The sequence below is a fragment of the Trachypithecus francoisi genome, unplaced genomic scaffold (genome assembly GCF_009764315.1).
Source record: "Trachypithecus francoisi isolate TF-2019V2 unplaced genomic scaffold, Tfra_2.0 Lachesis_group5, whole genome shotgun sequence".
Classification (NCBI taxonomy): domain Eukaryota; kingdom Metazoa; phylum Chordata; class Mammalia; order Primates; family Cercopithecidae; genus Trachypithecus; species Trachypithecus francoisi.
This window is the reverse complement of record NW_022681470.1, coordinates 25,401,636-25,545,814: the sequence shown is the minus strand read 5'-3', so window position 1 is coordinate 25,545,814 and position 144,179 is coordinate 25,401,636. Positions and strand designations below refer to the sequence as shown.

The 144,179-nt window shown below is 40.3% G+C and overlaps 1 protein-coding gene and 1 long non-coding RNA gene across 2 annotated transcripts; one reads left to right on the top strand and one right to left on the bottom strand.

Annotated features, from left to right (window-relative positions):
- Nucleotides 1-73,571: 73,571 nt before the first annotated feature.
- Nucleotides 73,572-107,761, top strand: DPT (dermatopontin). The gene is made up of 4 exons (XM_033197203.1): nt 73,572-73,922; nt 89,419-89,544; nt 102,107-102,214; nt 106,607-107,761. Exons 1-4 carry the CDS (start codon nt 73,618-73,620, stop codon nt 106,671-106,673), a joined length of 606 nt encoding a protein of 201 aa, XP_033053094.1. The 5' UTR covers nt 73,572-73,617; the 3' UTR covers nt 106,674-107,761.
- A 4,776-nt stretch (nt 107,762-112,537) lies between these two features.
- On the bottom strand, nt 112,538-130,762 carry LOC117075417. The gene is made up of 3 exons (XR_004433993.1): nt 130,500-130,762; nt 114,798-114,961; nt 112,538-112,998 (listed from the first exon to the last, which is right to left on the bottom strand). It is a non-coding gene; the product is annotated as an uncharacterized LOC117075417 (long non-coding RNA).
- Between the last annotated feature and the right edge of the window lie 13,417 nt (nt 130,763-144,179).

Here is a 144,179-nt window from a genome sequence, read left to right as displayed (position 1 = left end):
AGCCTCTGAGTAGCTGGGATTACAGATGACCGGCACCATGCAGACCTAATTTTTGCATTTTTTAGAAGAAACGAGTTTCACCATGCTGGCCAGGCTGGTCTCGGACTCCTGACTTCAAGTGATCCACCTGCCTTGGCCTCCCAAAGTACTGGGATTACCGGTGTGAGCCACCATGCCCAGCCATCAATTGATTTTTGACAAAAGGGAAAAGGTAATTCAATGGAGAAAGAATAGTTTTTCCTATAAATTCTGCTGGAATAGCTGGTTATTCCTATGCAAAAAAAGTGAACTTAGATTCACATCTTATGGCATATACAAAAATTAACTCAACGTGGATTATATACCTACATGTAAAACTAAAACTATAAATTCCCTATAAGAAGAAAAAGAGAAAAATTATTGTGCCCTTGGGTAAGGCAAATATTTCTTAGATATTACACCAAAGGCACAAATCATAAAAATTTGATGATTTGAACTTGATAAAAATGAAAAACTATTATTATGTGACAAACACTATTAAGAGAATGAAGACAAGGCATAGTCTGAGAGAAAATATTTGCAAGTAAAATATCTGTTAATGGTCTTGTATTCAGAACATGTAAAGAACTCTCAAAACTCAATTTTTTAAAAAAGGATGGAAAAAAGACTTGAGCAAAATTTTACCACAACAGATACATGGATGGTAAATAAGCACATGAAATATATTCAATATTATTCATTAGTGGGGAATTGCAAATTAAAACCACAGTGAGATAAAATTGCACATCTATCAGAATGGCTACAATATTAAAAACTGTTCATATCATGTGTATGCAAGGATGTAGAAGAGCTAGCATGTGGTTGGTGGAAGCATGAAAGGGTACAGCCACTTTGGAAGAAAACTGGCAGTTTTACTCCAAGTTAAACATATACCTACCATATGTTCCAGTCATTTCACACTCAGGTACTTAGCCAAGAGAAATGAAAACATATATCTGGACAAAAATTTGTACATGAATATGTCCACAGCAGTTTCATTTAACAAACTGAAAATGATCCAGGCGTTTTTCAACAGGTGAGTGAATAAACAAATTGTGGCTTATTCATACATTGGAATACTTTTTAGCAATACAAAAAGAACGAACGATTGATGCACACATAACATGGAGGAATCTCAAAAGAATTATGCTAAGCACAAGGAGCCAGACAAAATATAGTATATGTGGTATGATTCCATTTATAGAAAAGTCTAGAAAATGCAAATGAATCTATAGTGACAGAGAGTAGATCAGTGTTAGCCTGGGAGGTGTGGGGCTGGGGAAGGCTTGGAAGATGGTATTACAAAGGGACTTGAGAAAACTCAGGTGGTTGATGGTTATGTTCATGCTCTCGATGGTTACAATGGTTTCAGGGGTGTATGTGTAAGTAAAAAATTATCAAATTGTACATTTTAAATATGTACAGTATATTTTATGTTAAGTATGCCTCAATAAAGCTGTAAAAAAAAAAAAAAAAGTTTGTGATGGTAAATGGACCAAAAAGACCATATAACAACAACAGACCTTGTTTTATAAAGGCAGACGTTGCAAGTGCCACAAAAGGCACCTGCTTCTCTCCTATTGCCTCCTGCTTCTCTCCCCTGTGGTGGAGGAAGGGTCTCTCCTTCCCTCCTGTGTTCTGGGTCCCATCCCTTTGACCTTTGAAACTTTGACCTTCAGTCTTCACCTTCCTCCTGTCACCATTCTTTTACTCACCTTTCCTTATTCCCGTGGGGACACAAATGTGCTCTTGGTATCTTTCTCTTTTCTTTTCTTTTCTTTTCTTTTCTTTTCTTTTCTTTCTTTCTTTCTTTTTTTGACAGAGTCTTTTTCTGTCACCCAGGCTGGAATGCAGTGGCGTGGATCATGGCTTACTGCAGCCTTGACCTCCTGGGCTCAAGCAATCCTCCCACTCCAGCACCTGACCCCAAGTAGCTGGGGCAATAGGGCAATATATATAAGCCACCACACCCTGCTAATTTTTGTATTTTTTTTAGTGACAAGGTTGCACTATGTTGCCAAGGCTGGTCTTGAACTCCTGAGCTCAAGTGATCTACCCACCTCAGCTTGCCAAAGTGCTGGGACTACAGGCATGAGCCACTACACCTGGCCTGTTATCTTTCATTTTAAAACCAAAGTAAAACTCTTTTTTATCTAAACATACTCCCCTAGGTCCTGCTCTCTTTACACACCCCCTCAACAAATATACACACATACATCCACATACTGAGTTCCCCAAATCTGATTACAACACTTTTTGTAATTTCTCCCAAATTTGTGAATTTGGACATAGCACGTCTGCCACACTATTTATTAAACTAATGAATTGTGATAAAGATGAATATAAAGTAGATATTCTGTTAACACACTGTTGATATGTATTAACAAATAGATCAAATAGATCTAATTTTGAATTCCGGTTCTGGCAGAATTCAACAGTCATGGTATTAAGTGTGACTGAGTAGATTATTTAACTCCTTTAAGAGTGTTTGTTACTTGTAGATGCATTTATGATACCCATTTAAAGTATTTCAAGACTTAGTGTGAGAATTAAGTGAAATCATGTTGTTCTGTGTGCCAGCATCCTGCCAAGAAGTCATTAGACTCGGTGGGTAGCCAACTGCTGCACTTCTGCCTGCCTGGGCACCAGAAGCTCAATCTTCCTCCTCTTTCTCTCTTCCCCTTTCTTCCAATGGGGTTGCTTCTTTTGGCGTGGGATGAGTCAGCGCGGCTCAGCACCTCACACAGAGAGCTTACCTCATCTTCCTTAAACCCGCCAATCCCTCTTCAAGCCCGATAAGCATTGCTAGGCAGCATCATTAGTCCACACCCACAGTGAGAACACTCATTGGCCATGGAGCTTGGGAGCCTGGACTCACTCAGAGCTTTTCAACATTTTCTCATTCTCAGCCCCAGCTCAATGTCTGTCTCCCTAAAACATTGATTTCTTTAGAGCAATTTAATATTTCCACACTTACAATAAAACTACCTTCCCTGCAGTCAATCAATATAATGGTAAAATGAAATACAAATAAACAAAAATAAAATCCTACTCCTATGGCATTTATCTGTACTTTGCAATAGGGCTACTACCTAGGTATTCTCTCGTATTAGGCTGATTTGTTTTGTGTGTACGTTTTCCCCCTGGCTGAATAATCCTCGAGAATTAAAACAGTTTTCTAAAATTAAATCAAGTACATAATATAGTGCTCAATTTATATCTGTTCCATGGATTTTGATGATATCAACTGGTAAGTGATAGACACCCAAACTACTTAGTATTCTTCTCCCACCTCCACATCAGTAAGATTTCTTTATTCACATATTTATTCTCTCTTTGGAATTACTTTCCTTTTCACTTTGATTCCAGAAGGAAGATGCCCAACCCAGACCCCACCTCCTCCATAAGACTTTCTCTTATTGCTTCTGATGAAGTTATTATCTCCCTACTATGACCTTCCATGGTACTGGAGTGCGATTCAAAAGATCTATATGCCAATTGCTATCTGTGAGAATGTAGGCAAGATATTTACTCTCTCTGAATCTTGGTTTTCCATAACTCTAAAATGAAGATAATAACACCTATCTCACAGGGCCATTGTGAGGATCAAATGAGGTAATGTGTATGGAAGTTCTTTGTAAACTAAACTGAGATAAGTAAATGAAAGGGATGATTATCTCTATTATAGCTTTTATCTAGTCTGCCTTGCATTGTAGTTACTTGTCAGTGGATCTGTCTCCTGAATTGGCTTGAGAAATCCTGGGAGAGGAAGAATGTTTTAGTCATCTCTGTAACTTCCACTGTGCCTTGCACACATAGGTGCACATTAGAACCTGTTGAATTGAATGCATTGGAACCAAGTCCTTCTTCCTCCAGAGAAGTAAATGTCTATCACGGCATTGGTAATTCTATGGACAGCTAAAGAAATCCAAACACATTTGCTTTCTTTTTTTAATGCACCAGAAGATGATTTTCAAAGAAGAAAGGGGAAATCATTTCCTCTGATATGTGCCACATGCTCAAAGCCTGCAGAGCCAGTAACCAACATAATTCATCAAATGAGATTACAGGAATTCAGGAAACAGCAAGTCCTAATTAAGCCAAAACAACAATCCACACCAGATGCACACTCTATTTTCAAGCTATGATCTTGTATTTTATTATCCCACAGAGTTCTGGAGTCAGGACTTGTAGCAGAGGGACTGAGCTGGAAGCCAAAATAGGATGGCAGTCTAGTTCTTGTGGAGGAGTCTAAGCTGGAATATCAGATGTTTGTATTCAAAGTCAGGAACATCTTCAAACCAGGGAGTGGGGAGTGCTCTTGAATGACCAACTGCTGACTTCCTGGATTCAAACAGGGAAAAATGATGTTGAGAATTCTAAGCATTCTCTTTCTGTATAATTTCTTCAGGAGTTTTTATCTACCCCTCCTGGTAGAGTTGGGCCCTTTCTCTCTGTGTTCCCATCATTCTGTGCCCATCTCTTCTTAGCCCGTAACACACTGGGAACAAAAATGGTCACTTGGTCCATGTCGGGTCAACCAGTCATTCTTTCTTATCAGGCTTTGAACATAGAGACTGAATTAGTCACATGATGTTAAGATTGAAATCTCTACAGTCCCTCCAAGAGGAAATGTTGACTATACCACTGGGTGTGACTTGAGAGGTCTGAAAGAGAGCTGCGGGCTGAAAATACACATTTGTAAGTCATCACCATATTGATGGCTAGCCATGTGGATGACATCTCCTAGGGTAAAACAGTATTAGGAGAAGAGAAAAGAGGAGACAGACAGGACAAGAGGAGGGAAGAGAGCTCAGGTTTCAGATGTACCACTTATTTATTTGGTGATGGAAAGACCTTTGATCATCTTGAGTGACTGTTTCAGTTTTTGTAAAAAACTTATTTATTTATTCATTCATTTAGTTGACAATTTTTAAAATGCTTATTATAAGCCAGATACTGTGCAAGATGTTGGTGATACAGTGGTAAATATAACATACAGTGATATATCATATAACATACAGTGGTAAATATAACATAGGCTTTCTCTCTCTGTCTCTCTGTGTATATATATATAGCACATCTTTATGATACATAAATATATTTACATATAAGTATATAAATTTATATATCAAATATATATTTACATAAATGTATATTAAATATATGTTTATATATTACATATATAATAAAAATGTGCATGATATTGGGAACACAGTGGTAAATTGTGGGCACTGCATTTTAGCAATATAATTCTTGTTGCAGTCTGATTGACAACATAGAGCAAGTGACCATTCTTGTTCCCAGTGTATTATGGGATAAGAAGAGATGAGCAGAGAAGGATGGGAACACAATATATTGACATATCTCTTTATCTCTCGCTCTCTCCAGGGAGAGGTGTGTGTGTGTGTGTGTGTGTGTGTGTGTGTTATGGGCTAAGCAGGGATGAGCACAGAACGGTGGGAACACAATATATCGACCTCTCTCTCTCTCTTCAGGGAGAGAGAGAGAGAGACAGAGAAAGAGAGAGAGAGAGAGAGTGTGTGTGTGATAAAGATAGAGGAATACTATGATAGGGTGTGACCAGGAGGATTTTGATGACCTTTTGAGAGGCAGCCATTGCAGTCCTGGAGCATCAGGAGAAGTTTCTGGAAGAATAACATTTAAGAAGAGAACTGAGGAAGACATTAAACAGTCATCCAAGTGAAGGTTAGGAAGTGGGAGGATATAAACTGGGCAGAGGGAACAACAAACACAAAAGCCCACAAACAAGAGAGTGCATAGCGAAATGTAAGGAATGATGAACAATTTCTGTCTGATTTAGAGAGAGGCTCTGCAATGAGGAACGATGAGAGAGTCAGGTTGGGTCCAGATTACAAAGTGTCTTGTAGGTTGCTTTTAGGAGGCAATCTTTCATCTCAAAGAAAGTAAAAAGCCATGGAACAGTTTTAGTTATGGAAATTTCATTAATAGAATGTGGTTTAGCAATAAAATTCTTGTTGCAGTGTGGAAACTGTACTGGAAATAGAAAGGCATGTTAGAAAACTGTTGAAATAATCTAGATGAGGAATGAAGATGCCCTGCATCAGGATAGTGGTTTAGAGATGAAGAAAATGTTTGGATGCTAAAGACAAAAAAAAAAAAAAAAAAGCAGGCTACAGCAGTCACTAGGGTTCCTGGGATGGATGGAAGTCAAGGAAAACTGGACTTCAGTAGTTAATTGGCATTTTGATGTCACTTTAGCAATAAGAAGCAAATTAACTAAGCCACCATGATGACCTCTGACTTCTACATAGTTTTCTTTTCCCGTTTTTTTGTTTGTTTGTTTGTTTCCCAGGCTGGAGTGCAGTGACACAGTCTCAGCTCACTGCAACCTCCGCCTCCCAGGTTCAAGCAATTCTCGTGCCTCAGCCTCCCACATAGCTGGGATTACAGGCGTCCGCAACTACACCGGGCTGATTTTTTTTTTTTTTTTTTTGTATTTTAGTAGAGACGGTGTTTCACCATATTGCCCAGGCTGGTCTCAAACTCCTGAGCTCAGGCAATCCTCCCATCTGGGCCTCCCAAAATGCTAGGATTATAGGCATGAGCCACTGTGCCCAGCCGACTTCTACATAGTTATATATATGTGCATGTGTATATGCATGTATTTGCTTTAAGAAACCATCAATAATACCCTCAGTTTTCAGCCATAAAGACTACAGACTTACCTACATCAGAATTTAATCTTGCTCCTTTGCACTGTTGAAAAAGAAGTTGTCCATCCTGTCTGCCATTGGTCCCTCTCTCTGTGCTTTGGACCCTTCTGCTTTATCTTCTTGTGAACAATTTCCCCTTCTCTCTCTTACATATTTAGACACTACATCTCAATTGAATCCTTTCTATTAGTGTCAAAAATGCCTAAGCCTTGCCCAATGAAGAGCATACACCTCAACTCACATCCCTCTTGCAGCCTTTCTCCTTCCTCTTTCTTTGAAAAGATGGTCCAAACTCACCTCCCCCTTTCCTCCCTTCTACTCCTCACTCCTCAGCACGCTTTAGTCTCATGCCCACTCCCGTCATTTTCCAGATCCAGCTCCTATTCAGCTCTCCAAAGACCTCTATATTTCTAAATTCCTCAGACATGTTTCAGTTTTCCCCTTACATGAATGTCACAAAAACCCTTTTATTTACAAGCTATTTTTAATTGAAAAATGCAAAAGAGAGCAAAGAATAATATAAAAAGCACCCATGTAATCAACAACCAAAATATAAAAATGCTAGCATTTTTCACATTTGCTTAGGCTATTTTTTCAAAAAATAAAACATTACCTTCTTAACATCGCAATTCCCATTTCTTCCTTCTCTCTTCAGGGGATAGGAATTTATCAGGAATTTAATATTTATCCTCCCTGTTTGTGGCCTCAGGGCCTAGCACAATGCCGGGCACATAGTAGGTACTCAACAAATATTGTTGGATACACCCATTAATGAAAAAATAGTTTATATTTCAGTGCTTTGGGGAAATAGGGAAGGTTATTAATTTTTTGAGAATCAGATGCGGGAAAAAAGCCTAGGGAGAATGCTTTATGATGAAAAGGCATGTAGTCTGCCTATCTGTAGGCATTTTGCTGGTGTGGTTATAAAATATTACATAGTCCAAACTTTATGCTACACACTTCCAGTGACAGCTAATATACTGCTTTATAAAGTAACCCATTTCATTTCCATACACCTTGGTTAAAGAAAATATTGATTTTCAATTTGGCATCTCTTTTCAGGTATTTCCTCTGAGTATTTCCATAGTAATCACTATGCATGGCACATGCTTAGCTGAAACGGAGGATTTTTCTCCTTTCAGACAACGGTCAAGAGGGTGGAACTTGAAAACATTTCCATAGTGGAGTGGATGCTTAGGAGGTAGAAAGGAGGTGAGTTAGGGAGGGATGAAGGAAGAGAGGGAAGGAGAGAGAGAAATACAGAGTACGTGAGCAAGAGGTGCTAAGACCCTTCTCAGTGAAAACGAATAAAAGGAAAAGGTAAGTAAAGTTGGATTTGTTACAAAGCTTCCCAAATTATATTGTTGTGTACATACCACTTACACGTGCACACACACATACATATACACACAGAGAGATGTATACAAGTAAGGCAAACATGCAATTGGTGGGGAAGAGTGAGATTTGGAGCTCTATACCTGCTTCTGAACCCCATGTTCTAGCAAAGCATTCTTCATGCCAGTTGGTTGCTGTGGAAATCCTCTGAGAAATTCTCCACATGTCTGTGTGAGCGCTGCAAGAGAGAAATTCTGTAGTGCAAATACATACAGTCTCAAGGAGAGGTTAGAAAAGCAGAGTGGCCCAGTCTGATTTCATTCCATACACCCCCAAATTACTTCATGCAACGCATCCAAGGAATCCCAATAGCCACAGAAATACTTTTTTATGTTTGACTAGTTTGTAAGTAAAAGGTTGCCTGGCATTCTGCTAGTTTCTGCCTGGCTAGAAAATATCATCACTCTCTATACACATGTAGGAGGAAAAGTTTATGAGAAAAGAACCGACCGGAGTCAGGAAACTTGTCTTCCTGTAGCAGATCTTTAACTATGTACTGTTTGACCTTGGGCAAGTAAGTTCCCTCCAGGGCCTCATTTTCTTACTTGTAAAATGAGAGGAAAGCACTAGACGATTCCAACAGATTGCATCACAGAGGAGGCTTTGGGCTGTAAATGACCAAAACAAAAAATTCAAAATTTCAAATTTGCTTAAAAATACATACGTGTTGGGTCATGAAATTAAAAATTCCAGAAGTGGGACCGGCTTCAGGTAAAGTTTCCTTTAGTACTTCAACAGCGTCACCCAAGGACTCAGTTTTGATATCCATTTCATCTTGAGGCTGGTCCCAAGATGGCTGCCAGAATCTCAGGGCTACATGGCATCCCATGTAGCAGGAGTGTTGGCACTGGATTCCCAACAATCATTCTGAAAGTTAATCCAATTGGACCAGCTTTGGTAAGAAACCCACCCCTTAACAATCATCATAGCTGGAGGATAAAATGTGGTTATCGGCTTAACCTTGGCAGTATGTGCTCTAAATAGGAAGCAGAGAGAGAATTCAGTTTTCCTAGAAATACGGGTATCTTTAAGACAGCTAGAAAGAGGGTAAAGGGACTACTGAACAGATAACCAACAAATGTCTACTCTGGGGTTTCCTCAATTCTGGCATCTTCTGCTTGCTTTTTCTGCTCCAAGGGAGAAGTAAGTTGACTTTAAGCATGAAAGAGGACACCGTTTGAAGCTCTTTGTGCTTGAAAGTTCCTATTGCCTTTGAATTTTGCCCTAACCGTGAACCTCACAGAAAACTACACAATAACTTCAGTGTAAGGTTTTTTGGTCTTTTGAAGAGTTAATGAAAATAAAACATATGGAGAAATAGGGAACACACATATGCACACTCACACATGCACACACAGACACAGACACACACACACACACACAACACACACACACACCTGTCCTGAGCATATTTCCATTCTACTGCATAGCACTTGTCCTTTAATTTCTTATTTTTACAATTTCTCAATTTCTTATTTTTACTTATTTCTTATTTTTACAATTAGTTTCTTATTTTCTTATTTCTTAATCTGCAGTTTTCCTTTATACTTTTAAAATTTGCACTAAACTTCTTTCTAAGGATGAATAGAGACACCTTTCTCCTTCCCTTATCCCTTAAGCACATACATGCACACACACATATACACATATATTATACGAGGAAAAGGAAACCCCTATCAACAAACATAAAATTGAAGAGCCTTATCAGTTACCACATTTAAGGCAGGGTAATCAAAAATCAAATTTAAAATGATCTAAATATAAGGAAATATATTATCTTATAAAGAGAAATCTTGAGTTAGGATAGTTCTAGGTTAATTCAGCAGCTCAGCAATGTCATCCAGGCCTTGAATGTTTTCTCTGTCCCCACCCTGCTTTTCCTAGAATGCTGGCATATTCTCTTAGGGTGACTCTTCTCAGCTTTTCATAGAATTCTGGTGTATTCTCTTAGAATGACTCTTCTCAGGGTACTAAGATGGCTGCCATAGCACTAGGTATCACATGATGGTGGTGAATCTAAAGACAAAAAAGAACACTTTCTCCTCTTGCTTCCTTTTTGTAAAGCAAAACAAAATCTTTTTCTGGACTACTACCTCCTTCCAAGCAGACTTCCCCTCATGTCTCTTTGACTGGAGTAGTCTTACATGCCCATTCTTAAATTAATCTCTGGAAAGGTGGTGTGCCAATCAGGTTCACTGCCTGGGAGAGGCGCTGTCTCTTCAAGCACAAAGCTGCCTGATACCTGAAGCTAATAGAATCTGCTACAAAAGATTTTCAGAAGAAAATGCTCTGGTGAAGGATGTGCAACATGAAGCCTTTCTCTAAAGCTCCACTCCTACCCAGCAGTAGACTTTCTCTTCTGTGTCATTGGGCAGACAGGGTTACTGGTAAGCTGAAATACCAGCTTACCACAATTCCCAAAAAGAAGTACAGTAATCATTCCTGTATTAAATTTTGTTTCTCTTTTTATTACTGGCCATGGAAATGAGGGTGATTTTTATTTTTTTATTTTTATTTTTTTTATTTTGAGACAGATTCTTCCTCTGTCACCCAGGCTGGAATGCAGTGGTGTAATCTTGGCTCACTGCAGTCTCTAACTCTCAGGCTCAAGCAATCCTCCTGCCTCAGCCTCCCAGGTAGCTGGGACCACAGACGTGAGCCACCACAACCAGATAATTTTTTGCATTTATTTTGTTTTATTTTTATTTATTTATTTATTTTTTACATACTTGAAGTTCTAGGGTACATGTGCACAACGTGCAGATTTGTTACATATGTATACATGTGCCATGTTGGTGTGCTGCACCTATTAACTCGTCATTTACATTAGGTATATCTCCTAATGCTATCCCTCCCCCACGACAGGCCCTGGTGTGTGATCCTTCCTGTGTCCAAGTGATCTCATTGTTCAATTCCCACCTATGAGTGAGAACATGCAGTGTTTGGTTTTCTGTTGTTGCAATAGTTTGCTGAGAATGATGGTTTCCAGCTACATCCATGTCTCTACAAAGGACATGAATTCATCCTTTTTTATGGCTGCATAGTATTCCATGGTGTATATGTGCCACATTTTCTTAATCCAGTCTATCGTTGATGGACATTTGGGTTGGTTCCAAGTCTTTGCTATTGTGAATAGTGCCACAATAAATATACATGTGCATGTGTCTTTATAGCAACATGATTTATAATCCTTTGGGTATATACCCAGTAATGGGATGGCTGGGTCAAATGGTATTTCTAGTTCCAGATCCTTTGAACTAGTTTACAGTTCCACCAACAGTGTAGAAGTGTTCCTATTTCTCCACATCCTCTCCAGCACCTGTTGTTTCCTGACTTTTTAATAATCACCATTCTAACTGGTGTGAGATGGTATCTCATTGTGGTTTCGATTTGCATTTCTCTGATGGTGAGTAATGATGAGCATTTTTTCATGTGTCTGTTGGCTACATAAATGTCTTCTTTAGAGAAGTGTCTGTTCATATCCTTCACTCACTTTTTGATGGAGTTTTTTTTTCTTGTAAATTTGTTTGAGTTCTTTGTAGGTTCTGGATATTAGCCTTTTGTCAGATGAGTAGATTGCAAAAACCTTCTCCCGTTCTGTAGGTTGCCTGTTCACTTTGATGGTAGTTTCTTTTGCTGTGCAGAAGCCCTTTAGTTTAATTAGATCCCATTTGTCAGTTTTGGCTTTTGTTGCCATTGCTTTTGGTGTGTTAGTCATGAAGTCCTTGCCCATGCCTATGTCCTGAATGGTATTGCCTAGGTTTTCTTCTAGGGTTTTCATGGTTTTAGGTCTAACATTTAAGTCTTTAATCCATCTTGAATTAATTTTTGTATAACATGTAAGGAAGAGATCCAATTTCAGCTTTCTACATATAGCTAGCCAGTTTTCCCAGCACCATTTATTAAATAGGGAATCCTTTCCCCATTTCTTGTTTTTGTCAGGTTTGTCAAAGATCAGATGGTTGTAGATGTGTGGTATTATTTCTGAGGGCTCTGTTCTGTTCCATTGGTCTATATCTCTGTTTTGGTACCAGTACCATGCTAATTTTTTGCATTTTTTTTTAAGTGATGTGGTTCTCCTTTTTGCCTAGGCTGCTCTTGAACTCCTGGGCCAAGCAACCCACCTACCTTGGCCTTCCAAAGTGTGAGGATTATAAGCATGAGCCACCATGCCCAGCCAAGGCTAAATATCTTATCATTATTGTGCCTCAATTTAATCCTCTGTAAAATTGAAATAACATTACAGCATCTACCTAATCATATGCTTTTGAAGGTTAAATGAAACGAGGTAGAAATAAATGGCATAGAGATATATTAGTATTCTTTAAATATTAGTTCCTTTCTTGTATTGCCATCTTTCTTACTGTCCTTCACCTATGGACCTAGAAAGAAGAGAGTCACACAGCACAAAATACATTAAAATTTTCATGTAGCTGATTTTTTTTTCCCCAAGATGGAGGCTTGCTTGTTGCCCAGGCTGGAGTTCAGCAGTGGTGTGATCTCACCTCACTGCAACTTCCGCCTCCTGGGCTCAAGCAATTCTCCTGCCTCAGTCCCTCGAGTAGCTGGGATTACAGGCGCTTGCCACTATGTCCGGTTAAGTTTTATATTTTTAGTAGAGATGCGGTTTCACCATGTTGGGCAGGCTGGTCTCAAACTCCTGACCTCATGATCTGCCTGCCTCAGCCTCCCAAAGTGCTGAGATTACAGGCATGAGCCACTGCACCCAGCCTGTTTTTTTATTTATTTTAAATTTTGGGATACATTTATTATATGAAATAAATACATGTTAGCATATTCATTTTGCTACATATTTGAGACCTTATAATCCCAGTCAGCCTGGATCTAGAGCTCATAACTTTGGTGCCCTACCTTTGTCTCCTGAGTCATCTCTTATTGGGGTTGTAGGAAAGCTTCCCGTCTGTTGCTGACTATATTAGAATGATATTGATTGGATAATGTGACCTATTAGAAGGTCATGAGGCGCCCTCAATTCTGTCACTTTTTTCTTAAGTCTCCCAGTAGCATTTAATTTTAGACCAATGTTTGAGTTGTAGTTCTATGTATTTAGCTAGAGAAGAAAGGTTTTGCTTAAGGATCATTGAAATTAATATTGAGGCAGAGAAGTCTTAATGGAAGAGTTAATATCTTAACTGGATTTTGAAAGATGATGAGAATTTGTTAGTAGGAGTAAAGGGTAAAGGACATGCTGGGCAGAGGAAGCCGCATGTATAAAATTTTGGAAGAAGAAAACATACTAAGTTTATTTTAAAAGCAACATTTTAATGCTGGAGAAGCCTGGCGGCAGATGTGACTGGAAAGAGGGAGCTCAAATGTTGAAGATCCTTTTATGCCACACTAAGGAATTTGCACTTTATTCTATCAACAATGAACAACTACTAAAAAGTTTAATTAGGGAAGAGATATGATTAGACTTATGGTTTAACAAGATATTTCTCTCCAAAATGAAGATTTTGGGTGACTTTTTTTATGTTGGTGGATAAAATAGTGGCACTACTAACCAACATTTTGTAGGAAGAAGGAAGAACAGGTTTGGAGAGGAAGATAATGAGCTACCTCAGGACATGCGGAATTAAGATGTTTTTGAAACATCCAGGTGGAGATCTTTGCTTACCATTGGGCCATAGAAGAGGAACGCAACCTTTAAACATTGTATAATTGTCCACTTTCCCTAAGCTCCTCCAACAACACCAATTGTTTATATTTAGAATGATTAAATAATAATTTAATAAATTATTTGATTACATTAAATAACTTGCAATTTAATATGATAAATCAATGATTTAGAATTTAAAATTTAAAACTGTAAAAGTGCTTTGTTTATACAGTTTAATAATAATAGCCCCTTTGGTTATACTTTTTCTGTTTTTGAATTTATCATCCAAAAAATGTTCAAGTAAATTAGCTAGCCAAGATTTTCCTGGACAGAAAACAGACTTACTTTCTCAGGAGATTATGCTTGCTTAAGTGTTCAAAATCTTCCTTGTTTATCAGAGATTCCATGTCCTTGCTCAGTATGAAAGTGAGACAAGTATTCAGTCTCTTGCTGGAAAATGCCCCACAGATGGGAGCTACGTTGATGATCTTCTGCTCTAGCAGCCACTGGTGATGAATATTGGAGAATAGCCATAGTTTTGCAGTGTCACCTTTGAATTCCTTCAAAATTCTTAGGTGAATTCCATTCAGAGTGAGTAATTTCATTTACATTAGTTTGACAATTTGATTTAGAAAATTCTGTTTGTGTCCAATTTCTTTCTCAGTAAAAACCAAGTGTTACATAGACTATCTTTCTTTTTCACTTGGAATAAACACCATTTTGTGGATGGACTGTAATAGCTGGCATCCCATTAAGCTGTGCTCCATAGAACATGGAAACATGAACACAGTATTTGAACCTTGACTCTATTGCAGTAAGTCCCTGGATTAACTGCTGGCTGATACGTTGCCTGGAAATGAAGAAAATCATCAAATAACCATCAGAGAAGGTGACCAAGACAGTCAGACTGGAAAATGGCTAGCTCATCTTTTTTAGTAGCTCATCTAAATGACTAAACTGAATCTAATACTACAAAATCTTTTTTCAATTAAAAGCTTAAAGGATGCCTGAAACCTACTTATTTAAAGGTCTTTATTTATTGTACTTGATGTAGAACTAATTTAGTGTTAAGTTTCAGATTATGCTTAGAAAGAGACATGTGAGGTCTTATATGTATGCAAACTTCATTCATTCTTTCATTCATTCATTTTATTTATTTGTCATAAATTTTATGCTATGATGTGTCATGTCCCATGTCCATGTTATGCATGCAGATAGTAAAGACAAACATGATCCTGTCTCTCAAGAAACTTAAAATAAATTGAAGGTTGTGATACATAACATTAAATGTCATGTTAAAATTGCTACAGATGTGAATATTAAGAAAGTATATTGCTAAGGAACAACAGAGAAAGTCAAAATCATACTGAAGGATTAGGAAAGGTTTCCTGGAGAAAGTAATCACTACACAGATTTTTATCGAATGGGTAGGAGATAGCTTCATTAACAAGGTAAGAGAGGAAATTCCAGCACGGGGAGCATTACAAACAAGGCTGATGACGTAAACATGCAGAAGTTTCCATACAACTTGCCTGGAGGGTATGTGGATGTCATAGGCGGGATGGGGTGGATTTTTGGAAGATAAAGCTATAAAGAGAGATTGGGATAAGAATATGAAGAAGCATTTAAATTTTATTCCCAAGCCGTTTCCTTTGGAATTCCTCTCTGGTCCCTGTGATTGCGTCAAACCTTCTTGTAAGTGTTTATTGCACAATGAACCTTTTTTGGTGGAACTTATCCAGATGCTATTGGCGTTTACCTAAATAATTGATTACTTGATTCATGTCTTTTTTCTTCACCAGATTTTGAGTCCTCTGTACTCCTGCTTTTTCACCTTACAAATCTTGGTATATAACATCCCCTTTGCTGTAAGCTTCATGAGGACAGAGACTCTGTTTCATTAACTTTGTATCCCAGAATTTATTACAGTGCCTAGAACATGGTGAATATTCAGTAAGTGTTGACTGACTGACTGAATGTATAAATGAATGCCAGACATGGAAGCCATTGAAAGTCTTTATGAAGTGAATGATTTGCTAGATTACATCTACATCTGGAAAAATCCTGCTGGGCATGGCCTTGAGTGATAAATTGGGAGAGAGTCAGATCAGAGGCAAGGAGAACAGGTGGAAATAGTGCCACTGAGAATTAATAAGAGTGTAAATCAAGTAATGTCAGAGAGAGTAACAGAAGAAAACAAATTTATTAAGGAAAAAATAGATTTATAGATACTATAAAACTTGATATCTATAGCTTGGTATTTAACTGGATGAGGGGAACATATGACATTGAGATATTTAGGATGACTATTGCAGATTGAGTTCCCCAGGAAACAGACTCTGAAGCATAGATTAGTATGCAGGGGGTTTATGAGGGAGTGCTCCTGGAATTAACACCCGTGGATTGGAAGGGAAGCTAAGAAAAGAGAAGGAAAAGAAAGGAAGGGAAAGAAAGAGAGGGGAGGGGAAAAGAAGGAGACTCATTAATGTGGAAATAATAGCTGAAGTGAAAAGAGACAGGCAGAGAAAATTGGATTTGAGAGAAAGGAAGGAAAAACACAATGAAATGATGTTCTCAGAAGTCAAAGAAAGATAGAACTTCGGGCAGGAGGAAGCAAGTGACTATGCCTCAACGAAGTAAGATAAAATCCCAAATTGTATGCTGAATATAGCAAAACTTGCTGACTTCTTCCAAAATGCATCATGGAATGAAAGGAGGAGGGGTAGGAGCTTGACTGTAGTGTGTTAAAGCTTGTATGTAGTGAGAGGCATTGCTGTGTGAAAATAGGGTGGATTACTCTTGGGACACTTGTCTGTGAAGGGATGTGGAGTCATAGGATGGTAGCTATAAAAGGACATGGTGGTCAAAGAAAGTTTTTTTTTTTTTTTAATTATTCCTTTTTTAAGATTGGGAAGATATGAAATGTTTTCATTCCAAAAGAAAAATATCGATTGAAGAGTTTGAGGACATAGAAGCAGCAAATGGGAAAGCATGGGAGATAGGAAAGCATGGTAGCCAAACCACGGGAAGTGGTCTGACATGTTAGGCATGAAACTCCTTCCATAGGATGGAAAGGAATAAAGAAAGCAATGGGCATGTGTGTGGGATTGTGAATTTATTGCCTCAGTTTTCTCACTAAAGGGTATAGGCAGAAATGTCAAATAGATCTGGAACCCCAGCAGCTAGTACTGTGCCTGACATTTATAAACACTAAATAAAGATCTATCAAGTGAATATGAGAAAGAAGAACTTGCTCTCAGCAACTCTGAAAAACTTCAACCTTTTCTTAAGATCCGCACCCCACTACCTCCTTGACATTTCTGCCTGCACCACAGGCCAGTTTCATGGGTATAAAACGTGCATTCACACAGGAACCTCTCCTTGAAACAGGTGGAATATGATTGGCTTAATGTCCGCTCTCACTTTCTTGAAACTCTTAATCATTTTAGAGCATATGGTCCCAAATTTTTATTTCATACTGGGTCCTGCAATTTATGTAGCTGGTCCTTCTGCCACCACAGAAGCTATATCTGTTAAGAAAGACAGATATTAAAAAATAAAAAAAGTGAAAGAAAAGCATGATGTTCAATGGATTTTAAAAGAAAAATGAATAAACAAGCAAAAACAATAAAATGAGTGTTTCAAGTGAAGAGGTACAGAGATCTGTGAGACACACAGCGGGAAACCCTAACCTGGTACAAGAATGAGAAGGTCAACTCCAGGTGGAGGTGTGAAGAGTTGGTAGATGTTAATAAGGAGAGGTGAAAATGAGAATGTTGCCTGCAGAAGGAGAGCAAGTGGGAACATCCAGAGGCTTGAGACAGCCTTTTCTTTCAAGTTCACTATGTTTGGATAAGAGAGAGCCAAGGGAAATGAAAAGAGACGGGGTAGAAAGATGGGTGGGAGTCCAATCATAGATACCACTGTCAAACACTTAAAAAAATTTGAAGCTCTATTCTATTAGGTTCTATATTGCTTCATAGAAGCTAATTAACTTTAGGAAAGAATTTGAGAAGGAGTTTTGGATGTTTTAGAAAGAACACACTGGATGCTGTATCGAGTGAACAGAAGAACTTCAGGATGGCAAGATGGTAAGTGTGGAGATCAGTTGTTAGGCTCTTGCCTTAGTACAGGGAATAGGAGATATGGACCCACCAGGATGTGGCAGTGAGAATAGTGACAAGTGGCTAGACTTCAGATGATGTTATCTCTTCTGAGAGAGGGTCCATGTTTACTTCTGCCAAGAAGTTAAACTGCCAAGCAGTTAATTCAATCCTGAGTTGAGGTGACTTGAAGGTATATTTCAATCTTTGTGAAATCTGATCTGGCCTAGCCCTGCAGAAGTCCAGCTAAAATTCTGGAGTATATTTATCAGAGCCCCTCCTTCTAGGTGGACTCTGAACTCTAGCTGCTTCTTAGTCTCTCCGCTATTGCTTTAGAATTGGCAGATGCCAGCAGGGAAAAGAGGCATTTGGTATTGGACTCACCTCTTAGGGATCCCTTATTTCCAGGATCTTAGCCTATCAAGTCCTTTATTGTTCTCCAAAGCCTGTAAACAGACTTTTTAAAAAATGCATTTTGTCAAGATTTTCTACTAGTGCTTGATGGGAGGATTGGCTTAATAAGCTATTATACCACAGCTGGAAATGGAAGTATCAAAGTTGACTTTCTGGAATCAAAGATGTACCCATACAAGAGAGAGAAGAGGAAAAGCACCTAAGAAAGTATAAGGCATGAATCAAGACACACTTTATGATGGCTATTTTTAATATACCAAGAACAAAGCATACATCCGTTTGAGGGATTCATTATCCATGGATAAGTACAAGGAAAAAGAAAAAGGGAGCACGTTTGTAGGAGCAATGCTTAGGAGAATCCATGGGGATATACTCAAGTGCATAGAAGGAGGGAATAAGGTTATTCCTAAGAGTGGTCACATTCTACAAGAAGAGAGGGGAAGGAAGAAAATATTAGCAAAGGTACAGAGAAATGAAATTTGGAGATGAACGGAGTTGAGGGAACTTACATTTGGCTTCGACTTTCTGCTTGAAGTAGGAGGCAAGATAGTTTGAGGAAATAGGACACAGGACAAGGAAACTGTAAACCCAATGCTAAGAACTTCTAAAAAGGAAGATAGAGACTCCTGGAGGTGTAGAGATACATCATAGAGAAAAGGACTATGTATTGGAAGTCCATTCTGGGTGTGTCAAAACAAAAAGTTCAGGTGAACAATGATTAAGAAACAGCAGTGTGATAAAGTCACTTCTAACACTTCCTCCTGGTCTGGGAGAGGAAGACACCGAGAAAAGGATCCACTGGGTGGAGATGAGAGGGCAGTTCTGTCAAGTTCCGTCATCAGGGGAAAGTCATGTTTAATTTAGTAGAACAAGGTTGAAAATGTGTATGAAAAAAATAGTGAGGACTGACTTCCACTTTCAGCCATAAGAAGTAAGAAAATGTGACCCATGACTAGAAAAAATATCGATGAGTTGAAAGATACCCAGAAATAACAGAGATGATGAACTTAATGAACAAGGACATTGAAATTGTTTCTGTAAGTATATTCTATATGCCCAAGAATGTAAAGAAAAATGCAAACATAGTGAGGAAATAGATAGAAAATACAAAAGAGACATAAGGGAGCTTCTAGAGATAACAAAGACAATATTCAAAATGAGAATGTTATCTGAATGGGATTTAGAGTGGATTTGACACTGAGCAGATAGAACAACTATTCAAAATCAATCACACGGAGGAAAAAGAATCTGAGAAAAGGTGAGTAGAAGGGTTCCAGAGGCACTGACACAGTATCTACTTGGAAGCCTTCAGGAAGCATGAACTCTGAGCAAACTTCAGCTTGACAGGGCAGAGATGGAAGCCAAGGAGAAGAGAGTGTGAAGAGCTTGGTTCCTAGGGGATATAGTGGATTGTGGCCATGCATTTATTTATTCTAAAAATGTTGCCCAAAGCAAACTAATAGTCCTTGGGTGTTGTCTATGTGCCATACTTTGTTCTAGCCCCAGTAGATAAAAAGATGCACATGGCACTATTTATAGTTCATATGGGGAGGCAAGCAAGGAAACAGGCAGCTGCAGGAAGGATACTATGGAACATGATGAACATAAGGAAATTAAAGGAGGTGCTCACTTTCAAGGTCATGCAAGTCAGCCTGTCCCTGAGAAGGAATGCCTCCTTACATCTTGCATCCTCACTGCCTCTCTGTTTCTTTTTTATACATTTTACTTACTGATTTATGAAATAGGGGCCTCACTAGTCCCTAGCCTCTCTCCTGGGTAGGACAAATTAATGATGGTAGAAAGAAGTACTGGATTTAAGACTAAACTACCCATGGTTTCTACTGTCATTCAAATGTCATTGCCTGCATCACAGCATCTAGTGTTTGAGGGAGCCTGGGCCTCTGGTTTCTTGAGAACTGCTCATCTTTGAGTCCTCACTTCAAGAGACTGTCTCTAACCGATACCACTAACTAAAAAGTAAAACAAAGACAAATAAAAAGGTGGATTTAGTTCACAATGTCCTCCTTTGCATTCACCATGCCCTTTACATCTTTCTGTATTCTCACCAACAATACTTTATTGCATGGGTCTGTCTTTCTTACTAGACTTTGGACACTGTGAAGACCAGGACTGTCTTATTCATTGCTTTTTTTGGTAAAGCATTTTTCTTATTGCAGTAAAATATATGGAACATAAACTTTTCTTATTTTTAATTGACAAATAATAATTGTACATATTCACGGGGTACATAGTGATGTTTTGATGTGTATAATGTACATTGATCAGATCAAGGTAATTAACATGGCCATCATCTCAAACATTTGTCATTTCTCTGTGTTGGGAGCATTCAATATCTTCCTTCTTGCTATTCAAAACCTTATAATATATTGTTGTTAACTGTAGTCATCCTATAGTGGTACAGGACACTAGAACCTATTCCTCCTATGTGGCTGTAACTTTGTATCCTTTAACACATTTCTCCCTAACTCCCCCTTCCGCCTACCCTTCCCGGCCTCTAGTATCCTGCGTTCTACTTTTTATTTCCATGATTAACTTCTTTTAGCTTTCACATATGAAAGAACATGAGGAGTTTAACTTTCTATACCTGTCTTATTTCACTTAACATAATGTCATCCAGTTATATCCCTATTGCCATGAATGACAGGATTTTATTCCTTTTTGTGGCAGAATGGTTTTTCACTGTGTATATATGCCACATTTGCTTTATCCATTCATTTGTTGTTGGACACCTAGGCTGGTTCCATATCTTGGCTATTATGAATAGTGCTGCAATAAACATGGGAGTGCAGATGTTTCTTTGATATAATAATTTCCTTTTCTTTGAATAAATTCCCAGTAGTGAGATTGTTGAATGACATGGCCATTCTAGTTGTAATTTTTTTTGAAGAACCTTCATATTATTCTCCATAGTGCCCACTTTATAATATACTATTCAGTGTTATTAATTACAATCACAGTATCGTGCATTCATCACCATTATCTATTTCCAAAGTGTCTTACTCAACTGTTGTATCCTTATAACAGTGTATATCACAAGTGTTCTTTTAATCAATATTTATCGAATGAATTTCAGCATTCATACATGAATTAATCCAACAGTCTAGACACTGACTATAAATACAAAGCAATTAAGATTTTCTTTGCTGCTATGCAAACAAGGAAAGAGAATAGAGGCTGTAAAATTGAAATGAGATGTAGATAGTAGGGGTGGCTACGTCAAAGGAAATAGCTTTAGAAAGAGAAGCTGTGCTAATGAGGAATCCTAAGGCATGGTTTTGGTGAAGAAGCCACATGACAGAACTCAATGAGTTCCACAAGTGGGTGACAGAGTCCCGTCCCAATAGGCAGCTTTCAATGGAGGCAGGCCTGACGACCCTTTGCAGATGAGTTTGACTCGTGAGGTGTCCAAGAAATACTCAAAATATTTTTGACATTTAATAAGCCTTTTTTTCCTCCTCCTAAGAGGAGGGCAGGCTGGTCCTATTACTATCTTTGGGTGTAGAAAATAAATGGACAGTCATAACTCCTCTTTGTGCTTCATTCACTTGCAATCATCAGGGCAGCAGGCATAGAATGAAGGTCAATGTTGACTGGATGTCACAGTGAGAGGACAGTTCTACAGGTTGAAATGGGAGAAGAGGCAGAATAACAACCAGAAATTGTAGGTCATGTGGAAAAATCAACAAAGGTTGCTTTTATTCTGGTGATATTTTCCAACTATGTTAAGCGCACTGTCTAACTTGCTAACATCCCCCTTGCTTCCCACTGCACTATAAGGAACTAATTATCTCAGCACTTTGGGAGGCCGACACGGGCGGATCACGAGGTCAGGAGATCGAGACCATCCTGGCTAACACGGTGAAACCCCGTCTCTACTAAAAATACAAAAACTAGCCGGGCGAGGTGGCGGGCGCCTGTAGTCCCAGCTACTCGGGAGGCTGAGGCAGGAGAATGGCGTAAACCCGGGAGGCGGAGCTTGCAGTGAGCTGAGATCCGGCCACTGCACTCCAGTCCGGGTGACAGAGTGAGACTCCGCCTCAAAAAAAAAAAAAAAAAAAGGAACTAATGATCTGACTATGCGGTCAACCAGGAGACCTGGTGTGGCCCTGCCCAGAGGCTGAGGAAAAACGGCCCGCAAACCATTCCTTTCAATGGAATACATTAGAAAGGGTCAGAAGATACAGTCGTAAGGCCCTTCTCAGCCACCTACTGGTTCTATGACTTTTTGGGGATTCATATGTTTATATTCATGCAGATTTATATCACCCTTATAGTAATTATTATAAAACAAGCTTAATACGTTATTGTCTAGTTTTTTCTCCTCCTTTAAATAACTGCTTGGTCCACTCCTGACCTAAACAAACAAATCTAAAAAGTGCTTACAACATCCCCCTCAGTGGGTACGAGTGTGAATATTTTGTATAGGAAATAGATTCATGGTTAACTTTAGCCCACATGAAAGCTCTTCCCACTGTTGGACGAGAAAAACAGATTTTCACTCAATGTCTTCTCAATTGCTAGGTTCTCTTCTTCATGGGAAAACACCCCACAATTATGGTAGTTGCTGCCAAGAGAATAATGGTAACTAAGAGAAAAGAAACAGTTATTATGGAGTTTGTCCAGAAATCCATCTCTATTATGTAACAGCAAATGATACAATTGATTCCCTCAAACTTGGGTCAGGAGACTTTTTTGGTAAAATGCAGCCCATCCACAGATTCTTTCTCCTTGTGTATTTCCCTAGACCTGTTCCAAACTAATCTGCATACCTGCATACTTAAGAGAACCTGGATCAGAATCCAGAATCCCCCAAAATGTTTTATTTTATTTTATTTTATTTTTATTATACTTTAAGTTCTAGGGTACATGTGCATAACGTGCAGGTTTGTTACATATGTATACTTGTGCCATGTTGGTGTGCTACACCCATCAACTCGTCAGCATCCATCAATTCGTCATTTATATCAGGTACAACTCCCAATGCAATCCCTCCCCCCTCCCCCCTCCCCATGATAGGCCCCGATGTGTGATGTTTCCCTTCCCAAGTCCAAGTGATCTCATTGTTCAGTTCCCACCTATGAGTAAGAACATGTGGTGTTTGGTTTTCTGTTCTTGTGATAGTTTGCTAAGAATGATGGTTTCCAGCTGCATCCATGTCCCTACAAAGGACGCAAACTCATCCTTTTTTATGGCTGCATAGTATTTCATGGTGTATATGTGCCACATTTTCTTAATCCAGTCTGTCACAGATGGACATTTGGGTTGATTCCAAGTCTTTGCTATTGTGAATAGTGCCGCAATAAACATACGCGTGCATGTGTCTTTATAGCAGCATGATTTATAATCCTTTGGGTATATACCCAGTAGTGGGATGGCTGGGTCATATGGTACATCTAGTTCTAGATCCTTGAGGAATCGCCATACTGTTTTCCATAATGGTTGAACTAGTTTACAATCCCACCAACAGTGTAAAAGTGTTCCTATTTCTCCACATCCTCTCCAGCACCTGTTGTTTCCTGACTTTTAATGATTGCCATTCTAACTGGTGTGAGATGGTATCTCATTGTGGTTTTGATTTGCATTTCTCTGATGGCCAGTGATGATGAGCATTTTTTCATGTGTCTGTTGGCTGTATGAATGTCTTCTTTTGAGAAATGTCTGTTCATATCCTTTGCCCACTTTTTGATGGGGTTGTTGTTTTTTTCTTGTAAATTTGTTTGAGTTCTTTGTAGATTCTGGATATTAGCCCTTTGTCAGATGAGTAGATTGCAAAAATTTTCTCCCATTCTGTAGGTTGCCTGTTCACTCTGATGGTAGTTTCTTTTGCTGTGCAGAAGCTCTTTAGTTTAATTAGATCCCATTTGTCAATTTGGCTTTTCTGCGTGCTTTGCTTTGGTGTTTTAGACATGAAGTCCTTGCCCATGCCTATGTCCTGAATGGTATACTACCTAGGATTTCTTCTAGGGTTTTTATGGTATTAGGTCTAACATTTAAGTCTCTAATCCATCTTGAATTAATTTTCGTATAAGGAGTAAGGAAAGGATCCAGTTTCAGCTTTCTACTATGGCTAGCCAATTTCCCAGCACCATTTATTAAATAGGGAATCCTTTCCCATTTCTTGTTTCTCTCAGGTTTGTCAAAGATCAGATGGCTGTAGATGTGTGGTATTATTTCTGAGGACTCTGTTCTGTTCCATTGGTCTATATCTCTGTTTTGGTACCAGTACCATGCTGTTTTGGTTACTGTAGCCTTGTAGTATAGTTTGAAGTCAGGTAGCGTGATGCCTCCAGCTTTGTTCTTTTGACTTAGGATTGTCTTGGCAATGCGGGCTCTTTTTTGGTTCCATATGAACTTTAAAGCCGTTTTTTCCAATTCTGTGAAGAAAGTCATTGGTAGCTTGATGGGGATGGCATTGAATCTATAATTACCTTGGGCAGTATGGCCATTTTCACGATATTGATTCTTCCTATCCATGAGCATGGTATGTTCTTCCATTTGTTTGTGTCCTCTTTATTTCACTGAGCAGTGGTTTGTAGTTCTCCTTGAAGAGGTCCTTTACATCCCTTGTAAGTTGGATTCCTAGGTATTATTCTCTTTGAAGCAATTGTGAATGGAAGTTCATTCATGATTTGGCTCTCTGTTTGTCTGTTACTGGTGTATAAGAATGCTTGTGATTTTTGCACATTAATTTTGTATCCTGAGACTTTGCTGAAGTTGCTTATCAGCTTAAGGAGATTTTGGGCTGAGACGATGGGGTTTTCTAAATATACAATCATGTCATCTGCAAACAGGGACAATTTGACTTCTTCTTTTCCTAACTGATACCCTTGATTTCTTTCTCTTGCCTGATTGCCCTAGCCAGAACTTCCAACACTATGTTGAATAGGAGTGGTGAGAAGGGCATCCCTGTCTTGTGCCAGTTTTCAAAGGGAATTTTCCAGTTTTTGCCCATTCAGTATGATATTGGCTGTGGGTTTGTCATAAATAGCTCTTATTATTTTGAGGTAAGTTCCATCAATACCGAATTTATTGAGCGTTTTTAGCATGAAGGGCTGTTGAATTTTGTCAAAAGCCTTTTCTGAATCTATTGAGATAATCATGTGGTTCTTATCTTTGGTTCTGTTTATATGCTGGATTACGTTTATTGATTTGCGAATGTTGAACCAGCCTTGCATCCCAGGGATGAAGCCCACTTGATCATGGTGGATAAGCTTTTTGATGTGCTGCTGAATCCAGTTTGCCAGTATTTTATTGAGGATTTTTGCATCGATGTTCATCAGGGATATTGGTCTAAAATTTCTTTTTTTGTTGTGTCTCTGCCAGGCTTTGGTATCAGGATGATGTTGGCCTCATAAAATGAGTTAGGGAGGATTCCTCTTTTTCATTGATTGGAATAGTTTCAGAAGGAATGGTACCAGCTCCTCCTTGTACCTCTGGTAGAATTCAGCTGTGAATCCATCTGGTCCTGGACTTTTTTTGGTTGGTAGGCTATTAATTATTGCCTCAATTTCAGAGCCTGCTATTGGTCTATTCAGGGATTCAACTTCTTCCTGGTTTAGTCTTGGAAGTGTAAGTGTCCAGGAAATTATCCATTTCTTCTAGATTTTCTAGTTGATTTGCGTAGAGGTGTTTATAGTATTCTCTGATGGTTGTTTGTATTTCTGTGGGGTCAGTGGTGATCTCCCCTTTATCATTTTTTATTGCATCTATTTGATTCTTCTCTCTTTTCTTGCTTATTAGTCTTGCTAGCGGTCTGTCAATTTTGTTGATCTTTTCAAAAAACCAACTCCTGGATTCATTGATTTTTTGGAGGGTTTTTTGTGTCTCTGTCTCCTTCAGTTCTGCTCTGATCTTAGTATTTCTTGCCTTCTGCTAGCTTTTGAATGTGTTTGCTCTTGCTTCTCCAGTTCTTTTAATTGTGATGTTAGAGTGTCAATTTTAGATCTTTCCAGCTTTCTCTTGTGGGCATTTAGTGCTATAAATTTCCCTCTACACACTGCTTTAAATGTGTCCCAGAGATTCTGGTATGTTGTATCTTTGTTCTCATTGGTTTCAAAGAACATCTTTATTTCGGCTTTCATTTCGTTATGTACCCAGTAGTCATTCAGGAGCAGGTTGTTCAGTTTCTGTGTAGTTGAGCGGTTTTGATTGAGTTTCTTAGTCCTGAGTTCTAGTTTGATTGCACTGTGGCCTGAGAGACAGTTTGTTATAATTTCTGTTCTTTTACATTTGCTAAGGAGTGCTTTACTTCCAATTATGTGGTCAATTTTGGAATAAGTGCGATGTGGTGCTGAGAAGAATGTATATTCTGTTGATTTGGGGTGGAGAGTTCTATAGATGTCTATTAGGTCCGCTTGGTGCAGAGATGAGTTCAATTCCTGGATATCCTTGTTAACTTTCTGTCTCGTTGATCTGTCTAATGTTGACAGTGGAGTGTTAAAGTCTCCCATTATTATTGTATGGGAGTCTAAGTCTCTTTGTAAGTCTCTAAGGACTTGCTTTATGAATTTGGGTGCTCCTGTATTGGGTGCATATATATTTAGGATAGTTAGCTCTTCCTGTTGAATTGATCCCTTTACCATTATGTAATGGCCTTCTTTGTCTCTTTTGATCTTTGATGGTTTAAAGTCTATTTTATCAGAGACTAGGATTGCAACCCCTGCTTTTTTTTGTTCTCCATTTGCTTGGTAGATCTTCCTCCATCCCTTTATTTTGAGCCTATGTATGTCTCTGCATGTGAGATGGGTCTCCTGAATACAGCAGACTGATGGGTCTTGACTCTTTATCCAGTTTGCCAGTCTGTGTCTTTTAATTGGAGCATTTAGTCCATTAACATTTAAGGTTAATATTGTTATGTGTGAACTTGATCCTGTCATTATGATATTAACTGGTTATTTTGCTCGTTAGTTGATGCAGTTTTTTCCTAGCCTCGATGGTCTTTACATTTTGGCATGTTTTTGCAATGGCTGGTACCGGTTTTTCCTTTCCATGTTTAGGGCTTCCTTCAGGGTCTCTTGTAAGGCAGGCCTGGTGGTGACAAAATCTCTAAGCATTTGCTTATCTGTAAAGGATTTTATTTCTCTTCACTGATGAAACTTAGTTTGGCTGGATATGAAATTCTGGGTTGAAAATTCTTTTCTTTAAGAATGTTGAATATTGGCCCCCACTCTCTTCTGGCTTGTAGAGTTTCTGCCGAGAGATCTGCTGTTAGTCTGATGGGCTTCCCTTTGTGGGTAACCCGACCTTTCTCTCTGGCTGCCCTTAAGATTTTTTCCTTCATTTCAACTTTGGTGAATCTGGCAATTATGTGTCTTGGAGTTGCTCTTCTCAAGAGTATCTCTGTGGTGTTCTCTGTATTTCCTGAATTTGAATGTTGGCCTGCCCTACTAGGTTGGGGTTCTCCTGGATGATATCCTGAAGAGTGTTTTCCAACTTGGTTCCATTTTCCCCCTCACTTTCAGGCACCCCAATCAGATGTAGATTTGGTCTTTTTACATAATCCCATACTTCTTGCAGGCTGTTCATTTCTTTTTCTTCTTTTTTCTTTTGGTTTCTCTTCTCGCTTCATTTCATTCATTTGATCCTCAATCGCTGATACTCTTTCTTCCAGTTGATCAAGTCGTTACTGAAGCTTGTGGATTTGTCACGTATTTCTCGTGTCATGGTTTTCATCTCTGTCATTTCATTTATGACTTTCTCTGCATTAATTATTCTAGCTATCAATTCTTCCACTCTTTTTTCAAGATTTTTAGTTTCTTTGCGCTGGGTACGTAATTCCTCCTTTAGCTCTGAGAAGCTTGATGGACTGAAGCCTTCTTCTCTCATTTTGTCAAAGTCATTCTCTGACCAGCTTTGATCCATTGCTGGCGATGAGCTGCGCTCCTTTGCAGGGGGAGATGCGCTCTTATTTCTTGAATTTCTAGCTTTTCTGCCCTGCTTCTTCCCCATCTTCGTGGTTTTATCTGCCTCTGGTCTTTGATGATGGTGACGTACTGAAGGGGTTTTGGTATAGGTGTTCTTCCTGTTTGATAGTTTTCCTTCTAATAGTCAGGACCCTCAGCTGTAGGTCTGTTGGAGATTGCTTGAGGTCCACTCCAGACCCTGTTTGCCTGGGTATCAGCAGCAGAGGTTGCAGAAGATAGAATATTGTTGAACAGCGAGTGTACCTGTCTGATTCTTACTTTGGAAGCTTCCTCTCAGGGGTGTACTCCACCCTGTGAGGTGTGGGGTGTCAGACTGCCCCTATGGGGGATGTGTCTCCAGTTAGGCTACTCAGGGGTCAGGGACCCGACTTGAGGGCAGTCTGTCCGTTCTCAGATCTTAGCCTCCGTGTTGGGAGATCCACTGCTCTCTTCAAAGCTGTCAGACAGAGTCGTTCGCGTCTGCACAGGCCTCTGCTGCTTCCGCTTTTGTTGTTTAGCTGTGCCCTGTCCCCAGAGGTGGAGTCTACAGAGACAGGCAGGTTTCCTTGAGCTGCTGTGAGCTCCACCCAGTTCGAGCTTCCCAGCGGCTTTGTTTACCTACTTAAGCCTCAGCAATGGCGGGCGCCCCTCCCCCAGTCTCGCTGCTGCCGTTTCGGTTAGATTGCAGACTGCTGTGCTAGCAATGAGGGAGGCTCCGTGGCCGTGGGACCCTCCCAGCCAGGTGTGGGTATAATCTCCTGGTGTGCTCGTTTGTTTAAAGCGCAGTATTGGGGTGGGAGTTACCCGATTTTCCAGGTGTTGTGTGTCTCAGTTCCCCTGGCTAGGAAAAGGGATTCCCTTCCCCCTTGCGCTTGCCAGGTGAGGCAATGCCTTGCCCTGCTTCAGCTCTCGCTGGTCAGGCTGCAGCAGCTGACCAGCACCAATTGTCCGGCGCTCCCCAGTGAGATGACCCCAGTATCTCAGTTGAAAATGCAGAAATCACCGGTCTTCTGTGTCGCTCGCGCTGGGAGTTGGAGACTGGATCTGTTCCTATTCGGCCATCTTGCTCCGCCCCCCAAAATGTTAAATAATATATTATATGTACACACATATATATAGCTTAAATATATGTAGTTATATATTTAAAGATATATATCAGCTTAAATATATATAGAGAGAGCTATTATGTATATATATAGAGACAGCCATATATATATGTACATATATATATATTAGCATAAGATTACTAAAAATATATTTAATCCAAATGTTATTTATAAATTTAAAATCCAGTGTCTATAGGCATTTGAAAATGCCCTATAAACATACACAAAGGCAATTTATAGTTCATCTAGTACTAAATGGTTTTAATCCCTAAAATGATCCTCAAGAGGAAGACACAGGGACACTCAAAGCAAGATTGCCTTAGGGTCAGGGTTTATGTTAGGTACACATTGGTGGAGAGTTCATGGATCTTCCTTTGAAATTCTACCTTTATCTCCTTTTAAAAAGTCAGCTAATTTGTTATTACTCATGAAAACTTTTCTACAGATTATTTTTTCACAGAAAAATAGAATGGTGGGACCTGAGAAAGAGAAAGAAAAAAAAGAGAGTGGAAAGTTACCAAGAGCAGGAATTTTTGGAAGGCAGAGAAAGGTGTGGGCCAGGGCAGGGCAGGTAAGTGGTGACACTAAGGAGGAATTGGCAGCTTGGGTGCACAATGAAGTTAATGAGAAGGGTTCCCCAAATAAATTTCACTGCAGGGTCTGGTCCAAGACCGACTCTGGCTCTCATCACCTTTTCTCTAGCATGCTTTCACTCTGCAGCCCTCTGCTCCCAGCCCCCTACACTAGTTTCTCTCTTGAGCTTTATCTGCTCAGTGATGACCTCTGATCTGTTCTGCCAATAGTTATCCCAGACTCTTTCTGTCTCTCTGCAGAGAGAAGGTGTGGGTGGACAAAGTGAAGCAGAGCCCTGACCTCAGACCAGCTGGCTGAGCTATCTTGGCTTGCATTTGCTATTCCAGCATTTGTGGAGTTTGAAAGCTGCATGCTTGGAGTGCGGAGAGCTGAATCTTGCACCACAGTCTCCCTGTGAGCTCTGGAGTGAGCGCTTTTAGCAGCTAGGGAAGGTGGACACAGAAAGGGAGGGGAAGAAGAGGAGTAAAGAGTATTTGTGTAGTGTGATCTGAGGGACAGTCAATAGCTCTCTCTCCTCACAATCATAAATGAAAAAGTATCATTCCCAAGAGGCACCATGGTGTTAAAAATGCAACTATTAGAAATACACTCAGTTCAGTAAAGCATTGCTCTCTCCCCTTGCTTCTTATCTTCCCTTTTCAATATAAATATCCTCAGGAAGGATCATAACTGAGTCACTGATACTTTAGTATACATAATCAGAAAACATTCTTCAGTACCAGGAGAATTTAGATGATCACTGTAGCTACTGGGTTGAGATGCTTTTGGGAAGAAATTGATGAAGGAGGATAAGAAGAAAAGCACAGCACAGAAAAGGCAGAAAGGGATGTCAAGACAGTCTTCACTGACTTAGCAGGACCTCCAGGCCCACCCCAAAGTCACGCTACAAAGATCTCTTCCTCTCATCTTCAGTGGCACATGTTATGGGGCCATTCAATCTCAGCAAGTGGGTGCATGAATGTCTGTTTAGTAAGTATTCTGTATTCTAATATATACTAACTATGTAGTAAGTATGCTAGAAATCTGTCTTGTTACAAATATGATTTTACCTGCGATCCTGTGGAGGGGTGATCAGAGAAAATAAGAGTTTAGAAAGTACCTTTCCTCTCACTCCCGAAACTACTACAAACTACTAATTTTCTTCTCTAGGTATTGAACTGATACATTTTATTTCTCCCAGAAAAGATTAAAATTGTATCCACAGAGGCAACCTCAAAACAGAATTAATTGTTGTTCTGGAAGCAGGTTGGTACATTTTTTAAGATTGTAGGACAAAGTCAAGTATGAAGTTTCTCCTGGTCTATTCCAAGATACAAAATATGAATCAATTTTGGAACAATCCACTTGCCTGCAGCCACAGACAGAAAATAATCTTTCCATAGAAAATGAAGGGGGAAGGTGCGTAGAACTTGGGTGATGCAGCAGAAGAAACAGAAAGCCTGTGAGTATGGGCAGGGGCATTCCAGAGTCACCAGAAGTGGAACATGCAGTTCTCCCTGCTGATTGCTTACTAGTTTCACCCAGGATTCATTCTCGCTCTGACACCTTCAGGAAATTCATAGATCAATCTATTCTTTTTTTAATTTGATGCTGCCATAAAAGCACTGTATGGTACTACAAAGGGACAAACAGCTTCCTCCACAATATCCTTGCAAAAAAGACAGCTCCAAAGGAATCCTTGAGGGACCCAGGTGACCTAGTCTGTGTTCATTTCTACTCCACATTCAAGTCACATAGCTCTGGCATCCTTATGGATGACTATTTTGTTTAGAAATAAAACCCTGTGCTCTGAATTTTCTTAACTCTGAAAACAGTGACATGATCGTTTCCCAAAACCTCTTGAGCCTGTAATCCATCAGTTATACTTGCAGGCTTGGACTTACATAATTTGAAGGAGAATGGGTCTTTCCCAAATGTTACTGAAATGAAAATCCCACAAATGAGAATAGATTCTAATTCATCTCTTCTCAAGTCATCATTTAGATTGGGAATGGGCACTTTTTCTGTAATGAGCCACACAGTAAATATTTTAGGTTTTGCAGGCCAAATGGTCTCTGTTGCAAGTACTCAACTTTGCCCTTGTACCGTGAAAGCAGTCACAGATAGTGCGTAAACAGATGGGTGTGCCTATGTTCTAAAAAGCCTTTATGAAAGCAAGTAACAAGCAGGATTTTCGCAGGCCATTGCTAAGCCCTGCTCCAGATCACTCTTTGCAACGCCCACTTTCTTTTATTTTTCTGTGCTACCTATTGCCACTATCTGAGAGTTCTGAAAGTTTCTAAATTTACCTCAATTGTCTATGCATTGGTGTGATTTTCTCAAAATTGCAGTATTAACTTGTGCTTTTCAATTTCTTTTATCATATCTTTATAGATTAAAAAATATATCATAAATTCTACCTGGCTACATGCTAATTATTTTTCTGAACACATGAGCATATTTCTATGTAGCTGTAATTTGTACGTGTATTCTATTTTTCTATTTTGTGATTTATACTCAAAATTCTTTGTAGAGACATTGTTATGTATTGATACATTCTGCTTACATATTATAAAAGATTTTACAGTATTTCATTACATTTATAATGCTGACTTGCTAAGTATTCTCCTACTGTTAAATATTTGAATTTTTCCATTTTTTTCCCATGAGCTAAATAGGGCTACTATAAAAAATCTTTGTACGAGTGACACACAAGAAGGTTAAAATCCAAATGTAAAAGCTGACTCGCTGCAAGCTCTACTGATAATTGTGTTTGAAACACGGTAACGTTACATACTCAAAAACATAGCCAGATAATTTTTTAAATTGTAAATTCATTAGATTGTTCTACCACAACATCACATGATCTCTCAGAAGACTATCCTATACAACTTTTACTGAGATATGGGATTTTATCTTAATTTTTTTAATATTCTGTAGTTCCCTACGAATATTACATATTTCCTCTCCGATTTGATGATGTATCTCAATAGTACTATACAAGTCAGCTGTGCTGATGGCTTAAATATTTCAATCTATGTTCAAACACCGTACTTTAGTATCTAAATCAGATGGTTTCATTAACATTGCCAACAGTCTCATAATTAACGTCCAGATACTGTCATACTCAAGCTCAATAGTTTCTTTTTCCCAATGGGAGAGAGTTGAATTTTGAGATTGGTAGTGACTTTTCCTTAGTTCGGAGCTCAGGTATTGCTTGGTATTTCCAGAGCCAGCCGTAGATTCTTGCCTTTTAGGCCTACGGGCCATTGACGTATAAAGTAGCAGAGAGGGCTGGGTGGGGACATTGTAAGGAACCATTCTGAGGCTTTTTATTTTTTTGCCAAGAAAGGGCTTGCTCAGATGCCTTTCACCAAATCACCTACTTAAAATGATTGAGGCGACTGGGTACCCTAATATACCAATTCATAACTTTTTAAAAATCTATTTGCATCTTCAGATCTTCAGGTGCCTAAGCCAGCAAGAGGGATACCTTTATAGAGAAAGGACATGTTGTCTAGATCTCTGCTTCTCAATTATCACTGATAAAGAACCTTTTTTTTTTAAATTTTCAAAATGTCACCCACCACTACTTTCATAAAATACAATAAAAATAATTATCAAAAAAAAATCAGACATGCAAGATACCAGCCCCGAATTTCATATTTATAACTAGAGATCATTTTAAATTTTTATTATAATTAATATAAATATATTTATTATATATTTATTACATACTTCCTTTGGATGTTATATTACATTAGCATTAAATGAATATAATCAGAACAAACAGCATAGGTAAAAATATTAAGACTGTCACTTTTTAATTGAAACGGTCATGTTTTTCATTTTTTATTGAAAGCTTGTGTATGCATAAATAATATAGATTTTACCTAGCCCATGGTGAACAGGTTTGAGGCCTACACTTTTAGTACCACCAGTGTGGAAGGCCTGGCCAAAGCTTTAGCTCCAAAAATACCTGGTCTTTTCTCAGTCTCTTACTATCTGTGTGACTTTGTGACAATTGGCTTTTTTTTTTTTTTTTTTTTGAGACAGAGTCTTACTCTGTCACCTGGGCTGCAATGCAGTGGCATGATCTTGGCTCACTGCAAGCTCTGCCTCCCGGGTTCACGCCATTCTCCTGCCTCAGCCTCCTGACTAGCTGGGACTACAGGCGCCTGCAACCATGCCCAGCTAATTTTAGTATTTTTAGTAGAGACAGGATTTCACCGTGTTAGCCAGGATGGTCTCGATCTCCTGATCTTGTGATCTGCCCACCTCGGCCTCTCAGAGTGCTGGGATTACAGGCGTGAGCCACTGCACCCAGCCTTTTCTTTTTTTTTAAATATATACTTTAAGTTCTGGGGTACATGTGCAGAATGTGCAGGTTTGTTACAAGGGTATACACTTGCCATGGTGGTTTGCCGCACCCATCAACCTGTCATCTACATTAGGTATTTCTCCTAATGCTATCCCTCCTCCAGTTCCCTACCCCCAACAGGCCCCAGTGTGTGATGCCCCCACCCCCATGTCCATGTATTCTCATTGTTCAATCCCACTTATAAGTAAGAACATGCAGTGTTTGGTTTTCTGTTCTTGTGTTAGTTTGCTGAGAATGATGGTTTCCAGTGTCATCCATGTCCCTGCAAAGGACATGAACTCATCCTTTTTTAGGCTGCATACTATTCCATGGTGTATGTGTGCCACCTTTTCTTTATTCAGTCTATCATTGATGGGCATTTGGGTTGGTTTCAAGTCTTTGCTATTGTGAACAGTGCCGCAATAAACATACGTGTGCATATGGATTTATAGTAAAATGATTTGTAATCCTTTGGGTATGATGTAAACTAAAAGTAATGGACTGCTGGGTCAAATGGTGTTCCTAGTTTTAGATCCTTGAGGAATCACCACACTGTTTTCTACAATGATTGAACAGAAGCACAGACTATAAGGCAAAAATTGTTGATCTGACTACATAAACATTAAAGATTTTTGTTCAACACAGGCATAATCAACAGTGTTAACAGATGTGTACCATACTAGGGAAAAATATTTTCCAAGTTTAAAATAAATGAGATTAATACATAGATTATAAAAGAAATTCCTACCAACAATTAGAGAAAAAAATAGGAAAATGGTTGAAGGATATGAATAAGAAATGCACAAAAGGAGAAACCTGAAGGACTACAGTTAGATCAAGAGATTCTCAACCTCACCAGTAATAAGAGACATAAAAATTAAAGCAACAATAATATACCATTTAATACTCATTCAATTGACAAAAGTTGAAAAGTTAGAAGAATTCAAGTTTTCAACAAGTTGGGGGAAACAGGAACCTACATACATGGCTGGTAGGAGTGGGAACTGGCACAATCTTTCCGAAAAGTATTCTGGCAGCTTTTAGTAATTAGTTTCTGTGTACCCTACAATATAGCAGTCTCTCTCCTGGGAATGTGCCTGAGAGATTTTCACACAGGCCTCTAACACCACGTAGAAAAATGAACACAGCAGCATTATTTGTAACAGCAAGAGTTGTCCATCAGCAGATGAAATAGAATTCAGCTGTCAGATGCAATAAACTAGTGAATATACATCAGAACATAACATTGAATAAAGAGATAAGAAATATAATGAGACACTATGTATGACGTAAACTAAAAGCATATACATGGCCAGCTGTGGTGGCTCATGTTTGTAATCCCAGCACTTCGGGAGGCCGAAACGGGCAGATCACAATGTCAGGAGTTCAAGACCAGCCTGGCCAATATGGTGAAACCTTGTCTCTACTAAGAATACAAAAATTAGCTGGGCGTGGTGGTGGATGCCTGCAGCCCCAGCTACTCAGGAGGCTGAGGCAGGAGAATCACTTGAATCCGGGAGTTGGAGGTTGCAGTGAGCCGAGATCACACAACTGCACTCCAGCCTAGGTGACAGAGCAAGACTCCGTCTCAAACAAACAAACAAACAATAACAACAAAAAAAAAAAACACAGAAAAAATACATATGTATCAAGAGTATGAAGAGACATACATTACACATGTTAGAGGGAATGTATACTAAGTGGTAAGGAATGGGAATGGGAAATGAGAGATGAAGGGGAAAACTAAAATAAACTAAGAAAGGGGCTTTATGGGATCAAACGTAAGAGTGTGCCAGGAATTGAAATAAGAGTATGAGTAAACTGAATCTCTGAATCTAAAATCCAAAAAATTAAAAAAACAAAAAGGCACACATAATATGGAACAGGGTGCTATAAGAAGCCTCACTTGGTCTCTGTAGAAGTTTCTTCTAAGCACATGGGAACACATGAGCCTCACAGGATATAAAGAGCAAATCAAGACCCTGTTCTTAAATTCATGAACTGTGATTCTCTTTAGACTGTTCTCCTTCAATCTCTTGAAGCTCTTTTCAATTCTACAACAGTGGTGATAATTAGCCAAGTGGGGAGAGGAGGGCATAATTCCTCTTTCCTGAGAAGCTGGTGACAAAGATTCCCCCAGCAGAGGTATTTTAGAAACGCTGATTGTGTTCTTGTATTTTCCATGTTTCCCTCTATGTGCTGGCAGTAGCAAATGTCTTTATCGTGGCTGTCGTCCAGAGAATTCGAAGCCAGAACTCTGCTCTGGGCATACATCCAGAAGAGTGATTTGGATTCCACGGCTGAAGAGCCCCAAAGTTTAAGGAGGGCCCAGAGGCTATGCTGACTGCCTCTTCAAGCCTTTACAAGTTGAAGAGAGAGAAACGCTGAAAGCCCTTGATCTTTCTCAAGGTTGTGTGCAGCCTTACTTTGATTTTTGTTCTGGGACAGGATGCCTAGATGTTTAGAAGTGTTTTAAGAGCAAGAGGTCAAGTATCACCCTCTCGAGGGGCCAGAGTAGAGTGGTGAGACTATATATCTGTGTTTTAGATCTTGCCCTACCTCCAAATTGGATATGAAGATTAATTGGGTAGAATTTTCTCAACCCATTGCATTCCTTACCATTTAGTGTGCACTCACTCTGAGATGATGGCTAGGATTTCATGAGCGCTGTGTTTATGAAATGACTGAAATGTGTTCATCTTTTTAGCATGGAAGAAACACTACTCATTGACAAAGAAGTAGTTATTCATGAAGAGTGATAAAAAGCATCTGAAATTCCTTCCAATCTCACATCAAATGTCTTCCAATACACTGGAAGTACGATTATTTTTATTGATAGTAAAAATTTTCATGTTAAGTATTTATAGTTATTCATTATTTAGAAACAAAATCTTACAATTTTAACCAAATTGCTAAGAAGCTATTATTTGCACTTTATAAGTAAAGAATGGTCTTAGAGAGGTTACCTGCCTTGACCAAGATGACACAGCCAGGATGTAGTAGAGCCAGGATGAAAGCCAGGTCTACATAGATGCATGTGTACAGCTTTATAGCTTATTAGTGTTGCTATTAAAAGCTTTTGCTAAGATAATACATATATTTTATGCAGCAACTTGGAAACTAGGGCATTCTCAAAACTTCTGTATTATTATTTTTTAATTTTTTAATTTTTTGTGGGTACATAGTAGGCATATATATTTACGGGGCACATGAGGTACTTTGATGCAGGCATGCAATGTGTAATAATCACACTATGGAAAATTGGGTATCCATTCCCTCAATATTATTGATTGGTTCAAACTAGGCAGATATAACTTCAAGACCAGATCCTTGAAAGAATGAAGCACAGAAAACTTTAAAGGCTTTCAAACTTAGGATTACTCATCACCTAGAGAGCAAAATAGTGCCTTGCAAATAGGAGAGACCCCATCAGTACAAATTCCCATCCCCTCCTGCCTAGCATGAGGTGCACAGTAGAATGTGAGGGGCAGAAGACTGGATACCAGAGACCTTGGAATCTACGAAAGGGGACACAAAAACCTAAGGCACTCTGAAAAGGTGGTAAGAGATCTTCCATGGCAAACAGAACCCGTTTTTCCATTCTTCTTGAAGGTCAGGCCTTACTCTGTTGACACAAGGGTTGTTTTCTGTGTCATTTTCTAGCTAAGGCTGATGGTACCTAACGGTGGTACAGGTTTTGATTCTTTCTCATCACTTCAAAGTCTATATAAAGATTCTGCTGAGAAGGAGCCTATAATTTTTCATTGTTATGGGTTAAACATACTGACTTTCATTTGATAGGCAAAGTGCCCTGTGATAACAGGTAACAATAATTATAGTTGCAGTAATAGCAACCATTAAGTAAATGTTTAATGTGTGTCAAATGCTGTGAAAAGTGCTTTATATACATATATCATCTCACATGATCCCCTCAACAGCCCTCAAAAGTTGAAATCATTACTTCTACTTTACCTAACTAAAAGCAAAGGCCGGGTACAGTGGCTCATGCCTGTAATCCTAGCAGATTGGGAGGCCAATTTGGGTGGATTGATCGAGCCCAAGAGTTCAAGACCAGTCAACAAGGTGAAACTGTCTCTACAAAAAAATATAAAAATTAGCCAGGCTTGGTGGCACATGCCTGTAGTCCCAGCTTCTTAAGAGACTAAAGTGGTAGTATTGCCTGAGCCCAGGAGATGGAGGTTGCAGTGAGCCAAGATCATGCCACTGCACTCCAGCCTGAGTGACAGAGTGAGAACCTGTCTCAAAAAACAAACCCAACAAAACCCCCAAAACAGTCAAGTAATTTCCCCTTGACCATCTAGCTAATGCCTGGCGGAACTAGAGCCAATTTACTTCAGACTCCAAATACTATATTCTTGACCCTTATATTTTAACTTTGTTACTAATACCCTGATCATCTATGACCTAGGGAAACTGAGACACAAGGTGTTGATTCATTAAGGTAACAGTTTGGAATAGACGGGGTGGACTTGCGGTTTATAAACATAAATTTTGCTTCTTAATTGTCCATTCATTCATGTAACTAATATTTATGATGAGGAATAATTAATGCTGCATTCTATTTATTAGTAACAATATCTGCAGTAAAGTATAACTGAACATCATAAACGTGTTAATAATACTTAACAAAATAAATATTAAATGCAATCATCAGTGATATTTCCTACACAGCTTGCTGCTTTCCTTTAAAAAGCCTTCTTCAGTTTCCTCTAAACCAACATTTTTAAATCTGAGGCCCCACAGGATTCATAGATAAAATTTGAGGTAGGGAAGGGGTGATATAAATGGAGTCGGCTTAGAAAAAACTGACATTTTTATTTCACTAGCATCTAACTGAAATTTGATGTTTTTGAATTACAAATATTGGCAACAAACTGCTGTAAAGTTGTAATATCTCTAACTTTATCACTATGCATATTTTAAAGTATGATTTTGCAGTTGTTATAGATACCTTGAAATATCATTTATGTTCATCTCTATTTGGAAACTAATTGTTATTAGATATACTGCTGCATATATTTATCTAATATGTCTTTAATAAAGACATATATATTCCTATAGCACAAATATTTTAATATTTGATAGCTGCATTTCAATGTAATTTGTCTCTTTTGCAGCCTTATGCCATTTATGTATTTGGCAACAATATTGAGGAAAGTCCATGGACTTTACCATAAAAAAGTTTGAGAACTCCTGTTCTAAGTCATGTAATAGGGGTAAACTTTCTTATAAACAGGAGTTGGAGTGCAGAGAGGGTAACTGTGCCTGATCTCTGCAGAGCAAGAAGATCCTAAGCCTGAGACCATTCCTGAGAAACTCCTTCCCATACACCTTGCTCGGACCAATGCATGTGCAGTTAAGTTTCTCTCTTTGGCTAGCTTATGTCTTCATGATTCCAAGAAGAAGCATGTCCTCATGGATAGAAAACTCAGCAATTGGTGTCTGTCCAAATATTGACCGAGACTCAGGGCCCTGCAGTGTTGACTGGTCATTCAGGAGCTTCGTACTGACACCTGGGTGCCTGTCGGGCTTTCTTGTGTGATTCCAGGCAAGTTCTTCAAGACTCTGAGTCTTGAACTCATCTTACTATAGTTGGGATAATAAGCCTTGATGTTTATAAAGTGCTTTACAATTTTCAAACTACTACATTATCTCTTCAGTTCTCACAATACAACTTTAGAACTGGATAAGCATTGTCACTCTTATAGTATATGTGAAGACGCAGGCTCTGAGAGATCACAAAACATGCCTAGGATTCTATATGAGTTCAGGGCAAAGTTGGGAGTAGAACCCAAATCTTCATACTCTTAGAAAAATACCCTTTCTCAACATGGGCAACTTTACACAGCTTACCAACATAAACGTCCTTTGGGCATCTCTCTACCTGCTGTTTTCCTTCTTAAAAACTCAGTTCCTGCAATGACCCTTCATGTCACCCCACCAAAATCCCTTTATACCCCGCACTTGTGTAGTACTCAACAATGTGCCTTTTGATATTAGGTGGATTCCTGCCTTAAGTTTTGACAGGCTTGTGTGCTGTTACTCAGTGTGAATTTCGGGTCTACCAGAGTAGCTGGCTGACCTCCGACAAGTCACTTAAGCAGCCTGGGCCTTTATTTTCTCCTCTATAAATGGTGGTAATACCAGTTTCACAGGCTTGTTGTGAAAATTGAATAAGAGGATCATGAAGATGGTTTTATAGAACTGTGAAATGCTTTATAAAATGTCACTTGATGCTATCAACAACCAAAATAAAGATAGGTTGGGAGGTGGTAAGGTGCAATGAGTGATTCAGAAAAAGAATCTGAGGGCATGGGAACTGTTCAAGTCCTGGCACTTTTTACTTGCATAACCCTGGAAAAACTGCTGTCTCTTCCTGAACCACAGTTCTCAGTTTTGACACAATTTTTTTAGTTTACCTATTAAAGATTTTGTGAAGATAAATGAGACAAAGTATCAAAGCTCTTACTACAATGTCTAACACTCAATAGCTTGTATTGTTGTTGCTGTTATTATTATTATTTTTTTCTGAAGATGAAGAATCTTTTTTTTTTTTTTTTTTTGAGACAGAGTCTCACTGTTGCCCAGGCTAGAGTGCAGTGGTGCGACCTCCTGGGTTCAAGAGATTCTCGTGCTTTTGCCTCCAGAGTAGCTGGGATTACAGGCATTCACTGCCACACTCAGCTAATTTTGTTGTTTCTTTGTTTCAGTAGAGACGGGTTTTCACCAGGTTGACCAGGCTGGTCTCGAACTCCTGACCTCAAGTGATCCACCCACCTCGGCCTCCCAAAGTGCTAGTACTACAGGCCTGAGCCACCACGCCCAGCCAGAAGAAGAGTCTTTTCTTACACATCTTATTGCCCACGATGTCAGCACAGTATTTTGCAAATAACAGGTGCCCAAATAGAATTTTTGAAGGAATCACTGATTTAAAAAAAAAAATCCTATGAGGTAATAGAGATGGAAAACACTGTAAATTTTTAAAATTTCTATCCAAATATCATGCCTTGACATTTTTTCTCAAGTCAGAGACACCGTGTTATAGAAGAGAATTAGCAGGCCTGAACACAAACCAATTCTTGAGACTCATCCCGGCTGTCTCCTGCACTTCTAAAGATTGAAAGATATTTTAATCTTCCATCCTAAAGATGAAAGGATATGCTATCTATATGGCACTGCTTGGTTCTTCTATGTGATACTGCTTGCCCATCTAATGGGGGTGGCTGCTTTTCAAGCACATGCAGTTTTTCAAGGGTCCATCACTCTCATCAGATGATGAGCTCCATAGGAACCGAGTCCATATTTACAGCTCTTTGCGTTCTCAGGAGTCAGCATAATGGAGGTCAAAGGGAAGGCCCTCACTGAATGTTTACTGCTGACCATGATGGTTTTACCCATTCCATAGCCCAGGTTCCAGGCAGAGGCAGCTGCTAAGGCTTTGAATATACGACCCATTTTCCTTTATTCTTTTAGAGTTCTTTTGAGAAAAGAAGCACTTCAGAGAACTAAGGCACAGATTGAGGATGCTGTGATTTTTACTACAGCTATTAATTATTAGCTGATGAATGAAAAAAGGAAGTATTAAATGCACAGCTGGTCAAGATCACTCCATCAGATAGAAAGAGGTTAGCCAGACACCTCTAGCTTGTCGCTTCTAGCATCTTATGATGCTTGATATTAAACAATTAAGAATGAAAAGACATCTATCTGAATTATGATATGTCTGGAGATAGAAATCTCACTTTTGTGTAGTACTTTTACTGTAAAAATCGCTTTTATTTCCACCTTATTATTTTGTCTCACAATAGCCTTGTAGAGTAGGTGGTATTGTCCCCAGTTTTACAGATGAAGAATCTGGAGTGTAGTGAATTAGATCTAAACCACTCCTTAAGGCTTTGCAGCCAGTATATTTATTATCTATTGCTGTATAACAAATTACCCCAAACTTTAGCAGCTTAAACCAACAAATATTAGTTATCGCACGGTTTCTGTCATCCAAGAATCTGGGCACTGCTCAGCCGGGTGCCTCTGGCTCAAGGTCTCTCATGAGGTTACAGTGATGCTGTTGCCGCACACTCAACTGGGGTAGGATCGGCTTCCAAGCTCACTTGTGATCATTGGCAGAATCAGTTCCTTGCAGGCTGTCAGACTAAGGGCTGCAGTTCCTCACCAGCTGTTGGCCAGTTCCTTGCCGTGGGGGGTCTCTCCATAGGGCAGCTCACAATATGGCAGCTGGCTTCCCTCAGAGTGAGCAAGTGAGAAAGCAAGAGAGACCACCCAACATAGCCACAGTCACTTTATAAACCAATCTTGAAAGTGACATCCCAGTACATCTGCTGTGTTCTGTTCATTAGCCTCACTCGAGGAAAGGGGGTTACAGAAGGGAATGAATAGCAGGACACAGGGTCACTGGGGGCCATCATAGCAGCTGCCTCCATAGATCAATTCAGTAAAGAAGGATTCAGACTCAGGCTAGTGTTCTTTCTAATACACCATGCTGCTTCAGCCAGGACCCATTAATTCTTTAACTTGCCTAATATTTATTGTGGAAACTATTCTTGACACAAGGGATGCAAAAATAAAATGTGTGACCTGAAGAAACTCACAACGCATGAGTGAGGAATGGACAATTCCAGTACCCACTGGGGTCAAGGCCATGCCAGAAAAAAGCAGGTGGCATTGTGGGAAGTTCACGGTGAGACACACTCCCCAGTGTCAAGAAGCCTCCTGGATGGAGGAGCTGACATCTGAGACAAGTGTTGACAGACTTATGGACTGGCAGGATTGGGTGAGGAGAAGTGGAAAAGGCCTCTCCAGCACCTATGAAAGACTAAGTTTGAGAAAACATCACCCATTTGACAAAGTGCAAATTATTTAGTACAACAGCCAATAGATAAGCAGGGTAAGCAGCTGGTGTTGGGGCTGGAAAATTGAGCTGTGTGCAGTTATCAGCCTCCATCACATTGCATCACCTGGAGAGCTTTTAAAAATACCCATACCTTAAATGAAAATAATGAAATCAAAATCTCTGGCGCTCAGGCCTGGGCATTGGCATATTTTTAATCACTCTAGGTGACTCCAAGGTGTTGTCAGAGTGACAACTATTGGACTCAATTATAAAAGGGCCTGGTAGACTGTGCTAAAAAGTTTACATTTACAAAAAATTAAGGAGGCTTAAAGTAGAGAAGTGATTTGATGAAATTTGTATTTTAGAAATATCATTCTATTCATACAGTCTGGAAGATGGAATCTAAAAGCAGGAACTACAAAGGAAGATTCAGGCAAAGAGGTTATTGCAATAATCCAGATGAGAGATGAAGATTAGCAGTGGTAAATTAAAGCAGTATCCATGAAGATTCAGGGGTCAGGACAGATGAATATTATTTGAGAATATTAAGGCAACAAGTTGATTGCATGCAGGGTGTAAGGGAGACAGAGGAACAATTGGTGACTGGAGGTTTCTTGTTTGACACAATGGGGAGATGTGGTAATATTCCCCAATAAATGGAATGCAGGAAGAGCAGTGGGAATGAGTGAGGAAATGATACAAATATGAGTTGAGTTGGACAGGACACCTATGTGGGCATGTCCAATAGGCCACTAGAATGACGGCTAGAAGCTGAAAAGATAGGTGTGAGCTGGAGATAATTACTTAAGAGTCACAAAGCCCAGGGAGTAGCTGAGATCAACAAGAGAGAAGAAAGCGAAGGATGGACCCCTAACAGATAATTATATTCAAGGGGCAGACAGAGAAAGGGAAGCTGTCCTCCAAGACAGAGAAAGAGCAACCTAAGATTTGAGAAGAAAAGCAGAAGGCAATGGTATTTAATGGAAAAGGGGAGAAACTTTCATAAAAAAGAGGTGATCAGGAGATCCCAAAGCTACAGAAAAGTAAACAATAATGGAGAGTTATGAATAATCCCTTTTTTGAGTAGCAGTTAGGTATCAAGTACTTCACAAGTCTTTCAATGAGGAATTTGGGGGCAATAACTACAAGAAAAATTCTGATTTTAATCGTAAGAACTTCTACTGTTTCATCTATCAAGAAGTGTATGGAGAGAAGACTCCCATGATAGTACACTTGGGCTGATTAGGATTTACTCCTGAGCTGGGCTAGCGTCACCATCCGGGAGAGTATCCAGCCACCTATAAAAATTTTAAGTTTTTCTTAACCAGTAGAAAGGATGAAATGGATGTTGGATGGGTAAAAAATAGTGTCTGCTACAAATATTTTTCTTCAGGCATATCCTCTCAACAAGGTAGGGATTATTACCTCCTTTTCTACAGATGAGAAAACCAGGGGAAGCAGCAGTAAGAACCTGTTCAAGAAGGCACATCTCAGATGTAGAAGAACCATAATTCAACTCGAGTCCGTCTGCTTCCCTAGACTATGGTATTTAAACAGCTTATAATGAAAATTCCTTCTATAGCTCCCCATAAAAGGGCACATGGTTCTTTCTTAATGTATTATTTCAGGCATTCATTCACCACTCATGTATTTGTGAAGGTGTTCTTACTAAATAAACTATTGGGACCTTACTTGATTGTGACTTCATCAGTTTATGACTAATTACCTGTCCAACTTGTCAAGATTATTCAGAATTCTAATTTTACTCTGTAAGGTGTTAGTCATTTCTTATAATGCAGGATTAACTAGAGAGAGACACTCTGTCAGCAACATGTTTCAAACTGTGACTGCAGATACCTGTGAGCTGGTGAGCTGCGTGGCCAGGACTACTCCCTGAGCATGATTCATGGTGCATCCACCTCACAGTACAATGGCCTCTGGGACTGTATTTTCCTAGCTTGCTAGCAAGTTTGCTACAGTATAGTCATATGTCATATTGATGATAAGATAGGCAATATTTATTATTTATTTTATCTGTAGAGCAGCCCATCAATCTGCCACAGAAGAATATTAAATTCGTTTACATAAAATGGTTTTGAAACTGTTTTATCTCAAACATCTGTGATCATCCACGTTAGTAAATTCATCATTTGACTTCCTCTAGGGTCTTTCCAGGAAACCAGGACACAGTGACTGATCGACCATGTCCAAGAAATCTTTCTTTACTTTCTCTTGTTTCCCTACATCTTCTTTCTTTCCCTGACACACCTTGCCTTTTATTCATTCCCCTGAATCTCTTTTCCGTAAGTAGTTTAGCTAATTTAGCCCTGGAACCATGCTCAATGATGAAATAGGCACAGGCTTAGAGAATACTCGATTATTGATTGATTATTAACCTTCCAGCTTCTGCAACCAACATCACCCATCCACATTCCATAAGGGAATAAAGAGCAAATAAATGAATGGGCACCAGATCTAGTGCATTTTTAAGGTAGTATAATTTGTTTTAGGTTCCCAAGGTCCACACTGACCAGTGATGTGCTACTTCATGCTCAATAACTGTCAGTCCTCCAGTCCATGAAGGACAACTACGGTATATGCCCAATACCAACATACAATGAGAAGACATTGATATCAGGAGAGTTAATAATCATAATAGCTACATTGATTGAGTGCTTACCATGTGCTGGTCACTGTGCTCAGCACTTTAACACTATATCTCTTTTAATCTTTGACTTTGCAAAGTAGCTGCTCTAAATAGCCTCTCTCACAACAGAAGAAACTGAGGCTTCGAGAAGTTAAGCAACTTGTCCAAGGTTACGCAGTCAGGTAATGACAACCTGATATTCCAGTCCAAGTTTTTCGTTTTCTCTTGTTGTTGTTTTTAGCTGCAGAGATGGAAATTCTCAACCATTCTGATACGGTTTGGCTGTGTCCCCACCCAGATCTCATCTTGAATTGTAGCTCCCCTAATTCTCTGCCATCATGTTGTGAGAGGAACCTGGTGGGAGGTAACTGAATCATGAGGGCGGGTATTTCCCATGCTGTTCTCATGATAGTGAATAAGTCTCATGAGATCTGATGGTTTTATAAAGGGGAGTTTCCCTGCACACACTCTCTTGCCCGCCACCCTTTACTCTTCCTTCGTTTTCCACCATGATTGTGAGGCCTCCCCAGCCATGTGGAATTGTGAGTCAATTAAACCTCTTTCCTTTATAAATTACCCAGTCCTGGGTATGTCTTTATTAGCAGCATGAGAACAGACTAATACACATTCTGTCTTCCAAACGCTTAACTAAGCAACAGCAGTCTCCTCTTGATTTATTCATTTAACTCACATACAAATTTCTAAATCTCGCTGCTTTATGCTCAGAACTTGAGTTTTAAAAAAAGAATAACATTTTACCTATTCTTTAGAGTAAGTTCTTTCTTAAGGCCCCCAATTTTTCTCCACAGAGAGATCAAAACCAGCCTTGTTTAACAAAGGTAAGAGGTTTTGGGAAGGCTTTTTGAGGGAGAGGCTGGCTCATTTCTCAAGTGGGGGCCTCCTAGGACAGTTGGGACAAGAGCCCTGAGTCACCTGTGGCAGAGCACAGAAGGAAGAGGAGCTACCTAACTTGTATGTAAGAAGGCAGCTATGTTGTTGTTGCTGCTGTTGTTGTTGTTGTTATGGAGTTTCGCTCTTGTCGCCTAGGCTGGAGTGCAACGGTGTGACCTCAGCTCACTGCAACCTCTACCTCCCAAGTTCAAGCAATTCTCCTGCCTCAGCCTCCCGAGTAGCTGGGATTACAGGTGCCCACCACCACACCTGCTTACTTTTTTGTATTTTATTAGAGATGGGGTTTCACCATGTTGGCCAGACTGGTCTCGAACTCCTGACCTCAGGTCATCTACCCACCTTGGCCTCCCAAAGTGTTGGGATTACAGGCATGAGTCACTGCACCCAGCTTTTTTTCTTTTTAAAACAACTATTTAAAGGTCAAGTGAACCTCTGGGAGCCACAGACACAAGGATAATTTTCACCCACTCAGAGGTTCTTCATCATGCACATCCATTGGGTGCTTGGGAGAAGAACTGGAGGCAGGGCCAGGGACCAGAAAGAACATCCCTTGATAAGCAGGCCAGCTGCAGGTAAGGCATGAAAGGTCATCCAGACCCTCTTCCCTAAGGAAAAAAAAAATCACTTGTGGAAGCGCGGCTAACTCTGTCACCCCCAGGTAAAAAAATGAAGACTCAGGTGGGCTGGGAATAAAACAAAAACAAACAAGCAAACAAAAACCAACCCTAGAGGAAGGGGAAAGAAATCGCCAGGGAGTAGATTATTAGATGTCTTCCACTATTGGGAGTGGTGCAGGATCTAAGAGAAAGGCTCATCCTAACAACAGGATGCACAGGGCATGCCTAAAACCAGCCTAGTGGCACCAGGTAACAAACAATCGCAATCTAATGAGAGAAACAGGGAAGGGGCAAGGAGAGAACCTCTCAGATGTTCAGGTGTACAGGGAAGGCAAGAGGCACGGGTGGCATACAGACATTGAGGAAGACTTTCAGGCAGCCAGCCCTCATCAAAGGTAATGTTAGAGGAATCTGAAGCTGGTGTTGCACTAGAAATAGCCACAGCAACAATACAAGCCAAATCCTGCCTGGGTTTCATTTGGACTTTCTGCAACTGACGGTTCATGTCAGTTCTCAATTCTTAAAAATATTGTGGCCTTTTCTTCATTTCAATTCCAAACCAATGTTCTCTATGCTGCATTCTAGCTAATTTCTTGCAATGTGTCTTCCATTGTATATATTCTTTCAGCTGGTTCTAATCTTCTGCTTAGTCTACTCAATGAGTTTTTAAGTTGCAAATATACCTTTTTTTAAAGAAGTAAATAGAAGTTCTATTTAATCTTTAAATCTGCCCTGTCATTTTATATTCTCTTCTTTGCTCACGTATTTGACACCTTCTATACATTAACATATTAAATATACTCACTTTGTATACTGCATCTGATAAATCCAGTGTCTGAAATCCTGTGGGTCTGATTCTCCAACCTGTTTGTTTCTGCTCTCAACCACAATGCTTTGTTTCTTTCATGCTTTTTCAGTGAACTCTTGTTTGATTTAATTTTGTGTGGAATAGATCCCTGGTGATGGTGCATTCTTCTATAAAGAATTTGTGTTTGTTTTAGTCAGATGATAGGGGGCCACCAATCTAATACTATCTAAAAATAAAATTTCGACTTGTACTTTTTTGAATTAAATAGGCAAAATGAATTTTTACGAAAATCAGAAAATCCCCAAAAGGCTAAATTTAAGCGAAAAAACTCTGGGAATATGATTTTTTCTCTCTCTCTCTAGGGTTACGTTTAAGTTAACAGTTTTCCTTGTTGACCTTCTTTGTGGTGGCGGTTTTTGTTTTTGCTTTAATGAAAGGATTTTCCGAAGGGTAAATGACTCTATCCTTTCTGTCTTTAATTACCCTCTCTAATTAGAGTGGGCTCCTATAACAGGGTTAGTCACCAAGGCCACCAGAAATTAACTGATTTCTCCAGGATGGCCGGTGGTTTTGGATTCCTGCTTTCTCTTTGTTTTCGCAAGTTGAAATCACTTATAAAAAATAAAGGAACCAAGTGTCCTAGTAGTGTCTGTTAGTCTTGTCCTGGATTTGAATCCCAGGTCTGCTATTTTAATTATTGTGCAATCCTGGGCAATCTATTTGCTTTTCTGAACTTGTTTGGTCACTTGTAAAACATAAATAATAATACTTATCCACATATCTGGCTCTCATGAAGACTCAAAATAATGAATATAAATTTCTTAGAACAAAGAAGAAACCTTGCCTGGCACTTAATCAGAGGCAGCTGTTACAAGTTGTTAGCAGACTCTCTTGGCATAAATGTCTTGAAATCTTTAAAAACAAAATTGGTCATTTTCCATACAGGCCTTCTGCCCACTCAACCCAGAGTGGTAGTAGCAGAGAAGAGACCTGGTTTGGAGGCAACTGGGCTGTTATAGTACAAGTAAAGGTGCTGGTCAGTGGGATCTCTGTTTCCCCATCTTCTGTTGCGTTGTTTGTGTCCCAATCAGAAACGATCCAGTGGCATAAATGACATATCTCAAATGTACAGGTGAAAAAATAAATAAATTGGGTGGGGAGGATGTCAACTGAGAGTTGACTTCTATTATTAAGTGCTGTTGTACAGAATCTTAAAGAGTAATGAGGAATTAGCTCAATGGTATTTGGGCAGATTCTCCATCTGCCAGGGTGATAGCCTTAATGATTACTTCCATAACATCCAAAGGGTAAATCTAATTCACATGTTTCTGATCCACTTACACTAATGTAATTTCAACTTGGCCTGATAGACACTGACTGATATACAGACTGTCCTCTCTCCTTTTGGTGAATTTGGCCAGATGAAAATTAATGAGAACTTAATGTTCATTTGAAAATAATTAGGCCTATTGAATTTTACATGTGGCAAACCATCTTTATTTTTAAAGGATTTTAAGAGTTTGTTGACTGACGGTTATGTGACTATGGTCACTTGGGACTTTTTCATTTATTGTGCCCTGTATCAATCATTTTAAAGTCTTTCAAAGAAATAATAAATTATGGCAGCATCATTAACTGAAGGCTCTTCAATATCTTATGGAATTTTTGTCTATAAGAGTGTGGAAAGAATCCATGGTTTGTATTCCTTCTCATCTCTTGAAAGATGTTTATATCAAATTGAATAGATTTTGTTGGCAACTTTATCCCTTCCAATGTTCATTCAACCTTCAACAAATATTGTTGAACCCTACAATGAGTTCAATTGGTTGGGTTCCCTGGGATACAGATTGCAAATTATAGACTTGCTTGCAGGTTTATTGAGAAGTGCTGTTAGGTACAACATCTGCGAGTGAGGGAAATTGGACTTGGCAGAAGAAGTTAAACTGTGCTGTAGTTTTGACCAAGGCCTCAGCTGGCCCTTCAGAGAGTTTTGGAGCTGGGGATAGCCTTTCAGAGTTATCCTGAGTTGAGGCAAGTGGCCCAGGCCTTTGTACCACTGTATTGACTAATCACTGGGTTACAACTTTAGAAGGAACAAAACATTGGGCAAAGAACTTTCTTTCACCAGTGGCAATGCCTAGGAAGGCAATCAGCTGTGAACCATTGGCAGCTGACACTCCCAGCTGCTGGGGGAAAGCATGCCTCCATCCTGAAGGCAGGACCTGAGTAATGCACTGCAGCCTCTCCTAGCTCAGGGATACATCAGTGAGCAAAATCTAACACCGTTTCCTGCTTCCTTCATGGAGCTTACAGTCTAGTGGATAGTCACAGTGAAAAAAAAAAAAAAGCTGTAAAATTATATATTGGCTACGGGTGATTGAGTCACTGAAATCTGCCCCCTGTAGACTGTCCCTAGGGAGCTCAATGTTTCACAGCTATCAGGTATATTTTGTAAAGCTTCTGTGAGAATGTATAAGACAAGCAGGACACTCAGATTATTTCCATTCTACACAGAGGAAAACTCAGGCACTGCATAGGCAGAGACTTCCCTAAGCCATATTCTAATGCAAGGGTGGAAATGGTAAAAAATAGCTACAGGTTATCAAGAATCCTCTCACTCTTAGGCCTATTGTAAACATTACCAGATGATTTTCCTTGTTGGCTTTCTTTGTGGACGTGTTTTTTGTTTTTTCTTTTAATATAGTTTATTCTTTTTTGAAGGATGAATAGCTCTTTAGGGTTCGGCTTCATTTTGTCTCCTTAATTTGAGTGGGATCCTACAGGTAATACCTACCTGAAAGGTAAAGATGAACAAACTGAGGCCCAGAGAACCTTAATTGCATATGGTCACAGCCATTAAGTGACAGAGTTTGACACAAGCCTATCTGGTGTTTCCTTACCCTTTCATTACCCATGCCCAGGTATTCTGATACATGATCTGGAAGATCACATGGTGAAGTGGGGAGGTAAAGTGGATTTTTGTGTTTCTTAATCTTCTATTGTGCATTCTGTGTCCCCTTCAGAAACAACATTGGTTTTCAAACAATTTGCAAGTAAACTCTCTGGACTTTAGAGAATAGTGCATGGGACACGGTCAAAGATGAATTTAACCTCAGGGGAAGGCTGCTACAAAACCAGATGTCCTAGCTTACCAAATATAATGAAGTTGCACTAGGAAGTGGACAAGAGAGGGAAGAGTTTAGGAGCCCTTCTCTAGCTCAGCAGAATGAATGGTGCAAGGATCCAGCCCTCAGCTAGAAAGAAGAGCCCCTCATGGGGAGTGGGCACTGATATCTGGTGTTTGAGCATCCTGCAGAGGAGATCATGAGGGAGGGTCTATAAAGTAGTAAAGAATAGGGGAAAGCATAAATTTCACAGCCAGTCAGACTGGGTATAAAGCTCAGACTTGACATTCTCTAGGGTTTGCCTTGGATACATTACTTCACCTCGCTGAGCCACAGCTTCCCAGTGTGTAAATCAGGGATATTCTGATCATCTTCACAGCAATATGGTGACAATTCAATAAGAATATATGTTAAAATGTCAATAGCAGAGCAGGCACTGGGTAATTAGTAGCTCTACCTCTTAGCAAGGTATGAGCTCCCACTTTTGGTCTTCTTGCTGTAAAGAGGCTGGAACTCAGAAAGTGTTCAGAAAACCAGTCTGCTTCCCTGGGGGTTAGTTGTGACCCAGGGCAGCCACAGCTGACACAAGCCAGACTTTGCCTTTATTGCTCTACAGAAAGGAACAGGGACATGGTTCTGGTTCACTGGCTGGGGACAGGCAGTTTCCACCAGGCTAGCTCAGAAGAATGAGGCAGCGAGTACAGGAACTGCTAGAAGCGAGATTACCTCCCCTGTGCCATTTCCCTGGGGGAGCCCTATGCCTCTCAGAAAGCTGTAACAAGCAAGAAGGTTTTGTAGAGTCCCATAGGTCCTGGGAAGGGGTGGGAGAGAAACAGCCTACTTCTCAAGGTCACTTGCAGGCTGTATGTCACCCACACCTTTGAGCAGAGCGTGAAGGCAGCACCACCCTCTGCCAGATCACCTCCTTATATTTTGCCTGATGAGCAGCAGGCTCTCGTGGGCAGAGATTTAAAAGAGTGGGAACTTCATATTCCAGAACAAATGGAGCCTACCTGGCACCAGGGCCTTGGCATTTATTATTCTTTGGGATCCTTTATCTCTGCTTTAATTTTCAATTAATATGGTGAACTGTTTTTCACTTGTCAGCAACCTTGACTAGCTGCCCTCTCACTGCAGAGCACAAGCTGCATAGCACGGAGCTTGAGAGCTCTGACTTCAGTTCACACAATGAGGAATAGAAATCTGCTCCACTGCTTACTAATTGTATGACTTTTAACTCCTAGAATTTCAAACGGTAAGATGGGAATAACGTTAATACACACCAGATGCAAATGAGCTAAGGCACTGTGAGGTGCTATTCTAATGCCTTACACCTGTTAGATGTTCAATTAATGTCACTAATATAACGCAGTGTTTCTGTTAAGCAGTCAATCCTTTGGTAGTAAGAGTTGTATGATCAACCTGGCCACAAGGAAAAGCAAAGGAAATATAGTAGAAAGAAATGCACAGATTCCATGACTTAGAAGAAATATGGGATGAAGAATTTTGAAAAATGACCTTAAAGGCATTTATTCAGGACAGATGGCCATACTGTTTCTGATAAAAGTCAGTCTGCTCTAAGGGGGCCTCAGCTTTAGAACTGCATTTTAATGAGAAGGATTCTTAACTTAGTTATCATATGGCATAGGGGTGTTGGTGATAATTTCATTCATTCCACAAATATTTTTACTGCCTACCATGTGCAAAAGTTTTCAAAATAAAATAACTGACACATTCAGAGTAGTGTGGTACATATAATTTCTTGTCAACCGGATTGGAATTATTTGGAGTGAGACTGAAGAAGGCCAAGTTTGCCTATGTATTTTCTGCTTGCTCTTCTAGCATTCTCCTGCTCCAGGTACCTCCAGCCTCCCCACCTCCCACCACATCCCATCTCAGCTCATGTCCTTAGTTGTTTCCTAGGCTCTCCCCTCTTCTGGATGCAATCAAATCCTATCTGTCCTTGCCCGTCGTATCTTTGGTTTCCTCAATGCCCCAGATTCAGGTATCTGTGTGAAATTGAACTGAGAGACCATATTTTGTATTATATTAATGAGTTACCATCTCATTCAAGTGTTACACATTCCAGAAATATTTACACTAGAAAGGGAGATAGCTGGGGACTCAACACCTTGGCTCAAGGAACTGAATCCAATAGGATTTCAGTCTATACAACAGGAAGATGAGAGGCATACAGATCTTTCTGCTTCCTCCTACTCTGACATTTTCCAAAAAAAAATGGGAAGAAGTAAAAGATCATGCGGTGAGAACAGTGTGCCAGATACTGAACTGGACTTGGGAACTACATAAATAAATAAGGTAGTCTAAGTAAATTTTTAAGTTAAAAAAAGTAGTCAATTTGGAGAGTGCTAAGATACCTAATACTTTTCATTCCAAATAGAGATTTTAGCCATGTTATGATTGTGACATGATCTTGCCGTTATCCACATATGTTGAAATTGCCTATGTTTGCTGCCTCTCACTTCCCACCTGACTTGTCTCCTGTTTGACCTGTTGGAGTAATTTTTAAAATGCTCCAGTTCATTAAGTAGATTTTTAAAAGGAAATCTATGACTGTATCAACACAGTGTTTCTGTTAAGTCATCAATCCTTTTAGTTTGTTTTTCTAACATTCTGAAACAGTGGTCACTTGGAGGTGGTGGAGGGGGTGTTTATTAAGCCAAATTAGGCCAATGAGGTTTCACAGGTAAATATTAGTACTTACCAGAATGTGACAGTTTTGTTTGTGTACATTCACAGTTGGAGTCATGTATTTTTTGCTGGGGAAATACCTTTGAAATCATAGTGCAAGTATAAAGTTTAATTCATTAGGAAAATTCAGTTTTATTTAAAAATATACAAAAGGAACCCAAGGCTTATAATTTAGCTGTTCGATTGAAACTTTATAATACCATATGGATTAAAAGTCGGAAGATATCAGATCTTTCATTTTTAACTTGATGTTCTCTGGAATATTGAATTTTAAATTGGTATATTTGAAGGTAAAGCAGTGTCCTTGTGTTTTGCATCCTCTTGGTATTCATTCTTAGTATTCAAACTATCCAAAACACTATGCAACAATCCTTTAGAACAGGGACCTGCAGTCCGTGGATAAATTCACGGTGTCCATAAAGTTTCTGAAAAGAAATGTTGAAAGTCAAATGTATGTACTTTCTTCTGGAAAGAAGGTTTACAGTTTTCATCAGATTCTCCAAGTTATCTATGATCTTCAAAATGTTAAGCCCAATTGTCTTGGAGATAAGCTAACCAGTCATCTCATTGTACCAATTGGGAAACTGTTCACCTGTTCCCAAACTTACATGGCTAAGCAGCTTGCCTGACATCCTCCATGAGTGTAGCAGATCCTGGACATGAACAGAAATCTGTGGATTCCAGGAATATAAGAATTAGAACTATTCCCACCAACACCAATATCCCCTGGACCTTTCAGGCAAACAATAGATATTAAATTTAGTTTTTAAAAATATTCTTGGCTCGGCATGGTGGTTCACGCTTGTAATTCCAGCACTTTGAGAGGCCAAGGCAGGTGGATCACGAGGTCAGGAGTTCAAGACCAGCCTGGCCAAGATGGTGAAACCTTATCTCTACTAAAAATATAAATATTAGCCGGGCATGGTGGTGGGTGCCTGTAATCCTAGCTACTCAGGAGGTTGAGGCAGAGGTTGCAGGGAGCTGAGATAGCGCCACTGCACTCCAGCCTGGGTGACAGAGTGATGCTCTCGGAAAAAAAAAAAAATTCTTTTCACTTTAACTTATAAATTACCCTTTAACATTGAGGAGGAGCATGGATTGTATCAGTGAGACACTGTATTTCTTAGGTTTGCCATCACCCAATTTGGCACTGATTTAGGACAGGGGCTGCATATGTGTATGCAGCCTCTTTGTCTCCCATACTTCATCCTGCACACAAACTTGGTGCCTATAGCAAGGGTTTGGTCTCCTTTGATGAAGCCCTGGAGTTGGGTGTGGGGGGGGGGTGTGATCTGCTTTTGTTTCATGGAGACGTACTCCCATATCTAGCCCTGATTGCTGAAACCTCATACCACAGTTCTCTTCCCAGGACTTTCAGGTGTGAGGGGTTTGCACAACAGTTGTCTTGGACAATAACAGAGAAGATAAAGTTTCACAGATAAGCAGAGAGTGGTGTGCGTGGAAACTTGCAGAGGTTTAATTTCCATCCCCTTCTCCCCACGCCTCTTCTTTATCTCTCTCCCAGTGGGATACTTGTCTGCACGTGTAACTACGAATTATAGAGGGGCCATAAAAATTGTGAGTAATCAGCCAATTAATATTTACATGCACAACATATAAACTCCTTTGTCTTTAGCTGGGTGACAGTAAATAATGTTGAATCTGAAAGGTAAAAATCATCTGTCAGCAGCTGAGTGAACTTGATTCCTTTTTGTGTAAAACTTGGGAAAAATTGCCCAATTCATCCGTACATCAATGCTTGTCAAGCAACTTGTTTAATGTTAATAACTCTAGAAATTGATTCACACTTTTCTTTCTGACGCATAAATGTTTTTCTCAATTATTTCAATCTCTTTTTCTTACTTGCAATCAATTTCCTGACCACCTACGTTAGAGTGACTGTTAGACATGGTTTGCTTTTTGCTGTTTTTTTTGTTGTTTAGGGTATGTGATAACTGTCTCCCTAGTTAACATCTTAGTAGAAAAAGCTTTCTGTTTCAATTTGTCATTTCAGTTCAGTTCAACAATGTCTTCTGAGCCTTTACTATGTAACCCTCACTGATTGTGAGGACCTCATCACTGAAACAGTCTTTGTCCTCAAGGAGCACATGAGCTTTTACAGAGGTTTTACATATGCTACTAATTTTTACACATGGCAATACGGCAATTTCATGTTGAAAAGAAATGCACTACAGACAATGTGTTATGACAGCACAGGGAGCAATTACAGAAAAATCTTCAGAGAGGAGGATGTTACTGGGTTGAGCTCTTATTGCCTAAAAGAGTTAATAAGCATCCTTTATTGACTGCTTGCTACCAAGCATTGTGCTCAGTCTTTCATATGCATTTTCTCATGTCATACAAGAATCCTATGAGGCAGACGATGTTATTATTCCTACTTTACAATTGGGTGAACACAGGCTTTGAGTTCAAATAACTTCAACTGCCAAAGGAGTTCTTGATGACTCCACAGTCTCTCCCCTCACCACTCCAGCACACACCTACTCATTTGAGTAGATTTTTTAAACAGACAGAAGATGGAAAACATTCCAGGCTGCACTTCTGTGTTTACTGAATGAGGAGGGAATGTGGAGTCTGGTGGCAGGACTGTGGCAGGCTAGAAAAATAGCCTTGGAATGATTCTCAACTACCAAGAAGTTACTATGTGCCAGGCAGTGCCTGAGTACTTCACAGACATGATTATCATTTAATTCTTATAATAATCTTGAGAATTGGATATTATTATCTCAATTTTTACAATTGTCAAGACTCAGAGAGTTTAACTGTACTTGCTTGAGACATCAAAGAATGTTGAAGAGCAGGGATTTGATCTGTAGTCTGGCTAGGATCTTTAGGACCTCTCTAATCCACTACAGGGAAAGGAGTTTTCACAATCCTGATCAAGAATGTCCTGTCTTTAACCATTACTATACCTTCACTTCCTTTCTTTCTTCAGCCCAGGACCAGAAAGCAAATTAAAAATTCAATGCAATTCCCGTTAAAATACATCATTCTTCACAGAACTAGAAAAAAAATCCTAAAATTCATATAGAACCAAAAAAAGTACCTTCATAGCCAGAGCAAGACTAACCAAAAAGAACAAATCTGGAGGCATCACATTACCCAACTTCAAACTACACTAGAAGGCTATAGTCACCAAAACAGCATGGTACTGGTACCACCCCGCGGAAAATAATCATTACGTGAAAAAGACACTTGCACACACATATTTATAGCAGCACAATTTGGAATTGCAAAAAGTATGGAACCAGCCCAAATTGAGATCATGCCACTGCACTCCAACCTGGGCAATAGAGAAAGACTCCATCTCAAAAAAAAAAAAAACAACTTGGGGGCTTTGGGGAGTTGGGGGCAGGGTGGGAGGGAGGTGAGGGATAAAAGACTACACACTGAGTACAGTGTACACTGATCGGGTGATGGGTGCTGGGTGCCCCAAAATCTCAGAAATCACCACTAAAGAACATATCTGTGTAACCAAACACCACCTCTTCTCCAAAAACTATAAAAATTAAAAATAAAAGAAAAATCTGTTCACTGGCCAAAACAAAATGAATAATAATAATAATAACAATAAAAGAGTTCTAGATCCCTGCCATCAACTTGCCTTCCTATTGTCAGCTGGAATATTAGCAGCTGGATGGTAAACCAGCAATAAGGAAGAAATAGGAGTAAAATGATTCTCAACATGACCCTTCAAGATGAGTGGTCCTTTCTACATTTCCACATTTTGCAAGCAAAGGAACTCATACAAAGAAAGTGCATAACCTTAGCTAAAAATCAGATAGCAATTTAGAGGCAGAAGTGATTAATATATCATTGGATAATATTTATGGAGCTTACCAACATATAAGACACACTATATTCATGTATTTGCCCAAAAATCTATTTTCCAAAGCTATTTTTCTAGGCTTCCAGTGAAAATTTGTAGATGAGTCTCCTTCCCTACAGTTTCTATTCCTTATGAAGTTTTTGGAGCTTTGTGTTGGGCTTGCCATAAATGACAACAACTACTCCTTTAGCATTCTTTCATGAAATATCCTTGGGGCAACCCCATCAGAGGCCACTCGCAGATCTGCATTATCTCTACCAAGGATGTGAAGGAGATTCCCATGATTCCAGGGCCCTGGGGAAATTGTGAGATGTACTTCCTTCTCCAGCCCAGAAAAGTGAAATGGAGTGTTTCTCTGCTGGCCATAGGATAAATGCCCAAATATCTGTTGGACACTTAGTTGTGCTAGTAATTGATGGAGAAGCTCTCCATAACACTCAGATGCACTCAGAAGAACCAACTGACAGTCATGCATGTCAAAGTGTTGCTTAGAGGTGAAGTGCTGTCACTAAACTATGTGGATGTCCTAACGCTGCCCAGGGTTTAAAATTCTGTATATATCAACAGTGAATATTTATTGAGCATCTACAATGGGCTAGATACTCTGCTAGAATGGGATTTAAGAGTGAAGAATATAATGTTTCCACCACCATGGATCTTACAATCTATTAGGTTGGTGCAAAAGTAATTATGGTTTTTGTTATTACTTTCAACAGCAAAAACCACAATGACTTTTTCACCAACCTAATAGAAGAAGCTTCTAGAAAGCAAACAGGCAAGCACAGTAAAGTTTGGGAAGTGGTATAATAGAAACACTCGAAACAGGAATTCTCAGGAGGGGCACTGTGCAGCTGGGAGGGCCCGGTGAGGCTTCCCAGGGGAGGTGCACCGAAGCTGAAGTCTGCAGGGTGAATTGGGGTGAGTCTGCTGAATGCAGAAGAAGACACAGAGCGTTCCATGCCATGTGAAGACCAGACAAAGGCCAGGAAGTAAGAATGATCATAGTATTTTCAGGTACCTAGATGTAATTCATGTGACTGAATCGTACAGTTCCTGGGAAGAAGCAGGGGCAGACTGTGAGAGGACAGCTCCTCTTCTTTCTCAGTAACCGATTCTGTCTCATAACTAATAATTTAATGGTGACGTTGAGGTTTCAGAGACAGAAGTATTGTCGATGCCAAAAACAAGTATTCATGTTTTCAAGAACATATTTTAAATATAGAATCTGTGAATGTTAGAGTTGGAAAAGGCCTCTTATGTAATCCAATTCCTTTGTTTAACAAATGTGGAGACTGAAGCTCAGAGAGGTTTGGTGACTTATCCAAGGTCCCCAGTAAGCTTTAATAAATACTTTTGCTTTAATCAGCACATAGGCATATTACATTCCTGGATGGGAAGAACATGTGTTGTCAAAGAGAGTGCTTTTTTAGATCCAGGTATATGGTTCACATAACTCTAATTACAGTGGCAAAAAGATTATTTATGAACAATTCACCCAATCATTCCAGAAGTCAGTGACACTTAAGTTTTCAAGTCATTCAAAGTAACTCTCTATTTCACAGTGCATCCTAAATAGAAAGGTAGAGTGGAAGAGAGATCAGCCATTTCCCCAAATACACAAGGTACTTTCATAGGTTATAGCTCGCTTCTCATGAGTATGAGTACATTTTAAGAACACACTTTCTGAGGAAATATTCTTGTCCTAAATACTGTTCATCAGTCTGCCTGGTGGCCAACAAGCTAACTTAAAGGTAAGGCTTTGACATCACAATGAAAGTAAGCCTGCAAAGGCACTGTCAATTATCCCTGACTCAGAGCCTTCCATTCCAGCCCGCGAAAACACTTCCTATCTTAGCTCTTCTTCCTTCCAACTGCAATGATAATTAATGCTCCAATAATGTCTTTTATCCAGGGAGCTCTAAGGGATTGACTAGCATTACATATTGGTTCCTCTCTGATTAGCCATGGGAAAATGTCAGTTCTCGTTGTTCAGGAAAATTACTGCCCTTTCCAATTTAAGGCACTACACACCTTCTAAATCATCATTCTCAGGCCAGCAGAGGGAGGTGCCTATGTCAGAGGGGAAGCTGAAAGTTAAACATGGGAGGGACTTTGTCAGGGACCTAGCACGCTCTCAGATGGCTGTGTTTCAGGAGGCTCTGACTCTGGGCCCATCAGTGCTATGGAAGGGCTGCATGTTCCAGGAGCCTCACCCATCAGGCTGCTGTCTCTGGTGTGTGGCAGAGTACTTTAAGTATCATGATTTGAAATCATGAGCTGCCTATAAGCCACCTTTTGATATTTCATGAGTCTATTTTAGTTGCTAATGGTTGTGTGTGTGTGTGTGTGCATGCATGTATGTGTAGCTCCTAATTGACAAGACAGTAAGGGGACAAAAATTGTAGAGTCTGGGAGACTTCCACTCAGAAGTATGCAATATCACTTGTAGGGTGTCCAAGTAGTTAGATACAATGATTGCTTCAATGGGAAAATTAGCATTTTATACTCTACTCCTTTAGGACTCTTCCAGCATTGTAATAAGGGTCTAGCTTTAGAGCTAGCTCAGACTACCTTACACTTTAGGGAAAGATGAGATGGTGAATTTTAAAGTCAGAATTCTTGGCTTCAAATCCCAGGTGCTCCACTATTTGGCAGTGTGACCTTGGCAATTAGTTAACCTTTTCTTATCAAACAGTTTTCTCATGTGTAAATGTGTATAATCCCATCTCAAAAGATTGTTGTGGGATTAAATGTGATAATGAATGTAACGAGCTTAGCATGGTGTCAGCATATCTCGTGCAGATGGTGGCTCTTATGTCATGCAGTGGTTGCTGCTGCTACACTTGCTTACTGAGTTAAGCCAAGTACTTCTTTGCCTTTGTGAAAAGGAATGAAATTTTTTTTCTCTGTTTTCTCAGGATTTTTTTTTAACTTATAAACTGAGACCTGGAAAAAACAATATTTACTCTCTCAGGCCCTTTTCCACCTAATAATCCTGCCCCCAACATGTTGCTCTTGCATTTCCTTTTCTTCTTCTGATCTCATTAAAAGAAGATATTTATATGATTATCAGATTGTTTCTAGAGGATTCGGTTTTGATGAAGAATTCTCATTAATATTTGGTATCAAAACCAAAACCTCCATAAGCCAGATAACAGTGTGTATCATTTACCACTTATTAGGTCTAACACCTTTCAAGTGTTTCACATATGTTGATTTATTTAATTTCTAACAATTGTATGAGGTAGAAACTGCTATTTTTCCATTTTTCAGAGGGAAAAACAGAGGCACAGAAACATTAATTAATTTGCTGAGGTTATACCACCTTGTCTTCCTGGGGTCTACTAAATGTTGGAGTCTGTGGCGAGGACTAAATGTGAAGGAGGCTGTATTGGGGATCTGCAAATCCCAGTGAAGATGAGGGGAAGAAAGAGGGTATGTGTGAGGTGACATTCAGCAGACGTGGCCCCTGGGCAGCTGGACTTCTCTAGAATGTTTGCAAGGAGAAAGTGTGCCTCAGAGCAGACTGAGGAAGGAAGAAAGGAAGGAGAGATGTTTCTCCACGCATTTCTCTCCATCTCTCATTCCCCTTTGCTTGAGGTTCCCTCCTCTTCTCCCCAAGAGCTCCCTGCCTGTCACTGCCAGAGTTTGTCATGCAGTCCCTCAGCATAGCAGCTGCTCAGGAAGCAGACACTGTGATGTTCCATCCCAGTTAAAATGTGGAGGGACAACCTGGTGCAAGTGGCGTCTGTCAGAGAGAGAAGGAAGGTGGTTTAGAGAAGCTGAGAAGGCCTGCCACGACTGTGTATTCACTCAGGTGTAACTAGAAGGATGACTGTATCACCCCAATGAAGGAACCCCCTTGAGCCCAGATGATTTAATTTCCTAGACATACCATCACAAATACCACCAACCTGATGGTTTAAAACAAGAGAAATTTACCCTCTGGAGTAAAATTCTGGAGGCTAGAAGTCAAAACTCAAGATGTCATCAAGACCATGTTCCCTCCAAACACTCTAAGCAAGAATCCTTCCTTGCCTCATCCTAGCTCCTAGTGGCTCCCAGCAATCCTTGGAGCCCCTTGGCTTGTAGCTGCATCTCTCCAATCTCTGCCTCCATCTTTGTATCATCCCTGCCTCTGTGTCCCTCTATGTCCTCCCATCTTATAAGGACACCAGTCATTGGCCCATAGCCTCCCTCTAACTGCAGGATGATTTCATCTTGAGTTTTTAACTAATTACATCTGCAAAGATCTTTGCTCCAAACAAAGTCACATTCTCAGTTTTGGGATAGGCAGACATTTTGGGGGGACACTATGTAACCCACTACACCAGGTCTTAGAAAGCCATAAGTGCTGTTGGCTGTGGTAAAATAAACTGAGCCAGTATGTCCTTGCCTGAGAGAGAACAAGGACCATTTAGTGCCATTGTAAGGCATCAGGTCAAAATTTTTAAAATCAGAGTATCTCAGGAAGTATTGATCATTGATAAAGTTACTTGATAGCTACTAAGGATTGTGGGTTATAATGCATTTTCTTTGGGATGGTCAACTGAGATGAGCTATCTGATCTAGCCATACTGTTACAAAAAATAGTTACACTGACGCAAAAGCCATCTAAGTAGGAATGGACACATCTACACACACACACACACACACACACACACACAGAAATAGGTAAATAGAAAAAGAGAGAATAAGTTTTACATGACACTACTTATGATACCATTATGTTCATATAGCTGAAAAGACCAAAAGTTCTTCGCATGTTGTGCATTTGGAGACTTTTCTTTTAGTTGAAGCTATGGGTTATTTTGGTATACAAAACATGACACTTTTTGTAGTTTTTCCTCTTCGTTCTATGAATTATATTTTTTTCTCTGAAGCCATCTTGTTTTAGATATTGCCACATGATATGCTTTTCATTATTATTTTCTCTGTAATATTACTGGCCAGAAGGTCACATTATTTCAAGTCTTGCTTCAGTGACTCCTGAAAGCATTTTTTAGGGTAAAGGGTACAAATTGAGAAAAGAGGAGTGAAGAGTGCCTTTACTTCATTGATATGGGTCTATTTCAACTCATCCGTGGGAGAAAACACTGATTCAATATCAGCAATCAATATACCAGTCCCTGAGTTGGGACACAGTGGTGAATGCAAGGGCATCTTTCCTGCTTCAGATGACTTGTTGTCTAGCTTACCAAACAGCAGCTGCTCAGATATACTGGGGTCATCTGTCAATCAATGAAAACTCAGAAAAACTGTACTTTCTTTTTTGTTGTTTTTGTTTTTAGAGACCGGGTCTTGCTCTGTCACCTAGATTGGAATGCAGTAGTGCGATCATAGCTCACTACAGCCTTGCACTCTTGGGACCAAGAGATCCTCCTCCCTCAGCCCTCCAAGTAGCTAGGACAAAAGCCATACACCATGCCTAGCTAATTTTTAATAAAAATTTTGTAGAGACAGGATCTTGCTGTGTTATCTAGTCTCCTCTTGAACTCCTGACCTCAAGAGATAATCTTGCCTCAGACTCCCAAAGTGCTGGGACTACAAACATAATCCACCATGCCTGGCCAAAAACTGTACTTTCTGAGCTACTTCCTGATCTAAATTTCATGTCTTGGGAGGCATCAGATAAGCAGAATTCACCTCTTGATCCTTAAGGTAGATCCTTATGAGGTCAAAAGACTGTGTGTGACCTTATAGGTCATTTGGTCCAGTCTCCTGATTTCAGTGAACAGACATTTCACAAATATTTACTGAATGTCCACAATGCAGCAGACACAGTGCTAATACCCTGAAGAAACAATGGTATGTAAAATCAGGCACAGGACTGGCCCTCTTGGAACTTATAGTCTAGTATGGGGAATCAGGTGTTATCAAATAATTATACAAACACATATAAAATTGTGATTGGAATAAGGGCTCTGAGGGGGTTTATGCAGCCCTGTGAGAGTGTGGGGAATTTTCTGATCTGATGCAACCCTGAGAGGTTCTTCATTTTGAGAGCATGAGCTTCATTTTATAACAAGCTTCAAAACAGATCTTCTCCACCAGCTGGGTAACCCTGGGCAAGTTTCTCTCTAAGCACCAGCACCCTCACTTGTAAAACTGGGAGGAAGTGTCTTTCAAAGAGTATGCAGATGACATTCAATAAAATGGATACAAAAGTGTGTGGCACAGTTAGACCTACTGATGTAAGCATGCAGGTTGGCAAGATCTCACTTTCCTCTGCTCAGGAAAATCTCCAGGCCCAGGGACAACATGGCCTAATGGGAAGCCTGACACACACAAAAGGACAAATCAGAGGGATTCCCAGTGGATTTTCAGGAGAAGATTTACCTTTGACTTCCTGAAGGGAAAAGGTTACAAAGGTGTTTGGATGGAATGATATTAGAGTTAAGGGTAGAAAAATAGTGGGTGGAAGTGGTGTTGGCTTTGCATTGAAGAAGGAAGCACATGGATGCTTCCCAAAATCACACAGCTGGGGAGGACTTTCTTCTCCCCGTGAGCAGCTAAGGACCACAAGAAACTGGAGACAGATGCCCAGTGCTGGAGATAGTCACATTGTTTCAGGATCTGCCTCGGATCAAATCCAGACAGTTGTTCCTTATATCAGTCAGGTCCTGCAAGAAACAGGTCCATATTCAACAGTAGTGACTGGAGAGAATTAATGAAAGAACTATGTACAGAGATGTGAGCAGGGTTACTTGTGAACATCCCAGGGCAGCTACAGCTATAAACCACGGTAACACCACCCCTGTAGTCCTAAAGTTGCAGAGTGAGGGAGTGAGGTTATGGAACCTAGCAGAAGCATTCACCTTGGAAAGGGGGCCAGCCAGCAAAAGCTAAGGCTGCATAGCGAGAAACCTGGCCACTGCCAACCAGGCAGGGAGCCAGGGGAATTCATATTTTGATGCCTCTCCTGATCCTTCCATATTCTGCTGGTGCCTCTCATTGGCCAAGCCCAAGCAGGAACCAGAGGGCAGGAGAGCACCTTAAGGCAGCACATAAAACCTCCAGTGCAGGGAAGAGAAAGATCTGAAAAGTAAATAGGGAATATTCAGCACATACCCTTGCAAAATGGTATCTCATTGTTTTTTGTACCAGCAGTACCAGGCCCTGTTCCAAGCACAGTACATTTACATGTATTGTCTCACTTAGTTTTCATGATAAATTAAAGAATGTGCATGTCTATTTGAGTGCATGTGCATATATTCTGCAGGGCTTTAGGAACACAGCAAAGATGCCGTAGCCCCTGTTAGAATCTTTTTCGGTGAAGCCAGCCCACTTCTGTAGAGAGTTGAATTATTTTGGTAGTTGTTAATATTGCAGCATTTTAAAAAGCTGAGGTAGAAAATAGTACTCATTAGTGTGCAGCGTGCTCAGCTTCAGGCTGTTGACAGGCATGAGAAGAAGGCTGAGCTGCTGCCTTTGCTGCAGTTCTCAGTTCTGCTCTGTCACTGCCTGTGTGGGTGGTGTGTGGCAGGAGGCAAATGGTGGGCTCCCTGAAAGCAGGATTAGGGTGCAAAACCCTCAGCAGAGCCCACAGGCCACAGAGCCAGGGGAGTATTTCTACAACAACCAACAGTGGGGTAGTTGGCAGAGGAACCCTGCCTGGTTCTGCCTCATACTTGGAGACACGTACAAAACCATGAACATTCTCAGGAAACAAATATGCACCTTTGCCTGTGGTTTTACACTTTGGGATGCATGAAAGTCATGTGGGAAAGCTTATTAAAAAGGCAGATGCCGGCTGGGCACGGTGGCTCATGCCTGTAATCCCAGCACTTTGGGAACCCAAGGTGGACAGATCACGAGGTCAAGAGTTCAAGACCATCCTGGCTAACATGGTGAAATCTCATCTCTACTAAAAATGTAAAAATTAGCCAGGCATGGTGGCGGGCGCCTATAGTCCCAGCTACTCAGGAGGCTGAGGCAAGAGAACCGCCTGAACTGGGAAGTGGAGGTTGCAGTGAGCCGAGATTGTGCCACTGCACTCTAGCCTGGTGACAGAGCAGGACTCCATCTCAAAAAAAAAAAAAAAAAAAAAAAAGGCAGATTCCAGGGCTCCACCTCCAGGATTCCACTGATGCAAGGCTATTAAAAACTCAGGAATCTGCCTTTAGCCCACGCCTCCATGGCTGTGATGCAGGTGGTCTGTGGACCTCACATGTATCCATTCTTTGGGGTAGGTGTGTGTTTTTAGAGCTGAGGGAGACAGTATGCTTCTTAGGTGACCAAGTCCTTTATCTGAAATTGATGTACAGTGATTGTACAATCTGCAGCTTCAGGAATGGGAGCAAGAATGTGGATCTTGGTTAAAGAGCGAGCCAAGCTTGATCAGAGGAAGCAGCACACAGAGACCGCACTGGAGGACGGCACCAGCAGAGATGTCCTGCATGGGAGAATGCTGTTTTCAGGGAGGCTGCTCCTCCTGTTAAAGCCCTGCCCCCACCACCTGCCTTCAGGATGGTAGGAAGGAAAGGCTTGGACAAACTCTGTGAACTGGCAAAGTGCTCTAGAATTGGCCACCTTGCTTTCCTAAAGGATGTGTCACCGAATCCCTCAATGCCATGTCCTCCAAGAGAACTGGCAGGGCTCAAACTGGGGAACACTGGCTTATGCCCAAGCCCTGTCACCCAATATTTCTGTAACTTTGGACATCACTGTACCTCTTAAAGCCTCTATTTCCAAACTGATAAAATGGAAATGCCAACTTTATTACATTCGCCAATGCAAAGATGAACTGAGATCTGTGAAAGCCCTGCAAATGGAAAAGAATAAATATTTATTGAATGCTGGATTGTGTGGTTTATATACCTTATGCAAAATGCTACACAAATGAAAGAGGGTATTGTTTATTTTATAAACCTTAGGTTTACTCAAAAAGCCAATTTCAGATTAGAAAATCTGGCTTTAAATGAATCACTTAAGTACTTCCTGATGAAATTGTTTTCTTTCTTTTCCCCTGTTTGTATCCAAATCTCTCCAATGAACCCCCCTGCCTTTTTTTTTTTTTTAACCATGGTCTCTGGCAGGTCATGAGCTCAGAGGTTGTAACAGGCATCCTGATCTCTGTTGCTCCACATATGAGCACATAATATATTTACTAAACAATAATTCCAGCACCTACACATGCATCTCTGTGCTTCATTCATCCTCACAGACCCCAGATCACTAATTAGGCACTTGGGCCCTCAAGCTTCCTTCCATGAGTGTCTCAGAGCTAACTTGGCTTAGCATCACCCCATCCCCATCCCTGCTCTCACCCCAAGACACAGTCCTGGTTCCCAAGCTCGCAAGTTCCCAAGCTTCTTCTCCACCATGATAGCTCCTCCATCTGCCTGCTGTTCCCAAGCCTCCTGAATTCTCCACCCTCACTCTCTGCCTTTAGTGCTCACCCCTGTTATCCTGACACCTCTCCCTGCAAACTCACTCTCAGGAACCTCTGCCATTGACATTCATCCACGTACTAATGGAACTCCAGAGAGTGGTGAAGCCACATTCCCCCAGATTTACTCATTCCCAAACCCCTCCAGTCATCATCTGCACAAGAACACTCTTTTGCTCTGCATAGTCCTAGGGTTGTTCATTACACTAACATGCATGATTGTCCCCTCAACTCCAGTTTCTAGTGTTGCCCTGAGGTCAGAATAACAACGTACATTTGCTTCAAGCTTTACAATTGACAAAGTCTTTGCAAGACCATGGTTTGATATGACTGTCACAATAATCTTGTGGTGAGTGGCTGCTGTTGTGATTATCCTCCGTTTTACAGATGATAAAACAGAGGTTATGGTTTTGTCTAATTCAGTGGTTCTCAACAAGAGATGATTTTTCCCTCCAGGAGACATTTAGCAATGTCTGGAACATTTTTATTGTCACAGTGGTGGAAGAGAAGATGCTACTGGCATCTAGTGGATAGAGGCCAGGGATGCTGTCCAACATCCTGTAATACACAGGGCAGCCAGCCTCTACAACAAAGAACTATCTGACCCAAATCAGAAGGTCATTTTGATTACTTGCAGAACCAGAACTTTAACTTAGATATTTGGATTTCAGGAGTCTCTGCTCTCCTCAGAACCATCTGCCACTGCTCTGAGGCCCTGCTGGGACCATTTGGCACCTGGGGTAGAATAGTTACTAACAAATTCAAGTCACCTTTCTGTACTAGCTGTGATAATTGGGGTGAGCTACCAGTGATCTCTGAACCTAATTTTCCTAGAATTGCTGGCAGGTCAATTGGTCTATCATATGTAAAGCACATAGTAGAGTATTTAGCACACAGTAGGCGCACCTTATTCTACTCCTCCCAATCTTCTCTATTTCCTCAACTTGGATTGTCACTCTTTCTCCTACTGCTTCCAATATAAGCATTTTTAACCTCATTGGTGGCCCTCAGGGTTAACCCCAAATAATATGACAGTGGGTTCCACAAATGATCTTAAAAAGCAATGGGTCATGCAAGGGTGGCAAGTTTGCTGAAGGTGAGGACAGCCTGGGTGTACTGAGGCTATTGAATGCCTTCCTCAGCTAAACCGTGAAAGTGGCACAGACTCATTTTGGAGGAAAGCCATGGATGGCTCAGCATATACTTGCCGGGAAGTTTGTAATAGTACTCTGGCCACCTATAGCTGCAGCCAAGTCCTGATTATACACAGGAGTTAAAAGGGGAAAAAAGACAGCTGGCAAAATGGAATCCTCCAATAACTGACAGTCAATATTTTGGGTTAAGCATCCATTCATCTGGGGCTACCCGCTTCCCCCAGGCACTAGCATGAGCCTTGCCTTCTCCTGTCTGAGCAGCCCTCCTCGGGGCCAGCAGGTCACATCCATAATGCTCCAGTGGATCAGGTCTGCTCCAGGGTGACCTCTGTAAGTCTACATCATTCCCTCCCAATGTACGATAGCAGCTACCCCAATCCATAAAGTGTAAAAGTAACTCAGGAATGAGTAGGTTCTAGGGCCATTCTAGGGGCTCCCAAATAAGATTGGGCAAAGTATTATATTCAGAATCTTTCAAAAAGGGATTGTATGTTTGAGAAAGCTGCCAGACAGGAGTGGATCCAGGTCCCAAAAAGTGTCACCAGAGTGGCTATGAGTTCCTATACCTTTTGGAAGAACCCAAACTTAATAAGCGTTGGGGAGGATGTGGAGAATAAATTGGAGCTCTCATACAGTGCTGGTAAGAGTGTAAAATGGCACGATTGCTTTGGAAAACAGTTTGGCAGGTCATTAAAAGATTAAACACAAAATTACCATATAACCCAGCAATTCCACTCTTGAGTATACACCCGAGAGAAATGAAAATATGTGTCCACACATATACTTCTACATACATGTTTGTAGCAACACTGTTCATAGTAGCCAGAAGGTGGAAACAACCCAAATGTCCATCAACTTATAAATGCATAAATAATGTATGGTAGACCTACACTGTAGAATATTACCTGGCATTGTAAAGAAATGAACTAGTGACACATGCTGCAAAATGGATAAACCTTATGAACCACTAACATAAAACATTATGCTAAGTGAAAGAACCTATTCACGAAAGACCACATATTGAATGATTCTATTCATATGAAATGTCCAGAATAGACAAATCCATAGAGACAGAAAGTAGATTAATTGTTACCTAGGGCTAAAGGATGAAGGGAAATGGAGAGTGACTACTGATGTGTTCAGGGTGTCTTGTTGGGTGGTTAAAATATTCTAAAATTGCTTGTGGTGGTGGTTGCATAAACTCTGTGAACATACTAATTTAAGGGATATATTGAATTATATACCTTATGCAGTGAATTGTATGGTATGTTAATTATATCTCAATACAGCTGAAGAAGGAGGAGGATAAGGAAAAAGAAAAGAAGAATAAGAGAGAGAAGAAAGAGAAAAATCATGCAGACTTTTGAATGCTCTTTGTCAGAATCTCCAAAATATCTCAAGTCCATTATCTACTAGGAGGTAAGACAGCCCAGTGGTGAATCGTGTTGGTGCCAGAATCAAAATTAGTTAACTGAGTCATATAGGCTTCAGCATCACTACATAACTTCTTGAGAAATGACACCTGGAATTTGGGTAGAGTGTTCTGCATTATCTTCTATACAGTAATTCTCACTTCAGTGAGTATCAGGTTACCTAAAGGGCTTGTTCAAACACGCATTGCTGGACCCTACTCCTAGAGTGTCTGATTCAGTAGGCCTGAGTGTGGCCAGAGGATTTGCATTTCTAACAAGTTCCCAGGTGATGCCGATGCTGCTGGTTTTAGAGCAACACCCTGAAAACTACTCATTGAATTTTTAATTCTTTAAAGTCCCCAGGGTCTATTGAGCAGACTTTTCAAATAACAGCAGAAATGCATAGTGCAAATTAGTTATATGTGTATGTTAATATAAATATTTTATGAGTGCATTATTTGACAATTATTCCTAAATGTTATAATTAGTAACTGCAGTTTTGATGAAATGATGGAAGGAATCGCGGAATGGGAATCAGAAGACATGGGGTCATATCCTTCCAGTTCTAGAAATTTGGCCCAAAATGCTCTCTCACCACAGTTTTCTCATCTGTGAGAAACTAATTCCAATATGCCTCACTAACATATAAAGTTATGAGGAAGATAATATAGTAACCTAGTTGAAAATACATGGTCAACTGTAAATGCATTAATCTTATGTCCTCAATGTCTGTGTAAGGAAACCATTCTCTGTGCCGTCACTGGAATCTCTCTCAAAGGCATCACCAGTTTCTGGAATCTCCTGAGACACTGGATGAGTTAGGTTGCTTTCAGCTTTGAGTAACAGAAATCTATATTCAAACTGGACTCTAGCATGAAGATATTTATTTTTGCACGTTACAGGGAATCCAACTGAGGTAGTTCTAGCTGTAGTTGAAAGAAATCTGCAGAGAATGGAGATCAGGCAGAGGCCCTGGAAATCGCTGGAAAATAAATGTATAATAAAGATGAGTGTTTACAATAATTTGCTTTGTCTGTTAGAGCACTTTAAGGTTTAAAGTAGCTCATGTCATGCCCAGAATGCAAGATACAACTCATGAGCATCAGGATGATAAACTGAAAAAATTAAACAAACAAAACAAAACAAAAAACCTCTATCATAGAGGTTCTCAACCCTGGCTTCCGGTGAGAAGCCTATAGGGAGGTTTCAAAGGACATCATTGTCGGGACCCTGCTTAGAAGCTTCTGATCTAATTGGTCCAGAAATTGCTCAGACGCTGGAGGTTTCCAAAAGCTTTCCAGGTAATCCTTAAATGCTGATAAGGTTGAGAATGATTGCTTCAGCATATCATGAATCAGAGAGATCATTCTAAGCTAAGAAGAATTCCGATGCCAGCACTGGGCGGTTACTTAGGGATGGAAGTGATGGGAGAAGATGGTGCTAACAACAAAACTAAGCCTCATATAGCTGTTCAGCCCAGAGCCTCTCCCCCTCGCTTCAGTAACCATGATCATCAGAGAAAACTGCACGCCCAACACACACGCGTGCGTGCACGCGCACACACACACACTCATTAATTGTTGCTTTATTCTCATGTATGACTTTCTTTCCCTTTTAAGGCTATCTTGGTGTTTGATCTAGACTGAATACCATCTGGCAAATGTGCCATAGATTAGGCAGACGGTGAGATTAATAGTGTGATTTTTCTCTGGCTCCACATTCCTTTAGGAAAGTGACTCTTAGACATTGATGTGAATAAAAATCACCTGGAAAACTTTTTTTAAAAATATAAATACCTGAGCACTCCCTGTGAGGTTATGATTTAGCAGGCCTGCAGAAGAGCCAGAGTCTAGACATTTTAACAAACTTCACAGAGGCTTTAGATAGAATTGGTCTATGATCACAATTCTAAGAAACTTTCAGAACAACACTGATGAGAAATGGGAAGTACTTTGTGCTTAAGAGATGCCCAAAGGTTTCAAAAAAAATTGAAAAGCCAAATCATCAATGAATGCATGGAATGGGTAATGAGCACATGAAAAGATGCTCAAAATCATGGGTCATTAGAGAAATGAAAAATCACAACCACACTGAAATATCACTACAAACCTATTTGAATAGCTAATTTTTTAATGGTAATTTTCTGGTAGTGGTGGACAATGGTATCACCACTTTGGAAATCAGCTAGGCAGTTTCTTTTAAAGTTAAACATACATTACCTTCTGATCCAGCAATCCCACTCCTAGGTACTGACCCAAATGAAATAAAAGTTTGTTCACACAAAAACCTATACATAGATGTTTATATCAACTTTATTTATAATTAATTTTATGTAATTCATTATATAAAATATAATGAATTTTCAAAAACTGGAAACAACCCAAATGTCTTTCAACTGCTAAATGTATAAAGAATCTGTGGTACATCCATGCTATGGGATGTTACTCAACAATAACAAGAAACAAAATACCAACACATACAACAAGATGTTGAATTTTAAAACGAATGAATCTTTAAAGCATTATGTTTTTTTGTTTGTTTTGTTTTTTTGAGACGGAGTCTAGCTCTGTCGCCCAGGCTGGAGTGCAGTGGCCAGATCTCAGCTCACTGTAAGCTCTGCCTCCTGGGTTTACACCATTCTCCTGCCTCAGCCTCCCGAGTAGCTGGGACTACAGGCGCCCGCCACCTCGCCCGGCTAGTTTTTTGTATTTTTTTTTAGTAGAGACGGGGTTTCACCGTGTTAGCCAGGATGGTCTCAATCTCCTGACCTCGTGATCCGCCCGTCTCGGCCTCCCAAAGTGCTGGATTACAGGCTTGAGCCACCGCCCCCGGCCAAATCATTATGTTAAGTGAGAGGTGGACATGAATGACTACATGTAGTATGATTCCATTTATTTGAGATTCTGGACAAGGCAAAACTATGGAGACAGAAAGTAAATCAGTGGTTACCAAGAGCTGGGTGTTTGGGAAGATTTGACTACAAAAGAGATATGAGGGGATGTTTTGGATTGATAGAACTGTTCTAAGTCTTGATTAGCGTGCTGCCTATATTACTGTACACTAAGTATTTCAAAAGGTGAATTAATTATATGTGAATTATAACTCAATGAAAAGAAAATTCAATGTGAGGGCAAAAATACCAAAGGATAAAAAGGGGGTTTATTTAGATTAGACCCATTACATTTTTGAGAGCAGAGCACAGTTTCTAGACCTGACTGGGTCCAATTTCAGCAGCATGGTAGAAGCTTAAATGTAGAAATTGTATCCAACTTATCTCCCCATGGGCCTATAGTACTTCCTGATGCAACTTATGAGTTCTCAGAGTAGCCCTGCAAACTGGTATATCCATGCTTATACTCAAGGGTTAAAAAGTGTTGGACTGACAACTTAAAAAAAAAAAAAAAACAGGCATTCAGGCTTACAGAAATCTAGATGGCTCTGTTCCTTCAGTCTATGATTTCGGTGTTTTGAAATCACTGTCTGGTTGTGTGGTCCCGGAAGGCTAGTTTGGAGAACAAATACAGGGGTTTGCTACTAGCGGGTAGGGTAGGACAGAAAGGGATGAGGTGCTAAAAGGTGAGGAACAAATATGCTGCTGATCAGTGTTTTTCAACTGAATGTTTCTATAGGGGGATACGGCAGTTGGCTTTTATAATCTACCTACAAAGTCATTCTTTCTCCGGGGAGCTTCTTAGACTTACATGCTATTGGTATATTCCTAGAATTCCACCTTAAAACAAGCTGAATGTCCTTATGGCTGACATCTCAGCATGGAAAAGTTTTGCTTAAGCGATGACACACTGCAGTTGGATCCTTCTCACCCACATCTGGAAGCCACATGTCAGCAGCAGCTATATAAAACCGTCAGACCAGCAATCTTAGAGTGACATTGTTTGCCAAAATCCCAGGCAGCATGGACCTCAGTCTTCTCTGGGTGCTTCTGCCCCTAGTCACCATGGCCTGGGGCCAGTATGGCGATTATGGGTACCCATACCAGCAATATCATGACTACAGCGATGATGGGTGGGTGAATCTGAACCGGCAGGGCTTCAGCTACCAGTGTCCCCAGGGGCAGGTGATAGTGGCCGTGAGGAGCATCTTCAGCAAGAAGGAAGGTTCTGACAGACAATGGAACTACGCCTGCATGCCCACGCCACAGAGCCTCGGGGAACCCACGGAGTGCTGGTGGGAGGAGATCAACAGGGCTGGCATGGAATGGTAAGGGCCAGTGGCTGCACTGCACTGGGTCTGGGAACATCTCTGCATATCCCTCCTCCTGGGGGCTGCTAGACTCTCAAGGAATATCAGTAACCAAACTCTGGGCAAATCCCAGCCCAAACCTCACCACTGCATGCTCCGGGTGGAGCAGGGCTGCTGCTGAGCAGACTACATTACAGGACAAAAACCTGGGATGAGGAGTGTCTGTGGGAGATAGACTCCTCTGTGGCTCTGTTCCTTCCAGAAGCTGTTCTACCTACTCTCAGTTGGGGCCAGGGACTGGTGTAGGTCTGCAAGAAGCTTGCTTACCAGACTACCAAAAGATATGTACAGAAACTGACAGTAAGAAACTTTATAGCAATTTAAACTTGCTATGCCATCGGAATGGCATTTTTCTTTTTTAGCAATTTATTTTTACCATTTTACAAAAGTATGGGCCCACAGTAGTCTGGGAACAAGAAAAATAAACAATTGATCTCTCAGCACAGAGGGTTTGAGAAATATTGATTTAGAGCAAGTGAATGGGAAAGAGGGGACGAGGAAATTTAGGCAAAGGAAAGTGAAATTAAATAGCTGTCTACTGCCTTGATTACATGTGCTCTCTCAATTATGAGTACTGAGGTCCTTCTCTCTGCCTGAATTTAAAGTGGCTTTTATTGCTGGAAAATAGTTTACTAAAGGGTTTTAGAGAGAGGTGCTGTCTTCCCCTGACTGTTTTCTGCCCTAGGCAGTAACATGGAACTTGTTCGAGCTTGTACTTTTTTGTGGGGTGTGATTGTCTCAGCTGGGTCTCAGCCCAGGTGCTTGGTCAGGAGCTCATCCTAGTAGCCATTAACTGCTAGGCTGATTATTGACAACAGCCTTGATGGAGCCAGCACTGTAAGAGGTTTGGAGGAGAGAATGGAAGAGGTGGTCCAGGGAGGAGGAAGCCCACCTGGAGGGCTGCTGCCTGTGCTATCTGTAGAGCAACCCAAATGCGTGGCAACAAGTACTTAGTGTAGTGGAGCTGGAAGGGGTCAAGCACAAAACCTGGCCAGGTATGGTGGCCCACGCCTGTAATCCCAAGCACTTTGGGAGGCTGGGGAGGGAGGATCACTTGAGATCAGAGTTCGAGACCAGCCTAGGCAACATAGCCAGACCCCATCTCTACAGAAAAAAAAAAAAAAAAAAAAAAAAAAAGCCCAGTGTAGTTATACACAGCCTGTGGTCCCAGCTACTCAGGAGGCTAAGGCAGGAAGATCACTTGAGCCCAGAGAGTCGAGGCTGCAGTGAGCCATGCTCATGCCACTGTATTCTCCACTGGGTAACAGAGCAAGACCCTGTCTCAAAAAAAAAAATAGAAAAAAGAAAAAGCACAGAACCCTGGGGAACACAACCAGTAGAGAGGTGATGATGGGAAATCCAAAAGCAAGAAACACTGATGGGTGGAGGAACCAGGCAAGAGTGCAGGCCTCTATGTAATAACAACAGCTACCATTTATTGAGTGCTTACTCTGAGCAGGCTCCATACTAAGTGCTTTACGTGGATCATCTCATGTAATGCTCAAAACAAGTGTATATGCCATTTATAGGTAGACAAATTGCAGTCTAGAGATCAGGTATTTCCTCGACTAGAAAGCTGGGGTTTGGATCCAGAGAGTCTTGCTTCAAAGAGTTTGTGCTTTGCCACAGTGATGGGCTCCTGAGAGGCTGCTGCCTCCACACAGCGTGGGCTCCCACCCGACAGCTGACGCTGTCAGCAGAGCCAGTGCCACTGGACCAGACTCAGGGCAGTTCTTCCTCCTGGAGTGGGTGGGGACCTGCAAGATCCCAGCAGAAGCCCAGTCCCGGAGGGATAAGCCCTACTTGGTTACCAGGACTGTGGAGGGGGTCAGCCGGCCTGAAGAAGGGTTGGAGAGAGGACTCACACAGGCAGCAGCAGGTGAGGGCACTGGGGCTGTGGAGGCTGCTTGGACAGCCTTTATGGGCCATCCTCATCCACCCCCATGGCCTCTGGTGAGCAGATTTAGTTATTCAAAACCCCTTCTGACAAATGCTGATTCAGAGACCTGGCTCGCCTTGATTGTAGTCTCCATGACTCCTCACAGCCAGGCCCACTGCCTAACGTGGAGCATGGCAATGACCTAATTACAACTGTCCCTCCAGTCTTCATCTCTCAGGAGCACCATCCCATGAGCGAGACTCCTTTCTAACAGCTCTTTTTAGAGCCACAGTCAAGCAGCACTCAGCAATGGTTCCCCAAGCCCTAGAGGAAGAGCCCTGGGCTCTGAGTCAGAAGGCCTGGGTCTGGAGCCTGGTTCTAATGACTTGTGGTGTGACCTTGGCCCAGACGCTCAGCCCTCCAGGCTCCCGCCTCATTTGGAAAATAAGCAGTCAGGCTGCATGATCTCTGAAGGCTCCACAGAGCTCTGGCTCACCCCTGAAAATGCTCTTGGCTTTTTCTTGCATTCTGTTGATCTCTGTGTTCATCCGTGCTAGAGAGAGAAGCCAAATGATGTTTAGTTTTAAACTTGCCAACTGTGACTGGTTTGTCGTGAACTCCCAAACTATTTGAAGAAAAGCAAAAGAGAAAGAAGGTGAAATAACATGATTTTATTTGGCCCATGGGAGTCGAGAGAAAAGCGGACAGGCAAGATGTCTCTTCCACCTCCTCTTCCTCAGCATTTTTGGGTGTGCAGTGTCTAGTAATTTTGGTTTCCTTTCCTCCTTCCACCCTCTGTTGCCTCCTTCTCCCCCTCTACTAATCACAGGGTTGAAAACTCACAAACATGCAAAACAGCTTCTTTACAATAAGATCCAGCTGCCCCAGGACTGACACCAATTACCCTGGAAGCACTTTTAAAAATTATTATGCCTTTGAGTTCAGGCTCCAGTCTCAGTGAAAAATCTGAAAGGAAAGAAATTGCTTATGGGCTGGGGAGCAATTACATCTTCACATTGGCTACAGGCTTAGTCTGTTCTCAGGGAACAGTTTTTGATGCTTTTGTGCAATTTGGCTGCCTTGTGTAAATTAGCTTTCAGGTTTATTTTAAAAGAGGGGAGGAGTCTCAAACATAGGCTTGACAGTAGCACACAGGATCTGCTAAAAAGAAAACCTTTCTAATCAAAGTGCCATCTTTAAAAGGTGCTGCCATCATAGCTGAGTGGTCTGTGGTGCTGCCATTGATCACAGTTTCTCTGTTGAAAACCAACTCTTCAGATGTCAGCTTCTGAAGTGTGGATGCTGGTCTCTGGCACTAACAACTGCCAGGAGGCCTTATCTGGGTCCCCAGGAGTGGTATCTCGCCATCCCAGGGCATGCCTAGGTTGTTCTCAGGGAATCTGCTCTAACTTGGGTCAGCACAGGCTGTAGGGCACTGGGTCCTGTGTGGAATAAAATGAAGCCAAAATTTTCTAGTGAGATTGAGCTACTGTGTAGTGGAAGGAGCCCTGGGCTTGGATGGAGGAAACCTGGATTCACAGCTCCTGCTGGTATCTGTGGCATTCGGTACCTCATTCTGGCAGAAAAGAAAGAGAGAAGCAAAGACAAGACAAGACAAGAAAAGAAAAGAAAGGAAAGGAAAAGAAAGGGAGGGAGGGAGGGAGGATGGAAGGAAGGAAGAAAGGAAGGAAGGAAGGGGAAGGAAGGAAGGGGAAGGAAGGAAGGAAGGAAGGAAGGAAGGAAGGAAAGAAGGAAGAAGGAAGGAAGGAAAGAAGGAAGGAAGGAAAGAAGGAAGGGAGGGAAGAAGGAAAAAGGAAGGTGTGACTCCCACCTCACAAGCTGTTACTTGCGTTACTATGATACTTGTAGGATAAAGTATAAGAAAACTCTAAAGCAAGTTGAAGTCTAAAACAAATGCCTAACACACCATGGACAGTTAGTAAAAGTTTAGTGAATCTGGAATTGATGTGGCTTATGTTGGGCAAGCCAGCTTTCCACGGACTCTGAGTTCAGAGGAAAAGTGTTCCATTTATTGGCATCTACTTTTTACCCCGGGCTTCAAGGAATCCCAAGGAGATGTTTTGGAGTGAGAGTTTGTGTTAGAGCTGAGTTTATGAATTCACCAATGACAAGCCGCAGACTGGAGAAGAGGAGAAAGGAATCTATGCAACAGGGCTATGGAAGCATCAAGGTGCATTTGAAGGTGGATAGGTTGGGTGGGAACTTCGTTTTCCATGGTCGGACTGTTTCCTTAATCTAAGCAAGACCAAGCCTCAGTGTAGTGCAGGGCCATCGTCCTGAGTCATGGTTCTGAGTATTGAGTACTCACAGCGCCCACTTCCTCGGGGATGCTTTCCAAGACCACCTCCTCTCCCCACGCATCTCGCTGTCTCCACTCCCTCAGCCTGCTTTGTTTCCTACAATGCCCTTGTCACTGCCTGATTGGCATTTGTTTCTTGTTTTGTCTCCCTCACCAAAATACGAGCTTCATGAACACAGGGTCTTTGTCTTATTCACCACTGTATCCCCAGTGCCTAGAAGAGTGTTGGTACATAACAGGCCCTCAGTACATACGCAGTGAAAGACTAAATCAGCAGTCCAAACCCCAGCCAGTGTCCCAACGGCCCTCAGCAAAGAGGCCTGCAGATTTTCCCACAGGGGAACCATTTTGCTTATGCCTTTGATTCCCAATATTCCAGTGTCCAGTCCATAGTAGGGGTTTCAACTGTATTGTTCACATCTCATCTTGATTTATTGCATTTACCAACAGGCAGGATGGTCTTTCAAGATTTCTTAAGGATAGCACAGAGGGTGGCTGACACATTTTGCCACTGCAGAATGAAGTTTTTATCAGATTTTCGTTCTCTCGGTAATCTTAAGGTCTCGATCAGTTTCAAAAACTGAATAGTAAACTCTTTATTTCAAAAGCCATAAGGACTAAATGCTGTACAGTAACCTATCCTGGTTTGACATTTGTGGAACAACTGATGAAATCCAAATTCTGGAGTTTGGTGTTATACCAGGGTTAATTTCTTAGCATTTCTAGACACTCCAGAGTTATGAAAATTAACATTAGAGGAACCTGGGTGAAGAGTATACATGAATTTTATGTGTTGTCTTTAAAAGCATTCTGTAAATCTAAAATTACTTCAAAATAAAATTAAAAAAATAAACATAAGAATGCAGTACAAACATAGTACACCAGAATCCTGGAATCCCAGCCCTGGAGGGGTCTTGCACACAATCTAGAGAAATCTCCTTGCCTCATAGAATAGGAATAAAGGCCATGAGACTGAAGCGATTAAAAACTGAATAAAAACAATAAAAACATTGCTGTCAGGTTAGGAACTGTCATCCTCGTTTTACAGAAGCAGATATAAATATCAGCAGAAGGGGAGAGATGGGTCATGGAGCAATTCTGTTTGGAATTAGGAGAGAAATCCATAACTTTACATAAGTATAGGTTCTATGGCCCTAACCCTGATCTGCATGGTGATTTATGATTTATAGAGTATTCCTCATTTATATGTTCATTTGTTTATTCATTCACTACCAAATGCTTATTAGCACAAACTTTGCCAGGCCCCAGGAAGATGGAGATGAAGAACATACAGTCTACGCCCGTGAGTTACTCAAAATCTAATATTGTTTGATCTTGGCATCAATATTGGAAGCCAGGTGTTTTTCATATGAGGAGGTTGCCCTTGCATGGTTAGCAGATGGCAGAGGAAGGACCTGAGCCAGCCAGCCTGATTCCACAGTGCTGTGGGTGATATGAAATGCTGATGTTATTTTTGTTCCTAGATAAAGCCATAGTGAATGCTGATCTAAAAAAGATATGAAATCCACATAAGGATGACTTCTGAGGGCAAGAAGGCTGAGTGTGGGAGAATAGGGTTATGACAGATCTAGGATTCTTGCCAACTTTCCATCTAGGTCACTCTCCTAAGTGCTGGGAATCAATTGTCTGGGGGAACTTGAGCTCTGCACAAATGGCTGTTGGCTGTTCTTGTAAGGATGGCAAAAGCTCCCTCCTCCCAGGAGGGGATTTGCTTCTGTCTGGGAAACTGCAGGACACAATCTTCCTAATCAATAAGAGATTTCTGCAGAGTTAAGATATCATGTGTGTGTGTGTGTGTGTGTTTCTTTGAGGTATCTTGAAATATTGAAAAGTTGATGAAGTTTAGAGTCAGACAGAACAATTCTCAAAATGCAGCCCCACTAACCCCACTATTACCTTTACTCAAGTCATCTCAGCTCTCAAATCCTCAGCTTTCACATCTAAAACACACCTCCCTAGAACTGTTCTGAGAATTAAATAAGATAATATATGTATATTAACGTGTGTCCTTAGGGGAATTACTTATCCTCTGTAAATGTGAGTTTCCTTATACATAAAATGGTGATCGTGGTGAGAAGCTCATTATTTGAGCCCATTTTATAGGATTGTTTTGATAATTAAAATAATTAATGCACGCTTAGTGCTAAGCACAATGCCTGGCACATTGCAAGCCCTTGATAAAAGTTATTTATTATTACTTTTCATGACTACTCTGGAAACTGAGACTCATGGAGACAAATATCACACAGTTGGTAAATTATGAAGCTGGAGTTGAAAATCAAATTGCTAGATTACAGAGCCTCTGAAATATATCGTTTTGCTTTCGGAACATATAATTTAATCACAATCTATAAATATTATGTGTACATTATGAGTGTCTTGAATATTTATTACATTTTAATAGACACGGAGATAGCATTAGATCTCTTGGTTAAAAATATTGTAATTGATATTCATAAACTCACATCAAATTTATTGTGATGCTAACATAACTCATGCAATCCCTGCATGACCTGAAATTGCTCTCAGGACATAAATGCATCTCACAAGGTAATCTAGATCTTCTCAGAGGCCTTACGGGTAGCCTCTCCTGGATGTACTTTTCCAAAAAAGACTGAGGAATTTGTATTTTGGGAGGCGGTCTCACTCTGTCCTGTGCTAGGTCTTTCTATCCAGAGATGCTCTTCTCCAGGTCATTTCTGCTTCACTGTGTTAAAACCTTGTAGAGAGACTAGCAGACTGAAAACCCAGACATGGAGACGACAGCAGAACTCTTACCCAGATGCAGGCAGGAAGAGAGCAGAATGTGTGCAACTTAACACTGTTTAAAGAGACTGTTCATATCCCCACCATGGTGGCAGGAGGATGAGCAGGAAATGGTGCAGTGTTTGCCTTCAAAAACTTGACAGCCCTCAGCCCTGCACCGAGGCTACTCAGTGACAGTATGTGTTAGGTGAAATGTGTGATGGTGATATCAACATGTCATGAGGAAGGAGAGTTAGTGTGATTTGGAATTGTCAAGAAAGGAAGACTCTTTGAAGGAGGAGAGGCTTGGTATTGTCTTTTGTGCTCTGATATGTGCTTTCTGAGGCTCCTCTCAGTGTCCAGTTGGAGAAGTTCAATCCTGACAATTTCTAACACAGGCTCCAATATTTACTGAAAGTGACTGGAGACTAGGATGTAGCCTGTCTTTCTATTAAATTACAGATATTTTTATTATCATAGGAGTACTAACTATGATTTCCCCTGCCTTTCAAGTATATATGTTGTGCCAGGTTCTGTGCTACACACTTGACATATAGCATCACTTTACTTTTCGTGTAATACTGTCAAGTTAAGAACTGTCATCCTAGTTTTACAGAAATAGGTATAAATATCAGCAGAAGGGGAGAGATGGGTCATGGAACAATTCTGTTTGGTATTAGCAGAGAAATCCAGAACTTTAAAGGCTTCTTTTACTGGGCAAACTTGCCCCCAGCTGGGTTTATCTCTGTCCCTTGCCACTTCACTGTTCCACCATCCCCACCCACTCTCCTATTTCTCTGCTCCTCTGTCTTTGGGACCAGTCTACTTCTTTCCAGTATCTGTATTATCATAGTGTCTACTTATCAGTACCAGTGTCTGTTAATTCTGCCTGTCCAATGTCATAGTGTCTACTTATCAGTACCAGTCTTCTGAAGAGATTCCAGACCAAGTGCAGCATCAGGTATAGAGTGAGTTCTAATGAATATTGCTGAAAGACTTAATGAACATTCTAAAGTTCTGTGGGACCTGTTATAAATGCTTGCTAGCAACTCAAAGAATTATTTTGGTGAAAATAGAATTAACAAAAATTAAAGCTTTACTCTAAAAGAAAGAAATTATTTATTTATTTATTTATTTTTTATTATACTTTAAGTTCTAGGGTACATGTGCATAACGTGCAGGTTTGTTACATATGTATACTTGTGCCATGTTGGTGTGCTGCACCCATCAACTCATCAGCACCCATCAACTCGTCATTTACATCAGGTATAACTCCCAATGCAATCCCTCCCCGCTCTCCCCTCCCCGTGATAGGCCTCGGTGTGTGATGTTCCCCTTCCCGAGTCCAAGTGATCTCATTGTTCAGTTCTCACCTATAAGTGAGAACATGCTGTGTTTGGTTTTCTGTTCTTGCGATAGTCTGCTGAGAATGATGGTTTCCAGCTGCATCCATGTCCCTACAAAGGACACAAACTCATCCTTTTTTATGGCTGCATAGTATTTCATGGTGTATATGTGCCACATTTTCTTAATCCAGTCTGTCACTGATGGACATTTGGGTTGATTCCAAGTCTTTGCTATTGTGAATAGTGCTGCAATAAACATACATGTGCATGTGTCTTTATAGCAGCATGATTTATAATCCTTTGGGTATATACCCAGTAATGGGATGGCTGGGTCATATGGTACTTCTAGTTCTAGATCCTTGAGGAATCGCCATACTGTTTTCCATAATGGTTGAACTAGTTTACAATCCCACCAACAGTGTAAAAGTGTTCCTATTTCTCCACATCCTCTCCAGCACCTGTTGTTTCCTGACTTTTTAATGATTGCCATTCTAACTGGTGTGAGATGGTATCTCATTGTGGTTTTGATTTGCATTTCTCTGATGGCCAGTGATGATGAGCATTTAAGAAAGAAACTCTTTTGGTATTACTTAAGACCTCATCCACCTTTGGGGCAGGGAAGAAATTTAAGGGTGTTAAGGATGCTCTGCCACATGGAGTGAGCCAGTGGTCTAGATCATGGGCAAAACTTCTCATAGTCCATCTCTGCAGTGGGGTTGGAAACTGGCTAACAGCCCTTGAAACACCTATGTGTCTGTGAAGCTGGGAAGAAAAAGACCAGCATAACTAGCCCATCTATTAACTCTTTAATGGAATTTTGAGAGCTTTTGACCAAAATGGTGCTGCTTCCTTTTACCCTGTTCCTCACTTGACTCAACCCCACACCACCTAAAGTCCAAACTTCTTAGCAAGTCCAACTTCTAAAATTGTATAGAGGGGTTCACCAACAAAACCAGACACTCACACACCTTACAGATGCTGTGGAATTCTGCCTGTCCAATAGCTTTGGACTTGGTAAAGAATGCAGACAAGAAGAAGAAGTCCTGTCCAGCACACCAATCAGAGCTGTGGGACCATCTTGAAGAGATTTTTTGTGTTCCTTGAAAGCTCATGAACATGAGCTTTTTCCTCAAATGAATCTAAGTTTGGGTCCTGACTCTTCCAGTAGTATCTTGGCCAAGAGTTTTATAGGCATTATCACTGACTCCACATAGTGCCTTAGGTGAGACCCCACAAAGCATGTTAAAGTCAAGGCTACAACCAGAACTCATGTCTGCTGATTCCTCAACAAGGGTTCTTTCCCCTGCACCCCACTGCTTTTATGTTTTACTATTGGAGATACAGGAGAAGGTCTTCCGTTTTAGCTTTCAGGGTGATGGCCCTGAGATCAATCATTTTCAGAAAGTCCACTTTCTCAGAATAGGTTCACAAATGTGTTTTCAGAGGAGTAGTAATCACCTTGTGACTTTCCTTCTAGAAAATTTGAGCAGTGTCAGATGGAGCAGGGCTAACAATGCTCTAGTTTCTGAAACTGAAACTGAGCCTCAGCCTTCAAAGAGGCAGTAGGAAAAGAAAGAAGTATGTCTTCTCAGACAGGAAGGAGAGTCTTGTAAGTAAGGTACCAGTGCCCTCTTGCTCTAAGGAAATAAGAATATTTCCTTAGAGCTGGGGTCATGTCATACAATTCACCAGGAAATTTGTCATTGTCTTGGTGACTTTTAGAAACTCCTCACTCAAATCCATGAAGGGGCCTGAAATTCCCTCCAAGTAGTTTCCCTCCAAGCAGAACAAAGCATTGAACCACTGCTCTGTTCTCCAGGCCATTCAGAAGCAACAACCAGATGCTGTGAAGTGAGTCAGAGCATTAGTCATTTGACTGCTACCGATCTCTTTTTAAATTGAGTTTGAGTAACTTTAGCAATGCAGTCCCTTCCAGCTCCCCTTGTCCTGTTCCATTTAGAAGTTGCCTCTCTTCTCACCTAGCTCTGTGTTTGTAATCCTGCAGATATGACCAGTGTTTAGGTGAGTCCTGTTAAATAAGCAGCTTTGTTAAAAGTGAAAATGAGAGGAATGGAGGAGAGGAATGCCCAAAGCTATATTTATTTTTGTCCCCTCATCATTGAGCTGTAGGTAGAAGATGGAAGCAAGAAAAGGGATCGCCCACCCAAAATCCATGGAAACTACTTGGAGGGAGTTTCAGAGCCCTTAATGGAATTGAGTGATGAACTCTTAAAAGTCAATTCTGCCTCCAATAATGGGAGATAGCTGGGTCGCTCATTCGGTCCCTCGTTCTTCTATTAAACATTTGCTGGACAACAATGTCAGACACTGCACGGAATAGTACTTCCGGGGGGTGGTAAGGCATACTAAAGTACTTGTGCTCCAAAGTGGGTGGCTAAGACATCCAACCTCATTGAGCTTTGTTTTAGGGAAACAGCAGCTCAAAGAGGGCCTATGAATCCACCAGTGTTTCACTGATCAGACACAGGGGGGCCAAGGGACAGCATTTACAAAGTAGACTCATAATGACTGTGCAGACTAAATGTAAGTATAACAACACTCATAAACAATGTATTAATCCCAGGAATTTTACATGCATTGTCTTATTTGGCCTTCAAAATAACTTTAATACACATGTGCTATTATTATGCCCATTTTACAGATGAGGAAACTGAGGCTATTAGAGGGCATGAAGCCTGCCCAGGCAACACAGCTAAGAAACAGTGAAGCCGTCCAACAGCATAACCAGTGCTCTTAGCCACTCTACTCTCTGCTCCCCACAGTGTGAAAAGGTACCCCTACAAAGATCCGGCTCTGGGAGGAATGCTTTCACATACCAAACTCCTGCACAGGCTCCCTCTACCAAAATGTGAAGGCAATCAAACCAAAGCTGGAGGAGGAGGGTTATGTTTGGTTATCTCACTTTCACCATATGTTCTTAGGCTCTGAGCCTGTAGGGTCCAAATAATCTTCACAGGGCAGAGTTATCTGAGGTGGTGTGTGAGAAAGTGACACACACTTCCCATACAGGCACTGGGGTCAGCAGCTTGGCTGACAGCCGGCGGGGAATTCGTGGAACTTGGATTGCCTTCAGAACGGGTACTCCATGAAACAGTTCAGCTTATCTTCCTACATTTATTTTTACTTAGGGGAACTTACCCCCATGGGAGCTCTGTCCCCTGTAGAGGACAAGACAAGCCAAAACAATGGAACAACGGCTCCGTGGAAACCACAGCCCAGCTCAGTTCTGAAAGGGCTTCATTTTAGATGAAGGCAGCATTTTAGTGATGGTAGGAGAACAGGTCACAGAGAGCACTAGCTTGTGGCAGCCTTCTCTTTTTGGACACATATGAGTTTTGCTTATGATTCTTAGAGTTTCATATTGAAATTACCTCTCACCCACATGACTAGGAATTAGGATAGAATAGACCACCCTTGTAGATCAGCCCCCAAAGCTACCTTTCCACCATATCATGAGCCTAGTCCATTACACTCATATAGCTTGCTGAAATATGCCAGGCACTAGTGTAGTCCTGATGAGATGCGAGCAGTGGTATGGTACAATAAAGAAGGCTACATCAGCCATATGCAGAAAACTGAAACTGGACCCCTTCCTTACACTTTATACAAAAATTAGCTCACGATGGATTAAAGACTTAAACGTAAAACCCAAAACCATACAAACCCCAGAAGAAAACCTAGACAATACCATTCAGGACATAAGCATGGGCAAAGACTTCCGAGTGAACCTACTGAATGGGAGAAAATTTTTGCAAACTACCCATCTGACAAAGGTCTAACATCCAGAATCTACAAGGACATTAAACAAATTTACAAGAAAAGAACAAACAACCCCATCAAAAAGTGGACAAAGTATATGATCAGACACTTCTCAAAAGAAGACATTTATGTGGCCAAAAAACACATGAAAAAAGCTCAACCTCTCTGATCATTAGAGAAATGCAAATCAAAACCACAATAAGGTACCATCTCATGCCAGTCAAAATGGTGTTTATTAAAAAGTCAAGAACTAATAGATGCTGGCGAGGCTGTGGAGAAATAGGAATGCTTTATACTGTTGGTGGGAATGTAAATTAGTTCAACCATTGTAGAAGACAATGTGGTGATTCCTCAAGGATCTAGAACCAGAAATACCATTTGACCCAGCAATCCCATTACTGGGTATATACATAAAGGACTATAAATTATTCTACTATAAAGACACATACACATGTATGTTTATTGCAGCACTATTTGCAATAACAAAGACATGGAACCAACCAAATGCCCATCCGTGATAGACTGGATAAAGTAAATGTGGTACATATATACCATGAAATACTATGCAGCCATAAAAAGGAATAAGATCATGGCCTTTGCAGGGACATGGATGAAGCTAGAAGCCATCATCCTCAGTAAACTAACACAGGAACAGAAAACCAAACAGTGAACATTCTCATTCATAAGTGGAAGTTGAACAATGAGAACACGTGAACACAGGGAGGGGAACAACACACACTGGGACCAGTCGGTGGGTGGGGTGTGAGGAGAGGGAGAGCATTAGGACAAATTGCTAAGGCATACAGGGCTTAAAACCTAGATGACAGGTTGATAGGTTCAGCAAACCACATGGCACACATATACCTATGTAATAAACCTGTATATTCTGCACTTGTATCCCGGAACTTAAAGTAAAATAAAATAAAATTTAAAAACCTAGATACATGTATAATGAACTACAGTCACACATACCAAAAAAAAAAAGGCTAGATTATCAAAGAGTCATAGGTCTCAATTTACACCTTAACCTGCATTATTGAGCCCCTATAGCTGAGTTTTCTAGTCTGCCAGAACTTCTTACAAGTCCTGGGAACAGGGAATTCAAGCTAATTTACATGGTTGACCAAATACCGAGCCCATCTCTCAATTCTTCTCACAACACAATAGCAAAGTGATTGATACAGAACAGTAGTAGAGTATGAGACGTTGAATGAATGAATGAATGAATGCATATTTTAATCATATATCTGAGGTGAATAAATGAATAACTAAGTAATAAATAATAAATTTAAAGGACAGATGATTTCTGACAGACATGTAATATATTTACTATCTAATTTTGTTAGATTTGCAAGTTCATTCTCAGCAATAGAAAAGAATAAATGAAATCCAGTTGTTGATAATGTTACAACTTGTGTGTCAACAAGGTCTCTCTCACCAGTCAGCAGAGGGTACTTATTTTATGCATTATATTTTCTGGAAACTTATCTTCCCATGGAATACAGGGTTACATTCGAGCAGCTGTCTGGTCATGCCGCAATAGACAACTGCCTGCTCTGCCCACACGTAACAGGAGATAGACTAACGGCTGGGATGGTGGGAAATGCAAAGAAAGAGAGGTAGCTGAAGAACTATTTTGGAAGAGTTTGTAAAAGAGCTCATTCTGTAAGGTGGATATCCACTGGATTTCATTAAAGGGCCATGGATCACCGTACCTATCCAGGCTTTGCATGCTGTGTAGGGGCAGAACGAATGATCGCCCTTGTGCTCAATTTCCAGGGCTCTGCTCTTAAGCAGAAGAAATGTTTATTTGAAATTCATCAATACATTGTGCTTCTCTTTGTCTTCTTTTTATTTTAAATTCCAGTAAAGTGAATTATAATATCTTTTATTTTAAATGACATGAACAATACAACCTTGAATTTGTAAAATTCTATATGTAAAATTCTAGATCCTGGATAAGTTGCAAGAACAGTGTAAATGCCCTGACTGTGTAGAGCTTATGATCTTGTGGGTGGTAGAAAGATTCCAGGATAAGTAGCAAGAACAGTGGAAACCCACTGTGGCCAGGTAGAAAATAGCATTTTCATCATCACAGCAAAAAGCAGCAAGTCTGAGGCACCATAGGAATTGGGTGCTATGGGAAAATCATACTAGAGATGGAACAAAGGAAGAAATGATTGTACTATTCTAAGCCAATGTTTAGTTAGAAAGGTGCTGTGAAGACCAGCAGCAGCACAGGTCGAATGAAAGAGCAAGAATTATTTCTGGTCTGTGGACTGGAGTGGAGTGGTTACTATATTTGGAGAATTAGGACTAAGCAGCTAGGATAGGAAAGGGATCTTTAGAGGGAGTTTGAGGCATTCAGTTGGCCTGTTGCAACTCTGTAGGGACTGCCTCCATAGCCAGGATTCTTCTTGGCCACCTGGAAATAGAATTCTGAGCAAAACATGCCCTGGTTGTGTAGAGCTTATGGTCTTGTGGGTGGTAGAAAGATTCCTGGATAAGCAGCAAGAACCTGGGCTGCGGTCCCAGCTTTCCCACTGGGCTGCCCTGGGCACATTCACCACACTCATCTGGGCTTTGCATGCTGCATAGGGGCAGAACGAATGATCATCCTTGTGCTCAATTTCCAGGGCTCTACTCTTTTTTTTTTTTTTTTAATGCTTTAAGTTCTAGGGTACATGTGCACAACGTGCAGGTTTGTTACATATGTATACATGTGCCATGTTGGTGTGCTGCACCCATTAACTCATCATTTACATTAGGTATATCTCCGAATGCTATCCCTCCCCCACCTCCCCACAACAGGATCCGGTGTGTGATGCTCCCCTTCCAGGGCTCTACTCTTAAGCAGAAGAAATGTTTATTTGAAATTCATTGTACTTCTCTTTGCTTTTTATTTTAAATTCCAGTAAAATGAATTTTAATATCTTTTATTTTAAATGACAATTGTGCTTCTCTTTGTCTTTTTATTTTAAATTCCAGTAAAATAAATTTTAATATCTTTTATTTTAATTGACATGAATAATACAATCTTGAATTTGTAAAATTCTAGATGTAAATTTCTAGATCCACCCCTTTATGCAGGCTTCCATTCAACTATATATTCAAAGAAGTACGACAGGAGCAGTGTTCCCTAAATTTTGTTCAGTTAGAAAATTCTGAGTCACTTACATTTTAATGGAGAGGCTATATTATCTCTACAAATATAATAAAGACTATTATTTGCATAAAAATGGAACACATTGTTAGGAATCTAGGTCAGAGAAACAGTGTGTAACTGTGGCAGTGGGGTCTTGGGAAGGGGTCTGTGTATGTGTCACTGTCCTTAGGTTCCTGGGGTTGTTGTCTTCTCTTCAGGTACCAGACGTGCTCCAACAATGGGCTGGTGGCAGGATTCCAGAGCCGCTACTTCGAGTCAGTGCTGGATCGGGAGTGGCAGTTTTACTGTTGCCGCTACAGCAAGAGGTGCCCGTATTCCTGCTGGTGAGTATGGCTGCCAACCAAACCCTCGTGATTCCTGGGGTGGGAGAGGCACCTAGGAAGTGCTCTGGCCCATGTTTCTAGCTTCAGGTAAGCTTGAGGGTCACACACAAGCCTAGAAGGCAGCGCTGGCATATAGACGAGAATGAATGAACGACTTAGGAGGATGTTCATGCCGAGAGGGATCTTTTGGGTTATCCAACCCCCTACATCCTTCTTTGGCAGAAAAGGAAACAACCATAGAGCTGGCAGTGACTGGCCCAAAGTCACCCACCTACTCTGTGGGGATGCCAAGTCTTAAGCTTAGGCCTACTGACTCCCATCCCAGTGCTGTTCTCCTTTTCCCCAACTTCTGGTAACTTCTAATCACATCTAAGGCTGCAGGGCCTATTTGGGAACCTAGTTTCCTGCAGTCCCTGTTTGGGAGAAACCAATCTTGTCATGGGTCAGAGTCTAGTACACAGAAAAAACAACAACAACAAAAGATGGTGCTGTTTTCTGCATCCATTTGGAATTCCAACCTCTGATATTTTGTTTCTTTCCCTCTCCCTGGGCTGGTGCCGAATATTTCCTGACCTAGCCTTCCAATTGACTAGGAGAATGTGTATATTGTCATTTGCCCTGATGACTTACACTGGGTGTTAATAACACAACTGGCCCACGTTTTTTGATCTGAAAACAAGCCAGGCATTTCTGCCTTGGGCAAGAGGATCCAGAAGTGTCAACATGTGAAGCCTGACTCCCTCAAGTAATTGATATCTCTACAGTTTAATTCTTGCAAGGACAGCTTCACAGATCATGCTTATTATCTGCAATCAGACAGCTTACTCCACAGATGCCCAGTGGCACACAGTATCTCTAGGGATACAAAGCCCCCAAAGCTTAACGTTTTTCTTTTTAAAGTAAGGACTGATAGTAAATTCAGAGCTCAAAGTCACCTGTCACTGTTTGATGGAGCAGAAACCTCCTTTAGTTCTTCAAAACCACTTCCATAAACCAGTTCACAGTAGGTGAACAGGCCTGGCAAAGGTTTATGATGCAACTGGGATAGTTCCTGAACCAAAGACCTAAAGATCTCTTGCAGTGGAGGAGGTGGAAGGAGCACTAGTGTGGGCAAAAAGAAACTTGAGTTTCAGTCCCCGTGCTGGCCTCTTCTCACTTCCCTCCCCTCCTTCCCCTTTCCTCTTCTCCCCTTCCTCTCGTAACTCTGCAGGCTCAAGCACATCACCCAAAATGATGACCACTTTTTTTGGGTCTCCAAGATCTTTAAGACTCTGATGAAAACTATAGACCTTGTCTTCAGGGGTTAAAATACACTTAGCATGTTCATACAAAAGTTTTCAGATAATTTCAGGAATCCTCAGACTCCCTGAAGGCCGTTCATGGACACACTGCCAAGAGCCCCTGGATCATGAGTTGAAATTTCAAGGACTAGAAGATCTTTCAGGTTGTTTTGAACCCTAAAAATGTCTTAACTCCAAACGCACTTCTGCAAAAGATGATCCAGATGCCAGAATTGTTTTGAGAGGATGGAGGGTCCAAAGGCGAGTGAGCCCCAGTGAAAGGGGAGAGTAGGTAGAAGCTTGGCCTCCACAAGTCGTCTCTCCTTCCTGGACTATTAACAGAATGGCACTTCCCACAAGGAAACCAGCCTCCCTTTGTTGCAAGGCATTAAAAGCCAATTAAAATGTATGTAAATTACCTGAAAGAGCAAGCAAAACCTAATAGTCAGTGAATTTATTTACTACATTAGCATATCTTTCCCTGAGTCAGACTCCAAAGGAACACATCAGGGCTGGGGTATGCTGGGTGGTCAAGAGGAGTGGATTCAAGGGCAGCAAAAAGAGTGGGGAGGCGAGGAGGCAGCCCTGCAGGAGCTGCAGTCAGGAGGAAGGGGAACATGGACAGCCTAGGGGCAGCTGGAGGCCTGGATGTGGGAGGCCCTGTCTCTCTGCCCTTTGTAGATGCCTCTGTCACAGCACTTTCTGCACTTTGCCACCTGTGTACAGTTGCTCCTCTCCACCTGGACTTCCAGTGTCTGGAGGATATGGGGCCACTCATTGATCTTCGTATTTTCAATGCAGCATAGTGCTTAAAACATAGTGTCTTCTTAACAACTGTTGAACAAAAGTCTACATTAATAATTGTGGAGGGTGTATATAATGTGAAGTGGCCCAGAAAATATAGTTTTCTTACAAAGAAGTTTTTGTACTCTCCCCCATCGCTCCACTTCTGCCTAGAATATAAGCTCTACACAAGCAGAGATCTTTGTGCTGACATATGCCAAGTCCTATAAATAATGCCAGGCACATAGCATTTGTTTGGATGAAGGAATGACTTCAGCCTACTTTTTGTTATGAGCATTAAATAAGATAATACATTTCTGGTCTTGCCACTATCTATGATCACACAGAGCAGACCTGTCTTGAAGCAGAGTCCCCTTCACGCTCCCAGATGCAGGAGAGACCCAACCTCCTCACCAACTAACAGAACATTCAAAGGCAAACCCTGCCCAGGAACAACCTGACAGGTGTCAGGTCATTGCAGGAAGCAGAACTTGAGAGCGGGGTTGGTTATGCAGAGGAATAAGACACGTGATCAGTTGGACAGGCTGTTGCTGGGTGTACTAACTCATTCTTCCCCAGGCAAAGAGGAGTAAGCTGAGGCAGCAACATTCCTCATCACAGCAAGCCCCAAGGTCTCTGCAGAGATGAGTGGGAGAGCCTGCTGTGTCTGCAGTCATGCCATCATGGCTGGCCGCCCCCTGCTCAAACAGAACAACAACAGGGAGTGGGCTTGGGCCTCAAGACTTTGGGTGATCAGGCAGGTGGCAGGCGAGGAACTAAGGCTCACTGGTTTTAGCAAAGTTATCAAGGCCAGGCACGGTGGCTCATGCCTGTAATCCCAGCACTTTGGAAGGCCGAGGTGGGCAGATCACAAGGTCGAGATCGAGACCATCCTGGCTAACACACTGAAACCCATCTCTACCAAAAATGCCAGAAAAAAAAAAAAATTAGGTGGGCGTGGTGGCAGGCGCCTGTAGTCCCCAGCTACTCGGGAGGCTGAGGCAGGAGAATGGTGTGAACCCGAGAGGCAGAGTTTGCAGTGAGCTGAGATCATGCCACTGCACTCCAGCCTGGGTGACAGAGTGAGACTTCATCTCAAAAGAAAAAAAAAAGAAAAAGAAAGAAGGAAAAGTTGTCAAACAGAGGTAGGGGGCGATGAAAGTAAGTGTGAGAGAAAGAGGGAAACATCTAAATCTTCCCAGAATTCCCATATTCCATGGATCTCTGTGATCTGTGTTAACACTCTGAGCATTGCTTCTTGAAGCTTATCCTGTCTGTTTATTTGAATGCTGAGACCTGAAAAAGACAGGTCTTTGTGTTTCCAGTTCCACTGTTGTTTTAATGATGCCCCAGATTTCCAGTGGTCACCTGGAGACTGGTTCCAGGATACTTCTGCTTCCTCAAAAATGCTAGGTATCATTCCTCTCACATACTTTAGAAATGACTTCTCAGGCTCTCTTAGATGCAATTCATCAGCTAAGATGCTAAAAATGTAATGATTATATAGACATACATGTAGGAACAAAGTCTCAACGTTAAAGATTGATAGATAAAGATGAGAAATTTTGAGTTCCCAGAGATTTTCATGTCTCTGCTGACAAAGTTTACCCAAAGCCTTGATCTGCAATGATTTTGCCACCCCCCACCCCACCCCAACCCCCACACCCTTCACCCTTCCTTACCCCATCCTACCATCCAGACATGTTACTGTTGGTCTGTAGAGTCAAAGGGTGGGGGAAAGTAGAGAGAATTACTCCAAAAGACATGACAAGTCAACTTTGGAACAAGTCCCACTAAGGTATGTTTCCACCTGACTGGTTCTATTTCTGATGGCATGGTGTTAGAGCTGAGAGCTATCACAGTCGCCAAATAAAATGGTGTTTTTTCAAAGAAAACATTGGAGAAGCAGCAGAATGAGATTCAAGTATGCACCGTGGTACACAGTGTATGACTCACTATCCCGCTGGTGTGTCTAGACATTTTAGTGGCATCTTTAAATTGCCTGAGTCATGATGTTATATTATATGTCTTTCTAAATGCCTCCAGGGCATAAATTAGGTTTTTTCAACATCTCCAGGATATTACCTAGCACAAAATAGACTCTTAATAAATGTGTCAGATGAATAACTGAACGTTGCAAGTCCCTAGGAACAGTAACAATGGTGAAACCCGACATTGATGTGATGACGTTTTATAGTTGACAAAGAATTCTTTCAACTACATTATTTTATTTGATCCTTTTAACAGCCCTACAGAGTGAAGTGAGAACTCTTTTTCCTGCACCTTCCCACAGTGAAATGCTGATAACCCTCTTATCTGAAACCTTCCCTTACATGACTTTAATTAGCTTGAATTACCTCCCAGGGAACTGGACCCATGTGTGTGGGAACGACATTTTCCCCGTTCCTTCTTTGAAAGGTGTTCTGCAGCACGCAGCCTGACACTGTATGAACTAGCTAAGTGGGCATCTAGCACCTGTGTTCGTGAGCACTTAGGGATTCAGAACTATCATCACTCTAGGCTGGGAAAAACAAGTCATTCAACCAACTCCCAAATGAGTGTGGGATTTATTTGTTTGGTGGGAACCAAGGTGCTGCTCTCATTTCAGCTTGTGCAGTTTCTTGTTGGATATTACAGCCTCACAGGACTCTGGCAAGAAAGCAAATTCCTGATAGATGTGGACATGCCGCTATGAAATGGTCTCCACTGGATTGGATGAATATGTGAATTTTATAGATATTTATTTAGATATGAGAATTCTAATTCTTAGTCTAGTGGTCTACAAACCACAAACACATGTCACTGAAGTTGCCACAACCCTTTAGACATTGTTTGTCATAACCTCTCTTCTCCAAACAGCTCAACAGCTGCAGGCTGCACACCAGACTGTCTACTGTCCAGGCGGAGACTCTGTGTCCCAGGAACTGATGGTTGTAAATTATTTTCTTTTCTAAATGGTTCTTCTCCAGAGCCATGGCCTTTCATTAGGTTCATATCTTTTTACCGTAAAATAATGCAACCATTTACATGAACTTTACTTTTCTCTTCAACCCTGATATTCTGTCTCTCAGACTTTGCATTCTTCGCTGCCTACTTCTCTACCCTCTGTGTGCAAGTCATAAGCCAGAGAATGCTTTTTTTTTAAATTCCCGTATAGCTCTAGTTAACAACATCAGTTGATTAGAACATTCTTATCTCTCCCACCCCAAAGCACCCAGTCAAAGCTAATCTTTAATTCCTAGCCTCTTTGTTCAGATGTTAATACAAGATAGGGAGTGTTTGCATGTTCACTCCTGTGATGCTGTTTCAGGGACAGGAACAATCTCACAGGCCCCTGCATTGCTGTGCCTGTCATATGCCACCTGTGCCCAGGCAGCCTCTTGCAATTCAGCTCCCAGAGGCCTGGTAAGAAGAGCAGCTTCCATGCTGGTCCTCTGTGCAAGCTGGAAGCTATTACTATAGAGATAGACATACTTAAGTTTTGAGGAAATTGGACTAGATGTCACAATTTAAAGGAAATTATATTGGAGTTAGATGCTCTGTGCCCTACTAAAACCATTGCCTTGCATTGCATGATATACATAGCACTCATTGTGCAGACAGCCGCCTCTCTGAGCTTGAGCAAAATCAATCATCCCTTTCCTCAGCTGGAGTGGTTTTCATAATTACTGTGCCATATTTAAAATGTAGACATGTACAATTGGCACTCCATATCTGGGGGTTCCCTATCCAAGAATTCAACCAACTTTGAATCAAAAATATAAAGAAAAAGACAATAAAAATAAAAATAACAATACAACAATAAAAAATGATACAAATACAAAACCACATAGTATAATAACTATTCACATAGCATTTACATTATCTTAGGTATTATAAGTAATTTAGAGGTGATTTAAAGTAAACAGGAGGATATTCATAGGTTATATGCAAATACTACACCATTTTAGATCAAGGGCTTGAGTTTCTGCAGATTTTGGTATTCATGGGAGTCCTGGAATCAATCCCCTGCAGATGCCACTGATGACTGTTGTATTAGTCCGTTCTCACACTGCTAATAAAGACATACCCGAGACTGGGTAATTTATAAAGGAAAGAGGTTTAATTTACTCACAGTTTGCAGGGCTGGGGAGGCCTCAGGAAACTTACAATCATGGCAGAAGGGGAAGCAAACACGTCCTTCACATGATGGCAGGAAAAAGGGCCAAGCAAAAGGGGAAAAGTCCCTTATAAAACCATCAGATCTCATGAGAACTCATTCACGATCATGAGAACAGCATGAGAGTGACCACCCCTATGATTAAATTACTTCCCACTGGGTCCCTTCCATGACATGTGGGGATTATGGAAACCACAATTCAAGGTGAGATTTGGTGGGGGACTCAGAGCCAAACCATATCGACTGTATTTGGTGCCTGCATTATAGGTGATACGTTTCTCCCTATGTTCAAACTTCAAAAGCAGAAATATCATAGATGCGTCTAGCTAAGTATTCGTTAACCCAAGGCCAGCTGCTTAGAACAAAGTAAACCTCTCAGTTACAAACCAAATCTGATGTTTTATTCTATCTAGTCTGCTTCCCTCTACTATAATAGATTCTAGAAGCAATCATTCTTACTTCTATTTATTAATTCACTTAAGCAGTCAATGAATGTGAATAGATATGAAATAATAACAATTCATAGGCTTTGGTTGACCCTAATAATGATAATGATGATAATAATAATATTTATTGACACCTACTATGTGTTCATGTGTTACTGCATTTAATCCTCACACACAAAAATTATGATACTATCATACAGATGAGGGAACTGAGCTATAGAAGTTATGGCTTCCTTCAAAGTTCCAAACTTGACTCAAACAGTCTATCTGCCTCCAAATCCCATGCTCTTTGCATTGTACTGAGCTGTCTCTATATGAGGAATAAGACTTCTGTAGGTGAAACATTACATAATAGTACAGTAGGCATCTGGTAGAAAACAGAGAATAAAGCTATTTTAATTGGAGGGGAGCTGTTGAAGGTGGAGTAGCCCCCACTGACGTGCAGACCCAGGGTGACCACCATATAATGTGGCTAATGAAAATCAACACGAGTCAAAGCAAATGTGCTTACTGACTAACCCTGGACTTGGACAGTGAGTTAGAAACTCACTTCCAAGAAAGCAATTTGGAAAGTGTTCAGGGACTTTCCTCTACTCATTTAAGGCACAGATATCCCTGGAACTGTTGTTCCCTTGTGTTGTGATACATGTCTGAAGTGTTTGAAATATGAAGTCCCAAAATGCCATAAGAGGACAGACATGGACATTTGTTTTTATTTCTCACACCCCAGAGCCCCAGGGTTCAGGTTTTCTGTGTAGAGAAGGGCACTTGGGTGACTACAGAGGTACCAATTGGCCAATCCCCAGCTCTTGTGGGAAGAAGCTGGGGGGTTGTTCTTTGTGGCTATTTTCCTTTACATGTAACTCCATTTGGGGTTTATTTTTTCAGTCTTTGCAAAATTAATTCAAAGAGAGTCTGATGTAGCTCCTAATAAAGACAAACTAAGCAATCTGAAATATGTTCATTCCTTATAGCTTGCCTGGAAAAGCATTATGCAAGAGGATTGATCATGAACAGACTGGCTTTATTTAACAAACTTCTCAATGATTTGCCTGTCAGAAAGGGACATCTTTTTAGCTGAATGTACAAAACATAAGCCAACCTCAACACATCAAATCCACAAATGTTGAGTTTCTCCTCCAAACCCACCTCTGAACCAGATCATAAAAGCATATTTGATTCCATGCACTAATGATCCCTCAAAGAGCTCACTATATTGGCCCTCATGATGTTATACAGCATTCTTTTATTTTGCTAAATATATAGTGCTGATGTATTTGTCCATTTTCATGCTGCTGATAAAGACATACCTGAGGCTAGGCAATTTACAAAAGAAAGAGGTTTAGTGGAGAACTCACAGTTCCACGTGGCTGAGGAAGCCTCACAATCATGGTGGAAGGCAAAGAGGAGCAAGTCACATCTTACGTGGATGGCAGCAGGCAAAAAGAGAGCTTGTGCAGGGAAACTTTCATTTTTAAAACCATCAGCTCTCATGAAACTTATTCACTAGTATGAACACAACACAGGAAAGACCTGCCCCAAGATTCAACTACCTCCCACCAGGTCCCTCTCACAACATCTGAGAATTCAAAATGAGATTTGGGTGAAGACACAGCCAAACTGTATCAGCTGACATGTCACAGGACATTAGAATAGGATATTTAAAGTAAGGTGCTAATTGAGTGGTGGAGAAATAGAAGAAAAACAGAATTCAACATTGAACGACCAATAGAAGCTTCTCTAAAATGTTTGAGCATGAGCTGAGCTATAAAAGATTATTTTGAAGACTTTCTAATTTTATTCTTATTTTTTAAAAAGCTGAAGTACGGCTTCCTTAGGTACCCATTCTGATCTGTTCGTATGTACATGCTGGGGTTTTCTTCCAGTTTTTATGGTAGGGAATCTGTGGTGTGTGCTTTTCTGGTGTCCCCACAAAGTGGACCAAGGTTGGGGATCTGGTGGTTCCTAACCATGAGATGAAGCTGCATCTGTTTATGTGCACATCAATAGGAGGGAAAGTCCTGAAAGAGGAGCTTCCAGGTGACACCGAGTAATCCAGTTGTCCTAATTCCCCCAAGTGAAATGGCTGTTACAAACACATGTCAGTGCTATGAAGTTTGACTTTCATAGAAGAAAAGTGTCTAGCTCTGAATAAGGTCTCGTAGAGGTGGGTTTTCACAAAACCTTATGCTGAGTCACTTTATGTCAGGGAATAGATTGAAAATCTTTAACTGCTAAAAACCTAATCAGTTCTCAACCAAACCTCTGACAATGAATAAAATTGGCCACTGTATATAACTAGATTGTATCTCCATTTCCCTTCCTAAAATGGATGTGAGAACATATATCTGGACTCAGCTCTGCAATATGTCTATTCTTGTGGCAAAAGAGCCGAGACATCTATCAGCCACATCTATAATATTGTATTGACCAGCAAACATTCATTGAGTCTAGTTGGATCTGTTGATAATTTTAGTGCTTCAAGAACCTTATATGGGAAAAATCCTATATCAATCTTAAAATTTTCTTCAGTTTGAACTGATTTCCCTCAGCTCATAACTAAGATAATACTTAATTATTTTCCCATCAGCCTCGGCTGACACAACAGTTGTACAAGTGGCTTTATGTTATCAAGATTTTACTTAGCTTTGGAACAACTCTCTGTCTCTCATCTTGACAGCAGAAAAAATGTTGTGAAGTGAGAAATTGTACCATAAGAATCATTCATCTGAAAGTGACAGGAATAAACACACGCACACACACACCACACACCGGTAGTTTTTATTAAAAATTAAATAAGATCTAAAATCGAATAAATCTATTCAAACTCTTTACTTTAGGGGAAAGGAGAAAATAAGGCTTCCCATAGAAATGTTTGAAAAGTAGACTCATTTCAGTAAAGGCATCTTCCTGACCTGCACTCTTCTTCATCTTGCCAAGCTGAAGGTTTGCTTGATTGTTTTAATTCATCTAGGAATGTATGGCAATGCTCAGTATGAAGTGTGTTTTTCAAAAAAACTACTTAAAGTGACCTAATAATTCACAAGGAAGCTGGAACCACACTGAACTCTTCCCCCACCCACACCGGCAAAGCCCGATGTCACAGCTTAGGAAACCCTGATCATTCTGCTTCCTTGTAGCCTCTTGTAATTTCCTGACAAGTTCTTATGCCCTGTCTCAGTGTCTAGTTCTGAACGTTTAAATTCTTTTTTCTCTCTAAGGAGCTATTACTGGGCCTTTCACTTCTGTGTGTGTGTGTGCAATATCATCAAGAACTAAATGCAGCCACATATATCTGGTTTGAAAATACAGAATACAGAATCCTGGGCCACACTGACACAACAGTTCTTCCTATGGATGGTGTTTGTGCGATTCACTTTCTACCAGTGATTTGGGTCATTTCTCCCTTGGTATTTTTTATCTCATAAAAAAGATTTCCATCGATATCCAACCTCCTTCCCTATCCTCCTTAACCCAGGTTTCTCTAAGACAGTCTAAACTTGATCCCATGGTGTTATAACAAAAACAACACAAAATAACAACAACCAAAAGTCACAGAAAACAAAACCTGTCTGTGACCAAGGAGAAAATGTACCAATGGTCATGTACGTCACCTTCTCTAGGACATTCTAGAAATTCAGTGGACATCAGTCCCTCATGAAGAGGCTTCTCAGACAAACTGTCCAATTAGACAGGGGGCTTATGTCTGGTCACTACCAAAAATGAAGCAATAGAGAATCCTAATTAAATAAAGCATTAAATAACATTTTCCTTCTTTGAAGGTAAAACTTCTTGATTTTTTTTTAAAGGTAAGCTTTTCTTTCCCACTTTATTCAGAGTGGTCAGTAAAAACTTAAAAATAAAAATCTAGCCTCATAATTTCCAAATACTTTTAGCAATTGGATTTAGCCTAATGCAGTGTTGCTGTATATAGATTCTGCCTTGGCAAAAAAAAAAAAAGTTTGATAATTAATTTTTATACATTGTATCCAAAGGTTGCTTCAAAAGTTTTTGAAGATATTTTTTGTTCTCATGGATCATAAATCAGTGGGATCCAAGTAAGGCCGTATTAGTTCTACTTATAAGACATTTACTATGCTGGGCGCGGTGGCTCATGCATATAATCCCAGCACTTTGGGAGATGGAGGTGGGCGGATCACTTGAGGTCAGGAGTTCCAGACAAGCCTGGCCAACATGGTGAAACCTTGTCTCTACTAAAAATACAAAAATTAGCTGGGCATGATGGCACAAACCTGTAATCCCAGCTACTTGGGACACCGAGACAGGAGAGGGCGGAAGTTGCAGTGAGCTGAGATTGCGCCATTGCACAACAGCCTGGGTGACACAGTGAGACTCGGTCTCAAAAAAAAAAAAAAAAAAAAAAGACATTTACCTGAAAGATAAAGTCCCGCTTCTGGACCTCTTTGGAAGCACAAAATAAGTTTCTGGATTGGCAGGGCCTTGTTCCCCTTCATGAACACATTAAGCCAAAACACATGTACCTCACTTTGGGTTGGGCTTGCCATCCTGATAGAGCATAATTATGTGTTAGGAAAATTCAAATCAGGGAGCAAAGGTTAGTGAATAATGGGTAAAAGGAATGATTATGAGCCAAGAGAATGGGCTAACCATTGATCTTGCTCCATCTGTGCACTGAGATCCTCCTAGGAGCCCTTACAGTTTATAAATCAATCTTTTCATGATTTAATGACAATCTTAGAGAAAGATCACCATCAGACTGCAGAGGAGAAGATCTTTCTAGCATTAATAAACAGTGATCTGTTAAACTGAAATCAGATGAAATTATTGACACTTGGAAAACTAGTTGTTTTCCAAGCTGCCCTGGGGTTTGGATAAAGACTTTGGAGGAACTATTTCATGGTAAAAGGACTGTTTTGGTCCTAAAGGTCCCAGTGGCAAAGCCCTTATGAGAACTGGTGGATTCTAGACTTATTCCAGGATGGACTACCATGGACCTACTCATAGGAAGGCCCAGGATTTACGCAATATTGGAAGAGAAGGAAAGGAAAGGAGGAAGAGGAAGAAGAAACAAAATAGTTCTTAGAGATTCAACACCTACCATGTGTATAGCACCCTCATCACTCATTTTTATTAGTTCCAATGACAAACCTATAAGGTAGACTTTATTCTTCTACAGGTCGGAAAACTGAGATGAATTGACTTTCCCCAGGCCATATATTTATTCAGCTAATATTTATTATGTATCTGTTTTAGGTGCTGGATGAACAATGGTGGCCAAGGGAAAACCTCTACCTTTGAGGAGCTTACATTTTAATTAAATAATTTTTGAACACGTTGTTGACTATAACTCACAATAAGAAATATATGTTAAACTAGCACAATACATGCATCTTATTAACACATACACATATATATTTGAAACAAAATGTTTACATACATAGACTTATCCTTATTGCATGTGATGCATGCTTTGATATTTTCTTTTCTATTTTATATCTTTTTAAAGCCAATTAAATTGCTTTTCAAGCCAATTAAATTGACTTTGTTATCAACTAATGACTTATAATCTAAAATTTGAAAACATTGTCTTAGTTGACTTGAATAGAATAGGAATAATATTGATATTAATCAATATCAAGAACTCCAAAATTATTTTGATAATTCCAAAGCCTGGGGAGGTATCTACATCTTTTTCAGTGTACAGTTTAATGGCCTAGAAAAGGAAGATAAGAAGTGGGAGGAGAGCTGTCTGTTTCTTCACAGCCTGGAGTGGTTTGGTGGATGTCATTAACTTCAGTCTGGATTTGCCAAGATGCTCAAACTCCATCTCTTCTTCATAGTGTGTCTTCTGTTTGCTCCCAGCAATAATAATGTGTTTTATTTTCCTCTAACCTTTTGTTCTTCCTGCATAGGCTGACAACAGAATATCCAGGTCACTATGGTGAGGACATGGACATGATTTCCTACAATTATGATTACTATATCCGAGGAGCAACAACCACTTTCTCTGCAGTGGAAAGGTGAGAAAGATAGCCCCTTCCCCATGGGGCTAGGGTTAAAGGAGCTGGGACTAACTCCCTGCAAGTATTATACCTGCAGGAATTTATAAACACACACACACACACACACACACACACACACATACATACATATATGCAGAATACAAGTGCAGATTTCTTACATGCACATATATTTCTGCAGGAACTTTGACCTGAGGTTTTCCTTATTTTAGTTTCCTACCTGGTCAAGGATTAACTTCAGATTTGGCTGGAAAATAGGAGGCCATGGGAAGTGAGCTGTTCTCATGAGCTCACCTCGTGGAGCTGCTCACCTTGGAGATGAGGGTGGATTCCAGCCTGCTCAAGAGCAAAGTCCTAAACTTGGTATCCCTTGATGGTCTAAGATTTTCCCCTCACTCAATTTCAAAGAGTACTTTTCCTCATGAAACACCAAGAGGAGAAGGCAAATACAGTTAGAGGGGTGCCCGTTGTCCAAATGGATGCCCTTCAACCCCATGCCTCTATATGATCCCCACTTTGGGTTTTAGGAAAGAAGAGAGAAGAGAAAGAAAAGGGATTGGAGATAAGAAACACACAGAACCTACTGTCCTAGTCTGTTTGGGCTCCTTTACCACATTACCTTAGACTAGGTAACTTACGAACAATAGAAATTTATTGTTCACAGTTCTGGAGGCTGGAAAGTCCAAGATCAAGGCATCAGCAGGTTCAGTGTCTGGTAAGGGGTTGCTTGCTGCTTCAGAGATGTTGCTTTATTACTGTGTGCTCACACATGGTGGAAAGGGCAAGCCAGTTCCCTTCAACTTCTTTTATATGGGCACTAATCCCATTCATGACAGCAGAGCCCTCATGGCTTAATCACCCCCTAAAGGCTCCTCCTCCTAATACTATCACATTGAGTATTAGGTTCCAACATATAAATTTTAAGGGGACACCAACATTCAGACCACAGCATCTACCAACAATATTTAGAAATGAAAGGAGTTAACAATCCCTCAGTAAAGCTGACAAAAATTAACGAAAGAAAGATAATTTAAATGGCCTGAATATAAAAACTGCACTAACCCTTTTGTCATCACCTTTCTCTCGCAATCAACTCCTTAGTCCTATCTCAAATACATCAAAACAGTAAGAAGAAAACAAGAATTGTACTCCCTACTAATATAGAGAAAGGTGTGGGTAAATTCAGGTGTTAATGATTGGTTTGGCCTACTTTTAGTCAGCTGATAATCACTTTTTACACAGAAATGAATTCCTGAAAAGTTACCAATAAATACGTTGCAAACCAAATAACACTTACATTAACTCATAAGATAGTATGCTGTGATGAATTTGAGTGTGATACATCTTTGGTGTGTGTCTGTGTTTTCAAACAGAATTACATCTGAAATAAAGTTAACTTATTTAATATGACCTAGAATTTCTTTTTTTTTTTTTTTAAAAAAAGGACATTAAGTAGCTCTGGAAAGGCACAATATATGTTGCAGGCTGATCAGCAAAAACCTTTATGTTTACCCATAGGCAAACCACTCAGTTTGCACACATTACTCATTTTTACTTTAGATATACTTTAAACTAGCCTAGTTACCAATTTTCTAGAAGCAGCAAATTAGAAAGGGAACCCACTATATAGTACTTAGAATGAAACTCATTCCACCAATGAGAATAAATAGCTGGATGACATGACAACAAATAAGCGTAAGAACAATAAAGAAAATGAAAGGCTCAAGAACTCAAAGAACGTGGGTTGTCATTTAGCAGGGCCATGCTCCCCAAAGTGCTAAACGAAATAACAGGGGTGCTCAATGCTGCAAATGATGACTTCAGCTCAACAAGAAAATTAGTTCTATGTTCCCTGTTTAAGAAAGCAGGAATGAATACAGTAAAGGAAGAGTGACGTCCAAGATTAGGATGAAATAAATATATTTGAGTAGTTAAAACGCTCAATTCAATTTTCAGTAAATTCAGTTTTCAGTAAATTTTTGGTTGTGTGGATTACCCACAATCATGAAAAACTGAAATATTACGTCATTGCATTAATTTAAAATGAATATCTTCCCCCCAAAATAAAATAAAATAAATATACTCATGCAATTTTGCTACTGTCATCAAAAACAAGTAGCTTAATGATCCACAACTTAGGTTTCTTCTGCTCTGCTGAAAGACGCCGAGGCCCCCAGCTTGGAGAACTATTGTCAGGGCAGGACTCCCTGTGCAAGAGCTTTCCCTCCACACACAAATCATAGTGGTTTCCTCTTAGAATGCAGTTTTTTCCATCTGTGCGCTATTGACATCTGGGTCCAGATATTTCTTTGTTTCAGAGTCTGTCCTTTGCATTCTAGATGTTTAGCCTACCCACTAGATGCTACTAGCACTCCACCCCAAGTTGTGACAACCAAAAGTAGTTGCAGACATTGCCAAGTATTCCCTTGAGGAGCAAATTTGCCCCCACTGTCCTGGTGTGAAATCAGAGACTGAACCTGGTGGAATCATTTGGTCTTCATAGGACCAAGTCTAAGTTTTACTCAGCATCAGTTAATAGCCTTTTAAAAGAGTAGTTTGAATGCCTGATCATAAGATCTTGTTTATCTGTGTTTGTTGGTACACAGATAAATAAGACCTGGCTGCAGTAATTACAGTCATTTGGTAAACCCACATGCCACCAATTTTCTAATTTCCTTCTAAAACAATCTTTTGACAACTGCAGGAATCAAAATATCACCCAGGCTCTGGTATCACCCAGACCCTCAAGTTGATTATCCGGATTTGCGTTGAGGGACTCTATACCCAATTGTTTTAAACAAATGACCCGGAGCAACAGACTCAGAATTAGAAAGCCTGCCTTAGGCTGTTTGAGCAGAGTCAGCCCCCTTTTTCAGTTTAGAAGCTGGATGAAGGCTTTGTTAGTCATAGTGTTTAGGATAAATTGTTGAAAACAGACCTTGCAGATTGAAAATGGAGATAGATAATTCTGAGTTTGTAAAGGACCCCACTAAGCTTTGGAATGATTTGCATAATTAAATATGGAAAACCTCTTTATTGTTGCCCTTTATCAGGACTGTGCAAAGGGCACGGCAGCTGTGTGTTCTTCTGGGCTTAAGATTACCTAGTTAGGGAGACAGTGTGGTTTAAGAGAAAGATCAAGATTTGAGTCCAATAAACTGTGAATCTGAAATTATCACCTATTACTTGTACTACCTTAAAGCAAGTTAATTATTTCTCTGAGCCTGGTTCTTCACTTAAACAATGAATTGTTGTGAGGATTAAAAGAGAAAACAGGTAAAGCATCTGGTACAATGCCAGATATATTGGAGGCTACAATTATCATTATCACTGTTCAACAATATTAGACCACAGGAGTGTCATGCAATGTAGGCACTCGATACATTTCTCTTAAATGGATGAATAAAGAATATAAGTTTGCCCTGAGCAAAGAACATTCCTTGAAATGTATCCACACCACATTTTTCAAAAGTTAGTAATGCTATGTACACTCTTCCCATCCCCAACCACTTAAACACATAGGCAATTCATAACAATTCTAGTGACGCCAGAATGGCAGCCATTTTCTTTTTTACTTTAAGGGATTTTTTCATTTCTCTGTAGCAGTGTTTTCTGAAGGGAAACACATGTATAGCACAGAGCCCAGTGCATGGTGAGCACTCTGCATATGGTAAGTGCTCAGAAAGAGTCAGTGGGAAAATGGATGGACTTTTTAAAACAAGATTTTTTTTTTTTTTTTTTTTTGAGACAGGGTTTCACTCTGTCACCCAGGCTGGAGTGCAGTGGCACCATCTCAGTTCACTGCAGCCTCAACCTCCAGGACTCCAGCAATCCTCCCGCCTCAGTCTCTCAAGTAGGTGGGACTACAGGCGTGCGCCACCACACCCAGCTATTTTTTTGTCTTTTTTTGTGGAGTCAGTGTTTCCACATATTGGCCAGACTGGTCTCAAACTCCTAGCCTCAAGCAATCCACCTGCCTCAGCCTCCCAAAGGGCTGGGATTGCAGGTGTGAGCCACCAAGCCCAGCCTAAAACAAGATTCTTTACAATGAAATGGAGATGATGTTAAATAAATGCTTTTATCCCAAGCTGTTAACCCACAGGTCCTTGAGGTACTTTCTGGAGGCAGCAGGGGTGAGTTGACCACCAGTGATGAACAGAAGCCTCCACACAGCCAGTGACCTAGTTAGTCACCTTCAAGGGTGGCCTGAACTCACAGATTTGTTGGCTCTTGGTAAACTGCATAAAGATGTCTTCTAAGAGCAAAGTGAGATTAAGTGTCCCTTCAGCTCCCAGGTCCTCCAAATGTTCTCTGTTGCTGTTTCCCCAGCAGCGATTCTTCCTGCCGTGTCCTTTCTCACTGATACTCATTTTCTGACTCTCCCTCCCACAGGGATCGCCAGTGGAAGTTCATAATGTGCCGGATGACTGATTACGACTGTGAATTTGCAAATGTTTAGATTTGCCACGTACCAAATCTGGGTGAAAGGAAAGGGGCCAGGAGACGGGAGGGTGTCCACATATGTTAACATCAGTTGGATCTACTATAGCAGTTTCTGCTGCTCTCTTTCCTTTTCCCTGAGCTGGTAGCTGCAATGCCAGCTTCCTGGGCCTTTCTGACTAGTATCACACTTATAATAAAATCCACAATTAAACCATATTTCTCACTTTTCACACGTTCCATAGCAACTGCTTTGTATGACTGATGATGGCTTGCTTGCACACCACATATACAGTGTGCATGCTTACAGTCGGGCTTCCGGAGCACCCGCTGCAGCCTGGCTACTGCTTTTTACTGCAGAATGAACTGCAAGTTCAGCATAGCAGAGGGGAGAGGCAGAACTGGAGGAGAGGTTCAGTGAAGGTTCTCTACAGCTATGCCTGTTTGAATGATATGTAGGGTCCCCACAAAAAGCAGGCTTTCTGCCCTGAGGGGCATCTTCCCACTTCCCTGCTCCACATGAGCCATGCATGCTTAGAAATCCAAGTGCAGAGCTCTTTGCTCCAGGAGTGAGGAGACTGGGAGGTGAAATGCGGAAGTGGAAGGGTTTGGGGGCAGAGCTGAAAACAGGGTTGGAAGGATTTCCTGAATTAGAAGACGAACATTAGCATACCCAGTAATGAAAATGAGTGCAGGGGCCAGAGGAACCCTTGAGGATCAGTCTCAAATGAGATAAAAAGGGAAGCAGAGAAAGGTCAGAGAATGGGACTCAGATTGGGAACTTGTGGGAATGAGAGTGACGAGGTTGAACTGGGAAGTGGAAAAAGGAGTTTGAGTCACTGGCACCTAGAGGCATGCTCAGGATTCCTAGGAAGGCTGGCAGACACCCTGGAACCCTGGGGAGCTACTGACAAACTCTCGTGGATTGGGCCTGATTTTTTTTGGTGGGAAAGGCTGCTCTGGGGATCCACTTTCCTTCTGTGTGTGGTTCAGGAGTTCTTCTGCAGAGATGGTGCTATCTTTCCTCCTCCTGTGATGTCCTGCTCCCAACCCTTTGTACTCTTTATTACAAAAGAAATAAAAATATTAACGTTCACTATGCTGGAAACATTCAGGGTCGGTTTTTGCTCTCTACTCTTTCCCTTGCTGATTATTTATCCATTCATTCTGAATATACTGGTTAGCATTGTGGTTTGTGCCAAGTACCATGCAAGGCCCCAGGAGTACAATGATGACAATGACAGAGTGTGGTTGGGGAATTAGATATTTAAGACATAAAGTGCTAAATGCTTTACTTAAGATTAAACAAAGGAAGGAATCACATTTCTTGGCCTTTGAGTTTAGCCTAATCTTTTCTCAGCATCCTTCAACCTTCCTTATCCCAAGATGTCACCGGAATTTTTAACCCCAGCAAGCCCCTCTTTTCTTTATCCATAGCAGTTTGCCTTTTTTTTTTTTTTTCTGATCCATGCTGCTCTTCCTTCATCCTCTCTCCCAGTGGACCCAGAAGAAGAGCCAGCCAGGCAAAACCCCAGGGATCGCCTACCCTGCCATACACCCCATCTAGGTGGTCAAGATGGTGACTCTCGGCCAGTGGTGACGGTATTTCCCACTGCAAGATCCCAGCATTGTGATGGGGAAGGCAGGGCTAAGGATATCTTCTCCTGCCTTAACTCTAAAACACTTTTTCATATTAGAGTTTTGCTTTATTTCCTCTGTGTCATTGTTTCTGCCTTTCTGGCAATTTTAATTTATAATAAGAAGCGTCGGTGTTATTTTTCACCAAGGAAGCCATTAATATTTTAGCAATTGCAGCCTGGTTCAGGATGGCAACCAGGAAATAGCCTTAGTTGGGTGTGTGGAGCACAGCAGGAAAGGAGACAAGCAATGCTGGTTGGCTGACTTGGCATCCATGAAGAAAACAAAAGGCTGGTGAGAGGATGGGGAGCTCAGAGGGTGAAGGGAGCATGGCTGGGGGAGGAGAGGCTATAGCTGGAAGAAGCCAGGAGACTGCAAGAGAACGTAAGTCAGGAGAAAAGAAAACTTTAAAGCAATAGCAGTTCAATAAATAGTGCCTGTGCCAAGTGGAATAAAAAGAGTTTTTGCTAAGAAGAAAACTATTCTTTGCATATAGATAGGCCAAAGGCAATGACAGAAAAGACACTGTCAACTTGGTTTGAATCTGAATAATTATACTTTGTATTATAGGCCATTCATTAAGAACTAAATGTCAGAGTGAATACTAAATCCCAGATCTGGTAACTGCAAGTTGTTGTCTGTTTTTTCATTACTCCAATCTTTCTACTAACTTGCTCCACAGTCTTGGATAAGTCACCTCTCCTTTCTAGGCCTACTGTTGAAAATGAGGACATTTCTCTAGGTAACCATTGTGGTTTCTTGCAATTCTAAGAATCTCCGAATTCTGTCACTTCCTGAATTGTTTATAAAGGGATTTTCTAAGGCATTTTCTTCCAGGAAAGGAGCCTGGAACTAGAGATGATCACCTAAGGCCTACCGCTGGCTCTGACAGAGGGTGGCTGGGTAAGACTAGAGAAATCCCCAAGCCCTCTTCCCCTCATCTGCCCAGTACAGGTAGGAATCCCTTTCCAAACAACTTTACAAGATGCTGGCCACATACAACAAGATGATAGAAAGAGGAGACCCACGATTCCTGCCTCACAAGGCCTTCAGCCTAATAGTGAGATGAGAAGATAGAAGATGACAACAACTACAAGAAAGTTTCCTGAGGAAGCTGAGTCCATGCTTGGCCCTGAAGGACAAGTAGGACTTCTGAGGTGAGTAGAAGAGACTGTAGGCTCTGGCATCAGACTTCCTGGCCACAAATCGTGGTCCTGTCACTCCTCAGCTTTATGACCTTGGCCACGTCACCCACCTTTCCTGAGACTCTATTTCCTCACCTGTAGAAATAATTATAGTGCTTACAACACGGGATACTGTAAGAATTAAATGAGGTCACATAGTGTCTTGCACATAATAAGTACCCAATAAATGTAGTCAGAGAAGGAAAACAGTGTTAGTATATATTAGAAATAAAATTCCTTAGGTAAGCTGGATTTTAGTAGACGTCAATAATAGCAAACATTTATTAAGCAAACTTAAGTCCCACTTACATTTCCTCAGTAACGAATCAATAAATTATCAAGTGTTTGCTATATACCAACCATTTTTCTAGGCACAGTTCCTGCATTCTGGAGAATTATAAACTAAAGGAGTTAGTCAAGCAAACAAACCGTGACAGTACACTTTGATAAGTCAAGGGCAGGCGGTATTTCAATAGAAGGCAGTGAGAGGTCAGGACAGGAAAGGGGATGGTAGCATTTAAGGAAATGGAAATGATATTATGGAAGGCATAAAATAAAGTATGGGTTTGAGAAAGGTTCTTCAGGAAATACTGGCCTTACCAAGGGGCCTGGGAGGTCCAACATGCAGTCATAGTGCTCTAAATAGAGATAGGTTGCTCACATCAGTACCGTAAGGCATTCCACTCTTTGTGCATGTTAGTTGTAATTTATTCTATCTATCTGGAACTCAGATGGCCTGGAGAAGTTCTCTCTCCATCCTAGCCCTTCATCCATATATATGTCTTCATGCTTGATTACTTTAACCCAAACATGAAACTCAACACTTTTGTAAGTTCCTTCAGAAAAAGTCATTCTCACAAAAGCATTAGTGCTCACAAATGCTTAAACAGATCTGGGATTCAGTCCCCACAAACTCAAAAACATGAAAAACAGATTCCACATATTTCTGTCTTTAAAAATGTTCTTGTTCACCAGGAAATCAAGGATTTCCATCTCTCTAGTTGGTCCCCCAGCTAGCTCCAAGCCTACTTGGCTCTTCTCTTTTTAATCAGACAAAATGTTTCTCAATATAGTCCATGACCAAACAGTTGTGCACATCACAGTGGCCAACAGAACAGAGATCACATAATCAATAGCATCCACTCTCCTTTTAAAGTCTCAATCAGTTTTAATTAAACCACTTCTGTTTAATCGAATCACATTATTAAGGAGTGCTATCTGAACCTGGTTCCCATCCTGAGATCCAGAATTGGTGAGACTGGATAGGCAGAACCTTGACAAAATGTTGCCTGGATGTACTAGGGTGTAGCATCCCTTTCCTATTAACTTGTTGAATCTCTGTTATTAAATGTATTCCTTTATAAAGCAAGAATTAAAAAACACATCTACCTTAAAATCTATGGTAAGAAATAATAACATATTCATGCATATCTCAGATTTTCATATCCCACACATATCTCAGCTTTTCATGGAATGAAATATTTCTAAAAACTGAAAACCAACCGAAACTCCCTATTAATTTTAAAACATATTCATTAGATGCCACTGTATCTTGCTAAGCACTTGAATCTGTCGTTGTGTGGCCTTCTTCTCCCTCTCACACTAATGCAGGCCTATTTATCCATAAGAAGCCCAGTTATAAATGTGAATGAATGACTGTATCAGTGAAAAATGCTCAATAGAAATATTGCAAAATGCAAATTATGAATTTGCATTGTAGCATTGTTGATTCCTTTGTTCTTCCATATACTTTTCTGCCTTCCCCAACTTATAAAAACAATTATCATTGATTGTATTTATAATCAAAAAAGAAAAGTAATTTTAATCTTACAAAACAAAAAAAGTCACCAGCTGCCAGGCAGTTCAGTCCTAGGACAATATTTCAGCTGAAAGGTGACCATATGGTTACTTCATGGAAAGAAAGAAATCATGAAGCCAGGCCCTTTCATCTAACCGGCCGCCTGATGGGTTATAATTTAATATGCAGAATTACCTGCTCTTTCCAAGGTCTCTAACCATCCCCAGAGACAATGGAACAGATGTGCAGCCTGACGTATGGCCAATGTGAAACTAACATTTACCACAATAGCTGGAAATCTTCTCCCCATGTCTTCCACTCATGGAAGTCCTACTTCAGGGCCAAGTATAAATTCAGTTTCCCCAGGAAACTTCCCTGAGCCTTCCAAGACTGGGGCTTTTCACTCCCTCCCTCAGTGTTCTGTGTCTTTATCTTCATTTCCCTGAGGACAAGAGTCTCATTTCTTTTTGTTCATTGTTAGATTTCCCATGCCTAGCTAAGTGTTTTACACATAATGGGCATCCAAGACATGTATTTTTAAACTAATCTGGATTTCTGGTTTGTTTCAGTGGATTGATCAACACTCTAAGCAACCAAAAACTGAAAAAACACTTTGAAAATTATGAAGTTCTAGTAAGAGGCAAGGTATTATGATGGTACTGTGGTTCTGATGGGGGTTAATACCACTCTTACTCTCTTTATTCATCATCAGGTAATTATTCATTTAACCCCTTTAAAAGCTATTCATTAGTGATAAGTGAGTTGGAAAGTATAACAGATAATCACAAGGATCACTTACACATTCAGAAAGTGTATTTTACCATCCTGGGTAACATAACAATTTTGGTGTTTTTATGAACTGTGAACTGTATCAAAATCAACATGTGAGCAGCTAGGACATTACTAGGCACCTGGCAGAAATGAGAAAAAGTCTCACCGAATAACTCCTTGGGAGACTGGGGGACCAAGAGGCAAAGGGGCTCAGGTTGGTAAAATAGTGTTAACCTGTGAAAATTTGGATGCTGTTTTTAAGTCTCATATAAGCATATGAGTTCTAGGGGTGGGGTGCGCAGAGATTTTTGTCTCTGATATATCCCCTGCACCTAGAATAGGGACTGACCCATGGTAGGAATTCAACAAATATTTAATGAGAAAATAAAAGTGGAGCCCTAAGACAGACTCTAATGCAGATTATGATTTCATTAACATAGACCTTATAGCCCTTTCTTTTTCTTGGTACTCCCACTGAAAGTTTACCTGTGGGATTACTTCATGATTAGATGGACCAATGCAGTGAAGCTGGTTTCTCAGAATTAGGTAACTTTCCTTTTATGCGGCTGTCTAGCAGGCATTCGTAGACCCTGCTGGTGTCTGGAATCTTTCTTCTCTGTGTCTGGTAGATTTCAGCTGGCCTGGGTGTCTCTGTGGGCCTCTTTTGTTGGCAGACTCAAAGGTGAGCTCATTAGCCATTACCCCCTTGGAAATCTGTTCCGGGAAGTCAAACATGCTCTGAGTCACATGTGTCTGCCGCCTACCACAACAGTGTAGCATGCAGACTGCTTCTGCCAATAGGTTTCTGGGAGGAAGAAATGGAAAATCTGTCATGGTATGAAACTGCACAGCTCAACTTGGAGAAGGACTTCAGTCCACAGGAATTCACAGAGTGAAGGAAGGCTCTTAGTTCTCTCCATGCATAGGTAAGCCTCGAGAAAATTCCCAGGTCCCTGCAGAGGAGGAGAAAAAATGGAAAGAGGTGGACAAGTGGATTGTGTTGGGCAGGATGGCAACACTCAGTGCTTTCCAGAATGGCACTTTGGCTTGTTCTACATGGATAATAATAACACATGGCTATGTTTTTGTACACATAATGTTGACCACTACTTCAGCAAGGTGCCATTAATCACCTTCCTTGCTCCTGGTACAAACTGAAGAAAGCCAAAAAGCATAAAACACATGCCTTTCCTCAGGGAGATTTTTTGTTCTAGAGAGGGAGACAAGAACAAAAAGCTGGAAAGTTTAATGAATAAAAGAAGGCTGCTTACAATCACACACCCAGTGAGTCATACACACAGAAAATCTTACACTATTGCAGAGAGCAGAGGATCACTATGGGCAGGAGAAATAGAAGGCATTAGGACAGGTAGAAGACGAAGATTTATGCCAGCAGAAGAGACTGCCCGAGCAAACCTATGGAAGTGAGGAGGCTCCTCAAGAAGCCAGAAATACCTTGGGTCTCCTGAAGCCAATTCTCAGGCTGGAGCCCAGTGAGGCAAATGAATTGTCCAAGGACACCCTATGAGTAAATGACGGAGACACTTAGAATTCAAGCCTTTGGAATCTGAGCTTGGTGATGTCCTCTGTCAGGTCCCTGTCCAGTGAGGGGTTTAGTGAGGTGAAGGGAGTGGGAGGGAACATGCATTGCAGGCTCTTGCAATCTATGCTCAAACAGGCTTTCCCATTTACTACTTGCAGATACCCTAGATGGGCATAGTTACTGCCATTTTATAGATAGGTTCAAAGGCCCCGAAACAGTAGGTGACTTGCCTAAGGTCACACAGCTAGTGGAAGTGGATGTTGAATTGAAGTCTAGCTGTTTACAAAGCCCAGTCCTCTCAGCTATGTCAACTTGGAGTCAAAGGTTTCCACTGGGAGTAAGGAGAGATAACTGCTTTAAACTCTGCTTTTTAAATAATGTTCAATATGAAATAGTTGAATATTGTCCAATATGAAAAAATGATTCAAAGATTTATTCCAGTATTTTAAACATTGCCTCTGGAGGGAGAGATGGCATTGTAAGGTGGTCAGGAGGACATTGTTGGAAGTCTAGAAAGCCAGATGAGTTGTCTGAAAATAATAATGTTGCTACTCGACTGTTTTATATTAATGTAAACATTTCCCATGATAATAAAATCAGCCACAGGTTCAACATCTCTTGTAGTAACAATAACTCTTGTCTGCCTTCTAAAATGACTCCTAAATAACAAACCTTCCATAAACTCAATCTAACCTAAATAAGCAGAATTGCTGTGACAACCGAGATCATAATTGTCTTTGTCTGATCCTTCAGCCTCCACAATTGTGTAGGTTCTCCATACCAAGTCATGGCCTTGTTTATCTTTGCTGTGTGTGCTCTGGGAAGCTTTCTGCCTAGAGAATTAGCACACTCAATAAGCACCACTGTTCTCTTCAGTTGATTAAACTCCAGCGACTCAGTCTGTTAGCAGAAATGTATTGGGCTGATATCACAGTTCTAGATCACCTCACCTCATGTTGCTCTTTTTCAATGTTATCTTAGACTGTGCAGGTTATCTGCATCATAAACCAAATTGATCACTGTACTCTGATAGTTATAATAGATTCTAGGCACATAAATTATTTTTCATTAGCTTTAATTGCCAGTAAAGGAATTTGGACACTTAATCTAAGGAAGTGAAATAATGTGATTCAGCTCTATTAGACATGGTAAAGCTCTCACTTATTTAAAAAAAAAAAAAGTGTAGAAAGGTAAGCAAATTTCCAGTACGTGCAACCTTGAAGTCCTTCAACAGGAAGCCAATCTCTATGGCCACCAACAGAGCTGTCTTTGATGTTATGTGCAGCTTCAGTCCACACTGGCTTCAGTGCCTTCAGAGCAGGTCTCTATCTCCTGAAGATCCAAGTCTTTGATTCTCCTGTGGCTCTAAATATCTAAATATATGTACCGAATAATAATGATGACAACAATTAATTATTTTTGTGCATACTCTGAGCCAGGCTCTTAACCTTTATATGCACTTCATTTGAATACTCAAGTAGATTTCCAAAGTGGCTATCACTATCCTTATTTTACAAAGGATAAGACTGAGACAGAAAGAATGAGTTCCTTTCTCAGGGACATAACTGTACACATTGAAGCAGAACTCATACTCAGGCCTGGATGAGTCCAGAGCCTGTGCATTCCAGGATATTCTGTGCTGTCCTGAGACTCCGATATAGACTGTGCCATGCTGCCTCCTATAGGGGTAACAACTTCTCATGGTGTATTTTCTCTCACCACCTAGGGCTCAGCCAGCATGAGTACCACATCAACTTAACACCAAAGCTCACTTCAGACATTGAGGCTAGTAGGTCCTTTCCTGGTACACATGGTTCATGACTGTATCCCCAGGACCTTACAGAGTACTTAGTACATTGTTGATGCTCAGTCACAAATATATGTTTGTTATAAATAAATAAATAAACCCAATACATAATAAATAAATAAATAAAATATAAACATATATACAACATATAAACAGAATAAACTCACTAAGTGAAAATGTTCTGAGTGAATGAATGACTTAATTGATTATTCTTGGTCGATGCTCTAAGTGGCAGTCCCTTCATTCACCTGTTCTTCCCCAGACTCTTCATTCACAGTCTTTCAATCCATATTCTTTCACTGTTGCTTTCATTCCCATATCCGCAAACATTTACACTATCTGTGACCTTAGAACTTCTACCCTATGGCTCTAAAACAATGAAAAAATATGACCACACATATTCAATTTTTTCACAGACCTATGCCTGACCTCCTCACCTTAACTGAACCCTGGCTTTCCCTGCAGTGCTCTTGAGTGAGGGTCATGCACTCACATAGGCTCTGAGTCCTGTGGAATCTCTAGAATAATTTTCACCTCCTAAGTAATTATTGAATTTGAACCCTTTCATCTATTCTCCAACTGTCTCCTTTATTCAGATCCTTATCCTTGCTTTCTTGTCTCCTTTGGTCTAGGCTTTTCTTTATGAAGTCCATTTAATTGCTGGAGGGAGATTTTTCCAAAACATAAATCCAATAGGTTGTATCCCCACTTAAAAACGCATATTCTTTCAGTGCCATAGCACCCTTCACACACACCGCCAGGTTCCTGTGCTGCAGACATGCAGAATTAGTCATGTTTCCCTGAAGAAATCATGTGTCCCTATGCCTCCGTGCCTGTTCACATACAATTTCCCATGCTTGGATGCCTCTGTACCTGTACCTTCTTTCCCTGGAGGACTTTCAGTGGTGGTTTTCCTGGTTTCCAAGGTGAGTTAATAGTTCCTCACTGGTGCTGCCATATACCTGATTATACCTGCGTCATAACGTTTGTCACACTTCTGCATTTTTTTCTATTTTGACAGTAACTAAATGTTCTCATTGTCTCTTCATACCCAGTACCCAGCATATGGTAGGTGTTCATTAACTATTAACTATATAAATATTTAAAGAATGAAAGGAGAGTCTTCTGACACCTGGGAGTCTACAGTTCCCTGGAAAATAACCACAAGTAGAACTCCTCATCTCTATTCCAGTCTACTGCAATGGCTTTCTACCTAATGTAGCTGTCTTTGTTCTTGCTCTCCCCTTCAAATTCCACTTACACATGACTGCCAGAGTGATCTAACATTAAAATATTTGACTCCAGTGCTTACAATTGCCATGTTCCTAATAGTACATGGGTTTAAAATCAACTTCTTGAAAAGGCGTTAATGTCCTCCATGGAGTAGTGTCCTCTGCCTCTCGTCTCCTCACTCCCTGCCTTCCTTGATCCCTCCCTGGCTGGTTAGGAGCCAATACTGTACAATACTGTGTACAGAACACCATCACTGCCTTTGCCATAATGCTTTATGTTCCCATGGCCAGACAGTAAATTCTTTGAGGACAAGGATTGTATTATATTTCTCTCTAAATCCCTGGTAGATAGCACAATTTCTGACCCATAGTAGGTGCTCATTTATGGATATTGAATTAATAGTATCTAATGATAGGCAGAGCATTGAGTTGGAATGAAAAATATCACAATACGTTGCAAAGGAAAGCAAACTTTTGGACAAAGATCAGGTCTTCCAGCAGACTATAAACTAAATGTATGCCAGAATGATACAGGACTTACATTTCTCATTAAAGTTCTTCAACAGAGAACAATATTTTATGAATATTCTTTGGTTCATATCAAAATCTTATGATATCATAAAAGGTATGTTGAAAATAAAAATGCAAATTCTCTTCATAAATTCAGCTAATTTCATAAAGCAAAAAGTTTCTAGTACACATTTTCAAAACTAATGATACATAACATTAACATGAGTGCATTTACTGGCAGAATGCACAGCAGCTAATGACATTCCATTACATGTTCTCTCTCATTGGTAGCCACCACCTGATGTCCCTATGATTAGGCAAATATTCAGTCAATTGGTCAACAGTACTAACTAAAATCATTTTGTGGGGACAGCACCATATTTGTTGCAATAAGGAATAATAAAATAACAGGTTTCTGACACTCAAGAAATTCACAACTTATTTAGTGAAAATAAAGGGACACCCATGAGCAATAAGAGATAACTTATAAATACAAAACTGCCTCCAGTCAAATGTGTTCTACACATGATTATTACTAATAAACAAAAACAAAATAAACAAGTGTACAGTTCTTCCACAGGCCTGTGTGGTAGTACTACTGCCCCCACCTTACAATTGAGAGGGTAGGCATCCAAACCTTGTGACCTGCCCAAGTTTACATTGCTATATGAAACAGAACTAAGACTTAAACTCAAGTCTTCTGACTCCCCATTGCAAGCTCTTTCCAGTACCATGCAAGAGGCACATGTCAGATTTTCCAAAAAAGTATTCGTCCTTCCAAGTTCCCTCCAAAATGAGATTTTACAGACAAACTGTTAAGGCAGATTTGGTTACATGTATTGGACTAGGCAATCTATAATGCATCTTGCAATTTGAAAAGTACATAATCCTCTATAGTCTGTATTTATGGGCACCATCAATTCAGCCATAACTCAGCCATTATGACCAAGCTGTTTCATCAAGCAACCAATCAGGGCAATGAAGAAACAAACAGTATATCTGACTTATTTAACTGAACAACTTAAGCACAATGGTTAAACTGCCCAAGAGTGGAAAAATAACCAGTTTTAGCCAAGCTTAATATTACCTCATTCCTTCAGTGTTATATTTAACACACTGAATCTCTGTTTATAAATGGCTCCATTGCCTCATAAAAATTGCATTTTGGCTATTAGAGTTTTTAATAAAATTAATTTTGATGACAAACATTTATTAGTCTCTTCTGGCTTCCTTCATATCTCTGTACTCTTACATAATACCCTATTGTTTATTTTTTAAATTTTTATTAAGTTACTGAGTTTGTTGTCACTGCTATTATTTAAGCATCACATACATTAAATGCTCACAGAATTATCCACTTTCCTATGACACCATAAATGTGTCTTGAACTATTAATCTGAATCACTATTCAAAGAGAATCTTGGGCGGGAGCAGGGGAGCGGGGCCAAGATGACCACTAGAAGCAGTGGTGATTGGAGGCTCCGATTGAAAAGAACCAAAATAGTGTGTGAATCCAGCAGCAGCAATCAAGGTATCCAAGTTCTGTCATCAGGACTGACTAGGCAGCTGGCATAACCCACGGAGAGAAAGGAAGAACAGTGTGGTACAGTGGCTCACCTGAGAGCCACATGGGGCATGGGAACCCCCAACCCCCAGCCAAAGGAGATGGTGAGTGAGCATGCTACCCAGCCTGTGAAACTGTGCTTTTTTCCATGGAACTGTGCAACCCATGGATTGGATCAGAAGGCCTCACTTGTGAGCCCACACCACTGGGGCCTACAGTACCAACCAGGGAGCCACGTAGATTCTCAACAGCCAGTCAGCTAGAATCTGCTTAAGCCTGCGGAGTTCCTGGGGGGAGGGGCAACTGTCTGTTGTCTAAGCTGTCTGAGCTCTTAGGGGAGGGGTGGCAGCCAACACTGGGACTGCTAGCTGCCTAACACACTAAGCTCCCAAGGCAGAGGAAGGGCAACAGCCATCTCTATAGTTCCAGGCTGCACTTTTCCCCTGCTGGAGCCAGGGAGGCTGGAGGGCTTTGTCCCAAGACTAGTCCCCACAGCCCAACACACTGGCTATGGCAGACTGCAGCCAGAGTGCCTCTTCAGGCCTGACCCTGACCCATCCCTCACTGGGTGGGGTCTCTCTGTAGGAACTCTAACAACTCCAGCCAGGGGCTCAGGGATAGAATTCTGATCTCCCTGGGCTTGAACCCCTAAGAGGAGGGGTGGCCATTGTCTTCATAGACCAGCAGACATAGCCTTTCCTCCTGCTAGTTCTGAGGAATCTGGGCAGCCCAGACAAGTAGGTTTCCCCCAGCATGGCACACCCGCTCCACCAAGGGATAGCCAAAGTGCTTTCTTAAATGAGTCCTGCTCCCCATGCCACCCAACTGAGTGAGATCCTCCAACAGGGGTTGTCAGACGGCCTATACAGAAGCATTCCTACTGGTATCAGGTTGGTGCTCTTCAAGGTCAGATGCAAGAGGAAGGAGCAGGCACCCATCTTTGCTGTTCTCCAACCTCCTTGAGTGACAGCTCCAGGCGCAGGAGCAAACCAGATGAATAGGGCCTGAAGTGAACCCCTAGCAAAGTACAGCAGCCCTGCAGAAGAGTAACCTGACCATTGAAAGAAAACAAACAAACAGAAAGCAAAAGGAAAATCAACCAAAAAAGTCTTCACAAAACCTCACCCAAGGGTCAGCAGCCTCAAAGATTGAAACTAGATAAACTCATGAAGGCAGGAAAGAATCAATGAAAAAATGCTGAAAACCCAAAAGGACAGGGTGCGTCTTCTCCACATGTTCACAACACCTCTCCAGCAAGGGCACAGAACTGGATGGAGGATGAGATGGACGAATTGACAGAAGCAGGCTTCAGAAGGTGGGTAATAACAAATTCTGCTGAACTAAAGGAGCATGTTCTAACCCAATGCAAAGAAACTAAGAACTTTGATAAAAGGTTAGAGGAGCTGCTAACTGGAATAACCAGTTTAGAGAGGAATGTAAATGACCAGATGGAGCTGAAAAACACAGCGAGAACTTTGTGAAGCATACACAAGTATCAATAGGCAAATCAATCAAACAGAAGAAAGAATATGAGAGTTTGAAGACCATCTTGCTGAAATAAGGCAGGCAGACAAGATTAGAGAAAAAAGAATGAAAGGGAAAGAACAAAACCTCTCAGAAACATGGGACTATGTAAAATGACCAAACCTATGACTGATTTGAGTACCTGAAAGAGATGGGGAGAATGGAACCAAGTTGAAAAACACACTTCAGGATATTATGCAGGAAAACTTCCCCAATGTAGCAAGACAGGTCAGCATTCAAATTTAGGAAATAACAGAGAACACCACTAAGATACTCCAAGAGAAGATCAACCTCAAGAAACATAATCATCAGATTTTCCAAGGTTGAAATGAAGGAAAAAATGTCAAGGGCAGACAGAGAGAAAGGCCAGGTCACCTACAAAGGGAAGCCCATCAGACTAACAGTGGATCTCTCAGCAGAAACCATACATGCCAGAAGAGACTGGGGACTGATATTCAACATTCTTAAAAACAATAATCTTTAACCCAGACATTCATATCCAGCCAAACAAAGCTTCCTAAGCGAAGAAGAAATAAAATCCCTCTCAGATAAGCAAATGCTGAGAGATTTCATCACCACCAGGCCTGCTTTGCAAGAGCTCCTGAAAGAAGCACTAAATATAGGAGAAAAAAAAAAAATCCTAGTACCAGCCACTGCAAAAATACACCAAAGTATAAAGACCAAAGACACGATGAAGAAACTGCATCAACTACTGTGCAAAATAACCAGACAGCATCATGATGACAGGATCAAAATCACACATAATAAAATTAACCTTAAATGTAAAAGGACTAAATGCCTCAATTAAAAAACACAGACCTGCAAACTGGATAAAGAGTCAAGACCCATTGGTGTGTTGTATTCGGGAGACCCATCTCATATGCAAAGACACACATAGGTTCAAAATAAAAGGATGGAGGAAAATTTACCAAGCAAATGGAAAACAAGAAAAAGCAGGGGTTGCAATCCTAGTTTCTGACAAAACAGGCTTTAAACCAACAAAGATCAAAAAAACACAATGAAGAGCATTACATAATGGTAAAGGGATTGATACAACAAGAAGATTAACTATTCTAGATATATATGCACTCAATACAGGAGCACCCAGATTCATAAGACAAATTCTTATAGACCTACAAGGAGACTTATATATTATATTACATACCCACATAATAATAGTATGAGACTTTAACACTGCACTGCCAATATTAGACAGATCGATGAGACAGAAAATTAACAAGGATATTCAGAACTTTAACTCAGCTCTGGATCAAGTGGACCTAATAAACATCTACAGAACTCTCCACCACAAATCAACAGAATACACATTCTTCTCAGTGCCACATGGCACTTATTCTAAAAGCAACCACATAATTGGAAGTGGAACACTCCTCAGAAAATGCAAAAAAAACCTAAAATCATAACAACAGTCTCTCAGACCACAGTGCAATCAAATTAGAATTCAGGGTTAAGAAACTCACTCAAAACTATACAACTATGTAGAAATTGAAGGACCTGCTCCTGAATGACTCCTGGGTAAATAATGAAATTAAGGCAGAAATCAAGAAGTTCTTTGAAACCAATGAGAATAAAGTGATAACATACCAGAATCTCTGGGACACAGCTAAAGCAGTGCTTAGAGGGAAATTTACAGCACTAAATGTCCACAGCAGAAAGTGAGAAAGATCTCAAATTGACACCCTAACATCACAATTAAAGGAACTAGAGAAGCAAGAGCAAACAAATCCAAAAGCTAGCAGTAGGCAAGAAATAACTAAGATGAGAGCAGAAATGAAGGGGATAGAGACATGAAAAACCCTTCAAAAAAATCAGTGAATCCAGAAGTTGGTTTTTTGAAAAAAAGAAAATGGACCATTAGCTACACTAATAAAGAAGAAAAGAGAGAAAAATCAAGTAGACACAATAAAAAATGATCAAGGGGATATCACCACTGACCCCACAGAAATACAGACTACCATCAGAGAATACTATAAATACCTCTATGCAAATAAACTAGAAAATCTACAAGAAATGGATTAATTCCTGGAAACATACACTCTCTCAAGACTAAACCAGGAAGAAATCGAATCCCTGAATAGACCAATAACAAGTTCTGAAATTGAGGCAGTAGTTAATAGCCTACCAACCAAAAAAAAGCCCAGGACAAGATGGACTCACAGCCAAGTTCTAACAGAGGTACAAAGAGGAGCTGGTACACTCTTTCTGAAACTATTCCACACAATGAAAGGGAGGGACTCCTTCCTAACTCATTTTATGAGGCCAGCATCATCCTGATACCAAAACCTGGCAGATATACGAAAAGGAAAGAAAATCTCAGGCCAATATCCCCGATGAACATCGATGCAAAAATCCCCAATAAAATACCGGAAAGCTGAATGCAGCAGTACATCAAAAAGCTTACCCACCATGATCAAGTCAGCTTCATCCCTGAGATGCAAGGCTGGTTCAACATAGGCAAATCAATCAACATAATCCATCACATAAACAGAACCAAAGACAAAAACCACATAATTATCTCAATAGATGGAGAAAAGGCCTTCAATAACATTCAACACCATTTCATGTTAAAAATTCTCAATAAAGTAGGTATTGATGGAACATGTCCCAAAATAATAAAAGCTATTTATGAGAAACCCACAGAATGGGCAAAAGCCAGAAGCATTCCCTTTGAAAACTGGACAAGACAAGGGTGCTCTCTCTAATCACTCCTATTCAACATAGTACTGGAAGTTCTGGCTGGGGCAATCAGGCAAGAGAAAGAAATAAAGTGTATTCAAATACGAAGAGAGAAAATCAAACTGTCTCTGTTTGCAGATGACATGATTCTATATTTAGAAAACCCCATCATCTCAGTCCAACAATTCCTTAAGCTGATAAGCAACTTTAGGAAAGTCTCAGGATACAAAATCAATGTGCAAAAATTACGAGCTTTTTATATGCCAACAAGAGACAAGCAGAGAGCCAAATCATGAATGAACTCCCATTCACAATTGCTACAAAGAGACTAAAATACCTAGAGACACATCTAACAAGGGACACGAAGGATCTCTTCAAGGAGAACTACAAACCACCACTGAAGGAAATAAGAAAGGACACAAACAAATGGAAAAAATTTCATCCTCATGGATAGAAAGAATCAATATCATGAAAATGGCCACATTGCCATAAGTAATTTATAGGTTAAATGCTATTCCCATCAAAATACCACTGGCATGCTTTACTGAATTAGAAAAAAAATACTTTAAACTTCATATGGAACCAAGAAAGAGCCCATATAGCAAAGACAATCCTAAGTAAAAGGAACAAAGCTTGAGGCATCATGCTACCTGACTTCAAATTATACTACAAGGCTACAGTAACCAAAACAGCATGGTACTCATACCAAAACAGACATATAGACCAATGGAACAGAACAGAGGCCTCAGAAATAACACATCTACACATCTACAGCCATCTGATCTTTGACAAACCTGACTAAAACAAGCAATTGGGAAAAGATTCCCTATTTAATAAATTGTGCTGGGAAAACTGGCTAGCCATATGCAGAAAACTGAAACTGGACCCTTTCCTTACGCCTTATACAAAAATTAACTCAAGATGAATTAAAGACTTCAATGTGAAACCCCAAATTATGAAAACCCTAGAAGAAAACCTACGCAATACCACTCAGGACATAGGCATAGACAAAAACGCCAAAAGCAATGTCAACAAAAGCCAAAACTGACAAAAGGGATCAAATTAAATTAAAGAGCTTCTGCATAGCAAAAGAAACTATCATCAGAATCAACAGGCAACCTGCAGAATGGGATGAAGTTTTTGCAATCTGCCATCTGACAAAGGTCTAATAGCCAGAATCCACAAGGAACTTAAACAAATTTACATGAAAAAACAAACAACCCCATCCAAAAGTGGGCAAAGTGTATGAACAGACACTTCTCCAAAGAAGACATTTACGTGGCCAACAAACATGAAAAAAGTTCAACATCACTCATCATTAGAGAAATGCAAATCAAAACCACAATAAGATACCATCTCATGCCAGTAAGAATGGCAGTTATTAAAAAGTCAAGAACCAATAGATGCTGGTGAGGCTGTGGAGCAATAGGAATGCTTTTACACTGTTGGAGGGAATGTAAATTAGTTCAATCATTGTGGAAGACAGTGTGGCAATTCCTCAAAGATCTAGAACCAGAAATATCATTTGACCCAGCAATCTCATTACTGAGTGTATACTCAAAGGAATATAAATCATTCTACTATAAAGACACACACAGGTATGTTTATTGCAGCACTACTTACAATAGCAAAGAGATGGAACCAACCCAATGTCCATCAGTGATAGACTGGATAAAGAAAATGTGGTACATATACACCATGGAATACTATGCAGCCATAAAAAGAATGAGATCTTGTCCTTTGCAGGGACATGGATGAAGCTGGAAGCCATCATTCCCAGCAAACTAACACAGGAACAGAAAACCAAACAGTGAATGTTCTCACTCATAAGTGGGAGTTGAACAATGAGAACACATGGACACAGGAAGGGGAACAACACATACTAGGGCCTGTCAGGGGGTTGGGGGAGAGGGACAAATAGCTAATGCGTATGGGGCTAAAACCTAGATGACTGGTTGATAGATGCAGCAAATCACCATGGCACACATATACCTATGTAACAAACCTGCACGTTCTATGCATGTATCCCAGAACTTAAAGTTAAAAAAAAAAAAAAATTTTAATGAGAAAAAAAAAGAGAATCTTTGAAGAGCCCCTTGGAGATGTTTGAGGCAAATTTTCAGCTTTCATCCAACTCCCATATGGTCATTCCTTTTCCCCAAGGTGAATCCTGAGAAGCCAGGGACTGTGGCTTGCTTCCTCAAAGTCTCTCCAGTAGGAATAGCTTTGAAGGCTCTCAACAAGAGAGAACTCCTAATCACAGGCCAGGGGTTTTAGCCTCAGCTTTGCCCTAAGACCATGTGCTGGCTCCACCCTGCATGTGCCGGCTGCCTTCTGCATTGACCTGACTTCCATATCTGTGCACCTGGTGTAATTGCTAAATTCCTAAGCAATTTTTTTTTTTTCTGAAAGACAACATTTTAATTTAAATTGCAAATAATCTGCTTCTAACCAAGATCACAAGTCTTCGGTAAATTTCATTCATCAAAAAAAATCAGGATAGAAATTTCTTTATGATGAAAGCTCTGGCTTCTAGGGGCTAAGTGTGAAACCTCATGCCTTGGACCAGATGTGTATGGTTATAGAGGAAGTTTTGTAGGAAAATATTTCGCCAACCAGGTTGGGAAAGCAGCAGCACAGCAAAGCTGAGGGATATGGGATACACAGTCAGATTACCTGCCTCTCTTCCCCCTCTACAATGTTCAATCTGCACAGCTTTGGGCAAGTGGCTCAGTCCTCACAAGGCAGAGTTTTTGTCTGTAAATTGAAGCTAACTATAGTAATTCCTCCATACCATACTGCATTCTTGTGAGCATCCATTGAGACAGGATAAAATGTACTCTGAACATCATATACTGATTCATTATTAGTATTAATTCTACATTCTTACTTGCCATTTTAGGTTGCCCGAGTAAATCCTTCTTTTCAGCTCCCTAAATTCCTTCAACTTTGAATTAGGAAGGAGTTTGGAAGCTAGTACTCACTGAACACCGGATGTGAGTGCCACACTCTGCTAGGAGCTACAAGGGTTAACGATAAATAAAAATATGTATATCATATGATGGTCCTGAACTTAAATATCTCATAGTCTAGTCATGGAGATAATACAGACACAAAAGAAACAAATACTGAAATAAATCAAGACAATGTCAATTTAAGGCTAATTAGGTGAGATCACTGCTGTATGGATTCACACATAACAGAGGTGAATGACAGACAGTGCTGAGGTCTGGTATAGTAAGAAGGCAAGACTTTGTGAAACAGGCACGGGAGCTGGGGCATGATGTGGGCATCCAGAGAGACATAGCCAAGGGAAAGATCATCCCATAATTGAGCCACACCTGAATTGAGGCCAGAAAAGAATGATACCACGATTGAAAAGGAACAAAAAGGCAGAATCCCAAATGTAGGTCTTAGCACAAGGATCCCTATCTTCCTAGAAGAAGTTGGAAATGTTGGCAAATATATAAGGAAATAGTTTTCACTGAAGTTAATTAACCTCAAGGATAAATAAGAAACTATAACATGCTCTGATTGACAGGCTTGGTGAAGAGAAGAGGTGGGCCCTTGGAGTGACACCAAACACAATGAAATACTCATGCATGTAATGCTATAAGACAAATCAGGAAAAAATATCTTACTAAAGGATTAATTTCATGTTTTCCAGTATCCGTATCTTTTTTAAAATGAACATTTTTTTGAGTGTGTAACACATTCAAGTTATTATACTAAGGTATAATTTAATACAGCCACCAAATGAACTAAGGATTTTTATATGCCCGTTTTACAGATGATAAAACTGAAGTTAGAGAGCAGTGGATAAACTTGCCTATATAAGTGACAGAGTCAGGATTCCAAGTTCAATCACTTTAATAAATACTTCTTATTTTTCTAGTTTTATGAGCTAATTGTTCACTCAGGTGTTGAAGCACTGCCAATATTTATGGGAGTAACAGCTAAAATCAGATATCAATCCATTCTGTAATTTTGTTTTCTCTGTGAATTGGGATGTAGCCTCCATTATTCTACTCTAGTGGTGGAACACTTTAGCACTAAACATTTTAGTTTTAGAGTGTGGAATATGCTCTCTAGGAGGTTGGTTTGAAGACCACTGCTAAGCAAATGAAAAATTTGGAAAAAGACAAAAGCAAAGATGCTTGCCTGGCACTGAGAACACTTCTGGCAGCAAATGAATTGACTCTCTAGCATTTCTACAATGCCAAGGGCTGGGATCCCAGACAGCACCAAGCAAAGGACTGCTGGGCTTTGTGAGATGCAGTCACCATTAAAGACAGCTGGGTGAAATATGGTTTTAGCAATCCCATCTTTTTAAAAACATTACCCTAAATTCCAGCTGGTCGCTCTGGATATTTTTCCCTCTGTTCCCACCACCAAACTGAAAATCTTTCCATGACAAAGGAAAACCATCCAGCCCTCCCACAGCAGCCTCTTCTTCCCGAAAGTCATTTACAGGCTCCATTAGCTTGAGCAGCTCTACAATGGAGATAAGGGAGGCTGGAATGCATGAGGCTTTGTAGACAAAGCCTTTTCTTTACTTTTTGACCCAGACTCCACTTCTCATCCCTGGAGGTACTCAGGGATGTGTTCGTAGGCCATGGCACAATTCAGTATGGCTAAAATATTATTGAGAAAATACATCCACTTTTTTGTTGTTTTTTTGTTTTTGTAAAAGTGTTTAAAACTTTGCAGAAATTTTTTGATTTTGCTAGTAAGCACCTTATAAATGAACAACACAGAAAACTGGGGAAATTCAGACAACAGATCATTAAGGCAAAGTCTTCTTCCCTCAAACCAAATCAGTGGAGAAAAGTGAATTTTTTAAATCCTAAAAGAAAGTTCCTCACAAGTCCTCATTTGGGATTTTCCTTTGTTTTTCTGTAAGGCCTTTCAGTCAAAGGCAGCCCTATGAAAATGGGCCTATTAGGCAAAATTTAGCCCCTCACTCAACTAGATAGAAGGATTTAGTGCTCCAACACCTTTTGTAGATTGTGTACGTGCAGTAAGGGAGGAGACTACTGGACAAGGGTGAGTAATCATCACAAGTAAAAATAAGCAAAAATAGAGAAGAAAAAAGATTTTTAAAAAGATGGTAAACGTGTAAAACTGTGCTCCAAGTTAAAATAGCTGACCCAGTTGGTCACAAACCACACTCCGTTCTGACACTGGCCCCTGAGTGGAGGGAGGGGATCTGGAACTCATCAGTAACAAAATAAGAGGAAGTTCATTTCTAGAGACAAGTGGTGAAGAGCTCTTGCTATAGACAAACCCCTGAGAAATAAAGAATTCCTTAAAAGGCACAGGGAAATTAAAGAACAAAGATGATTTTTAGAGATCTGGCCAGAGCCTCTTACTCTCAGTGGCACTTCAGAGGGAGAGAGCTGGTTTTTCAGAATCCTTCTGTCTTCCTGTTGGCCTGAATTGGAGCACTTTATAGAGGGCTATGGCTCAGAAGGACAAGCTATTTCCTTTTTATCCAAGGATCAGATCACTATTCACAGCCCACACTCACTTCTGCCTTGTTTCAAATTAGCAACAATAATAAGCCTCTTTGTCTAGGTTTTGCATATAATTACCTCCATTATTCCTTTCTCTTGTGAAGTTCTATCAGTGCTTTTTACTTTTGCCTCTAAAATGAAGGGCCAGCTTAAAGTGTGCTGTGAGAGGTATGTGGTGAGGGAGGAGGGAAAAAGTGGAGAAGGAAAGGAAAGATATTCCTTGGGAAACCCATTGCAGAATATTGGTGAGCAGAGACGGTCATGCCAAATTTAAAAACAGAAGTAAGGGATATCCCACAATGTGAATTCATCTACCAGGTAGTGGCATCAATCTTTTTGGGACCTCTTTATAACATAAGAAGACCAACCACCCCAGTATGCCAGGGATTATCCCAGTGTTAGCACCGAAAGTTTTATCTCTCTAGAACCCTTCCCTGGGATTCAGAAAGTCCGAATGGCAATGGGTATGAGAGGTTAGGGTAAAAGTGCAAAACCCATACTGTGCCTCCAAAAATAAATAGGGCTGGAAGTAACACTACTTTTTATTTCAAATGAATGTGACACAGATTATCCACCCTCTTTAGTAGCTATTGCTGTTAATTTTTTTTCCCATGACCACTGATGTTGGCAACCATTATTTGCAGCTCACGATGCATAATGAATTATCCATTGTTGTATTGCTTCAAGTGATAAGACTTAAATGTACAATTTAAGTACAATGCAATTAGAAATGTGAGCAGTCCATTTTGTTACTCTTGTGGATTAACTACAGTGCTTTGTACTGAGATAGTGCTAGTTTCGTTTTTTAAATATTGTGTCTATTGTGATCATGTTTTCTAAGAGTTCATATAAGGAAAATAAAAGTAATTACAATAGCTACAGCAGCATGACTTGGACATCTCCAAAAAAGGAGGTTAGATGGCTGTGCTATTTTAATAATAGGAGGAAGGACATATACAACGGGACTAGAGAGGTAAATAACCAAAACAGAGCTACTGCACAATCTGGAGAAAAGAACTCATGATGAAGAGGCAATTATGATGAAAGCACTGACTTGGAGATTGAATCTCACAAGTCCAGGATGAACCAGGGAAGTATTAGGTCATAAGAAGGCTGTGTGGCTCTCATCTTGGGTGCTCTGTCTGACTTTCTCCTTCTTGAATCACCCTCTCTGTGGAAGCCAGCTGCCATGTTGTGAGGACTCTCTTTCTCAAGGTGACTGTAAAGAGGTGCACATGACCAGAAACTGCTGGCAACCATGTGAGTGAGCTTGAAAGTGGATCCTCCCTCAGTTGAGTCTGAAATGACCGCAGCCCTGACTGACAACTTGGCTGCTATATTGTAAGAGACTCTGAATGAGAGGCACCCAGTTAAAGTTGTGCCAGAATCCGCACCCACAGAAACTATGTGATAGTACATGTTCATTGTTTCAAGCCACTAAGTTTGGGGTAATTGGTTACATTGCAGTAAACAACCAATACAATGGATGCTTTTCTCTAAGTCTTCCTGCCACAACCCACACACTTGCTGGCACTTGCAGCCCATCCTTTCCCTCTTCCCTCTTGCCACACATAACATATGTGCCACTTGTCTGAGACTAATCACCCCACCAGTGCTCTGAACCATCTCCTTCTGTCTTTTCCAGGACCTCACCCTACCGATTAGTTATTCCTTCTGTCTTGAGTTAGTGTCTTTCTCTCATTTCTATTGTCACAACTTTGAACGGTTATTCAAAACTTTCCCATGATAAACCCATTCCCAACTGATATTTCCCTCTAGTGACTTCTCTACTGTATCTCTTCCTCTTCAAAGTTGAACTTTTAAAAATAATTATCTCCATTTCCTCAACTTCCAATTACAAAATCCATACCACCTTTATTTGAGAGAAATCAGTTTAGTCTTGCCCAAACTCCGTAAACTTAACTCCAATGGCCTATTGTCCATTCTCTATTGGATGCCCTGCATCTACCTCACACTCAAAATATTAAAAACTGAAATCATTCTCCTTCACAAATCTGGTATTTCTCTTGTTTCTATCTCAGGAATGGCCCCATCACTTACCGTGTCTGAAGACTTGTTGTCATTCTCTCTTTCTGCCATCCTGTGCACAATCACCAAGCTAAGCCCCGTCCACTTCCTTACTATCTGATACCTCCATCATGCCCAAGACTCTAGCCATATGGAACTATTTACAGTCCCTTGAATGAATTCTCCATCTTTTCTTGGATCTGAGGTTTTGTACCTGCTCTTCTCTTCACTCTATCCCCTTCCCCAGCTAACTCCTAACATTCAAAGAGGCCTTCTAAGCAACCTAGACTGGGTTGGGTGCGCTGCTCTGCATTCCCATAGCTTCTTGGGTTATTCTTATCATAGAGCTTATGTCACGGTGTGGCAAGTATTTTGTTTTGCTTGCCTGGTATATTTTGGGAATGTATTTTATTCATTGCTATATTCTTAGCATCTAGTACCAGTGCCTTTCACAAAGAGTATTTATGAATACAAAATTAAATACAAATGTGTATAAATAAACAATATAAGGTTATGCTTTGGTTTCTTAGGGCTGCCCTAACAAATTACCACAAACTTAGTGACTTAAAACAATAGAAATTCATTTTTCACAGTTCTGTAGGTCTAAAATCAACATGTCAACAGGGCCATGTTTACTCCAAAGACCCTAAGCAAGCATCCTTCATCGATTTTTCCAGCGTCTGGTGGCTCTTGGCACTCCTTGGCTTATGGCTTTGAGGCCTAAGAATAGTCCTTTGTGGCTCACAGTTCTACCCTCTGGGCCCACAGCTCCATCACCCCTGAGCCTGTACTTTTAGGAACAGCCCCTTTTCCTATTTCCTTAGCAGCTGCTCCACCATCATCAGCTTCTGGGTCCACAGTTCACCCTCTACATCATTCTTTCTTTTCCTTGAATGGTAGTACATATTTGAAGCTGAGTAGCTATATCAGTTCATTTCTTGCCTATAGAATTTTGGGAATCTAATCAATGTTTTTTATTTTGTCTAGTCTTTGTCCCTTTCGATCCAAGCTGGCAGTGTTTCTACTGATGTAACATTTCCAAAAACATCATGGGTCAAGAGTATTCACTGCATTAGACAATAGAGTTCTCCACTGATTCTTCTTGGATAAGTTCATCTCTATGCCTGGCTTCTTCTGAGATGATTGCTGGGATCCATGAGTGACATGGCTAATCTCTTCAATAAAACGTTGTCCAGCTATACCCTTAGCCTTCTCTCCAGAGCACATTTTCTCAACAGTGAATTCTCTAATTTTAGCATCCTTTGTAATCTGGATAGATTGAGAACTTCCCAAACCATCAAATGCTTATTATTTTTGCTTAACATTTTCTTTTTTTTCTCATTTTCCAATAAATTTTTCAATTGCTTAACAGTTTCTCCCTCAGTTTATATCTTTTCTGTTTCATCTTACTATAAACAGTAAAGAAAAACAAGCTAAACATCCAACTTCATTGTTTACAAGTTCTGCTTTCCAATCTATAATAGAACACAACTCAGGCAAGTTTTCTGCCAGTTTGTAAAAAAAAAAAAAAAAAAAAAAAAAAATTCTTTACTTTAGTTCCAAATAATGTTTCTGTTTTTTTTCTGACGCCTCCTTAGAAATGCCTTTATATTTCTACCAATAGTCTCTTCAAGGCAATCTAGGCTTTTTCTTTCATACTTCTCAAAATTCTCCCAGCCTCTACCCACTACCCAGTTCCAAAGCCACTTTCTTGTGTGTACATATTTGTTACAGCAGCACCTCACTTCCCAGTGCGTGATGGGTACAGATTTATTTTTGTACTGTGAAGTGAGGTGCTGCTTGCTCTTCTTTGCAGAACCCAATCAGGGATCTACCAAAAAAAACAACAACAACAACAACAAAACTCAGATATTATACTGGATATATTGAAGAGACAGAAAGAGAGATTTATATCAAGAAATTGCCTTATGTGGTCATAGAGACTGGCTGGTTCAAAATCTGTAGGGCAGCCCAGCAGGTAGGAAATCCACAGGAAGAGTTTACTCTACTTCGGGGAAATCATAGTTTTTCTTTTAAAGGCCTTTCTTTCACTTAATTGAATGAGACCCACCTGGATTACCAAGGACAATCTTTAATTTTTTTGAAACAGAGTTTCCCTCTGTCACCCACGCTGGAGTGGAATGGCGTGATTTCAGCTCAATGCAATCTCCACTTCCTGAGCTCAGGTGATTCTTGTGCCTCAGCATCTCAAATAGCTGGGATTACAGGCATGCGCCACCATGCCCAGCTAATTTTTGTATTTTTAATAGAAACTTGGTTTTGCCATGTTGACCAGGCTGGTCTCAAACTCCTGGCCTCAAGTGTTCCACCTTCCTCGGCCTCCCAAAGTGCTGGGATAATAGATGTGAGCCACCGTCCCTGGCCAAGGACTATCTTTACCTAAAGACAACTGATTGTAGATATTAACCACGTCCTCAAAATGCCTTCATAAAAACAGTTATATTAATATTTAGCTAAATAACTTGGTACCATTACATATTTAGCTAATTAACTTAGTACCATTATGTATCAGTGTTCTCCAAATAAACCAAACTAATAGGATATATAGAGATATATAAGAGAACATTTATTACAGGGATTTGCTTATGCAGTTATAGAGGCTGAGAAGTTCCATAATCTGCTGTCTACAAGCTGGAGAACTAGGAAAGTCAGTGGTGTCATTCCATCCAAGTCTGAAAGCCTGAGAATTGGCAGTGGGATGATGTGTAAGCCCTAGTCTGAGTCCAAAAGCCCAAGAACTAGGTGTGCCAATGTCCAAGGGCAGGTGAAAATGGATATTGCAGCTCAAGCAGAGAGAGAACATTTACTCTTCTTTCACCTTTTTGTCCTATTCAGGTGCTCAAAAAAGAGGATGGTGTTCACCCATATTGGTAAAAGCAATCTTCTTCACTTAGTTTACTGATTCAAGTACTAATCTCTTCTGCAACATCTTGTACAGTCGTCTATATGACAACACAAAGACACTGGCTCACAGAATTTATTTATTTGACTGTTATATTTAATAGAAAAAAAACTTACATTGAATCATGAATGAAGTGCACAATTTGTGATTTTGTTTATAAAAGTATGTAGTAGACCGGGTGCAGTGGCTCACGCCTGTAATCCCAGCACTTTGGGAGGCCGAGGCGGGCGGATCACGAGGTCAGGAGATCGAAACGGTCCTGGCTAACACAGTGAAACCCAATCTCTACTAAAAATATAAAAAATTAGCCAGGCGTGGTGGCGGGCGCCTGTAGTCCCAGCTGAGGGGGACTACTGTCTGGAGGTTGAGACAGGAGAATGGCATGAACCCAGGAGGCGGAGGTTGCAGTGAGCCGAGATGGGGCCACTGCACTCCAGCCTGGGTGACAGAGCGAGACTCTGTCTCAAAAAAAAACAAAAAGTATGTAGTAAACCCCTTTGAATGAGGAAGCCAATTCAAGCCAACTAAGCTTACAAAATATCAATTTTTAAAAGCAGGATATTGATGTGTTAATTTAAAATAGAACTACACTAAGTGAAATAGATGCTGGCATCCTCCTGACCATTCCTCTCTTTTTTTGTAGAAGAGCCTCAAGGAAACCAAATTTTTAAGAGGTTACTTGAGGCCTGCTCTGGGTCCCAAAGGAAGGAAAATATGGAACACAGGGCTCTAGATAAGATACTTACTATAGTATGTGAAGGACGCATACTATATAAACAAGAAACAAACCATGATGAGTAATCCATGTAGATTTTGTAGTTGATTTTCACTATAATGAAACTTTGCCTATCCTAACTAGTAAAATGGCATTGCATATTTTACTTGTGATATTTAGGTATGTCTCACAGCAATTTTATTTAATTTTTCTAAGTTTTTGGCAAACACTTTACTGCTGTTTGTCTCCAACAACAATGATCTGTGAAGTCATAAATAAATAAATTCTATATATGTAGAATGAAGCTTCACGTTTATTAAGCTAAAAGATACTTACCCAGTTAACCCTAGCTCTGTATATATACTCTGAACTGCCACAAAAAGAAAAGCTGCCATTACTTCAAACACTTCCATCTAATAATTATTGCTAAATAATTTGAAAATTTCAGGCAGAGCTTTATTTATCATATTCTTCTATCAAAGAACTAAGGAAGGACTGGTATTGTACCCAAGAAGTATTTCGTTTGTCTTGTTGTTGTTGTTGTTGTTAGAGGACTCTACAAAGCGTTTATATTAGTTCCTCCTATTTTGTACATGACATAGTTCTCCTTCCCCTTTAGCCCTCAGGTTTGACCATCAATCCAGGCCCTCTAACATTATAGAAGGTATCCCACATCTGATCCATATCAAGATTCACCTTCCCATGAAGGAAAACTCTCTGTGTGTGGAGATAAGAAAGATAACTTAAATCTCTTTTTCCCTTCCTCTTCCTCTGCTGGAAGTTCAGCAATACCATCTTGTTCTCTTCTGTCTCTTTTTGTGGGAGAAAAGAGAATGGGGAAGACACTTTGAAGGGAACGTTCCATGTCAAAGACTCTACCTTGCTGGGATTGAATCACTTTCAAGAACATACAAATGAAGGATATGCAGGCATTTTGGAAAAAGTACTTGAGACCTGTAGGTACCATAGACACATTATATCTCATTTTTAGAGACTGGAAATTCATAAGTCATAAATATAATCAAGATATACATTATCTTCAATACATAATTTTCAATGTGATTGTATTCAAAATCACAATTATGTAAAGGAAACTGGCTGCTTCTTCTAGCTTCCTGCTTTTCTTTGATAAGTTCCTTTGAGGACACTTACTTAGAAGCTCCAAAAATTAAGGCTATAAATAGCAATCAGTCACTGCAGAAGAGAGGACTACTCAGCTTAAGGCATTGGGAATGTTGCCACCACATTATCAAGTCCTTCCCCTCAGTGTCTCTGGTTAACATCTAGCCAATAGCGGCAGCATGCAAGAGGCACATCCCCTCCTTTGTCCTGTTACCTTCTTATGGTCTTTGAGAGATGTGTTGAGAGTTATTTAAACCTTTACAAGGGATTTATATACTGAACAATGTTGTTTCGTGACTATAATACAAATATAGTCATGAAAGGGTCAAGGATCCGGAAAATCTTACAAGGCAATTTTACAATTATCTGGACTAGTCTCTTAGCCAAAGAGAAATCTGTTCCATGGTATCCCTGGCAAGAAATATGTTAAAGGAATGGGGTCTTATACACAATATTTAATCACTGCGATGGCTATAATTTCTTGAGTACTTATTATAAACCAGGGAATGTGTCCTCGCCAAAATCCTATGAGGGAAGTAAGTTTAGGGTCTCTATTTTACAAATAAGGGCCTTGAGGATTAGAAGCACTAAGTAACTTACCAGATATTTCAGAATACTTGAAACTAACCCTGGCATTTTCCAAATTTCATAATCTCTAATTTACATTGCTTCTAACAGGTAACCATTAAAGATTATGAAGTAGGGAGTGACATAATGAGCCTTTTAAGAAGATGGCTTTAATAGCACAGAAATAAGAGAGTTTATAGAAAGTTAGAGAAAGTCCTAATGTCAAAAAGGGAGAAGAAACAGAACTAAAGCGTTATATCAAAGTCTAGATGAGAAATGAAATGGAAGAGAAGATTTTCGGAGGCCAGGTGTGGTGGCTTACGCCTGTAATCTGAGCACTGTGGTGGCTCATGCCTGTAATCTCAGCACCTGGGAGGCCGAGACAGGTGGATTGCTTGAGCCCGGGAGTTCAAGACCAGCCTGGGCAAGATAGGGAGACCCTGTCTCTAAAAAAGAAAAAAAGAAAGAAAAAGTAAAGGAGATTTTCATAAAAATCTTAAGATTGAAGTTTAACAATACTTAAAGGGAACTATAACTGAAGCATAAATAATTTATTTTGATAATTCTTATGCCTTATTTCCCTTTAAACTCATTCCCCTGCCTGATGTAAATAGAAATACCTGATATATTTCTCCGTAAAGAAGATTCTGTGTTTCTTAGGGTAGGAACTGTATATTATCATTCTTGCTCATCATTGTGAAGTCAATCTGGCATATACCTAAGTGAGATAGACACTAAAATATAGTTAGTTGACAAATGATTCAAAGAGTGGCCATTTAGTTCTCTATTGATCTTCAGTTGTCTTATTTTTAAAAAACTTAATTGACACATAATTATTGTACATATTTATTGTGCAAAAAGTGATGTTTCCATACATGTATACCATGGGTAATGATCAAATTAGAGTAACTAGCATATCTATCACCTTAGACATTTCTATTTCTTTATGGTGGAAACATTCAAAATCCTCTTGTAGCTACTTTGAAATATACAACGTACTATTATTAACTATTGCCACTCTACTGTGCTACAGAATGCCAGAACTAATTCCTCTTACCTAACTGTACTTTGTACCTGTTGAACAACCTCTCTTCATCCTCCCCACTGCCTCTTCCTCCCCAGCCTCTGGTAACCACTATTCCACTCTTTAGTTTTATGAGATCAACATTTTAAGATTCCACATGCAAGTGAGATTATGCAGTATTTGTCTTTTTGCACCTGGCTTATTTCACTTAACACAATGTTCTCCAGGCTAATCCATATTGCTGCAAATGATAGGATTTCATTTTTTTAATGGCTAAATATCATTCAACTGTGTAAATATACCACATTTTCTTTTTCCATTTATACACTGATGAACACTTAGCTCAATTTCATGTGTTGGCTGTTGCAAATAGTGCTGCAATTAACATGGGAGTGCAGGTATCTCTTTGACATATAGGCACACCTCAGAGAGAGTATGAATTCAGTTCCCAACTGCTACAATAAAACAAATGTCACAATAAATTGAGTCACAAGGATTTTTTAATTCCCAGTGCATATAAAAGTTATGTTTATACTATAATGTAGTCTAACTGTGCGATTGCATTGTCTTTTAAAAATGTATATACCCAATTGAAAAATACTTTATTACTAAAAAATGCAAACAGTCATCTGAGCCTTCAGCAAGTTGTCATCTTTTTGCAGGTAAAGCATCTTGCCTTGCTGCTGATGGCTGCTGACTGATCAGGGTGATGGTTGCTGAAGGCTGAAATGACTGTGGTAGTTTCTTAAAATAAAACAATTAACTTTGCCTCATCAGTTGACTCTTCCTTTCAAACAGATTTCTATATAACATGTGATGCTGTTTGATAGCATTTTATCCACCAGTAGAACTTCTTTCAAAATTGGATGCAATCCTCTCAAACTCTGCCACTGTTTTATCAACTACGTTTATGGGCTATTCTAAATTTTATGTAGTCATTTCAACAATGTACACAGCATCTTCACCAGGAGTAGCCTCCATCTCAAGAAACTACTTAATTTGCTCCTTCGTAAGAAGAAACTCCTAATCTGTTCAAGTCTTATAATGAGATTGCAGCAATTCAGTCACATCTTCAGGCTCTACTTCTAGCTCTAGTTCTCTACTTCCACCACATCTGCAGTGACTTCCTCCACTGAGGTCCTGAACTCATCAAAGTCATCCCAGGGTGGGAATCAACTTCTTCTAAACTCCTGTTAAAGTTGATCTTTTGACCTCCTCTCATTCGTCATGAATGCTCATAATGGCATCTAGAACAGTGAATGCTTTCCAGAAAGTTTTCAATTTTCATTGCCCAATTCCATCAGAGGAATCACTATTGATGGCAGCTGTAGCCTTGCAAAATGTATTTCTTAAATAAAATAAGACATGAGAGCTGAAATTACTCCTTCATCCATCAGCTGCAGAATGGATATTATATTAGCAAACATAAAAACAACATTAATATTTTTGTATATCTCCATCAGAGCTCTTGACTAGTTGCATTGTCTATGAGCAATAGTATATTGAAAAAAGTCTTTTTTTCTGAGCAGTAGGTCTCAACAGCGGGCTGCGAATATTCAGTAAAACATGCTGAATACACAATATGCTGTCATCCAAGCTTTGATATTCCTGTTATAGAGCACAGACAGAGCACATTTACCATAATTCTTAAGGACCCTGGAATTTTCAGAATGATAAATGAGCACTGACTTCAACCTAAAGTCACAAGTAGCGTTAGCCCCTAACAAGAGTGCCCTTCTGTCCTTCGAAGCTTTCAAGCCAGGCATTGACTTTGTCTCTCTCGCTATGAAAGTCTTAGATGGCATCTTCTTGTAAAATAAGGATCCAGCATTTCATCTACATTGAAATTGTGCTGTTTGGTGTAACCACCTACATTAGTGATCTTAGCTAGATCTTCTGGATAACTTGCTGCAGCTTCTGCATCAGTACTTGCTGCTTCATTTTGTGCTTTTATGCTATAGATATGGCTGCTTTCCTTAAACCTCATGAATCAATCTCTGCTAGGTTCAGATTTTTCTTCTGCAGCTTTCTCACCTCTCTCTGGCTTCATAGAATTGAAGAAAGTTAGGACCTTGCTCTTGATTAGGCTTTGGTTGAAGGGAATGTTGTAACTGATTAACATTCTATCCTTCTAATCTTCTATCCTCTAAAACTTTCCCCACATTAGCAATAAGACTGTTTTGCTTTTTTATTATTCATATGTTCACTGGAGTAGCACTGTTAATTTTCTTCAAGAACTTTACCTGTTTATTCACAACTTGGCTAACTGTTTGAAGCAAGAGGCGTAGCTTCTGGCCTATCTCAGCTTTCGATAATCATTCTTCACTAAGCTTAATCATTTCTAGCCGTCAATTTAAAATGAAAGACACAAGAATCTTCCTTTCATTTGAACACTTAGAGATCGTTGTAAGGTTAATAATTGGCCTAATTATAATATTGTTGTGTCTCAGGGGATGAGGCCTGAGGAGTGGGGGACAGGTAGGGGAGGAGCTAGTCAATGGAGCAGTCATAATACACACAACAATTAAGGATTAATTTCACCATCTTCTACGGAGGTAGATCATGGCACCCCAAAACAATTGCAATGTAACATCAAAGATCACTGATCACAGACCTCCATAACAGATAAAATAGTAATGAAAAAGTTAGAAATATTATGAAATATTATGAAAATGTGACTCAGAGACATAGAGTGAGCACATGCTGTTGGAAAAATGGCCCTGATAGACTTGCTTGATACAGGATTGCCAGAGACCTTCAATTTGGAAAAAACACAGTATCTGGCCAGGTACAGTGGCTCACGCCTGTAACCCCAGCACTCTGAGAGACCAAGGCAGGTGGATCACCTGAGGTCAAGACCAGCTTGGCCAACATGGTGAAATCCCATCTCTACTAAAAATACAAAAATTAGCAGGGCATGGCGGTGGGTGCCTGTAATCCCAGCTACTCAGGAGGGTGAGGCAGGAGAATCACTTGGGGAGGTGGAGGTTGCAGTAAGCCGATATAACGCCACTGCACTCCAGTCTGGGTGACAGAAACAAAACCAAAACTAAAACTAAATAAATAAATAAATAAAATAAAAACACACAGTATATTTGAAGTACAATAGAGTGAAGCACAATAAAGTGAAGTATGCCTGTACTAGCTTCTTTTTCTTTGGATATACTCTCTGCAGTGGGATTGCTGGACCACATGATAGTTCTATTTTCAATTTTTTGAGGAAACTTCACACTTTTTTCATAATGGCAGCACTAATTTACATGACCAACACAAGTGGTTAAGAGTTCCCCTTTCTCCACATCCTCCCCAGAATTTGTTATTTTTTTGTCATTTTGATAATAGGGACTCCAACTGGGGTGAGGTGATATCTCACTGTGGTTTGAATTGCATTTTGCTGATAGTCATGACATGTGATTTGCTTCAAGAGACCAACCCTTACTCTAAGTAAATATCACCTTCACTTATATTTTTAAAGAATATTTATTATATTTTAATCTCATAACTGCCAAAATGCTTTTATGAAATATATATTTTTAAAAATTCATATTTGGGCCCTTCTTTGTGGAGAGCAATAAAAAATGGTAAAGATAAGAAGACACTGAAATTTCTCCATTCAAGCATGTGACAGTCTGAGGTCCCTCCAAGAGCCAGAGGACTTTACTCTGTTCTTTTAGAACACTCGTTATCCCTCACCAGAGGCAACTCTTTCTGAAATGTATGTATCAAAAGATAATAAGCAATAATAAATAGTTCAGTTCAGGAAAATTATTCACAAACTAGAAAACTATATTCAAGGAATATATTCTTTTGATACTGGGCCAGTATTTTCATCTTAGTTTTAAGAAAATAAATATGCAGGGCATGGTTTTTCCCCATGACGCATGATGCATGTGCCACGCATAGTGAGCCAGCATGGTTAACTTCATTTGTGAAGTACGGCCATTGTTTTTCATGATGTTAGCATCCACTGTTTGGAAACAGAGATTGGATAAATGCAAATTCTCAAGAGAGAAGTCAGCTAAAGCTTTTGAAATCAATAATAAGTTATGAGTCACTCAATTCATCTCTAAATAATAGTATTAATGTCACTGATTGTTGTGATATTGTATAAACCCAGAAGGAAGAGTGGAAAATTATTCCTTGGCTATGACATAAAATATTACAGACCCTAGGTCATCACACTCCCCACATCAGCACAGGGTCATCTCAATCCCCATAGAACTAGGTCATCACACTCCCCATTTAAGCACAGGGTCAGCACACATCTTTATCCCTGAACCTGAACCTGTGATTGCGACCTTATTATGGAAAAAACATCTTTGCAGATGAAATTAATTATTTATCTTTAAATGAGATCATCCTGAATTATCTGTGTGGCTCCTTAATCCAAAGGCAAGTATTTTTTAAAAAGACACGCAGGATACAGACACAGGCAACAGGGGAGAAGGATATGCGGATATGGAAGCAGGTATTGAAATTATGCAGCCACAAGTCAAGGAGCACTTGGAGGTACCTAGGCTGGAAAAGGCAGCAAAGGGTTTTCTCCTAGAGCCTCTGGAGGAAGCACATCCTTGGTGATCCCTCGTTATCAAACATCCGACCTTCAGAACCATGAGAAAATAAATTTCTGTTGTTTCAAACCTCCAAATCTGTGGTTATTTGTTATGTCAGCCCTGGGAAATCCATACAGGGCATAAAAGTTACTTTTTTATTTCACAGAGTTTTGCATGAAGGTAAGTCACATCCAAACTTGATAGAAATGCCATCTGATATAGAGCCTACCTGAATGATGCCTGGCATCATTCAGAGCCTCTAGAATTTCAGCTTCCTGACATGTCTAAGTAGAATGTTTGCTGTGTCTCCCATGGGAAAGTACCTTGCCTGTGAGAGAGAGAATGGATCAAATGTTTGGTGGTGGGAAGGGTTCCTCTGCGATGATGGTCATTTGTGCTGTTTACCAGGTATTTCTTGTGCTCTAATCTCCAGGTACATGGCAGGATTTCATTTCTTTTCTCCCTTAGAGTTGAATTGAGCCATTTAAATAGTGCTAGCAAATGCGTTGAGAGCAAAAGTGACATCTGTCATTTAACTGTAGGGCACTCCACAAAAGTAAGAGGCTTAATCTGTGTTTTTCATGGTTGTATTCTCAGCACCTGTAACAAAAGGTGTGTTTAGTAAATATTCATTCGTTGCCAATAAAGTCATTGGCCTTTACCGACATGTTCTTCATCAAATTCATCCTTTTGACTAACCTTTTAGTTTGGGGCAGAGAATCGAAGTAACTGCGCAAAATTCGACTCCATAAAAATACAAGCACTAATTTGAGTTTTTCCATCTTCAGTTGGTAATCACTGTGTCTATCTTTATTTAAAATTTTGACACTTTTCATTATAGATTTTTGCATTAATCTTAATTTTTAAAAATATAGCATTACAATTTTACTTATCTCAATTACTGAGGTTTTTAGTGTTCCCTTAACTTTTGCACCCAAGGCAAGTGTCTCACTCACCTCACCCTAGTCCTAGTCCTGGAATAGCTACAATTTACATATATTTTCACTTTGATATAACCAAACCTCCAATATCCAATGAAGGTTGGAACCATGCGGACAATATTAATGTGAAAAGTGATTATCTATTTATATTCCTAGTAAACCACTCATGAGTTATCCCATGCAATCTCAAAATAAGATCCATTCTTAAAAAGAAGCAAAGCATATAGATAACCTCCTGTCATTTCTCTCTGCTCCAGGATTGCTGGCTCCTGAGACATAGTGTGGACTCTTTTACAGTGTGATGGGTAGCACTATAAACTGGTTTCCTCAAAATTTAGGATGCTTAAAAATTACCTAGGAAGATGATTTAAAATGCAGAATATAGCCTACACCATCACTACTACCATCAAAACTCACACAATCACCCCTCCCACAATCATAATTTCATCTATTTAGAATGAGATATAGGGATTTGCAAAAACCCAAGGGATTCTTAAGCAGGTAGTCTAGCTATCATGACTTGAGGAAGGTTGCAAGCTCCTTTCTGCTGCCATCTTAACCACTCATGCTAATGGGAATAAATTGGCAGTCATGGTATTGAAAATTGTTGGCAGCTGCTTATAATAGACAAACTCCAAAGTACCCATGGTTTGACACAACATTAATTTATTTCTAAAGCACCAAAGTCCAATCATCAGTAGGAGAACGGATTGTGGCCTTACTCAACACATACACTCAGGAACTGGTGCTGATGGAACCTCTTCCATCTTCAAAATATGGTGTCTAAGGTTGCTCCAAGAGCATACATTCAGGGAATGGACCATCAAGGAAAGACAGTATGAAGAATTACATGGAAGCTTCGGGTAGGCCAGGCCTACAAATGACAGACTTTGCTTCCACCCACCTCCCATTAGACACATAGCCACACCCAGATTTAAAGGGGCTGGGAAATAAAACCCCCCAGTTGAGTAACTGCTTCCCAGCAAAGACTGTTTGCTATGAAGAAGGGAGCCCAAATTATTGGTAGATAGCTAGTTGTATCAGTCAGTGATACACGTCTACACAGGAGAATAATGGCCAGGCTTTGGACACGATGAACGGGACAACACTGAGGCAAAGGTAAGGACCCAAAGTGAAAAACTGGTCTCAAAGATGAACATCTATCAATGGTCCATTAAGCCAGGAATATCTTTATGGCTACAGGTGACATCCAAGGCTATCATATTAGCTTTATTTTAGGCCACGTTGAAATGTGGGATACTTTGCAATTGATATGTAATTCATAGCATCTTCAATCTCATAGCTGAAAGGGAACTCAAAGTAAAATAGTTCCAGTGGTTACAGTGTTATTGTTATTCAATTCATGAGTCATTTGAAGCCTATGGTAAGCTAAAAAATGCCTCCCCAGAAAAGATACTATTAATATTTCCCAGTCCCTGGAATTGCCAAATGCTACCTTTGTCAGTGTGATTAAATTAAAAATCTTGAGATTGGAAGGTGATCTTGGATCAGCCAAGTGGACTCCCAAATAAAATCACATGTCTTCCTATAAGAGAGAGGCAGAGGGAGATTTTTCACACAGATACACAGAGAATGATGTGACGTGAAGATGAAGCAGAGAGAGACTTGAAGATACTGGTCTTAAATATTTGAAGGATGCAGCCACAGCTAAGGAATAAGGAATGCCGGCAACCACCAGAAGTTGGAAGAAGCAAAGAACAGAATCACTCTAGAGTCTCCAAAGACAGCACAACCCTGCCAACATCTTTATTTCAGCACTCTGATGCTACTTTCATACTTGTGTCCTCGAGAACTATGAGATAATAAATTTACATTGTTTTAAGCTACTAAATTTGTGGTGATTTCTT

Bases quoted from the DNA above. Each gene is read 5' to 3' on its own strand.
- DPT (XM_033197203.1), top strand. From the start codon at position 73,618: ATGGACCTCAGTCTTCTCTGGGTGCTTCTGCCCCTAGTCACCATGGCC. The intron at 73,923-89,418 runs GTAAGGGCCAGT...TCTTCTCTTCAG, and splicing joins AACAGGGCTGGCATGGAATG to GTACCAGACGTGCTCCAACA. The intron at 89,545-102,106 runs GTGAGTATGGCT...CTTCCTGCATAG, and splicing joins AGGTGCCCGTATTCCTGCTG to GCTGACAACAGAATATCCAG.